This window comes from Petaurus breviceps, unplaced genomic scaffold, assembly GCF_028583685.1.
Source record: "Petaurus breviceps papuanus isolate PSGF00001 unplaced genomic scaffold, PetGlider_PUasm1.0 90692, whole genome shotgun sequence".
Taxonomy (NCBI): Eukaryota; Metazoa; Chordata; class Mammalia; order Diprotodontia; family Petauridae; genus Petaurus; species Petaurus breviceps.
Genome location: NW_027187313.1, coordinates 10,068,019 through 10,201,047, shown reverse-complemented (window position 1 = coordinate 10,201,047; position 133,029 = coordinate 10,068,019). Strand labels below are relative to the sequence as shown.

General features: G+C 38.3%; 3 protein-coding genes across 12 annotated transcripts in view; 2 read left to right on the top strand and 1 right to left on the bottom strand.

Annotated features, from left to right (window-relative positions):
• Positions 1-14,449: 14,449 nt before the first annotated feature.
• On the top strand, positions 14,450-113,642 carry PRRC2C (proline rich coiled-coil 2C). Of its 10 annotated transcripts, none has more exons than XM_069065595.1 (35): positions 14,450-14,769; positions 42,159-42,327; positions 47,627-47,804; positions 48,664-48,758; positions 51,815-51,940; positions 53,984-54,219; positions 58,366-58,448; positions 59,273-59,406; positions 59,493-59,583; positions 60,766-60,904; positions 63,609-63,698; positions 67,945-68,611; positions 70,553-70,722; positions 72,550-72,799; positions 73,777-73,990; positions 74,553-76,814; positions 79,898-80,106; positions 84,510-84,664; positions 85,282-85,648; positions 86,035-86,120; positions 87,661-87,849; positions 88,040-88,291; positions 89,092-89,184; positions 93,047-93,148; positions 97,146-97,347; positions 98,716-98,919; positions 100,000-100,112; positions 100,841-100,977; positions 102,898-103,132; positions 104,615-104,737; positions 106,312-106,530; positions 107,433-107,536; positions 108,699-108,825; positions 109,632-109,868; positions 111,678-113,642. In XM_069065595.1, the coding sequence occupies exons 2-35, from the start codon at positions 42,213-42,215 to the stop codon at positions 111,933-111,935; spliced, it is 8,262 nt and encodes a 2,753-aa protein (XP_068921696.1). In that variant the 5' UTR covers positions 14,450-14,769; positions 42,159-42,212; the 3' UTR covers positions 111,936-113,642. The 10 variants fall into 10 exon arrangements, with proteins under 10 accessions (XP_068921696.1, XP_068921695.1, XP_068921689.1 ...); XM_069065594.1 differs by having other exon boundaries at positions 48,664-48,773; positions 104,615-104,722; XM_069065588.1 differs by having other exon boundaries at positions 48,664-48,773.
• LOC138144235 (small ribosomal subunit protein uS8-like) lies at positions 80,129-84,493 on the top strand. Its single transcript, XM_069065599.1, has one exon. The coding sequence runs from the start codon at positions 82,887-82,889 to the stop codon at positions 83,277-83,279; it is 393 nt and encodes a 130-aa protein (XP_068921700.1). The 5' UTR covers positions 80,129-82,886; the 3' UTR covers positions 83,280-84,493.
• Positions 113,643-129,124: 15,482 nt separating the features above from the next.
• The window catches only part of MYOC (myocilin), a 21,124-nt gene continuing 17,219 nt past the window's right edge, over positions 129,125-133,029 (bottom strand). Inside the window, exon 3 of the mRNA XM_069065437.1 lies at positions 129,125-130,651. Coding sequence (XP_068921538.1) covers positions 129,867-130,651 — 785 coding nt within the window. The 3' untranslated portion in view covers positions 129,125-129,866. The remainder of the gene's footprint in view (positions 130,652-133,029) is intronic.

The following is a 133,029-nucleotide window of genomic DNA, read 5'->3' as shown; positions in this document are numbered from 1 at the left end:
CCAGGAAGTAGCTTTTTTAAGTATGGTCCGTTGGCCTCTACAAGAATATAAAGGGGGTAAGTAAGGAGGACATTTGCCTTATCTTGCTTGGTCCTGGTCCCAATGCCTTACTTCCTGGCCATCTCCAAACCATGCCTTGAACCCTCTGCCCACCTCCCCCTTTCACTTCGAACTCTAGCTGTGATATTTTCTTCTATTATCAAGCAAACTACTTTAGGGCAGGGAATGACTGGTTCACTTGAATTTGTATCTCCACTGCTTAGTATAGCACCTGGCACACAGTTAGCACTTAATAAATGCTTTTTTTCATTCATCCATTCCTCTTCCCTCCCCTGCCCTGCTTTGTCCATGGTATTGTGCAGCACAAACACTTAGACAGATAGACAAACAGGGCAGTAAGGAGCTTTAAGGAGAGAGACCTCTAACAGTAAAGAAGGGTGAGCTGTGGATTCTAGGGAGAATTATCTCTAGCATTTTGGAACTGAACTTCAGAGAGGAACAGATTATGGGAACCTAGCTGAGCAACCTGCAGGGGCGGGCAGCTTTAGTACAATTCTAGAAGAGAAAGGCCTCTGGGGCTTTTAGCATTAGAGGCAAAAATTGATTGACCACACATTTCCTACATGCTGCATAACCTCCACATTACTGGGGCAATGTTTTATAGATACTGCTCTTGCTATTCTATCTTAGTACATGTGATGAGGTATGGCCTCTGGGAGCCCCATCAAGCTCTCCTGGAGTCTTTGAGGTACAGGCTCTGGGAACCTCCCTTGAACTCATGATTAAATCATCCCATTTGATGAGGCATTTGCATGAGGCAATAAGCCTTACATTGTGGCTGAGCCCAAGCCTCTGTTACTAGACTTCCCACACTCAGTTCCTAGACTTCCCAATCAAAGTGTTGATCCACCCTTGAACTGGCCTAGCCCACCACTGTTTGTGATCTCCAGGTGGCCTCCAGCTGAGTCCCACCCTTAATCACCCATTGACCTCATTAACTCCTCCTGAAGACCCTCCCCAAACTCCTCCTCTAGACCACCCCTAGATTCCTCCCACAGCCTTCTGTATGTAAGACCCCATCCTGTCTTCATGTTTGTGAGAGCACCATGACCTCACACAGACTTACTCTGTGTCTAATACAAGCTAACTTTTAATAAACTTCACTTTTCTTTGGCTGAGAGAAGACTTAAGTCAAATTCATTCAGCAGGACCTGGAATGTTGGTATATTGGGGTCTCCAGAGCAGCCCTAACCCTCTTAGTGGGTAACCTCTTCAAATGCATTTGCTTTAATTGTGTCTTCTTGATGCTGTTTGTCATATTTTGATCTTCTCTGTTCTTAATTTTTCACTGAATAAAATGGAGAGCACCTATGCTGGTATTTTGAATCTTGGGAAGTTGCCTTTGCTTGGCATTACATTACAGGGTCACACTAGCTAGTAAGTGTCTGAGGCCAGATTTTAATTCAGGAAGATGAGTCTTCCTGGGGCAGCTAGGTGGTGCAGTGAATAGGGCACCACCCTGGAGTCAGGAGGACCTGAGTTCAAATCAGACCTCAGACACTTAACACTTACTAGCCATGTGACCTTGGGCAAGTCACTTAACGCCAACTGCCCTGCCTTCTCCCCTCCAAAAAAAAGATGAGTCTTCCTGACTTCAGGTCCAGCACTCTATCCAACTGTATCTATTGGCTATCTATTATATGTAAGGTCACTGGTGAGGGTATGGAAGCTATACTTTAAGGAGTACAAACCTATGGACTCACAAGTCTGGAAATACAGCAGCCCTCTAGCAGATTCAATCTGCAAGAATGTGTGACTTAGAGGGTGGAACAGGAGTCAGAGCATGTCTTGACCCCCTGGTAACTTAATTTCTTTGAGTCTTAGTATTCTGATCTATAAAACTGGGAGAGAAATAACCTCTATCTCCCAAGGCTATGGTGAAAATAAAATTAAATAACATGTGAAATGCTTTGTAAACTTCAAAGCATTATGTCAATATCAATTATTATAGTAAGATTAACCTTCTTCCCATTGATAATGCAATGGAACAAACTTCTATGGTATGTCCCAAAGTAGTGCTGCCAGGTAGGAAAAGAAAAGATAGCTGTGCCTATAAAAAGATAGCTGGGTCTCCTCCTTAAATGCAGGTTTTGGAGTTTGTGGCTCCACTTTCTAATCAGAGAAGAGTAGAGGGTAGCAAGAAGCAAGGCTGATTGGATCTTATAAAGTAATGAGATTTTCTCAATGATGAGCTTCCCCAGGGCACAGTAGGGGAGTCAGAGAAATCCCAAAGTAGTTGAGCCAGGTGGCAAATGAAGAGAATAGAATATATTTTGAGAATTTGTTTTTCTGGACTCTCTCTCCCTTCTCTCTCTCTATACATACAGACATATACATATATATTTATATGTATATACAGATGTGTATATATGTATACACATATGGGTTTTTTTTTCAATAGGCAGTGGAAGGGGCAGATTACAAATGCACATGAAACTAATTAATTTTTTAAAAAGGAGTAAAGATTTTTAAAACAAAAGAAACCCCTGTTTCTTTTCAGGACATATAAGGTATAGTTTCTCATAACATATATTTTCTCATAATATATACTTTAAAAAGCTAAATTATAAAACACCTTTGTCAAACTTTCCATTCATAGTAAGAAGTACAGAGAAACTGGTTTTTGACTGAAAATTCTTGCAGTGCTTGATAGTCTTATTATATGGAACTAGTTGTGATGAAGTATAGTTTGACCATATCTGTTATTTTTAATTCTGAACTTGACATATTGAAGGTCACCATAATATGAGGTATAGGGTTGGGGTGCTTGAGACCCCAAAATACCAACACACTGGGTCCTGCAGAATGAATTCAACTCAAGTCTTCTCTCAGCCAAAGAAAAGCAAAGTTTATTAAAAGTTCGCCATATTGGGTAGACTCTTAAGGAGCCTCGGTATCTGTAAGGCTTATATTGGAAAATTCTATGGCGCTCTCACACATGGAGGCAAGATAGGGTCTTATATACATTAAGGTTGTGGGAGGAATCTAGGGGTGGTCTAGAGGAGGAGTTTGGGGAGGGTCTTCAGGAGGAGTCAGATGAGGTCAGACTCCAGTAATGAGTCTGGGGAGGGTCTTCAGGAGGAGTCAAAGAGTGAAGGTGCTAGAGGCTACCTGGAGTACCAGGACAGACAATGGTGGGCTAGGCCAGTTCTAGGGTGTAACAGTTGATTTGGGTATAGATATTTTGATAGGCTCAAGGTTGGGAAGTAGATGGACAATGGAGGGCTAAACTAGTAAGAATAAGAGATGGGGGGCGGGGTGCCTAGTTATATGGCCTCAGGCAAATGCCTCATCAAGTGGGAAGATTCAATCAGAGTTCAAGGGGGTTCCCAGAGCCTGTATCTCATCAATATAGCTGATGGGGTGCTTGGGATCTATATCTGTAACAGCAATTTGTAAAACCAATTGGCAACATCAGTCTGTAACATCAATTTGTAAAACCAGTTTGTACAATACAATACAGTTACAATACAATTGTAACTGCAATTTGTATTGTAAAATTGTAATCGAAATTTGTAAAACCAGTCTGTAAAATCACGTTTCCCTTTCCCAGCCTCAAACTCTGCCCCTTCCCCCTATCCAAACACTGCCTAGGCAACAACTTGTGACTCCTTTGTCCTAGCTTAATCTCCTCATGTCTCCTCCTGTCTGGCCCAAATCTCATCTCCAAGTTAAACTCCTCAAACTTTTATCTATGCACTGAAGTCACAAGTTCCTCTCAGTCAGCCCTAACTTTTATCTATGCACTGAAGTCCCTTACATCCATCCAGACAGCCCTGACAATGGCAGCCCTACCCTTTAAAAGTAAAAGCCTATGCCCCCTTTCACTGGCAGGTCCCTTAAGGATCCTTGCCTGCTGTAAAGCATATAAGAAACTTTTTTCAACTCTGACTCCAAGTAAGGCTGAGCTGAATTCTTTCCAGACTGAATCACAGGTTATAGTCTTAGATAAGATCAGAGTTCCTGCTGAACCTACTGGGAGCCATCCCTCATCATTCTGGCGAGCCAGCCAGGATATTGTCTGTGGTCTCAAGCTTTCCAGGAGTTCCGGAAAGCTCCTTTATCTCCTCCCTCTCGTCCTATACGTCGGGTTCTCCAGCACCTAGGAAGGCTTGATTGGACTGTTTCGGTCTGGGCAGACCGGAATCCGGTCTATTTTTTTAATAGACCCGGGACACATCCCACACGGACGAGGGACACCCTGTCTAGGGACAAGTGTCTACCTATCCTACCTAAGGCTTTTCTTGTGAGATGTCAGTGAAAAACAGGGCTATGGAGACTTTGGTTCAGGGGCAAGAGAAAGGATGGGTCAGTCTCCCTCTATACCCCAAGACTCACCCCTAGGATGTCTTTTGAGCAATTGGAACAAACTCGGTCTTCAAGACCTCAAGAAAAAACTTCTCCTATTCTTCTGTAACACTGTATGGCCCCAATACAATTTGGGGGATCAGGAAAAGTGGCCTGTTGGTGGAACTTTAAGTTATAACACCATACTGCAGCTGGATCTGCTCTGCTGCCAACAAGGGAAGTTCACAGAAGTTCCCTATGTCCAGGCTTTTATGTCTCTCTCTCAGAACACTGATTTAAGGAAACAGTGTAGAGTTCTTCTAGTTAAGTTCACCCCTGCAAAAGGGAATTCACCCAACCTCCTGGATGATCCCTTTCTTTCTGGACCCCCCAGTAGCAGCTCCGAGGGTGGGGGCTTCTCAAGCGGGGCCTCTCCACAGGGTCCTCCTCCTCCGGGTCCCTCTGCATACCAGGAAGCTAGCAGACTTCTAAAGGATATCCCTCCCCCATATCCACCAGATCATCCAGCTCATTGGTCTCCTAACCCTTCGCTGTCAGCTGCACTCCCGGACTCTATTTTCCAGCAGCCCCAGCAGTTTGCCAGATCCGCCTGCTCATTGGTCTCCTAGACCAATGCAAGTGAATTCGGTTCCCCGGAATCCCTTTCTCCCCAGCCCTTCCTTTACTAGGGGTGGAACTCCCTATCTCCCTGCTCCACCCCAGCCCCTGATTCCTCCACTCCCTCTATGCTGGCTCCTCTAAAGGAAGCAGCAAATTCCACCGGAGGGACACTACCCGACCCCCCACTTCCAGTGACCATAGCCCCCTTGAGAGAGGTCGCCAATTCAACCGGAGGAATGATTAGGGTTCATGTCCCCCTCTCGATCTCTTACCTCTCCCAGATCAAGAAGAAACTGGGCCGGTACTCTGAGAAACCCACTAAGTTTATGGAAGGGTTCAGAGACATTTCTCTCCAATTTAATTGTCGTGGGGAGATATTAACATCATTCTCTCCACTGGCTGTACTATTGAGGAGAAAAAGAGAATCTGGGACCTAGCCCAGAAGTTTGGAGATGATATGGCTATCTCCTCACCCAGCAGGTATCCTCCAAGGAGCTACAGCTGTCCTGGTGGCAGATCCTGGGTGGAATTATCAAGTAACTGCAGACAGGGAGAAAAGAGACCATCTGATACTCTGTTTGGTAGAAGGGATGAAAGCAGGATTTTAAAAGGCTGTGAACTATGACCGCCTCAGGGAAATTACCCAGGGTGCTGACCAGAACCCAGCCCTTTTCCTGGGCCGGTGGGTAGAAGCCTTAAAATGCTTTACTAACCTGGATCCCAACTCCCCTGAGGGGACCACCATCCTTGCCATGTATTTTATTAATCAGTCTGCCCCAGATATCAGGCGGAAATTTGGGAAATTGGCTATGGGACCCCAAATACCTCAGAACGAATTGTTAGAGGCAGCTTTTGGAGTCTTTAATAACAGAGACCTAGCACTGGCAGAGGAAAAAGACCGTAGGGCAAAGGCCAGAAACAAAGAACAGGCTCAGCTTTTACGTAGCTGCTGCCCTGACCAGTAAACTTAGCAGCACCCCTGATACTTCGAGTGGTGAGATGGCCTGCTTCAGATGCCACAAGGAAAGTCGTTGGTCTCACGACTGTCCTACTAACACTGCTCCCTGGGGGAGACCTCCAGGACCGTGCCCAATCTGCAAGTGTGAGGGCCATTGGAGAAGGAATTGCCCGAGGAAAGGCCCAGCTGGTGAGTTCTGTGGTTGAGTAGCCTCTTCCCAGTGCCCTGTCATTCTGTCCTCTCCAGGACTGGACTGATGGGCTCCAGGGCTCGGCTTAGCTCCCACATTTTCCATCTCATTGGCCGAGCTCTGGGCTGAAATCGATGTTTCCAATGAGCATATTAACCTGCTGGTGGACACCAGCGCTGCTTTCTCTCTGTTGTTAGAACATTCTGGCCCTACCCGCATTTCTAGCTGTGGGGTGATGGGCATTGAAGGCAAAGTGAGGACTTGTCGGGAGACATCCTCTGCCCTACCAGTATGGGGATTTGTTATTTGAACACTCCTTTCTTATTCTTCCCTCCTGCCCAGCCCCTTTATTGGGGAGGTATCTGATGGTGAAATTGGGTAGCCAGTTTTCCCTAGTCAAGCCTGTTCCATCCCTCGTGGCTGTGCTCACTAACCCCCCCCCCCCCATGTTCCCCCTTAAGTATGGTTGGGGATTGAGCCTGATGTCTGGGACCAGGGAATTCCTGGACATGCTACTCATGCCACCCTGGCTGTTGTCAGGCTGCGGGACCCTAATATATACCCCCACTGGCGCCAATACCCAATTAAACCTGAGGCCCAAGAGGGACTGCTACCACTGATTGACAAATTTCTAAAGTATGGGATTCTTGTTTACTGCCAGTCTCCATGTAACTCCCCAATTCTCACAGTGAGAAAGCCAAATGAGGAGTATGGCATGGTTCAAGATCTCAGGGCAGTTAATGAGGCTGTAATTCCTATTCATCCCATAGTACCTAATCCATATACAATTCTGGCCCAAATCCCAAGGGGTACCCAATGGTTCTCTACTCTAGATCTTAAAGATGCCTTCTTTTGTATACCACTTCATAAGGACTCCCAATTTATTTTTGCATTTGAGTGGACTCTCCCTGGGAAATCAGTTTCGTGCCAGTTAACTTGGACTGTGTTGCCACAAGGATTCCGGGATAGTCCCCATTTATTTGGTCAAGCCTTGGGGAAAGATCTGCGGGACCTGGACTTGCCTAATAGTAGCCTGATGCAATAAGTGGATGATATTCTTATTTGTAGCCCTACCCTGAAGGAATCCCTCAGGGCCACCACAAAGGCTCTTAATTTCTTAGGGGCCTGAGGGTACTGGGTCTCTTTGTCTAAGGCTCAAATAGTTTGCCAAAGTGTTAAATATCTGGGTCATGAATTAACCCCCACCTCTTGCTCCTTAACACCTGAAAGGAAACAGGCCATACTGTCTATTCCTGTCCCAGCCACTAAGAAACAGCTCCATAGAAAAGTCTGGGCATTGGCTGGATTTTGTAGAATTTGGATTCCTAATTTTGGACTAATTGCTACGCCCCTTTATGAAGCTACTCAAGGGCCTGATACCCTTCCCTTAGAATGGGGACCTGATCAGGCCACAGCTTTTAAAACTTTGCAATCTAAACTGACTTCCACCCAGCACTGGCTTTGCCAAATGTGGAAAAGCTCTTTACGTTGTATGTTGATGAGAGGAGGGGTCAGGCTTTGGGGGTTTTAACTCAGTGCCTAGGACCTGATCCCAGGCCCTTTGCATATTTTTCTAAACAACTTGATTCTGTGGCTGCCAGATGGCCCTCATGTCTCCGGGCTGTAGCGGCAATGGCTGTCCTGACTGAGGAAGCCTCTAAACTCATACTTGGTCAGCCCTTAGAAGTTTTAATCCCCCACCGAGTCCAGAGCATCCTAGAAGCCAAAGGTCATCAGTGGCTAGCTAGCGGACAGCTTACTAAATATCAAGCCCTGCTCCTGGACACCCCTGATTTAACTCTCAGAGTGTGCCATACTCTCAACCCGGCAACTCTTCTCCCTGACACGGCCCCTTCAGACAAGACAGCCTTATTTATAATTGTGAGGACTCCCTGGACTCAGTACACTCAAGTCACCAGGATCTTAAAGATGCCCCTCTCCCTAATCCTGATGAAGAATGGTACACAGATGGCTCTAGTTTTGTAGATCAAGGGGAGAGGAGGGCAGGGTATGCAGTGGTCAGTTTAAACTGCTCCATAGAAGCCAAGCCCCTGCCCCCTGGTACCTCTGCCCAGAAGGCAGAACTAATAGCACTCACTAGAGCCTAGAGCTAGGGGAAAATAAAAGGCTAAACATTTTTACTGATTCTAAATATGCTTTTCATGTCTTGCATGCTCATGGGGCAATTTGGAGGGAAAGGGGATATCTGACAGCAAAGAATTCTCCTATTAAACATGCCCAGGAGATTTTAACACTTCTCCAGCCTTTACATAAACCCAGTGAGGTGGCTGTTATTTTCTGCAAGGGCCACCAAAAGGGAGAATCAGATCAGGCTGTGGGGAATCGCCTGGCAGACGCTGCAGCAAAGGAAGTAGTCAGCCAGCTTAGCCCCATTAGTGCTGCAGATCCCTTACTCCTTTAAGCCCTCTTACAGCTCCCAGGAACAGACCCTCGCTAAGGAGAGGGGATATACTCTCTCCATCTCTGGGTGGTTTCAGACCCCCTCAGGCCAGCTTTTTATCCCAGAGGGAAGCCAGTGGAAGTTGCTGTCTGGTTTACATCAGGCTACACATCTGGGGGAAAATGCCCTTCAATCCCTAATAAAGCCCCTTTTTACAGGACGCAAGCTAGCTGAGACAATCTGGCAAGTTTGCTGGGCTTGTTCTACTTGTGCCCAAGTGAATCCTAAAGGAGAAATTAAGCCACCTCCCCTCTTAAAACCTGTTCAGAGGAGGGGTACCTATCCAGGGGAAGACTGGCAAATAGACCTCACCCACATGCCCCCATGCAGGGTTTTTAAACTACTCAGTCTTTGTTGACACTTTTACAAACTGGATTGAAGCTTTTCCTTGTAGAACAGAAAGGGCCCAGGAGGTAGCTAAAATCCTACTAAAGGAGATTATTCCTCAGTTTGGCCTACCCAGCTCCCTACAAAGTGATAATGGTCCTGCCTTTGTTTCCCAAATAACTTAAGCTGTGGCAGACGCATTGCAAATTACTTATCACCTTCACTCTGCCTGGCATCCACAATCCTCTGGGAAAGAGGAGAAAATGAATCACACCCTCAAGCATGTCTTAACCAAATTGTGTATTGAGACTCAGTAGTGACTGGGTGACTAATCTCCCCATAGGCCTACTCAGGGTTTGCATTACACCCCCGGGAAAACCTTTAACTAAGCCCCTTTGAACTCCAGTACAGAAGGCCCTTCCTGACATCTGATATCTTAATAGACCCCCAACAACATTTGGTCACTCAATTTGCCACCCAGCTAGGTGCCCTTAGGAATGCTTTATCAGAATATGCTAACAAGCATCTTCCCCAACCTTCCAGCAACGAAGTGGACTGCCCTACCTCCTTGCAACCTGGGGATTGGGTTTACTTAAAGTCCTGGAAAAATCAAAAGGGAGAGCATTAGAGGCCACTTGGAAGGGACCCTACCGAGTTATTCTTACTACTCCCACCACAGTGAAGCTCAAAGGCCTCCCTAGCTGGACCCATAACGCTAGAATTAAACCACTGTCACCTCTTGCCTCCCCTCCAGGGCCTCCGGAGTACTCCTGTGACCCTATAGACGATCTTAAACTGCTGTTCCGGAGAACCTCTAACACGAAGGTGGATGGAAGGCAGTGAAATCATATGCGTCTTTCTCCTTTTATGTTTTAGCCTCGTTGTAATTACCTTCCATTTCTTCCTGAGCAACTGACCATTTCCTTTGCCCTAGCAATGTTACTTTTAACTTCACTTTCTTCTCCCTGATATCTTGTGTGCCTTTACCCTTAGTAAGTGAGAAGACAACTACTTAATCAAACTGGGAAATTCTGCGGGTAAAGGAGGAGCCCAGGATTGTTGGGTATGTCACCCCCACCCACAGGGCAATCCTCACCTTTGCCCGAAGGCAGTCTTTGCAAGGGCCCCTCTACTAGAGGTGACCTCTTCAAAGGTCTTTGCCTCCCCTCTGATAGTGGCTACCCCTGTATGGGCTAACTTATCCATCTCTGCTCCATGCTTTCCAGCAGGCAACTACTCTCATCTCTGGGAATTTAGCTCTACAGCCACCACACAGGTGAAGACTCCTGTCAGGGAAGGGTTTGTGAAAAGTCTCTGCTGGCCTCCTGAGCTGCTCTGTCTGTGAGGACGGTTATAGTTATGAGTGCCCTCGAAACTTCACCACTGCCAGCTGCACCTCCTGTGAGGAAGGGACATTCCCTACCTGTACCTATGATTGGTTACCACCTACCACCCTCTTGGTGGGCCCTTCTTACCAGGATTTCCCTTCTCATTTGACCCATAATGATACTGCTTCCCCCAGCTATAATATCTTTGTTGACCTTTTGCAGGTGACTCTTCTGCTGGGAACATTGTCGTGCAATCTAACTGGCCCATGGAGCCTCCACGTTCAAGGCCTACTACTAATGGGCCCCATTTGTGCTCCCCAAGGATATTCTTTCTTTGTGGAATGGGTGGGTCAGAGGTTGTGAATTCTGGGGACGAGGTAAAGCACAACGCCACCACCTGGCAGGACCCAAGACCTGCTGTCTTGGCTACTAGGTGTCTGACCCCTTACAAGAGCTATGGGATTTGCTCCCTGGTATTTCTTGCACCCCCTCTGACTATTTATAACATGACGAAGCCCAGCACTTCTCCTTTAAAACGAGTTAAATGGGGGTTTTGGGGACAATGTTCTTTGGTATCTTCAAAAGGGATCAGAATATCTCATGCCTTGGTATGGATATTTACAACATGAACACATTCTCTCAAACCTGACAGTAGCCTTGCATCATTTGGCAACAGAGACTGCAGTTAGCCTTCGGGAAATTCAGCAGTCTCTGGATTCCCTGGCCAATGTGGTCCTGGACAATCGCATAGCCTTAGATTATCTGCTGGCCTCTAGTGGGGGTGTTTGTGCCCTAGCTAATGCATCCTGCTGCATGTATATCAATAATTCTCGACAGGTAGAACTCTGCACCAAAAATATACTGGAAAAGGCCAACTTGATGGAAGAAATTCATGAAGCCCTTAGTGCACCAGGTTCCTCCTCTTCCTCATGGTGGTCCTGGCTTTTCCCTATACTGGTCCCACTCCTAATCATAGTCTTTATACTTCTTTTTGGTCCTTGTCTGCTTAACCTCCTTGCTAAGTTTGTCTCTTCTAGGCTCAGTGCATTCCATTTGCAGATGACTGCACAGGCTGAGTACCAACCATTGCCCAAAGTCGCTACCTATCACCCCTTGGACCTGGTGTCGGCCAAATTCCGGACATTGGCCACGAACCCCACCCCTTGAACAATGATACTCTGAGAGGAAGGGACAGCTCTACACCCCTCCCCAGCGGGAAGCAGCTTGGGAAGCTGAGACCATTGTCCTGTGCTCCCAAATGAATTCGGGTGTCATCTGTTTAAGGGGGGAATGATGGGGTGCTTGGAATCTATATCTGTAACAGCAATTTGTAAAACCAATTGGCAACATCACTCTGTAACATCAATTTGTAAAACCAGTTTGTACAATTGTAACTGCAATTTGTATTGTAAAATTGTAATAGCAATTTGTAAAACCAGTCTATAAAATCCCTTTCCCAGCCTCAAACTCTGCCCCTTCCCCCCTATCCACACTCTGCCTAGGCAACAACTTGTGACTCCTTTGTCCTAGCTTAATCTCCTCATGTCTCCTCCTGTCTGGCACAAATCTCATCTCCAAGTTATACTCTTCAAGCTTTTATCTATGCACTAAAGTCACAAGTTCCTCTCAGTCAGCCCTAACTTTTATCTATGCACTGAAGTCCCTTACATCCATCCAGTCAGCCCTGACAATGGCAGCCTTACCCTTTAAAAGTAAAATCCTGTGCCCCCTTTCACTTGCAGGCCCCCTAAGGATCCTTGCCTGCTGTAAAGTGTATAATAAACTTTTTCAACTCTGACTCCAAGTAAGGCTGAGCTGAATTCTTTCCAGACTGAATCACAGGTTGTAGTCTTAGATAAGATCAGAGTTCCTGCTGAACCTATTGGGAGCCATCCCTCATAATTTCTAGTAAGAGAAACATTTTCACATGCAAGGTAGAAGAGAAAATGGAATCATACATGAAGCTACCATCTATATTATGAATGGTTTACTTTTCCATTTAAGTAGATAAGAAATTCAACATATTTTCAAAGCTATCCTGCTTGTCCATGTTTCCTATTAACATTCTACATACTTTAAAAATGCTTCAATGACCCACTTTTTTTTGCTTGTTAAAAATTGTGGTAGACTATTGATTATTGATATTGAATATGCCCCAGAATGCATTTATCTCCCTGGCAGGTGAGTGCAGTGTTTTATCTTATGTTTTGTCATCGTGTGGATCAGAGTTCTAAAATCTTTCAAAGATTTTTTTTATCTGACGTTATTTCCCTATAAATGTTTTGCTACAAATTGTTCTTGTAGCTGTTCAATTCACTCTGTTGGTTTACAGAGGTCTTCCTAGTTTCCTCAGTAACTGTGCCTTTTTAAAAAATAAAAAATCATCTTTATTCAAATTTCTCTTACTTAGATATTCTAGTGTTATCTCACTCCAAAATCACTGGGATGTACAAGAAAAACATAAGATGATAATAGCCTCTGGAAAGGGAGAAGTGATGGCTAGAAGGTCTCTGACCATTTTGTCTTTGAAAGATGCAATAGACTGGGACAGCTTTAAGGAGGGATCTTAACTCTGTGGCCAGTCCTGTTTTGGTGCCCTTTCTACATGTATGACTCAGTCTCTTAATATATGCCACTAATGACCTCATGGGTCCTCATAAGTAAAGATCCAAGAATCATAGTGGCCGTCAATGCACTTCTCTGGGAGGTGTACATATTAAACTCCAAAACTAACTCTCTTCAATGTAGCTTTTCTAGGCAGTTGGTATAATTTACTTTTGATCTGCAGTTTTCATTTATGATTTCTTGAAATATGGCTCTGAAAAAAACAGGCTTTAAAAAAGCACATTGTGTTTCAAATGTAGCTACTGGAGAGCCTTTAAACCCAAATCACTGTGGCTCTCATTGAATGTCCAATGACAGTTCCCAAAAGAAGGCTCTCTGGTTTTGATGGCTTAGAATGAGAGTAAATTGTTTTCTGCTCAGGCCAGAAACTCTAAGGGTCTTTCCCTCTTAAATTGATAGTTTTGTGATGGTAAATTGGGTCATCTTTTGTCTCAATTCTTATCTAGCTCTTAGTCACTGAATGTTCATTGCCTCAAATTGAGACTTTGGAAAGACCTAATTTAGGAAGGACAAGGTCACCAACTGCTTCTTGGGCCATCCCCAGCCATGTTATAGACCCCATGGTCCTTTCATTAAAGGGATTTGTTGTGGGAAGTTTGGATTCAGTCAAAGGGTCACACTTGAGGACCTAGAGGGCCATATGTGGTCTGAAGGCCAAAGGTTCCCCACTCCTTGCTAGATGATTACTCACAGTGGATGTTATATAGATAATTCCTATTCTAATATATCTTAGATGAGACTCTGAAGTCCTTTCCAGTTCTTATTTTATGGGCTCATTTGAGATAGATTTGTAATACTAGGTTCCCCTGACACCTACCAGGTCTAACTTCTCTGTCCCTAAAATTAGTGTATGTTCAGCAGATGCAAATTAAATGAATTAAAAATGTAACAAAAAACATAAATCAGTGGGCCTTCAAACCTTATAATACATTCTCAAGCCAAATACAAATGATTTTAAAATTATGTGCCATTTAGAATTATCTGTATCTTTGCTCCTCCTAAAAAAGCCTTGTAAAATCACGAATTAATCAAGGCAAAACACTGAAAATGGGGAAATACATCGATATGTGCGGGGCATAGGTCGGCAAGATGCATTTCTAGGGTGCACACCTATGCAAGGACAGTACTCGTGCAAGGTCTGTATACACACAACTGGGACGACTCACACCTCTGATGCCTCAAAGCTGCCAACCTCCTTAAGTCAAGTCACTTTGCGTTTGTTTTAATGTATCCAAAACCACGACGCCCGATGCAAACAAACTCTTCTTTCTGTAACACGACGTCTTGGAATGCACACATGCCTTCTCCACTCTGCCCACACAAGTTCAAGGTGGGACGGAGCCCAGAGACCTTTAGTTTCCGCAGGTTCCCCCCCTCCCCCGCCCAAGCAGAGCGAGCACTCGCGCCAGGACGCCGAGGGGCAGCAGCAGCACGCTGCCAGCCACGGCGCCGGGAAACGCGCGACTGCGCTAGCGGTACATCCCAGGAGGCACCACGGCTCTCTGCTCCCTCTCAACCCGCCGCGTCCCCACGTGACCCGCCCGTTCTTAGGGTCCCGCGGGAGGGAGCCGTGGGACCCAGAAGGAGAGAGACTCGCCTTACGTGCGTCAGCGTGATGACGTAGGACGTCCGGGCTGGCTGTCCGCCATCTTGCCCGTCTCCAGCTCTCTCGCTCTCCTTTACTGGAAGCGGCGGCCGCGCTGGGTCGGTTTGTCTGACGGCGGCCTCTGGTTTCCTGGTTCGGTGGCCCACCCACCTCCTCCCCTTTCCCCTCAACCCTTCCCCAGACCCTTTCCCCTCCCGGACCAGAGCCGGACGGAGACTCCTCTGCGAGCGCGGGCGCCACACTTAGACAAACACACTCGCACACACACGCACACACCCCGCGTTCCCCACCCACCAACACCGGCCGGTAAGGAGCTTGCGCCGCGGCGGGGGCGGCTGGGCCCGAGCGGGCGGGGTAAGGGGCCCTGCAGTACTGGTGGGGGCTGCGCGGAGGGAAAGGGCGGGAGCTCGTCCCCGACTGGGGGGCTCCGGGCACAGAGGGCGGGGGCGGCGGGGGCTCCGTGTCTCCCCCTCGCCCTCCTGACTCCTAGGCCGTGGTCGAGGCCTCCGCCGACCGGCAGAGCGGGAAGCGGGAGCCCCCCCACCCCATGTGGCCTGCAGGGCAAGTGAGGCCGGCCGGGTCTCGGCTGGGCAGGGGCCAGCTGGTCCTCGTGGGTGGGCCGGCGTTTCCTTGGGTGGGGGAGTGTGCGGGAGGGACGGGGTTAAGGACCTGAGCCTTCCAAAAAAAGGATAAAGAGAAGGAAAAGCCCCCGCTCGCGGAGACGGGAGCGATCCTACTTCCGCCGAGGACCTGCAGTCCGGTCGGAGGAGGGCGTTGGTGTCTCTCCTCCCCCTAGGCCTCTGCAGCCCCTCGACCGGGTAGCTGCACCGGGAGGTTCCCCGGGGGCAGGAGAGGAGGGAGCAGCCGCGCATCCTGGGCTTGGGACCCGGGCTGAGCCGGAGCCCCTTTACAAAGGGTTAGCGTGCGGGACTCGATGCCGAGCCGGCAGACAATGGGATGTGTGCCGCGAGGGTCAGCTGGGGTGGGCTTTTGTTTTCCTGAAATCCCGACTTTGCTGATTCCTGTTCCCCCTTGAGCCTTCGACCGGGCCTGGGCTGCTAGCAGGGTCGGCATTCGCGATAGCTGGGCTAGTGCCCAGAGGGAGTAGGAGGAGAGGGGAGGTTTTCTCTTTCTTTGCCTGTGGAAAGATTTTAGGTTTTGTTTGTTTTTAAAGCTTTGACACTTGACGACTTTGTCCAAAAAGAAACGATAGGGTGAGCTCCCCATTCCTGTACAAAAGCGAATTCTATTTTCTAGCCTATGATAATTAAGATGGTGTTTTAGGGGTGTGTTTGACTGCAGTTATCTCTTGGTACTCAGTATGGATCACCGAAAAGAAAGTTTCGAAATCTTGCATAGAAAAATTGAAGAGTTTTTTTGTTTTGTTTCGCTTTTTTTGCTTATACACTTAAATAGTAAGTATTGGCAAATCTCCGGCTAAGGCTTGTTTTGTGTGTGTGATGGCACAAGATTGAGGTTGGTGAGAAACTAAGATTTGATGAACTAATAGGTCCAAAATTTTATGGTTATTGTATAGTTTATAGTAAATATGAACTGTAGCTTAATATTCAGTGAGAAGTTTTATTTAACTTGGCTTTAGAGTTAGGTGTTCTGTGAAGATGGCTTGGAAAAAAAGATTTTAAAATTTTACAAAGATTTTGTTTTTTAGGAGGAAGGCATTAAATATGTGTATTTCCCACTTGATCAATTTCAAAGTGACAATGCTTTTCAAAAACAAATTCCAGATCTGACAACATTCCTTTCAAAGCTTTCTCTCTGAAGCAGTTAACTATTTCTAAATTCCAAGTTTAGTTGTAACTGAAATAAGTTTTTAACAAGCCATTCCAAAATGGTTTCTTCTACTTTATCTTGCCTTAATCCATTCTGTCTGCTTCTTTAACACTTAATAACCTATTCATTTCACAGATCAAACCCCCTCCCTTTGAAGAATCACCTTTTTTTTGCTTTTTTACCATAACAATATCCTATCTTTCAGCTTTTTACCCTCTGTTTGAAAATATTGCCCCTTTATCTCTGAAGTAGCTTTTGTAGTTATATTTAATTAACCCTTTTCCATTCCTCTATCACTAGTTTATAGTTTTTTAGTGTAAAAATTTATTCCTAAAGATTTACTCTCAGAAGTCAGATTATTTCTTAGGAGATTCAGCAGCAATTGAGCATTGACTTGAAAGTGAGTCAATTGGGTAACAGCAAATGATGACTTTAATATATTTGTGGAAAATGGAGTATGTAGCATAGGTGGTAAAGATCAGTGTTCTTTAGTCTTAAAGAATTTTAAAGTCATGGCTAACTGCCTTATGACTAATCTACTTCCAATAAATGGATACTTGTCGCATTATGAAAAGAGTAACATAATGAAAGTTCATCTGAGTGTACATTAACTATGTTACTTAGGAATCTGACACTTAATATGTTGGTTTCTGAGTCATAAAACTTTCCGTTTCTGACTAGGTTATTGGTGCTAACAATTCAGTTAGGTTAGCTTTAGAAAAATATGGAGAGAGATAACTTCTTTATTTACTAGCATAAATAGATATTTTTTACAGAAATGATAAACCCTAATTGATCTTAAGCTACATTACATCTTTTATCTTCTCTTTGATACCCACCATGCAAGATGAGGCCTAAAACTATTGTGGTGACCTCTTAATTGATCTGTACCCCTCAAGTCTCTCTCTTCTCCACTAATTGGTTGAACTATTTACTTATTTATGGATTGTTACCTTCATGTACCTGCTAGTGTGATTCTCCTAAAGCCCAGGTCATTTCCTTTGTCAAGAAACTTCATTGACATCTTTATTATTTCTAAGATCAAATACAAACCTCTAGATTTTGAAGCCTTTCACAACCTGACTCTAAACTATCTTTCCAGCCTTATACATTATTTCCCTTCACTTGCTGACATCCAGCCAAACTGGCCTTTGTGCTGTTCTCACACACCTCCTTCTTGCCTTTTGTACTGGCTTTCCCACTTGTTTGGAATGCCCTGCTTGCTCACCTATTAGTTTCCCTGAAAAACTAAGCTAAAACCCAACCTCATACATGAAATAACTCCTTCCCCAACCACCAAATTCTCTCATTTTGTATATATAATGTATGCAATTGCCCTTCATAGGATATACCCTCATGAGGGCACGGAGTTTTATCTTTCTTTTTTCCTTTTTTTATCTACAGTATCTGGTACATAGGTGTCTAATGGATGCTAATTGGGTAAATGTTATTTTTAAGTTACCTTTTTTATTGTTAGGGACTGTTACCTTCAGTTTACCCTATTAATATATTGTATGTACACAGTTGGTTTGTATGTTGTCTTCTTTAGAATGTGAGCTCCTTGAAAGCAGGAACCTGAGACATTCTTTTCATTTTCAGCCCTTAGCACAATGCCTGACACATAGTAAGTACTTAATAATGCTTATTGACCATTTGTATTCATGTCTTTCCCACACTGTAAAATGTAAGTGGATTTGACCCTGCTTGGATTTTCCATATGCTGGTGGTAAATGATAATGTATTTCAGCAATATAGGGAAGTGGCTTCTATGTGCAGAAGGTGAAATATATCCACCATCTCATACATGCAGGTAATTCCTGATGATTCTTAACTCTGTAAATCTTACATAAATCGTCCTTTTAACAAGCTGAAGGTACTGGTTCTTTTAATGTTTCTTGGGCCTTAGTTTGGTTCTCATTCTTTCTAATTCCTTTTCATACATATTCTTGATGCTTTTTACATCAGTTCCGCTATACAGGTTATCATCTATGGTAAGGCACCATAACCTATTTAAACCCATCTTGAGTCTTTCCGTTGCTCTAAGGATCATTTCCAAATGTCATGTCTTAAGATATTTTATATTTATCTTTGCGTTAAATTTTGTGATTTACTTTGCATTAGATTATGACTTATTAGTTTTCATTTCGTTTCATAAAGTTCTTTGTGTTCACTTGGTACGTGCCAGTGGGTAATGGTGCTGATTGGGAAACTAATTTGGGTTTAAACATCTGGTACAGAGAATTCGAATATTGACAATTTAGTTGCTGCTTGTACAAATTTAGTACATATGTAGCAAAAAAATTTGTTAAGGTGTAAACATCTATCAGAGAGCAATCATATACTATAGGAAGTGGATTTTGAGCCTGGTTTTGAAATACAAATGATGTGAATTGATTTGAGGAAGTAGAAACATTCCAGATGAAGGGAAGGGCATTAAAAAGATCTCTAGAAAATGAACAAAATTTATGTAGCATTTAGCAAATGTATTGGCTTGACTGTAGTTAAAGGGTTTTTTGTAAGGATGTAATCAGAAAATTAGGTTGGTAACATGACTTGAAAGACCTTAAATGCTAGGCAGAGGAATTTGTTCATTTAGCAAATACTTTTAAATGCCTACTTTATAAAAAGTTCTTTGGAGGATGTGAAAGTAAAATGTGACCCCTATTTTCTAAAATGTTGTAATCTAGGTTTGAGAACACTTATTAGTGGCTAACAGCCTGTTTATAGAGAGCGTTGGTGCAAGATTATTCTAACAGTAGGATGAAATGAAAACGAAAGTCTGGTGTAGAGGAAAGAGCTGTGATTTGGGGTCAGAGAATTTAGGTTTGTATCACTTCACTGCTACTTACCTATGGGGCCACAGGCTGGTCACTTAAATCCCTCTAGCCTTAATTTTCTCCCCTGTAAAAGATGTTAGCTTTTAGGTAGAGGAGAAGAACTTAGTCTATAGGAGAGTGTTTGTGATTACAGGAATTCATGAGACAGATTTTTCCCTTATCTGTAACTAGGATTCCTGAAGGTTCACTTGTTTCCTGTTTTGTTTTTGTTTTATTTTTGAGTGAACATGATATGTAAGTTATCAAAAAGCAGTGGGACTATATAGTGCAGGAGTTCTTTCATGGGGTCCATGAAATTTAAAAAAATCTATTTGTGTGTATTTTTATATTTCAGATTGCCAAAGGGTTCCATGGCATCAAAAAAAAAAATCTCTTAATAGAGAGAAGCTTAAGATGGGAGCAAATGCTCAAAATATTGCAGAACTAGATTAGCATAATTGGGTAAAAATGAAACTACTGTATATAGTGTTATGAGGTAAATTTTGTGATTAGTGGAAAACCATCTTATGTTTACTAGTATATGTGAATCACTAGTCAAAAGAATTAGTACAGAAAATGGTATTTACAGATCATTATATGTTTTAATTATAATTTAGATTCTACTTAAGTGAAAGTTTTAGTGTATATGATTTGGACTAGTTAAGTGAGCAATTGCTACTGAAAATCAAGGGGTAAATTTTATAGATCTTTATAATGTGCTTTAATTCTCCAGAGTAGGGATCAGACAGACTTGAGGGATAAGAACACAGAACACATACACACAACCACACACATGGTGTTGGGAAGCGAAGATTTGAGAGATAACTGTCTTTTGAAGGTTGGGGGTGGGGAATGAAATAATTGAGGCAAATATTAATAAAGAATTTTTTAAATGAATAGAAGCTATCCTTGAAACAATATTTTATGTAATGGTAAGATATTGTTGATATTCTATAATTGGAATATTCAAAATCAAAGTCCTCCAAAGAACCAGAAAAAACTTTTATGGGAAGAAAGAATTTCTGTTAACTGTAATTGTAGTGTTCAAAAAAGCTCACTTATTTGGATAATAATTGTCTATGATGTCTAGAATGCCACAAAATTTTGAATTAAGAAAAGACCATCTCTGACAGTTAAAAGTAAAAAGTTTTATTGATAGAATAAATTCTTTGACAGCAGTGTTTCATTTTTACCTTTTATGTCCCCAGCACTTAGCATGTGGTGGGTATACATTAAATACTTCTTTGATTGGTAATGATGAGCAGCTCTGTTAGCAGCATAGTTTCAAAATAGATTGAAAGGTTATACCTGATGATTGGTTAATTTTTAGCCTTTAGAAAGGAACCTCTATAATTCTCAGTTTCTTCTTCAGACGTAGCCACTTGAACTGAAACTTTCTCCCAAGTTACCAGTGATCTCTTAATGGCCAAATTCAGTATCCATATCTCAATCCTCATAGTTTTGACCTTTACAGGATTCAACATTGTTAATGACTTATTGTCCTTTCTTACTACTTTCCCTGGACCTTCTTTCTTCCTTATTGTTCTTTCTTGGTCTCTTTTGCTGGATCATCATATATTCTGTTCTCTGTGGATGTAACCTAAGACTCTGTCCTCTGTCCCTTCATCTCTATTTCAGTGACCTTACCAGCTTTTTTTAGTTCATTTATTATCTCCACGAAGGTAACTCTCAAATCTTTGATATTATATCTATCTTTAAAATGTCTCCTATTTGTCCCTTTCTTTCCTGACACTACCACCACCCTAATACAGGCTCTCATCACCTCATGCTTGGACTATTGCAATAACTTTTAGGTTGATCTCCCTGCTTGAAATCTCAAAATGTTGCAGTCTATCCTCCATTCAGCTGCCAAAGTGATCTCTAAAGTAAAATAAGTTTAACAGTGTAACAACCGACAACACAACGCCCCCTTGCCCTCCCCCACTCAAATTCCAGTGGCTCCCTAATTTCTCTAGGATCAAATATAAAATAGGCTTTTTGGCTTTTAAATCCTTCATAATCTGACCCTACAATCCAGTGATGTTGGCCTTCCTGTTGACCCTTTAAGACACTGCATTTTTCAACTCCTTTATTTTTACCAAGTCTCACATTCCTGCAGTGTTGATTTCCTTCAAGTCTCAGCTAAGTTTTCACTTTAGGCAGGAAGCCTTTACCAGTCCTTCCCCCTGAGATTATTTCCAAATTTCCCTGCATATATCTTTTTTGTACATAGTTGCTTACCTGTCATACTCATTAGAATATGAGTTTCTTGAGGTCAGGGGACAGTAGTTTTTTCCTTTGTATTGCTACCACTTAACCTAAGAGCTTAATAAATAGATATTGGCTTAACTAGTCCTAGTCACTCCTGTTCTTGTATTAGCGGCTGCCTCTTAGACAAATGCCAACTGGCAGACATCTAGTTGTTTTCAGTCTGACTTGCTGTGACCCCATTTGGGGTCTTTTTGGCAAAGATCCTAGAATGGCTTGCCATTTCCTTCTCCAGCTCATTTTACAGATAAGGAAACTGAGGCAAACAAGGACACACAATTAGTAAATTTCTGAAGCTGGATTTGAACTCAGGAAGATAAGTCTTTCTGACACCAGGCCCTGTGCACTATCCCCTGCATCACCTAGCTGCCCTTATTTAGTAGGCATTTCCAAAATAGAACTCATTACCTTTCCCCAAAAGACTTAACCCCTCTTCCTAATTTCCCTCTTTCTGACATGTCTGTCACTATTCTTTCAGTCCTCCAGATTCACAACTAAATCATCCTTGACTCACTCTCTCTTAGCCCACGTTCCAGTTACTAAAATTATACCCGCGCCCCCCCCAAACATAAAATAAATAGCAGACTTTTTAAAGTGCCCGTCATAATGGATTAGTTTCATGTTAGAAAACATGAGATAGCTCACTTTTTTCCCTTTTTGCTTTTTGGAATGGGAAGAGGTAGAGCAATTGGAGTTAAGTACTTACCCAAGGTCACATGGCTAGTAAGTGTTAAGTGTCTGAGGCTGGATTTGAACTCAGGTCCTCCTGACTCCAGGGCCAGGTCTCTATTCACTGCGCCACCTAGCCACCCCCAATAGCTCACTTTTCATGCAGGTTTTTCTCTCCAACAATCCTGTGATTGTAAGTTCAAGTATTCTCATTTTACAGTTGAGGAAACTGAGGCTCATGTATAATAAATGACCCTTTTCTTGCTGAGTAGCAACACAAGGAACTGAGGCAGACAGGTGTTGTAGTTTATGGAGTGCTGGACTTGGAAGTCAGGAAAACCTTGGTTTGAATCAGACTGTATGATGTTATCTAAAAATTTCTTTCACCCAGTTTCTTTGGCTGTAAAATGGGCATGATGAGACCTCTGACCTCAGGATTGTTGTGAGGATAAATTGCAATGTGCTTTTCAAGTTTTATATAAATATTAATATTAACAATAATGATTAGCTGGGGTGCTGAAATTCTAAGTTCACTACACCAAGCTAAGCAGATGTTTGCTCATTGGTGCTACTGTCATTTAGCTGAAGAATTTTAAAGGTATTCTGGTTTTCTTATTTGAATATAGAAAGAATTGTAGAAATTAATATCAGTAAAATGAAAATATCTTCAGTATATTTTAATAGGATATCAATATATTTTAAAAGTCAAAATGGCATGTAACTTGAAATATTTTATAAACTAATAGTTTTGATAAAATACTTAATGACTTTTGGTGAGTAAACATGAATTACAAAAGCTTCAATTTTCAGAAGAGTAATTTTTTTTCTTTTGGGGTTTAATTCTTTTTTTAAAATTTATTTATTTACTTTTACAAGATTCAGTTCCACATTCCTTTGTTTCAAATTTTCTCCCCCTCCCCCACCATGGTGGCATGCAATCTAATATAGGATCTACAAATACCTTCACATTAAACATTATGTTGTAAAGAAGGCTTATAACCAATGAAATGAACAATGGGAAAGAGGAAACAAAACAAAGCAAGAAAAAGAAAGAGCAAATAGTTTGCTTCATTCTGTATTCAGACTCTGTAGTTCTTTCTCTGGATATGGATATCTCTTTCCATCATGAGTCTTTTGGAGTTGTCTTATAACCTTATATTGCTGAGAAGAGCCCACTCTATCAAAGTTAGTCGTCACAAATACATTGTATCTGTAATTGTGTACAAATTTCTCCTGGTTCTGCCAGAAGAGTAATTTTTAGTGCAAAGTAACTTAAAGCTCTTTTGTTTAGGTCTTCCTTCTGTTTCAAGAATTTAATTTGTGTCAGTTTCAGAGAACAGCGTGACTGTTTCTACCTTTATGATTAGTACATTTAAGCAGATTTATTTATTTTACACTTTGTCAAAAGTAAATGACTATACTTGTGCTTTCTAGGTCCAATATTTGTTTTTAGTTTAGGCATTCAACATATGACAACAGCCTTTTTAATTAAAATTAAAGAGTAGCCATTATAGATTATCCTGTCTTTAGAAAGTCTGATGGATTGTAACAGCAACTTCTTCATAGAATTATAGAGTTTTATTGTTATGTTAATGGTATGTTAGAGACCATTTTTAACCCCACTTCTTCTGAAAAGAAAAATCTTCTAGAACACTTCAAAATAGTTAATGATCCAACCTCTTAATGAACAGTGAGCTCTCTACTTTGGGAGGCTGCCCATTTTGTTCTAGTTATATGATTTCCTTAATTGTACTGTAAAATATATCTACGACTTCTTTGTATCTATCTTAATTTTTCCCAGTGTCACTAAGGATGTTAAATTTAATTATTCTGGCACTTACATGACAGTATTTCAAGACAGGTATCATGACCTTCCTAAGGTCTTCAGGCTTAAGATAATCTCCAGGGTTTTGTTTTTTTTTTCAGTCATTTCCATTTTGACATGGTTCCCAATATGTTTATTATCCAGGTTCTTCTTTACCAGGCTTCAAAGGCACTGTTTCTCTCAATTTGTGATATCAAAATGAAATTCCATATGTATTCCTACTAGTAGAGAGTACACATATCCTCCCTTGATGTTATTTTTTTTATTCAATATGTAGCCAGATATTTCTTTTTGCTTATTTTTAGCATCAGCGTTGTACTTTTGGTTTCTCAAACTTATGGTCAACTTAAAACTTTAAAAAAAAATTTCCATTAAACTAAATTGGTTTTAGGCCACAGTTGTATAGATAGGCTTTGTAACCTCATTACCTTGATCCCTGTTAAGCTTTATCTTCGTGGGTTTGACTTGCTGGAGAGTCTTGTTCATCCTTTTTGAATCCTAATTCTGTCATGCAGTGAATTAACTTTCCTCAGTTTTTTGTTATTTGTAGATTTTACGTCTGCCTTTTATGTATTTGTCTGCAGTAGTAATTTGGAAAAAAAAAAAACTGCTATATGGGGTGGGATCAAATATAGAACCCCTGAAGCACTCCAGTGGAGACCTTCCTAGATAGGAATCTTGTATTAGTCAACATTCTGAGTACAGTTGTTCAGTAAGCAAATTTCTAACTGCACTCTCACCCAGTCCACAGTTCTTAGCCTTTTAACTTTATTAATCTTTTACAGTTTAACATAGCTGTTTAAAACAGAAAGCTCATAATTTATGAAGATGGGTAATGAGGTCCTGGAGTATGAGGGGAGACTATCTCAGTTCTTCAGTTTGAGCAGTATTAGCATTTGGGAGTCTGGGTTAAAAAGCTTAACATCAAGGCTTCTATGCTCTCTGGCCCAATTTTCAGGTAGTAAACAATTATCAAGCACCTAGTATGTGCCAAACATTGTGCCTAAGCACTAAGCATACAAATAAAACAATCCCTACTCTCAAGAAATTTAAGTTTCATATGGAGAGACAACTTGTGTGTGTGTGTATATGTATATATAAAAGAACATATAATTTCTATATACTATACAATATAAGTATGTTTAAAATAAACAGTTGTTTAGAAGAGATACTAACAGCTTGGATTAGAAATGGCCTCATGTTGCGGATGTTGGCACGTCAGTTGAATTATAAAAATAAATATACAATTTATATGTGTATGTTTTATATATATAATTAGGGAGGCAAAGTTGGGGGGGGAGTGGGATGCATTTGCATGCATGTGGTGTAACAGACTTGTACAAAAGAGATAAGAGATGAAATATGGTATATAAAGAACAGTATGGAGGTAAGTTAGACTGGAAAGAAGTATTCCTCAAAGGAAAGTAACATGTAAGCCTGGAAAAGTAGGTTGGTACAGATTTTGAAGGGCTTTAAAGGCCAAATGATTTTTTGTATTTGATCCTAGAGGTAATGGGGCATGATTTGGTCAGATCTGTGCTTTAAATGTATCACTATGGTGAGAACATATTAGAAGGGAAGAGACTTAAGGCAGGGAGGCCAGCTGGGCATTTATTGCCAATATTCTAAATATCCCACTTTTTAAGTTCAGGCTTTTCGTGCCTCCACTGATTAGTGATCCTTCTCAGAGACAGATACCTAGATGTTTATCATAAATCTTAAACAAACCTGCAGGCTCATTGCCTGAATCCATTAACAAGCTATGTTTGCTACTTTTTCTGTATTAGTGTGGAGGTTAAATCGATCAGGAAGTGGAAGCCTAACCCTGTTTCCACTGTTGGGTTAGAGGGAGCAGCTTGATTGTTACTGCCTTTCTAACTTATAAGAATTATTCTGTTGTATTATATTCAGATAATATACTAATGCATGAAAAAAAATAAAGCAGTCTTTATAAGATCAGTGTGTATGTTGGGGAGGAGAAGCCAGGAAGCAGTGTTGTCATTTAAGCTTGTGTGTGTGTGTGTGCGTGCACACTTTTAAAAAGACAAGCACTTTTAGAGTTGGAATACAGGGTAGGCCAGGCCAGTAGTAATTATTGTAATCAATAATGTTTATTTTCTCATTGGAAAGAAGTTTAGACATATCTTTGGAGTAATGAATTTCTGTGACCCTCATTGAAGGTCACCTAGTCTTTGCTTTTAACACTCTTAACATGAAGCTTGCCATTTTGAACCAACCATTGTTTATATAGTCACAGTTTCGTATTGTGTGTATAATGGAAATAACACTGCATCAACAGTGACAGAACTGGGATTTTAATCCAAGTTCATTAATATCCATAAGCATTGTTATTTCCACAGTGGTTAACACTATGCCAAGCATATATATAGTAAGTACTTAATACATGTTAGGTGAGGGGAGGGGGCATGGGGGAATGCTTCCCCTTGGCAAGTCAGGTTCAAAAAAGCATGCTTACTGTTGTGCTAGGCACTGTACTTAAAGGCTTAGGATAAAAAGAAAGGCCAAAAAAAAATTTGTCTTCTACCCTCAAGGAGCCCATAATCCAAGGGGGAAGACAGCAAGGAAACAACTATGTACAAATAAAATATATGTAGGACAAATTGGAGGTAATCAAGAGGGAAAGTACTAGAATTAAGGGGGACTTATAAATGCCTTTTTATACAAGTTGAGATTTTTTTTTTTTTTGCCTTTTGGAGGGCAATTGGGGTTAAGTAACTTGCCCAAGGTTACACAGCTAGTGTTTTTGGGGGGGGTGTTAAGTGTCTGTCAGGTCCTCCTGACTCCTGGGCCGGCGCTTTACTCACTGCGCCACCTAGCCGCCCCACAAGTTGAGAATTTAGCTGAGATTTGAAGGCAACCAAGGAAGAAAGGAGGGAAGATAAGAGAGAACATTTAAAGTATAGAGGGGGGAAACAGCCAGAGTCTGGGCATGAGGGGGGGAACAGCATGGAGTCAGGAGATTACAGTGTCTTGTGCAAAGAGTGTCACTGGATTATAGTTTGTGAGGATGAGCAAGGTAGAAGAAGACTGGAAAGATAGACAGGAACCAGGTCACAAAGGACTTTAAAAGCCAAGCAGAGGACATGTAGGAGAATTGTTGCAGTGGTAGACATAGAGATTTTGGAGTGATCTGTTTGGCAATAATTGGTTGAAAGCTAGTGGCTGGGAGAATAGTGTTGCCCTTGACAGATTTAATAAGGAGCTGGGAGAAGGGTTAGGCTAAAAGATAATATGTTGAATTTAAGTTGACTATAAGACATGTGGTTTGAGATGTCCAGTAAGGCATTTGGAGAGATGCAAGACTGAAAGTCTTGAAAGTAGTTAGGGTTGGACAAATTAGAGAATCATTTGCATAGAAATGGGTTCTAAGATTACCAGAGTAGTATAGAGGAAGAAGAGAAGAGAGGTTGGTATGGAGCCTTGACTGACCCTCTGTTTAGGGAGTACAGCCAGGACAAAGACCTAGCAAAGGAAGAGAAACAGGAGATCAGTGCCATGAAAACATAGAGAGTAGAGAATAATCAGGATAAGAGGAGTACTTGATAATCAAAGGCTATAGAAAAATCAAGAGGGACAAAGATTGAAAAAGGGTATTAGATTTGGAGAGAGCCAGTTCAGTTGAGTGGATTGGAGGTCTGACTGCAGAGTTAAGAGGAATGAGATGAAAGGAAGTGGAGGCACTAATTGTCAATCAGGGTCTCAATTTCCTTATTAAAAGAGAGGTAAAAAAGGGTGATTTCTAAGGTTCTTTCCATTTCTAAATCCATGATCTTATGAATCATTCAGAGTTCATGGGGAAGACAAATAACTGTCTTCCTGCATTGCCAAATTGATGAATTTAGCTATAAAAATTTAAGTGTTTAAATAGGACATGACCTCAAAGGCTATCTAATTCAACACACACCTGAGTCATTCCCTGCATATGACCTTTGACAGGTCACTCTGATCTTATCAATTACATGGTTATTGTTGAGAATCAAATGAAAATATATAAAAAGGGGTTTTTTTTTGTACACTGTAAAATTTTGCACAAACTATCCTTTTAGACAGCATTCTTCCAGTCAGTTGCCTAACTCAAGGTCTCACTCTTACATGATACATTCACATACTCCTAAGTGAACATTTTCAAATAATTGATAAAGAAAAAGAAATCCTTTTCTTGTGAGAATAATTGGCACCTAATTACTGACTAATACTCAGCATATGGCCCTCTACATGACTTTTTTTCATCCACTTACTATTTGAACACTTAGAGTTTATGCAACTTTTGGCTCTTTGAAGATGTGTAGTTTTTGTTTTAAAAGTTCTGGATTCACCAGACTCAGTAGTCCTGTTATTTCTATTAACCTCTTTTATTAATGGTTGTTGCAAATGTGGGTACTGAGTAAATGCTTCTTTTTGTATCCTTTTAAACTTTTTTTTTATATTGAGTTTTTCAAAAAGTCATTGTCACCTATACTGCAAAATAGTGTGGTGTGTGTGTGTGTGTGTGTGTATATGTAGTATATATGATATACTACAAAATAGATGCTGTGTGAAAGTTGCAGGGTAGGGACAGATCAAGTTAGGTAGATGAGGCCATCTATATTCACAAAAATAGTGGGAGAAAAAAAGTCTTGTTATTACGTTTATCACAGGTTCAGAATCATGTGAAGTGGCAGTCAAAAGAGCTACTGAACTGTTCATGTATTTCTAGAATTATAGTAACTTAAATATGGGAGGTTATTCTACTGTAGTTATTAGTACCACATTGATAAAATGGAGCTTGGATGCAGATAACTAGTAAGTATGGCAAAACCATAAAATTGGAATAACTAGTGAAAGTGGAGATATTTAACCAGAAGACCAGTGTTGTGTAACTTACAGATTTCAATTAAAAATTTAAGAATATTCTAACAATCAGAACTCCTCAAAATTGGAGTGTCCAGGTTTTCTTGGGGAAGGGTGTTTATTGTTTTTGAGAAATGAATGAACAGATTTATAAATGCATTTATTAAGTGTTTATCTGCCAGGCACTTTGCCTAAGTTCTGGAAATACAAGTATAGAACTGCCAAACCATTCAAATAGTTCCTGGTCTCAAGACTCTTACATTCTAAAAGAGAAATGGTAGCAAGAGAATGCTTTTTTGGTCAGGGTAGTCACAGGGATGTTTTAGCATAGTAGGTGCTTAATAAATCTTTATTGACTAATTGGAGTTACAGGAAACTGTGGCTGGAAGTGTTCAAATGCAAGACAAATAATTATTTGTCCAGAAGTGTTTTAGAAGATTTCCCACTTTGAGTGCTTGTTAGACTAGATAGCTTTTTAGGTTTCTTCCAACTCAGAATTAAATCTATCTGACTTTAACAGTTCTGCCTATCTGTAAAATCACCTGTTTTATCCAGCCCATATCTACATTTTTGTTCCTGAGCATACCTTGTGTCTTACTCAAATTTGTATCCTTTTATTCATTCATTCATTCATTCATTCATCACTTTTTGGAGGGCAGTTGGGGTTAAGTAACTTTAAGTTAAGTAACCAAGGTCAGGCTAGGTTTTTTGTGTGTTTGTGTTAAGTGTTTCCTAACTCAGGTCCTCCTGACTCAAGGGCCGGCGTACTACTCACTGCGCCACCTAGCTGCCCCTAAAGATATGAACAGGCCTTTTTTTTTTTTTTTTTTTTGGAGGGCAATTGGGGTTAAGTAACTTGCCCAAGGTTACATGGCTAGTTATTTTTGTGGTAAGTGTCTGAGGCCAGAACCAAGCTCGGGGCCTCCTGACTCTGAAGCCAGCGCTTTACTCACTGCGCCACCTAGCCTCCCCTGAAATAAGGTTTATTTTAAATAAGCATTTCAGTATTTTTACATTTTGAGTTTGAGAGCAGCAAAGGTTAGTATATTTTGATGTTATTCCCATGAAGCAGTTGTCAATTTTTATGGTATCAAGTTGTGGGGGGAAGTCATTCACTTCAGAAAAACTGAGTTGAAACCGTGGCTCTGCTGCTTATTTACTAACTAGGTGATCTTGGACAAGTCTGTTGACCTCTTTGAAATTCTGTTTCATTTTCTTTTTTTTTTTTTTTTTTTGCTTTTTGGAGCAGGGAAGGCAGGGCAGTTGTGTGACTTGCCCAAGGTTATACAGCTAGTGTCTGAGGTCAGATTTGGACTCAGGTCCTCCTCACTCCAGGGCCGGGGCTCTATTCACTGTGCTATCTAGCCACCTTCAGTTTCTTTTTCTGGATGGGGATTATACTTGAATTCACAGGGTTGATATGGGGATCAAAGGAAAATTCATATAAAGTGCCATGTAAATGTAAGCAGTTGGAATCCTAGATTTAGAACCAGAAGATATCTTGGAGTCTAATAGTTCAGCCTCCCAATTTTGCAGATGAATCTGAGGTCCAAAAGTATTTTTATGATGGGAAAAGGACTCTGGTCATTGGAAAGATGTTTAATGTGTTAATATATGATTTTGGAGGGTAAGAAGTTAGCCATTTAGTTTGTCATATTGGTTCTTAAGAAATCAGGTGGTGGGTAATGCTTTCCTTAGGAATTTTACTAATGAGCTTCATTTATTTCTTTAGAATATCATCTATTTAAAGCTTAAGCCATCTCGTGGAATAAGTGAAATCATTAACAATGGCAGATATGTTCCCCCAGCCATTTGTGATATTAGAATAGCCAAAACAGAATATATAGTAATGTACTCTTAGAACTAATATAGCAATTGTAGTTGCTATTAGTTTAGATGACTTTGTATGCTCTTCATTAGGTTGTCCTTCGTTATTCCACCATTACCTAAAGTATTCCCACATTACAGCGTCTTGTATTCTACAAGAATGTTTTCATGCCTGTTTATCAGAGAATATGATTTAGTAGTAGATAAGGGACTCCCATAAGAATTAGAAAATGTTGGGTTGAAACTGTAAGTCTCCATTTCACACCACTTTGTTTTTCTTTTAAAAGTATCTATTAAATTCTCCATGTTACTTTTACAGCTGTAATCTAAGTTTCTTGTTTGTTGTGCATTTTTTTTAAGTTAGTGGTCCTTTTTTAAAAATAATTATTTCTATTTTGGCAACACCATTGCTAATCCTTCTTCAACTCCCTAAAATCCATACTTTGTAAGTGAGAGGGAGGAAAAAAAGATCATTCCCCCCCCCCACCCCTTTTTTTTCAGCTTTGCCAATCTGATGATGGGTGTGAAGTGATACTTAGTTGTTTTCATTTGCATTTCTCTATTAGTGATATATAGGAGTTTTTTTTTCCCTCATATGGCTATTGACAGCTTGGATTTTTTCCTCAAAAGAATGGATATTGTTCTTATAAATATTCTAGATACCTTAGAAATGAGACCTTTATCAGAAATTTGCAGCAATGATCCCCCCCCCCCCAATTTCTTAGGTCTCTTCTAATTTTCTATTGTGAAAAAAAATGCTTTTAATTTTCATGCAATCAAAATTGTCCACTTTGTGGGCCCTTTTCTTTATTGTTTGGTTATGAACTCTTTCCCTATCCATATGTTTGACAGGAAATTTCTTCCATGTTGCTCTAATTTGCTTATGATGTCATATGTTAAATTTCTGTACTCCTTCAGTTTTTTGTCATGGAGAGTAGTGGAGGAATCAGATCACTGCAGGTTAGCCAGAATTGGTTGACATGTGGAATCTTAAGAGTTGAAGAATTATAGTGTGTTGGCCAGTGAAACATTAAAATGGCATACTGTGCTTAGCCTGAGTATGGTAAATGGAATAGAAGAGATCATTAAAACCATAAATTTCAAAGGAAGGAACCCCAGAGACCATTCTGTCCCACCCCCACACCCCCCCCCAGAATCCCCATTGAAATTGAACCTATCCTCCCTGCTCCTGTGTTAACTTCCAACAAGGGAATTTAATGTATTTTCTTTTGACTGCTTTAATTTTTAGGAAGTTTTTCTTTATATCAAGCCTAAATTTACCTCTTTAAAACTTTGAACCATTGCTTCTAGCTTGACTCCATGGAAGTAAAACTTGGTCTTCCTGAAGTGCAAAGCCAAAGAAAAATGACTTGTATATAGCTTTAGTACCTCCTAATATTCAACACTTAAGTCTGACTCAAACTGGTACTTTGAAAATCATTAGCATTTGAAAGAATTCTTCTGTTCCTCTTCGCCCTTCTCCCCATTTTATCCTAGGACATCTTTTTTATTAGGGTTCAAGGACCATTTTCTGTAATGGAGAATTAAGACGTATTTGGCTCAATATTTTAATAGGCTTAGCAGCAACAATATTTTTTTTCTTTATGATATGCATACAGCAAATGTCACTTAACCAGGGCTTTTGTTACAAAGTCTAGAATCAAGCATCTTGAATTCTCAAATAACTGATTCAATGTTAAGTCCACAGCCCCCTTTCATAATTTTTTGTAATGTGCTAATAAATAAATGTGTGAATAAATAAAGTGCTAAATAAATGTGATTAAATAAACAAATTTTATTTGACATATATGATACATTAATTTTAAGGTGTCCAAGTTGAGAGGTTATGTGCAATTTAACATTTTTTTCTAGGTCAATTGTCATAATTTCCACAGTAACTAACAAACGATGTTGAGTCTATTTCTGTACTAGTTAGTTTTAAGAAAAACATACTTTCAAAACTGAGTCTTTCATGGTTCATCATCCTTAGAGCTTATGATCAGGAATTAAATTCCCAAACTGACCCATGTATAGTCAGATTTATGCTGTTTTTCAGGCCTTTGCTGATTTTAGCTTTTATTTAGTAAACTTGAAATTATCCTTGCTTCTTAAGTGAGCAAAGCATTTAAAGAAGTGAAATGTCATTTCTTGATGAAACAGCCCTAACTGGAAAATTTGATAAAATCAGCTAGATTCATAAAACAGTATTCAGTATTTTCTTTTCCTCAAAGAGGAAAGGAATAGAGACAGAGTAAGGTAGTGGAAAAAGCACTATACTTACAGTGGGCATATCTGAGCTTGAGTCTCTGTCCTCTAGCAGCTTATTAGCCATATGGTCAGCTCTCAGGGGCTCAATTTCTTCATGTATAAAATCCGGATAGTGTTTGTACCAACTACATCATAGAGCGATTGTGAGAGGAACTTATAATTTTCAAAGTGATATGTAAATGACAGCTACTGTAATTATTTCTATTACCTATTTACCTCTTAATCTCCAAGTAAAGTTGCCATAGGAAATATAAAAACCATCAAAAAAAAAAAGAGGAAAGAAATATCATAAATAAACACAGTTTTAAAACTCTATTTGGAATCATTTAACTCCCATTCCTTTCCAGGATTTTTTAAGGGTAAGTAACGTCTAGGCTTGTGATTTTAGCAGTTGTAGGCAACCCCATGAATCATACTAGAATTAAATTCAGAGGGTGTTTGCTAACATTAGCTATTTATTAGCTATTTCCTACTTTTCCAGTTTTCTGCCTTTAGACATTCCTACCTTTTCTTGTCAACTAGTTTCAATTGATCTGTGCCCCTTCCATTCACACTGCTGCATCAATCATCTTCCAGTTCCAACCATTTTTCTTTTTGCTATATTCTCATCAGCACCTAGTTTCATGGAATTCTATTTGCCCTGTTTTGCAGGTTGATATGCTCGAATACAGAAAAGCCTCTATTGTCTCGGTGCCCCAGTTGGGGAGGCTTTTTGCTTCTTGAAAGAAATTCATGTGTTATCAGTGACTTGGGTAGAGAAACTAATTTATGCTATTCCCCATCTAAGGAAACTATATTTCCTAGTTATATCTCTTTTAAGAAATTTAAATTTAACACAAAGACAGTATAAGCTTTTATTGCTTATGGAAACATTTAAATATTTTAGGGGGCCTTGAGGCCCTTGAAAAATGTATGGACTTAAGAATCCATGTTATTTTCTCCAACTCTTTGCTATTCCCAGAAGGAAAGAATTTGTTCTATTTTTGTAGAGTATTAGACAAGAAAAAGATAGATATACTTGTTTGACAGAGGGAGCATGGAATAAAGTTTATTAGATTTGAAGTCAGATTAGCTAGGAATGTGTTTTTTTTTTTCATTTTTCAAATACTTTATTAACTTCTGATTTACATCATTAATTTCTGCCGGATTTTGAGTAACACACTTTCTCCCCATTTTTCCCCCTACTCACCATGCCAAAATAGCAATCCCACAGGATATGCCCTCCTCCAATCTGCTGTCTCCCATATCTTCTCTCATACCCCCTTGGACTTTTCCAGTAGGGCATGGTGGATCTCTGTGCCCCAGTGCCTGTATATCTAATTTCCCAATTACATGTAAATTAATAATAGTGTATATATATATATATATATATATATATATATTTAAACATTTGATTTTAAAACTTTGAATTCCAGATTCATTCCCTTCCTCCCTTGTCAACCACCCTTACTGAGAAGATAAGCAATTCAGTATAGGTTGTACATGTATAGCTAATGCAAAACATTAACATAGTAGATATATTGTAAAAGACTGACTGTATTTCGCTCCCTCCTATCCCACCTCCCACTTGTTCTATTCTCTACTTTGATCCCATCCCTTTTCAAAAGTGAGTGCTTCCAACTTCCCTCCCCCCGCCCCCCCAGCCTGCCCTCCCTTCCATCATCCCCTTCCCCGCTACTCTCCTGTAGGGTGAGATACCCTATTTAGTGTGTATGTCATTCCCTCCCTGAGCCAGATTCAATGAAAATAAGGTTGACCCATTCCCTTTTGCCTTCCTATTCTTCCCCTCCATTGTAACCATTTCCCCCCCCACCTCTTCTGTATGAGATAGTTTATTTACCCCATTATGTCTCTCTCCATCTCCTCTCATTATATTCCTTGTCTCACCTCTTAATTTCCCCTTTAAGTATCATCCCTGCCTATTAAATTAGTCCTGTGCCCTCTATCTGTGTATACCTGTAAACATATATACACACATTCACATATATATTCATATGCCCGTATACCCTCTGATATAGACATATATTTATATTCCCTTCAACTATTTTCATACTGAGAAAAGTTTCATCAGTTACAATTATCATTTTTCCATGTAGGAATGTTAATAGTTCAACTTTGATAAGTGGCTTATTTCTTTTCCCTGTTTACCTTCTCAAGCTTCTCTTGCTTCTTGTATCTAAATGTCAGATTTTTTATTTAATTCTGGCTTTTTCATTAAGAATGCTTGAAAGAAAATAAAAAGAATGCTTGAAAGTCCTCTGTTCTACTGAATGACCGTATTTTTCCCCTGAAACATGATACTTAGTTTTGCTGGGTAGGTAATTCTTGGTTTTAATCCCAGCTCCTCTGTCCTCTGGAATATCATATTCCAGGCCCTTCATTCCCTCAGTGTAGAAGCTGCCAGGTCCTGTGTTATCCTGATTGTGTTTCCACAATATTCAGATTATTTCTTCCTGGCTGCTAGTAATATTCTCTCCTTGATCTGGGAATTCCAGAACTTGGCTATAATATTCCTAGGAGTTTTCTTTTGGGATCTTTTTCAAGAGGTGATCAGTGGATTCTTTCAACCTCTATTTTCTCCTCTGGTTCTAAAACATCAGGGCACTTTTCCTTGAGAATTTCTTGAAGGATGATTTCTAGGTTCTTTTTATATCATGGCTTTCAGGTAGTCCAATAATTTTAAGATTATCTCTCCTGGATCTGTTTTCCAGGTCAGTGGTTTTTCCAGTGAGATATTTCATATTGCCTTCTATTTTTTCATTTGTATGGATCTGTTTCATAGTATCTTGATTTCTCAGAAAATCACTAGCTTCCCTTTGCTCCATTCTAAATCTGAGGGAATGATTCTCCTCATTGAGCTTTTGAGATTCTTTTTCCATCTGGCAAATTCAGCTTTTTAAGGCATTCCTCTCCTCATTGCCTTTTTGAGCCTCTTTTGCCAATTGAATTTGTTTTTTTAAGGTGTGATTTTCCTCAGTCAGGCTGTTGACTCTCATTTCGTAACTTTCTTGCATCATTCTCATTTCTCTTCCCAATTTTCCCTTGACTTCTCTTATCTGCTTCTTAAGGTCCTCTATGGCCTGTAACCAGCTCGTATTTTCCTTTGAAGCTTTTGGTGCAGGAGTTCTGACTTCACTGTCTTCCTCCTATTCCATGCTTTGCTCCTTCTTGTCCCCAAAATAGGAGTCCAATGTTGGATTCTTCTGTTTGCTTTGCTTCCTTTGCCTGGTTATGTCGCCCCTCAGTCACTCCACCTCTGGGCTTTTTGCCCCAGTAGGACTCTGCCACCAGACAGGGGAGGAAAAAAACACTGGGGTTTTCTCATTTGCTGGAGATATTAGTTGGGTGCCCTCTCTGAAGCCTCCATACCCTCTGGCAAGCTGGTCACGCACCCCAGAACTTCCACCTAGACTGTCATCCAGATCCAAGAAGGTTAAAGCAAGAGCAATTATCCCTCAGACTGGTCGCTTTGTCCCCCTACAGTCTGTAGGCCAGGAGCTGAAGCTGCCACATGGGCGTGGCTGGCCACAGCTGCTTCTGGCCCTGGGGGCAAAAGGCAACACACTCCAAACTACTGGTCCCAAATTCCACACTGCACTGACCTCTCACTTTGTCCTTCACATCTATGTGTTGATAAATCTGGAGATGGCCACAGCTGCTGGTCAGACCCACCCTGGGGCTAAAACCTCCAGCTCTGGCAGGCCTGGGCTCAGAGCGCTGTGCTGGTGATTCCTGCTGAGCTGTCCTCAGCGGGAGGTTAGCTTCTCTGTGTCATTTTGTGGGTTCTGCAGCTCCAAAGTTTGTTCACAGTCTCCTTTTACATGGATTGGGGGAGGTGGAAGCCAGAGCCTAGTGGAGGTACTGCTTCTGCTCCGCCATCTTGACTCCCTTGTTTTTGTTTTTTTTAATCCTAGATCTTCCTGTTTGGTACATATGTGACCTTGGTCAAGTTACTTAACCTTTTGGGTCACTTTTCATATAAAATGAGGAAGTTGGATTATCTCTAAGAACTTAGAGACCTAAGGGCAGGCTGCACAATGGATAGAGAGAGCCCCAATCCTAGAGTCAGGGAGGCTCCTCCTCCTGAGTTCAAATCTAGCCTCAGACATTGTCTGTGTGATCTGGGCAAGTCATTTAGCTTTGTTTGCCTCAGTTTCCTTAATCTGTAAAATGAGCTAGAGAAGGAAGTGGCAAACCACTCTAGTATCCTTGCCAAAAAAAAAAAAACCCAGAGTCACAAAGAATTGGCTACTACTGAATAACAAAAAGAGTTTTCCAGCTCAAAATCTATGATCTTTTTTGGTTTTTAATAGTGAGCATTTATATTGTAGTTGTTCCAACTTTCACATATTCCAACTAAATTATGTCTTAGAAGACCCATTTTCAGTCAGCAAAGATTAAACACCTCTAGTGTCTTACATAACAAGGTAGATGAGTTTTTTTGGTTTGTTTTTGTATGCTTATTTTGCAGATAGGAAATTGAACCCCAGAGAAGTTGGTACTTCAGACACATCAGGGACTCTTAAATACTACTTACCACATTTCATATATATTCCAAAGTTACTTAATTCTGCATATGGTAAAGTTTCTTTTCTATTATCATTATCATTGCTCTAATTTTATCTTCATTACCTATCTGGCTGGACTATTCTAATAGCTTTTTAATATTGATCATTTTGCTCTTTCCCCCATTTCTTCATCTAATCCATCTATATCCATAAATACCAGATGTAATCTTGCTCTCGTAGAGCTCCAATCCCTGTGGCAAGCCAGTGCCTGCTATAATTATTTAATGATATATATGTGTGTGTGTGTATATATGCTTACCTCTTTCTTGACATTTGAGACCCTGAATGGGGTTTCACCTTGTCTTTTCTGCTTTCATCTACTATCCTAGTCTTTATCTGAACTAGTGGTTTTCAAATTTTGGCCCCAGAATCCTTTCACTCTTTTTAAAAAATTACTTTTGTTCAATATTTTCCAATTACATGTAAAAAAAATTAACAATTTAAAAAAATTTTGAATTCCAAATTCTCTCCCTTCCCCCCTCCTTGAAAAGGCAGGCATTTTATTTTGATTATACGTGTGAAGTCGTGCCAAACATTTCCATATTAGCCATGTTGCAAAAGATAACACAAACAACATAAAATGACAAAAATGAAGTTGTTTTTTTTTTTAAATGCTTCAATTTGCATTCAGTTCTCTCTGGTGGTAGATATAGCATTTTCCCCTCAGTTTCTAACATTGTTATTTAAAGTTTTGAGTTCCATATTCTATCCCTCCCTTCTCCTCTCCCTCCTTGAAGGTAAGCAGTCAGATATAGGTTATACATGTGCAATTATGTGAAACAGTTCCATATTAGTCATTTTGAACAAGAAAACTTGAATAAAATAAAAATGAAAGAACGTGAAAAATAGTATGCTTCAGTCTGTTTAGTCAATATTATGTCTTTCTCTGGAGGCATAGTATGCTTTGTCATTAGTCCTTTTGAATAATCTTGTATTATATTGCTGTGAATAGATAAATCACAATTCTTCATCAAACATAAAACAATTGCTATTACCATATACACCGTTTTCCTGGTCCTGTTCATATCAATATGCATCAGTTTACATAAGTCAAGATTTTTCTGAAATAATCTTGCTTATCATTTTTTATAGCATAATAACATTCCATTGCAATCCAATACCATAACTTGTTTAGCCATTCCCCAGTTGATGGAAATCCCATTGATTTCTAGTTCTTAGCTGCCATAAAAATAGTTACTGTATTTTTGTACAAATAGATCCTTTCTCTCCTTTTTTTGGATGTCTTTGCGATATAAATATAGCAGTAGTATTGCTGGATCAAAGGGTATATCTAGTTTTATAGCCCTTTTGGGCATAGTAGTAGGTATTATTTTCATTGTGGGTCCTTTGAAATCATCTCAGATCATTGTCTTGAATGGAGTAGCTAATTCTTAAATAGTTGATCATCCTCATGATGTAGCTGTTACTCTGTCCGATTCTGGTTCTGCTCACTTCACTTCTCTTGAGTTCATAAAAGTCTTTCCAGGTTTCTCAGAAGCCATCTTGTTTGTCATTTGCTTGTATTCTTGTCACTATAGTATTCTATCATGACTTGTTCATCCCTTCCCCAGTTGATGGGCATCCCCTAGATTTTGAATTCTTTTCCCATTTCTTTGAGCTCCTTGAGAAACCGACCTAGTAGTGAGTGATGTTGCTGGGCCATAGGGTATGCACATTTTTATAGCCCTTTGGGCATAGTTCCAGATTGTTCTCCAGCATGGTTGGACTGGAAATACCCCCAGAATGTGCAACTCCAAAAGTGCATGTGTCCCAATTTTTCTGCATCCCCTCTAGTATTCATTTTCCTTTTCTGTTATGTTAGCAGAACCCCTCACTCTTAAAATGTATTGAGGACCTCTTCCTCTTTGATAGATTAATGTGGGTTACACCTATCCATATTTACCATATTAGAAATTTAAATGTCTTGTTGTTATCAAAATATCTTTTACTGCGAAGGTCCCCAGAAAAAATCTTACATAGATCCCCAGGATTCCCTGAATTATACTTTGAGAACTACTAGTCTAAGTTAACTGGACTACGTAATATTTCTTCTTCTTTTTTTTTTTTTAAAGCAGTTTGGGTTAAGTAACTTGCCCAAGGTTACACAGCCAGTTTTTTTGTGTGGGTGTTAAGTATCTGAGGCCCTCCAGACTCCTGGGGGCTGGGGGGCTGGCGCTCTCACTGCACCACCTAGCCGCCCCAATATTTCTTCTTTATTCTTTCTTGACTACACATCTTTTTCTCATACTTCCCATTCAGTTCAACAAGCATTGATATTAGATGATTGATATTAGTAATATGTGCCAGGAATATAGTAGGTGCTTAATAAGTGCTTGCTAAAGAGATTCAGAGACAAAAATAAACCAGTCCCTGCTCTCAAGGAGCTAATACTCAGTTGGGAAGAAAGAACATTCACATAGAAAACTAAATACAAAATAATTTCATCTGGAAAAAAGGAAGAGAGAATAGGGAGATAATGGATATCAAATGGAATAGAAAACACATAATTGTCCAACCCTGGGGGGTGGGAGGGTGTTTCCAGTCCAAAAAAAATTTTTTTATAACCTTTCATCGCGCAATTATCACATGGTATAATTCTGTTCGTCAAGCCACTTAAAAAGTAAACAGAGCAGCAGGGTATTCACCAGTGGCATATGGAAATGCATTTATCTCTGTCTCTCTTGAATTCTCAGCAGGGAATTGTCAATATTTAGTTTTAACATATATTCATGAGTGTTCTGTGAATCCTAATCTTGCACCAAAGACAGTTCAGTAATAACTTACTTTTAAGTAATAAGAACACAATGGAGGGTGGAGCCTCACATAATGGTTGCACTCCACTTTTTTGTTTTACAAAATTTTTGACAAATCTGCAACGATTATGTGGTGAAATACAGCAAGAGAATGCATTAATCAGCACCCATTTATTGACTTCTCCAAGGCCCAATGATTTCAGCCTGTGCTAAGGAGGAAAGGAAGTATTCCTTGCCCTTAAGGAATGCATGTTCTATACTTAGAGATATAACATAGAGAAATAAATACAAGATACTTACAAAGTAATTTCTTGGGAGAAGGCACAAGTTAATACTTCAACCAGGTAACTTCTACCTTAGGATTCAAATTTTTTTAATATATTAACTCCCCTAGCGTCATGATCTTTACCATCAAAATCTTGGCTGAGAACACTTTCAGATGACCACTTCATTTAACTTTCTAGACCTCCCGCCCCCCCCTCCCCCAACAGAAAGTAGATGGTGAGGGTTGAGTGTTCCCCTACTCTTTTTTTTTTCTTCAAATAATTTAGCATTTGAATCACTCCTAAGGCTACCCTGCCTTATTCACCTTCTGTAATTCAGAAACTCTTGGACAGCAGTGATTCTTTGTTTCTCTTGTAGGCCCTTAAATGCCCTTTTTTTGATCAGAATTTTCAGTTATCGGAATTATTAGATGCCTAGAAAGAGCAATTCCTTGTTGAATGTCCTATAGCTGTCACCAGCTGTTCACTCAAAGCATAACAAACCTGCCGTAACCTCAGGTCAAGAACAGTCCCTGCCAGATTAATTTCATCTCCCTGCTCCCATGCTTTCCCTCACCTCCCTTACCCTTAAACTAAACTGGTAGCTCAGGGAAATGCTATGAATAACATTCACCTAGGTTTTTTAAAAGTATTGACAATGATATTATTAAGGAGAAGATGAGCTATAGGTTAGACAGGAATACAGTTAGGGAGATTCAGAAGTGACTGAATACCTTTACCCAAAGAGTAGTTATTAACAGTTCCATGTCAGACTGGAAGCATATCTCCAGTATGTTAGGGTTCTGTCCTTGGGTCTTATGCTATTTAACATTATTATCAGTGACCAGTCCATCAGCCACCATTTATTAAGTGCCAAGTTCCAGGCACTGTGGGAGGTGGAGATTTAAGTATAATGATTGCCCTTCCTTCAAGGAGCTTACAACTCTAAAGGGAGAAAAACAAGAGCTTATATTTTCTTAGCCTCTCTAGTGATCTGCAAGGTCTCTTATATAGTATGTTTGATGAATTGAATGGAAAAGTCAGGCCACTTAAAAAACATTTAAATTACTTTATTAACTAATAAATTATTAACCAGTTAAGCTTTTAAGTGTAATTTTTGACTCAGATTTAAACCTGGAACTTCAGAAGTCATCTAGTCCAACTTCCTTTTTTATAGATAGGGAAACTGAGGTCTAGAAGAGTGGTTACTTGTTCAAAGTCCCACAACATCAGCATAATTTGAAATCAAGACCTCTGTCTACTTGCACTGCTTCTATTACAAAATATCCTCATTAGAAATATGAAATTTTTAAAAGTTGATTTCATCTGAGACATCCTATGAAATATAAAATACACCTTTAGATTTTTTTTAGCTCATTTGGTGTTTTGCTTTCTATACAGACTTTATTTTATTTATTAAAAAAAATTTTTTAAAGCATTTGGGGTTAAGTAACTTGCTCAAGGTTATATGGCCACTTATTTTGTGTGGGTGCTACGTATCTGAGGCCAGAACCGATCCTGGGTCTCCTGACTCCAGGGCTGGCGCTCTTACTCACTGTGCCACCTGGTCGCCCCATCTATACAGACTTTAAAGAAAATAGTTTTTTTTCCTGATTCAATTGCTTAGTGTAAGATGTATTCATTAAGGGGTTTTTTTTTTGCTCATATGTAGAATTTGTCATTGACATAAGGGTTATTTTGGCCTCTGATAAAGCCAAGTTATTTACTGTGACTTATAATTTTGTCTTTAAATTTTTCAGCCTAATTTATTTTTTTCCCTTTTTTATATGTTGAAGATTGGTTTTAAGGGGTGAGGCAAGAGGTTCTGGACTCGATGAGTTTCCACCGAAATGTCGGAGAAGTCAGGCCAGAGCACAAAAGCAAAGGATGGGAAAACAAAATATACAACACTCAGTCTATTTAACACTTACAAGGGAAAATCACTAGAAACTCAGAAAACTACAGGTAAGTGAAGTGCCTTCCTTCCATATGTGTGTGTGCATTTTTGTTATAGCTAACTGTATATAGTTATAAACTCTGTTACATGCTCCCTTGTGTACACATGGTTTGCCCAGTGTTTGTTTTAGATTGCTTATACATCAATTGAGGCATTAAAACTCATTTAATGTAAATATCATGATTTATATACAAGATATAAAGTGTGAAAGAAAAGTTCACCTCAGAGGGACCAAGACAGGGAAGTCTTTCTGGAGATGAAGTTTTAAGAAGGGGGTGAGGATATTCTAGGTAGGGGCAAGCCATTGTGAAGGCACTGAGGAATATCTGGAGAAAAATAGAAGGCAGAAGACAGCAAAGATAAGAAGGAACTAGGTTGTGAAGGACCTTAAAAGCCAATATTTTATAATTTATATGTGAAGGTAATGGGAAGTCTGAGTTTATAAGTAGGGACATGACATAGTCAGACTTGTGCTTCAGGAAAATTTTGATTGGCATCAAAATGCAGGATAGCTTTGAGTGGGGAGACACCTGAGAAAGATCAACCAGATTGCTACTGTAATTGTGAACTGATTTTGGCATATCTCAGCTCTCATGGATTCAATTATCATCTATACAAATGAGTCTCAGATGTATTTATACAGTCCTAACCTCTTTCTCCTGACCTTCAGTCTTATATCTCAAATTAGATGTTCCACAAGTATCTTAAACTCGCCATGTCCAAAAATGAATTATGTATTTTCTTCCTCCTCCCCCAACCTTTCCTTCTTCTTTTCTGTTATTGTCAAGAGAACAACCATCTTACAAGTTAACCTGCCATGTAGCCTAGATATCATCCTTCTCACTCACTCAGACTCTATATTCAGTCAGTTGTCAAGTCCTGTTGATTCTACCTTTTCAGTATCTTTCCATATATTTCCACTTTCTTTCCTTTGACCATGCCACCACACTGATATATAGCCCCTTATAATTTTAGACCTGCTCCAAATGTGCAGTATACTAATACCAGTGAACCTCCCAGTTCTGCAGAAAAGAAAGATGGTGGTATCTTCTTGAATCTTCTTTGAAGACATTCTTGTTCTTTGTTATTTTGTAGTATTCACTTTGTTTTTGTGTTTGTTCTTTTTCTTTACATTGTATATCTTATTTCTTGGCTCTTTATTTCACTGTTTGTCAGTTGATACAGATTTTTCCATGGGTCTGACTCGCCATATTTGACCCTACTTTTTTCCTTATTTTTCTTGTTATCCTATATTCTTTGTCTTCAAATGAATTTTGTTGAGTTCTGTAGAGTATTTTTTAATAATTTGATTGGATAGCATAAAAACTATAAATTTTGTATTATTGACATTTTTATTATATTGGCAATGGTCATCTATAAACATTGAATATTCCTCCAGCAAATTATATATGTTGTCCTTTTTTTCTTTAAGGAACACTTTATGGCTGAATCTATGCAGATATTTTGGTAGACCCTTAAATATTTTAGGTATTTTGTAGTATCTTGGAATGGTGTTTCCCTTTCTATTACTGCCTCTTAGATTTTGTTGTTATTATATAGAAATGCTGTTGATTTTGCAGGTTTATTTTGTAGCCTGCAACCATGTTAAAGCTGTTAATCATCTCAGTATCTTTGTTTATTCCATATGATTTTCTAAGCATACCATATCATCAGTAAATAGGGATAGCTTTATCTTCTTTACTTGTCTTTACCGCTTTAAGTTCTTTTTTATCATTTTGTTAGCATTTCCAGAACTGTATCAAATAATAGGGGGGAAAGTGGGCATCCTTCCTTTACTCCTATATTTATTTGGATGTTTATAAACACTATGTTTATATGGTGTGTCCTCATGGCAGGTGATATTTATTACTATTTAGATGAGTGCTATATTTTGGCAAAGAGGAAGAGAGCCAAGAGGAATAGGTTTAACTTAAAGTAGACTAAACTAAAATAACTGAAAAGACAAAGTTCTATCTTTATAAGAAGAGGGGGGAAAACAATTAAGGATGAAAAGCAAGTATTAGAGACAAACGGATCATAACTTTAGATGTGCATGGACTAAACAATCCAATAAAATGAAAAGAGCAACAGTTTATATTGGAAAACAAAACTCCACAGTTTTTTGCTGAAAAGAAACATAACGTGAAAACAGTGATATACAAAGAATAAAAATGAGAGTCTGGGGGGGAAATTACTATTTGTTAAGTGATACCAGAAAAGCAGGCGTTGCAATCATACAACCAGACAAAGCAAAAAGAAAAATTCACAACCTAGGGAAAAATAAAGAAACTACATTATGCTAGAAAGAACTGTGGAAAAGAAACTGATAGCAATATTAAATTTATCTTCTCTGAATGCTTTAATATCTAATTTTTTTTAAACGGCAAAAAATTAACTAAATTCCAATAAGACAGACAGTAATATAATAATAACAGGAGATTTTCATGTCTCTCACTCAGTTTTGAACAAGTCTAACATAAGACGAAAGGGAAAATATAGAATTGAACAAATTACTGGGAAAAGTAGAGCAAAAAGACTTAATGTGTCTTGTCAATGGAACTGCTAAATAACATGGATTTTTCAGCACCATGTGGAACTTTTACAAAACTTGATCACATTTAGACACAGAGACAGCAAGCAAATGTCAAAAGGCACAAATAGTAAACCCATCCTTTATAAATCATAACACAATAAAAATAATGATCAGTGCAGTGAGCACAAAGACACAAATCCAAATAGAGACTTAATGAAATCCCAGATGAGTGATCAGCCATAATTATGTAAAAGCAAACAATGACACAGTATACCAGAACTTTGGGTATGAAACAATGCAGTCTTCAGGAGAAAAATTATATCCCCAGCAACATAGAAAGTAGAAAAGGAGAGGATTAATGAATTGAATATGCATTTTTAAAATTATATGGCCAGCAAGCTAGCACAGAGGATATATTAAAAGAAGAAAAATAGATAAGTCAAAAAGCAAAGGATTGTAGGAATCATAACACCAAAATCTACTTTTTTGAAAAAGATAAAATTGATAAACCTTTTGCCATCCTAATTAAAATGAAGAGAGCGGAAAATTAGCCAAATGGCAAACAAGGTGAAATTACAACCAAACCACAAGAAGTGTAAAGAAAATTTGCCAGAATCTACTGTGTGCAGTTATGTACTACCAAAACTGGGAATAATAGTACTTTGAATAAATACCCAGACTAACAAAAGACCACATCGGTATCTAGAATAATCCAGTCTCAGCAAAAGAAACAACGAACTATAGATATCAAAGAAAATAAAAACCTCTTAATCCTGATGGATTCACAGGAGAATTTTATTAAGCTTTTAAAGAATAATATCAATATTACACAGATTCAAGAATGATTCAACATTAGAAAAGCATTCACTGTAGTCATAACTAAAAAAATATCCACGACCATATCTCAACAAATGTAGACAAATCCTTTGACAAAGTATAGTGCTCATTTATGCTTTAAAAAGACTTTCAACTCTTGACTCCCTTCCATGTACTGTGACACTGGCTGACTTTCATACCTGGAATGTGTTCCTTCTTAGTCTGTCTCTTAGTGTTTCTGATTTCCCTCAAATCTTAGCTAAAATCCTACCTTCTGCAAAACCTTTCCTGATCTCCCTTAATGCTGTTGTCTTCCTTCTAAAATTGTTTCCAGTTTATACTCTGTATCTTGTATATAGTTGTATGCATGTTGTCCAGTTAGACTGTGAACTCCCTGAGCAGGGACTGTTTGGATTCCCAGAGCTTCACATGGTACTTGAACACATAATAAATAGTAGGTGCTTAATAAATATTTCTTGAGTATGCAAGGATAATAGCTGTCTCTGTAGAGAAAACGGGACATGTACAAGAGATGTTATGGAACACTAGGTTTTCACAAAGAGATTTGGTGATCCAGAGAGTAGGGTCCTAGACAGATTCTTGGAGGCCATCAGAGGCCATCCAAGATTAGTGGCCATGACCTAAATGAAAATCCAGCAAAGGAGACTGAGAAAGACTGGTCAGACAGGAGAGGAAACCAGGAAGAGAGTTGTGTCATGAAAACCTAAGGAGAGAATATCAGGAAGAAAGAGTGCTTGACAGGATCAAAGGATGTAAAGAGGTTGAAAAAGATGAGGATTGAGAAAAGGCCATTGGATTTTGGAATGGAATATCATTTGAATGAGATGAGGTTGTAAACCACATTACAGAGTTTAGTAGTGAGTGAGTGGATGGGAAGCGGGGTGGGGGGGGCAGCTATAGTATAGGCAAGCTTCAAGGAGTTTACCCAAGAAAGAGAGAGAGATAGAGGATGGTACATACCGTGTTTCCCCGATAATAAGACACTGTCTTATTAAATTTTTTTTTTTGGACAGAAAAACACCAGAGGGCTTATTTTCAGGGGAGGGCTTATTTTAATGAACATTGACATCAATTTTAATAAACAGGTAAATGTGAACAAAAAAATGTACCTTTATTCAATAAGCAAATCACTGGGGAAGAACAGGATGACGCGCTCACTGCTGCAGCTCTGATTGGATGCGGGGGGGGGGGGACAGTGCATAGAGAGGGTACCGTAATGTAGCATGTAGCGCAGGGGATCACCTTCACTACAGTAGCAATCTCAATAGGGCTTATTTTTGGGGGAGGGCTTATTTTAGAGGAATCTTACACAGTAAGGGGAGGGCTTATTATCGGGGAAACACGCTAGCAGGGGTAGTTATATCATGTGAGGGTTTCTGAAGGATGGGGCATACATTTGTAGGGAATAGAGAAAATATTAGAGATTAGAGAGAGTGAAGGTAATAATGGGGGCTGTTTACTAGAGAAGAAAGGATGGGATGGATTCGGGTACATATAGGAAAGGGATTTGCTTTGGCAAGGAGCCTGTCTGGTGAGAACCACGGCAAAGGAAGGAGGAAGTAGTGGGCAAAGATAAAAATCTGAGTGATGTGCAATAAGGAGGGGATAAAAAGGAGCTCTTGGTTAATGACCTCACTTTTTTCATTGAAGTATAAGGTAAGGGCCTTAGATGACATAGGGTGAGTGGGAGAAGGAGCTGCATTGGGAGGCTCAAGGAAGGAGGAAAAGGTTTGGAATAGCTGGGGCTGGGGGAATTGGATTTGTGGGTTGTGAGGTTTTTGTTTTGTGTCATGATCATCAATGGTTTAAAAACCCAACTTACCCAGCATTATTTGCAAGTACTTTATCCAGATCTTATTTATTCCAATAATATTTGGAGAAAAAACAAAAGAAGGAGTGGAAATGCATAAACTAATCCAATTTTATTGATCTTATAGTTGCTGCCCGTCATGGATTGCAGAGTCTGGGAAAAGTTGCTATTTCTCGGCGTATGCCCCCACCTGCCAACCTTCCCAGTCTCAAGGCAGAGAACAAAGGCAATGATCCTAATGTGAACATTGTGCCTAAAGATGGTACAGGGTGGGCATCTAAACAGGAACAACATGAAGAAGAAAAGTGAGTTTACAATAGTATACTTTTTAGGAAGAAACATGGATTCTTAAAGTTCAGGAACATTTTTTCTGACAATTTTTGCCTATTCCTATCAATTAGCTTTAAAAAGATTTAATATATTTCCTTTTGCACAGAAATATTATTTGTGTATTGAATTATATTGATTGAGTCATTAAGTTAAATAGTGGTAATTTTCTTATGACCTGTGACATTAAATACTTACATTTCCCTGGATTTGCCATTGGAGTAGTGTTTTTTATCAGGCTCTGGCACCTCAGAGTACTATATATTGTAAATTTGACTATTTTCCCAAATACTATCAAAGACTTACTGTTTTATATTCCTTAGTCATATGGACTAATTGTTTTAAAAAATAATTGTGGGTTAGTAATGGTACTTATCTGATAGGACAAGACTTTTTTTCTTGGTCCTTTTTTACATCTTAAATATGCATTATAACCTTTCTTTACTCTTTGATATTAGTTGCACCTAGACATTAACGCTTATGAATGTGTTGTCAACTTGCAGGAAATGATCAAATAGCCTTGTTAACCTCATTTTATGCCCTCTTAAGCTATTTAAACCATGGTTTTCTTTAAAATGATGATCCATAACAAATTATATTTCTCCTTGTGGTTGTTGTGCAAGGTAAAGTATAAGGTAAGGTGTTTAAGGCATTTTCTTTGCTTGATCTGTGATCAGTAACTTTTTGAATTAAGGTGACATTACCACTTGGAATTAGCACCGCATCTGAACATTTCTGGTTAACGTATATGACCTCATACTTGTTCTCGTTGTCTCTGAAATAGGTTTTCTCTCCCCCCTCCCCCCCACACCTGTATTCTTTTTTTTTTTTTTAAAGACCACCAGAAATCCCACCAGCACAGCCAAAATCAGGAGTTACTGCTCCCCCTGAAGTTCCTCCAGTTGCCAAATCATGGGCCAGTAACAAGCAAGGTGGGCAAGGAGATGGTAAGTGGAAACTAGCTGGGAAAATTAGTTGGACTTCATAGTAACAGAACAGCCATACAGGAAATGGGTTTGCTTTACATGATACTTTGAGAATTTTCATAGCATTGTCAGTCCTTGGGAAATAAACAGTTTTATATCTCTTTTGTCAGTTAAGCAGTTGTTAGGTGACTGAGAAGTTACTCATTCCTCCCAGTATAATAATGAAAGTAAATATGTATTTTCAGGCTTGAACTTTTGAAACAGAGTAAGGTTTTTTAAAACAGTAGATCAGACCTTTGAATGATTTATCTTTGTGTCCCATGTTATCTATCTTTCCTTTCTATCCCTTCCCTCACTGTCTCTTACACTTAGGAATAGAACAATAGTCAAATTTCAGTGTTTTCAGATCTGTCACTTGCTTTCCTTGGACAAAAAGAACAGCCTCTGTATGACACCCTGACAATTCTGCTGTTCTTGAGAAAAGATGAGAATGGAGCCACTGGGCTTTGATTTTCTTCTGGAATGTAGCACTCTTTGTAGCAAAACCCCCTGGCATTATGCAGTGTTTGGTTTTGAGAATTAAATGAACATGTCCTTTAGTTATAAGAACCTCAGTATCATCTGGTCAGTTTAGTATTTGTTTTCAGTCATTTACTATCTTCTAGATCACTGTACTATCATTCTTAATCATTGAAAGATTTTCTCTGAAACCCAGATTAGGCATTACTGACTTCATTCATAAAGTAAGATCTAACTTTAATATTCCCATCCCCAAAAGGTGTAGCACTTTTGTAGCTTTACCATAAATATTCCTTTCTCAGAATTAAGGGGAAGGATGCGTCATGATTGGAAATCAGTGAGTTGTGTCTGAATTAAGGATTTTCAAAATATTTGTTTAAATAAGGTATTGCCCATTAAATTTCTGTATAATTAAAGTCCTTGTTATCAAATCATTTATTTCAAATTAGCCATAAAGACTCCAATTCAGAGAGTCTAGTTTTTTTTAGGAAAGGGATTTGACCTGTATAGACAACATAAAGTAGTTTGGACAGTTTATTTACTTCTTTGTATCTGTAATCTCATCCATGTGCATACTTCCTCCAGGCATATGGATCTCAGACTACCCATATCCTTTTCTTTTCCTTTGGGAATCTTGCCTAGAAATTTTCAGGAATAAACAATGTATACTGGCCAACATCTTCTAGTCACCTCTTTTTATATCCTTTTATACAGCTTATCTGCAATTTGTAATAATAGGTAGTATGCTGCAGCCTGTATATGCCAACCATATTTCCATTGTCTTTTCATTGATTTGAATACTGCTGTTCAAAAAATGGGTTTTTGTTTGAGGGAGAAACTTGGGACATTAAAAGTTCCATATAGGTTAGCTTAGTGCCATTTAGTTCTTTCCTCCTATCTTATTCTGAGCACCATCTCATTGACCATCTGCTGTGTCTCTCCAAAATCTGTGTGCTCATGAAGCAGCTGCCTATTCCAACCATGTAGTAGGTGATCTTCCTCCATTTGATTTCTCTTTTGTAGATTGTTACCCTAAATAATTTGTGATGGTCAGGAATGTAATTTAGGAAATTAGGCAGTGTGATAGAAGCCTGGTATATTAAGCAAGTCATTTGTATAGAAGAACTTGGAGGAATTCACCGTGTAGAGACTATCTTTATGGACTTTTACTTTAGACATTGTCCATGATGGTGGGCAAGCATCACTGTCAAGTTTGTTACATTTGTAATAAGTATATTTTTAAAAAGTTATCTCTCTATTCCTGAATCTAATAATGGTTTTTAACATGGAAAGCACCTTATTGGAGAGAACCTTAAATTCTTCACCTTTTTTCTTTCCTCTCTTGATCTTTTATTTTGTAGAGGTGAAATACAGATCGATGGCTTTTGATGTCCTCTGAATGTTCTTTTTTCAATAGAGTTACTCTCTAGGATTTTTTATAACTTATAAGAAGCTTTGCTCCCTTTTTAGATAACTTGACAGTCTATAATATAAACAACCTGTGTGTATACTTAGTGTGTTGTTCTTCCTGTCTTTGTTTTCCTTATTTCTACTTTCTGGTGTAGAGTATAAAGGATCATGATGATTGATCCCCTGTAGTAGCTCTGCTCTTAATGAAGCTTTTCATTTTTCATGCGTTTGCAAGTTTATTTTTAAATACTCTTGGGATGATCTGGTTTAACTGGTCTCACACTAAGCTTTCTGCAAAAATCACTTCTTTTTGCTGTTTTTATAAAGAGATAATGCATATAGTCTTCAATTCTTTCCCATAAGTTTATATTATTATATGATCAGTTTCAGTTTTCTTTTTTTCTTTTATCAGTTTCATTTTTATGGTCTTTGGTGCTTATCAAATCTAGAATAATTCTATTTTCTTGAAGACACTATTTGTGTGTATGTATGTATATCAATCTTAATTGTATTGTCTAAGAATCATTGTTCTTGTTCTTCAATCCCAAACTACAGTTTAACATTTTTTTAACTGTTTTCCTTTATATTCCTAGTGTGCCACAAATACATTTTCTTCCTTCTCCCTCTCTCTCCCCCTCCCCTTCCCCACCTGCCTTTCCAGGGTAGTCAGATTTTTAAAGTATATATTGATTGGATTTAAAAGAGTATATCACATTTTCCATGAATTTTTCTATCTCCATCTTCTGGAAGATGTTGGCACAGTATTGCCATTATCTTCTTCGTGATCTTTTTGCCTTTGTTCACCAAGAACTATCCATTCCCATGAAATTATTTCCATAGAAAGAGGGGGGAAAGTTAGGACTCTTATTCTAATCTAGACATCTTGTACTCTAGAAAAGTAGCTGATACGTCTCTTCTCTTGCTATGTCTTCACAACTGTCCCTTAGTTTTTCAAGGAATTGTAGCTAAATGTAAACTCTTAAAGACTGAGACAGCATTTTCCATCAATACTAAATTTCATCAGAAAGCTAATAGTGATTCATTTAGAAAATGGAAAATAGGAGAGGGTGCTAAACTACAAATTAATGTTTCACGGTTATATATTTATATTTAATATTTTAAAAATTATTTAGGTGTTCAAGTAAACAGTCATTTCCAGCAAGAGTTTCCTAGTCTGCAAGCAGCTGGCGATCAGGAAAAAAAAGAAAAGGATGCAAATGATGATGCCTATGGACCTGGACCCAGCTTACGACCACCAAGTAAGAGAGCATTTTACTTTGGATAAATTAATTTTTAAAATTCTATGCAATTAATATTTTGTACTTAGTTACTTTTGTATTATTATTTAGGCAGTCAAGCAACTTTTATTAATCCCTATCACATGCTCAACACTGGGGTAAAAAGAAAAAAAATCAGTTCTTGCCCTCAAGGAGCTTCCATTCTATCAAGAAAACAACATACACATATAAATATATACAACATAAATATGGTTCATATTATGTGGGAAGAAGCTAGTAGATGGAGGAAAGTCTTTATGTAGAGGTCACATGTGAGCTGAGTTTTGAAGTAAGCTATGCTTTTTTGAGAGTCAGCGGAAGAGGGGGTCTATTCCAAGTATTAGGGGCAGAATAGGTAAAAATGCAGAGGTAGAAGGTATAATATAGTGTGAAGAGCAGGAAGAAGGCATGAATGGAGATTAAAAAAAAAATACTGGGGAGGTAGGTTTGATCAGTTTGTGAAAAGCTTTAACTGCCAAAGTAGAGTTGTATTTGATTGATAGGTAATAGGGAGCCAGTGAAGTTTCTAGAGCTCAGTGACATCAGTCCTTTGCTTGAAGATAATCTCTATTGTGGCTTTGTGGAGGATGGATTACAGTGTGAGGGAGATTTCAGACTAGGAGACTGATGCTTTTGAAATAGTCTAAGGGAAAGAAGATGAAGTAAAATGGTGGCTGTGTTAGTGGAGAGAAGGGGATGGATGCAGATGTTGCAGGGGCATAATTGACAGAAGTGATTGTTGGGATGTGTGAAGCAACAGAAATCGAGTAATCAAAGGCTGATGCAGGTTGCATACCTGATCAAATGTATAAAATGATAAAGGTTTTTTTGGTATTATTATCTTCTTTACTTCTAGTGAGGGCTTTGTTACGTTAGTTTCATATTCTTCCTACCTCACAGAATCTCAGCAGGAAGGGGCCTCAGAGACCATTGACCCTCAAGTGAAGGGAAAGCCCATCCAATTCCCAGTGCATTCCATGCCCCTTCAGGATAGTTGTAATTGCTAGAATGACTTTCTTTAAATCAGTTGAAATTTGTCTCTCTGCAACTTGTTACCCATTTTTCCTCGTTCTTTCCTCTGAATTCAAGTAGAACCAGCCTAATCCCTCTTCCCCATGGGACAACCCTCTCCCCACCCCCACACCACCCCCAAAGTCTTCTTTCCTTCATCCAGTCCTCATGACATGATCTCAAGACTTTTTACCACCCTTGTTGCCTTCCTCTGGATAGCCTTCAGCTTATTACTGACCTTCCTAAACTGTGGTGCCACTCACTGTCTGAGCACAGTACTCTAAAAGTGGTCTGACTGATAGAATGCTGTGGCACATAATCACCCCAACATGTTTGGTGCTCTACCTCTCAGGATGCTTTAGGCTGTCTTAAGCTTTTTTGCCTTCATATCATTGATTCATATTGAACTTGTGGTCCACTAAAAACCCAGATCTTTTTCAGTCTACTGTATAAGAAGAATCATATAAAAAGGATCCTAAATTTAGATGGTGCTTCCCCAAATCTTGTACTTAAGAAGTTGGATGTTTGAAACTGAGTCTAAGATTCTGTATTTATTCCTTTTAAATTTCATCACTTTTTTAGATTAAGTGCAATAATCTAACCTCTCAAAACCCTGTTGGACACTGACTGTAATTTAATGTTAGTTATCCCTCTTATACATGCCTTCTCTGTTGACAAAAATGGTAAAGAATATAGGGCCCATTACAGATCCTTGGGGGCACTGTACTTAACCTCATTTCAAAATTCCTCTTGGATTGTAAATTGTTTTTGGTCTCCTCATTCAGCCACTTCCCAAATAAATTTGATTGTACTACCATATAGGGCACATCTCCTGACCTTTTTCAGGGAACTGCACGATTGATTTGTTAGGCCTTTAAACCTCAGATCAGATTTTTATCATCACCAAAAAATTACAGTTGACTTTGCCTCCTAAGTTGTGTAAAAGCCAATTTTTGCTTTTTTTTATCCATTTCATTCTTAGTGCTTTGCATGTTTAATCCCTCTTCTTACCAGATGTTGCTAGTTGGAGAGAAGGTGGTAAATCTGCTGGCCCATCTTCTCCATCTGATCAAGAAGATAAACTCCCTGGTCAAGATGATGGTGCAAATGGACCAGTAGAGCAAAACGATTCTCATAAAACAACAGAAAAGAGGTTACCTGGTGTTCCGCCTCAGATACCTCAGCCTAAACTGAATGGACAACAGCAGCCTGCTCTTGCCGCTCAGTACAGAGCAATGATGCCCCCTTATGTAAGTACTGTTAAGTGGATGAGGTCTAAAATCTGCATATCAATTCAGCTAAAAAAATTTAGTATCTACTAAGTGTAAGACATTCTATTATGCAATTTAATAATAAATATGGTAATATGAGTTTAAAAAGATATACCTTTAAGTCTTCTTCTTTCCTGGAAGAGGCAAGCTATAACTCTCAAAAATATTTTCATTTTGGTCTTCCATTTATTTTTAATTATGTTTAAGCCCTGAATATCAAGGCCTGTCTTTGAGCTATTTCACTGCTTCTTTATTAGTAACTTATTCCCCTAGGGAATTTAAGTTAAGCAGTAGTCTAAAAAATATGTTTGGAGGTAAAATAGTAAAAAGTGTGTTTTTAAATTTATCAGTAGCTCTTATTATTTGTGGCAACATGCCATGGGGGTTTAAAGTGTTCACCTTGGGAATCAACAAGGCCTGGATTCAGATTCTTCCAAGATACTAGCTTTTTAACCCAAGAGAATTTACTTAACCTCTATGTGCCTTAATTCTTTCACTAAGACTTTACCTACTAAGTCAGAGAACAGTTACAGTTTATGTTAATAAAGAAAATTAAACCACACTGGTAAAATCACTATTTATTTGTGTGTTCATTTTTAGTTACTTTTATTTTCCCTGTCTAGTTTGACCATAGATAAATTGAAATTTAAAAAAAAAAAAACTATTGTATCTAAACTCTTTTGGAGTACCATGTAGTTTAAATATATGCCTCATAAACCTTACATGGTATAACTAGTAGTCTGAGTATTAAATCAATATTAGACATAGGGTATTATCTTTTATTATTCTTTCCAGACCATAGGATCTCTATCATTGTCTCCTGAAAATCCTTGAGTTAATTTGCTAGTCTGTATTTTAATTTTCTCAAGCTGAGTTTGAAAATAAGTCCCCCTTGGTTTTTCTATTTTTTTTAAATTTAATAAACATGAACATTGTACAAAGGGCACCAAGGAAAGTTTCATATGAAAAGAAACTTATGTTACATCCAGTTTGTTTTTTAAAGTATAAATTAAATTTAATATCAAAGTAACAAATTTTCTCTTCTCTGCCCTCTTGAATTTTCATCTCTCTTATATATATATATATATATATATTTTTTTTTTTTTTTTTTTTTTTTTTTTTAAGCAATCGGGGTTAAGTAACTTGCTCAAGGTTACACGGCCAGTTATTTCTGGGTATGGTGCTAAGTATCGGAGCCCGGATTTGATCCCCAGGTCATCCCGACACTGGGGCCGGTGCTCTTACTCGCTGAGCCACTTGGCTACCCCTTGATATATTTTTAAAATAAATTTTTCTTGATATCTTTTGTTTTTAACATTTCCTAGATTTCTCCCTGTATCCCTCCTCCTTCCTATTCTTTTTAGCAGATTTTTTTAAGAGGAAGAAAAAAATCAGCAAAACAGATAAACACGGAAAAATATCTGATGCAGTGTTCCACATGTTGCTCATATATGCTCCTTGGAGAAAAGAAAATTTTTTTAAACATAGAGGAATATTCAGTACTTATGGCTGGATTTTGTCAATATTGTAAAAAATGATACTGTTAGGGTTGCTTATAGATTTATTGCTACACCAAAGGGCTAACAGCTAGACAAAATTGGAAGAAAATTCATTTAGTAATAAAAAAAACTAATGAAGAGAAGTAATGAAAATGGTAGGATTGAAAGGGGAAAAGCACTTCTCTATCCTCTGACTGTTATAAAGCAAGTCATCAAAATCATCTCTTTTTAAAAAAATAGAAAAGTAAATTGCCAGAACAGACTAAACCAGACAAAAAAGAACATAGATAGTGGAACTTAATAACTTAGTGCCTAATGAACCCCCAATTTAAATTGCTGGGAAAACTGGAAAGCAGTTGGCAGAAATTAGGCTTAGACCAGAAGCTTGCAACATGTTCTACAAATAAATATGATGTATGACCTAATAAATATGATATATGGCCTAACCTGAATATTTAATCTCACACCATAAAAAAGTCAGAATAGGAAATTATATAGAAGCAATTACAAAAGATAAAATAATTTTGACTGTGAAATTGAAAAGCTTTGTATTTATTTTTAACTTAGTTGACAGTTTGTTTTTTCTGTTTCTCTGTCATTACCTACCAACTATTCTCTTCACTTAAAATTTTTTGCTAGTAACAAATAAGTAGTCAAGAAAAACTAATTATCCTATATTTGAAAATGTGTATCTCACTCTGCATCTTCTCTTTACCCTTTTACCATGAGACCAGAAGCATTCTTTTATCACTTTTCTGAAGTCATAATTTATCATTACATTGATCAGAGTTCTGAAGTATTTCGAACCTGTTTTCCTTTATATTATTTTGGTTATCACATAACATTGTTTTCTGGTTCTATTCATTTTGCTCTATATCAGTCCATATATAATTCTTCACAGATTTCTTTAAATGTGTGATACTCATCATTTCTTATGGTAATTTATTCAGACATTTCCCAATTATCTTACCTTTCCCCCTGTTTCTCAGGTCTGTTGTTATTGATAGTTATCTCTCATGTTCCTCTAAGTTATCAGTCTTCTGATCCTGTTCTAATATTTGTTGTTTTCTTATTGAATCACTGAGTTCTTTGTGTTCTGTTTTTCAGGGTGTCCACAACTTGGGTAAAGTTTCCATCTCCTGATCTTAAAGTTTTTACTTTTCTTTCCAAGTGCTCTAATTGTATTCCTTACCTCTTTTTTTGGTACTTTAGTTTCATTTCCTTGATCTACTCTTGGATTCCTTTGGCCTAATCTATTCTTTCTGGTGTTCTACTTGTACTTGTTAAAGAATAAGATGTCAGCAGACTTATTAGCCCTATGTTGGATAAAATTCATCCTTTAAATCTTTAACTGAGCCTTACTTAAAATTCTTTGAGTCACCACTTGACCTTGCTTTAAAAGTAATATTCCCCATGGTTCACCCTTGAGGACCCTTTTCCCCACTGAGCATGTCACCATATCCTTCAGACATACATGCCATCTTGCTTTGTACTATCTTTTCTACTAGGCTAATCAGCTTCCAAGTTAAAACTTTTTCTTAACCAGAAAATACAAAACTCAATAGTTAAAGTAAAATCTAATTGAGTTTTTATAAAATAATTCATGTACTAACTTTGTGACTATGTTTCACTTATTATGCTAAAAACAAGATATACAAACTTGAAAATAGCCCTTTCTCTAAAAGAGCTTGCATTCCAACTTATGAAACAGTAAATTTTAGAAGATAATTCGTGTTTTTATAATATATACTTGGATAGATCAGAATCCTGTTTGATCCTTGCACCTTCTCTGCAAAGTAGGTTCTATCCCTATTTGACAGATGAACTTCACTTCAAGTGGCTTAGTTCTAGTCATATAATAAGTCCTTTTGACTTAAATGACATGGACAGGTCATTTAACTTCAGTGACTGAAGTTACAGCTGAATTGTCCATCCTCATTAGTGGTACACATTTCCACATGGGGAATTCCCTGCACCTGATGAAATCACAGCTTTGAGGTGTGAAGGTACGAGTTCTGTGATAGGTAGCTTTAATTCTTTTCAGACTATTGTCTTCCATTATTTGAAGTTAGTTAATATCCCCTGGCGAAATGTCTTTTGTTTCAAAGAGAAGTCTGGGGTTATTAAAAGCACTGTGCCACCCAGCCTGTTCATTCTTCAGTTCTAGTCCCTCTTTACATTACTGTCCATCTGTAGAGCTTGTTCAAGATTGGTATCTTAGTGGGTTCTCCTTCCAGCTGTTAGCATGATCAATATTATAGTTATTTCTAATCCCTTTTCTTGTGTGGATAGTTGGGCCACTGTCTTGAGTGGTCATGAATCTCATTTCTAAAATTGTCTGGTGCTGTGCAATTTGATGCTGTCAGTACAAGAGCAGGTCCCATCAGCAGGCATGGTCTTGGGCAAGTTGTTTGCCTTTTTTCAACATTGGTTTTCCCATCTGTAACATGAAAGGTGTAAAGTCCCTTCCAATAGAATAATGACTCAAAATGAATACAATTTCTTTTAGGTAAGTAGCAGTAATGTTTATTTTAACATTTTGTGCCTATGTACCTTTTTAAGGGATAAAGCAGATTTTTAAGTTTTAATTTAGTTTTTGGGTTAGATATATGGCCTTTTCTTCCAGATGTTTCAGCAGTATCCTAGGATGGCATATCCTCCATTACATGGCCCCATCAGATTCCCACCTTCCTTATCAGAAGCTAACAAGTAAGAATTTTAAGTTATTAAAGTGTATTAGATTGTTTATTCTCTATTCATAATCTCTGATGGTTATGGAATACAGACATTTAATAATGTATAAATCTGATTTTTAAAATATGATAGCTCTTCAAGTCAGAAAAAAGGATGAATTTAAATTTTCCAATGATTTAATGAATTTAAAGTTTTAAGAAAGCATACCACAAAGAGACATTATGCTGTTGACTGTTGATGCAAAAGAAGGAATAAGAAGTAATTTTTGCTTCTTGAAAAAACAGATTATGATCTGTTTCATCCCTTGGTTTTCCTCCTGATTTATTCTTGATATGTCCATTTGGAATTGTGCATCTTATTATATTATGTACTATCATTATTTATAGATGTAAAAAAGGGAAAGAAACTTTTTTTTAAGAGTAAATTTTGTAATTGTTAGGGATTTTTACACTCTTATTTTAAAATATTACAAATTTAAATTTTAGTTTAATTTTCCATGGATGAAGTTTTGGTTCTCTTAAGTATTAAATCCATTCTTTTTCTTTTTTTGCTTTTCTTTTTTGGAGGGCAATTGGGGTTAAGTGAGTTGCCCAAGGTCACACAGCTAGTTTTTATGTTAAGTGTCTGAGGCCAGATTTGAACTTAGGTCCTCCTGACTCCAGGGCCGGTGCTCTACTCATTGGGCCACCTAGCCACCCCTCAATTGTTTATTCTTAAAAGAGCTTGTTTTATTTTGGAAATTGAACCAGAAAATTTCAGTCTTCAATTTTCTGCCAATGTAGTATTTCATTCTATTCTGGAGTGCAGTGTTTTAACTCTTACATTTATTTTTCATCTAGAGGTCTTAGAGGAAGAGGCCCACCCCCTACTTGGGCCCCTGAACCTGAACGTCCCTCTATTCTTAGTGCAACAGAACTCAAGGAGCTTGATAAGTTTGATAACCTAGATGCTGAAGCTGATGAAGGCTGGGCAGGTAAGAATTAAAATTGACTTCTTAAGTTTTACTACCCTCATCTTTAGGAATTACTCTGAATTTCCCTTTATATTTATATTTAATAGGAGCTCAAATGGAAGTAGATTATACAGAACAACTCAATTTTAGTGATGATGATGAACAAGGTGGTAGTCAGAAAGACAGCAAAGATAATGGGTAAGTCATTAAACCATATCTTCCAGTTTTAGGGGGTTACTGTTGGTTACACAGCATTAAACATGTGTACGAAAACTTTCACCACTTTGTTTCATTATTAAAAAATACCAGTATGTTAATAAACATTTGTAAAGCTATACTTTGCACTAGTCATTGTGCAGGATTCTGGAAATGTAACAAAGTGAATGTAAGTCAGTTTGGGTGGTGAAAGTAGTAACAGCTAAGAGTATCAGGAAAGGCCTTGTGTAGGAGGTGTTTGAGTTGAGCTCGAACTCAAACCTCAGCTTCAACTCAAACCTCAGGGATTCTAAGATGGAGAGATAAGGAGGCAAGTGCATTTTGCAGATATGGAGGTAGGAGAGTAATGTGGGCATAAATTGGTGATTAGAAGTTATGGAAGAGTGCATGAAGAGTATAGACTAGACCAGAAAGTTTAGGGTAGGAAAGGTTATTAAACTGGCACTGTGTGAAATACTTAAAATGGCAAGAGTTTTGTATTTGTTCTTAGAAGCAATTACTAGCCAGTGAATTAATAGGAAGTAACATGGTCAGTATGGTGCTTTCGGTCTGCTTTAGGAATATCATCGACTTTTGTATGGAAGATAGAAACGTTACAAACTTGGTTCACTATAAAGCTGTTCGTGTTCTGAACTGAATGAAGTGGGGGCATCTAGGGAAAATATTTTGAGTTCTGTTTTGTATATGTTAAATATTGCACACTTATAGAACATATACATTTGAAGCATCCAGTAGGCAATTGGGACTAGAACTCAGAAGAACCACTAATATAGAGAGAAGAGAAAGGAGCTCAACACTTCAGGGTCTACCTACATTTAGTGAACATTGGCAAGGAGGATGTTAACCTAGCAAAGAAAATTAGGAAGAAATCCAGACAGGTAGTAGTAGAACCTGCTTGTTTCTTTTTCAGAAAACTTAGTATATTTTCTTCTGAAAAAGTTGATCATAGTGCCTTAATGTCAGGATTCCTGTGACTGTCTCAGACATTATCTGCTAATTTTCATCTCCATTTCACTACCTCTCTTGGAAATCTGGAGAAAGAAATGGGAGCATTCCACAAACCACAATTTAGAAACACTGTTAGAGAAAATATAGTGGATAAAATAGATATTGATGATGCATAATATTTTTTTCTCCATTCTTGTTATGCCTTTTGTTCTTCAGTGAAGAAGAAGCACCAAAGACTTCTGAAAGTGCTGAAAACCGAAAAGAAGGTGATGAAGGTTCTAGCAGCAAATCTCAGTTGCATCCACAGTCAGCAGTATCAAAGGGTCCCTTTGGAAAAGGACCTCCTTTTAATCAGGTTTGTTGAACTGAGGTTTATATATAAAATAATTAGCAAGGGTCCTTTGTAAAAGGCACAATTGAAATGGTAAGCGTGGCAGGGGAAGAGGGGTATTACTTAGAATGTCATGCAGCTGAAGACTTTCAAGTATAGTTAACTTATTGAAAATCAGACGTGATCTATTTGTTTTTATAGTCTGTGGGAAGTATATATTAAACATTCTTATTGAATTAAAGAGTTTTAAGAAAGGGAGAAGCTATTTAGGCCAAACTTTATTACTTTTCTAAATCTTTCTTTTAAATGTCTTAGAACCCCAATATCTTGTTGTCTGGTTTCTGCTTAAAGATTTCTAGTGAACAAGTATGACTAGTTGAGTGGTTTTGCTTTTGGATAATTTGAATGTTAGTTTATAGGAATCTGAAATCGTTCCCTGTTAGGTTCATTCATGTATTTTTCTTTCATTCATTGAATTCTTAATGAAGCCATTATGTAGGTTTTGTCTGATTTTTCCAGTGAGAAGGAATCACAGTATGTGATATCTCCAAAGGCAGCCTACTGTATTTTTAGATAATTAAATGGTTAGAGTTTTCTTTGTAGAATGCCAAGATATACTTCACTGAACTTCAAATCTATCATTGATGCTCTGCAGCTGCGGTTGATCAGAGTTGTCTTTGCAGTGTTATTAATATAAAAGTTGTTTTCAGGTTCTGTTCCCTCCATTCTATACCAGCTCATTACAAACCTCTCAGGGTCTTTCTGAAAGTCTCTTGCTGTCTTGGCTCACAGTACTCCAGTTTATACATCACGATTTCTTCATCCACGCTCGGGCAGACAGATACTTCTCTTAGCTCTCACTTCCCTGTGTGACTGAAAGAGCTGCTTTACCTATTTTTCTGCATCTGGGCCTTTTCTTTCTTTGATCTCCACTACTTTTAGTAGTGTTATCGCTCAATCATAACAAGTTTATGCCTTTTGGAGCATATTATACCGTACTTTTAAAATAATATGGTCTAGGATAATCACATTAAATTTTTGGTCGTCATGCAACTTATACTCAGCTTGTAGTCAGAATCTTCAGGTGGTTTTCACAAAAACTTGTCTAGCAGTATTTTCAGCATCTTATTCATGTGATGGTTATATTTTTAACCCAAGCACAAGGCTTTATTCTTCTTAAGTTAAATTTTATTTGTTTTGGCCTATTGTTCAATACTGTTGGTAGTGCTGGAGCTTTGTTGCTGTCTTCAAATCTGATAACTATACTATCTATGTCTTTGTCTAAATTACTGATGAAAATGTGTTAATAATGGAGGACTAAAGACAATTCCCTTCCTCCAGATTAACACTTAACTCATTATTAGGTTTCTAGAAATCACCTAGTTTTAAATGTACCTATCTTAACTATATCACGTTATCATAGAATTCTCTATATCTACTCTAATCCTCTTGCATAATATGAAAGACTTTGTGTCCAAGTATTCATCTACAGAATTTCTTTGATCTAACAGTCTAGCTTCCCTGTAAAAAAGTGAAATGGTAACCTAGCACCTTTTTTTAAATGAAACCATACTGGTTTTTAGTTTCCACAGCTTCTCTGCTAAGTGTTCCCAAACATCTACATTAGTCCCTATAAGCATTTCCCTCTTTTTCTTATAATCTTTTTCTTCAAAATTTTCATTCTTGAAAGTGTCTAATTCCACTTGGATTGACATTCTCCTCAATATGTTAGACTATTGGATCCGAACTCTGTCTCCTGGCCACTTTTTATCCTTTGAAATCTCAGATTAATTTCAGATCGTATGACTTCTGTCATACAATTTTGTCAAACTGTCATTTATCCACTTTTTGAGGTTTTTCACTTATGAAAACTGACCATTTTTGATCATCTTCTATCTTTATTTAGCCATAATCCCAGAGTTGTTCAGTTCAACTTTACTGACCTTCATAATTTTCAGAAATAATGATCTTCAAGTTGAACAGTTCTCAGGTAGTTCTTAATCAGTTATTTATCAGGTCAATACAGAGAAAGAGAGACAGAGCTTCCTTGGCTCCCCTTAGCTGGGAGTCACCAACCATTACTGCTCTTGAGTTTTGTTTTGTTTTTTGATGACTGTCTGTCACCTGCTAAATCTTGGGAATCCCTGTCTCCTTGAATACAGGAAACTGCTTTCTCCAGAATTGATTCAGTACCCCTACTGTTTTAAAAACTTCGTTCTTACTATGTAGCTGTAAATATTCAGTGTGTCCTTTTTTGCTTTATCATAGTCTTAGAACTTCCAGGGCATATTGGCAACAGGGCAGACACCTTTGAATGTTCTTAGGTAATGATCATCATTAATAACTATTGCCTGGCTAGACCAGTTGTGGAATATTTGTGAGATAGCACATGTCAAGTGTTGGGTTTTACTATAGTCTAGTTCCTAGCTGAATATAACTTCCTAAAGTCGCATGATTTCCCTTACATATAGTAAATTTATCATTCTTCTATATAGTCTGATCATGATAAAGATAAGGAAATTTACAAAATAAAATTTTATGACAAGCTCAATTCTTAGATCATATTTGGTGCCATTGTTTAAGAAATGAATAAAATTAACATGACTTTTTTTTTTTTTAAAGATTTGGAATTTTAATTTAGAATACTAAATGTATTTATTTGTCAGGATGACTCATTTTACATTTTTTACACTTACATTTTGTGAATCTTTTCCTCTTTATTAATTAGGAACGGGGAGCTCCCCCATCGCAGTCCTTAGTGCATGAAAAGAACAGTTCTGCCCACTTGCCACTTCAGCCAAAGTCACTTGTTCAGCAGGTATGATGCCACTGGTTACTCGTTAAAATGCTTGAATTTTTGAGTGAAAAGACATGTGCAAATGTTTCTCACTTATGAGGTGTTGAAGTGTGTTTTTCTGCTTCAAGAACCTAATGAAATAATCTGAAAATCCATACTTAAAATTCTTCTTTGAAAAGTCTTGACTTTATTGAGTCATGAAAATTTATTGTAGTGGTCTTTAAGGTTTTTTTTTTAAATATGAATTCAAAATTGTGAGGGTTTGGAGTGTTTGGGATGGGATTTTGTTTTTGTTTGCTCTTAAGGTCTTTCTTTAGGATGAACTTGAGTTTCGGATTTCTCTGTTATCCTTAGGATACTTAAAAATTAATGCAAAATTAGGTTTCATCTTGAGTAAAATTTAGTGGTAGATGAACTTAAACAGACTTGTAAGTGATAGGTATATATTCATGGTTATTGAATTATGAATTATCTTGATATACTCTCTAATTGCACACTTTCTGTTCTTCAGAGATGTTCAGTTACGTAAATCTTACCCTCATCTTATTTGGCTATCTATAAACTACCTCTCTCACTTGATAATCTTTTTCCTAACCTCTGGTCACACATTATGCCACAGCATTAACTACCTATTGGACATTCCTCTGGACCCCTCAAATTTAGCTCTCTTATGAACTTCCTTATTACTATTGAGGGCTATATTGTCGTAGAGTTCACAACTTTGCCATCTTCAATTCCTTACTCTCCCTTATCCCACATATCCTACCAAGTCTTGTTTGTATCTCTACAGGATTCCTTAATTAGACCCCCTTGTCTCCACTCATACAATCTACATTTCAGTCCCTCATAATACTTCCTTGGAAGATTGCAATAGTGTGCCTTCTAATTGATTTTCTTGTCTGGTCTTTGCCCCTTCTGTTCTTTCTCCCATATAGCCACCAAATTGATTCTTCTGAAGTGTGGTCCTGACCATGTCACCCTGTTATTCAATAAACTATAGTTCTTTATTATCTCTAGGACCAAATATAAATTTTTCTATTTGAAATTTAAAGCTTTTTCACCCCCTTGATCCTTCCAAGCTTTTAACCTTCTTACATATTACCTTACCTCCATCTGTGGTCCAACCGTGCTTTGTTACTGAGTTCCTCACATATAATGTTCTTTCCCTTCCTATGTCCATGCCTTTTTACTTCAATACACAGCCTAAGCACCACACTTGGTAAGCAGGCAGCTTTTCTGTATCCCCAAAGCTGCAAGTGCCTCCCCTTGTAAGAAAGACTCTTCCATTTACTCTGTAATTACATTATGTCTTTTCTCCTTCTTTCTAATGTATGCTTCTTGAGGAAAAGGGACTTGTTTGGGGGAAGAAGGGATAAACTTGGCACTTACCATAGTATCTGGCACATAGCACTAATGAATGTTGATTGAGATAGTTAAGCCATTTAATTAACAATTTTTAAACGATTTAATCTGTGCACTACTGAGTTTTGTAAAGAAATAAGTTGTGGGACAGCTAGGTGATGCAGTGAATAGAGCAATGGCCCTGGAGTTTGGAGGACCCGAGTTCAAATCCAGCCTCAGACACTTAACACTTGTGTGACCTTCCTTGGGCAAGTCACTTACCCCACTTGCCCTGCCTTCCCCCCTCCAAAAAGAAAAAGAAAAAAAAGAAATGTTATGCTATAAAAATAGAAACCTTGATTACTCACCTCACAGTTTTTATATTTACACACTTATTAATAATTTTTCTAATTAATTATTTTTTAACATGACCCTGTTTTATTCTTATTTTACATTCAGCCTTTGTTCCATAGGGAAGTAAATATAATTGAGATTCTGTTCAGCCCACAAATTTCATTGTAGGATTGAACTAGAATAACAAATGGCAGCTTTTTGTAAACTGATGATCTGCATTGATCAGAAAAACATGCTATTGGCCGTTATCGGTAAGGTACAAATCAATAAATAAGAGCTTGTAGTTCTTCCAAATGACATTATTGTTTGGTTGTACAGTGAATATTTGGAATAGTATCCACATCTGTATAATTGAATTTAAATACAAAATGAACTCTCATTTAAACTATTTGTGATCTTCGGACTACCATAAGATAATAAAACTTACTGTATTCGCAATATTAAAGTATTTAGACATTATTGGAAAATGGTTTGTAACATTGAATATACACAAACTTGGTTTTGGTGCACATGGAACCTTTATTATGTTGTAACAGGCAAGTCTGTTGCAAAGCCAAACCAAATTTTTTTTTCCATTTCTTTTACTTTTATTTTAGCCCTCCAGATGATATTTGTATTCATGAAAGAATATGAGAGAGTCCTGGCAGAGAGTTTAGCTGGGATTTCCAATTACTTGTATTTTAGACTGCATTATTAAACCTTAGGTTTGCATCACCTTGGAATAATTGGTACCTTTAAAGTTACTGAAAACTTTAAGGTAGCAGAGTAAATACAAAGAATCTTCTAATATCGCAAATCATTGTTAAAAATTAGACCAGAAAATATATATTGAATATCTGCCATAGAAAAGTTTCTTTACTTTTCAAAAACAAATTCAACATACTTATTTCCCTTTACAAGCATTGTTGTATAGTAGAGTATACAAATGGGAGTCAGAATGAGTCCTGGCTCTACAGTTTTGTATTTTTGTGACCACCTCTGGGTTTCTTTTCTTTTTTTTTTTTTTTATATGAATCCTGCTTGTTCAATGAAAAATAATTTTAATTCCTACCCCTGTGTATCTCATATTTTGCTACAAGAATCAAATAATGAAAACACTTTGGTGATGTATACAGAACTTTACATTGTAAGCTAATGTCTGGCTTATCCACTTGGTTTTTTTTGTTTGTTTGTTTGTGTTTTGGAGAGGCAATTGGGGTTAAGTGACTTGCCCAAGGTCAAACGGCTAGTTTTTGTGTTAACGCTTTTGTGTTAAGTGTCTGAGGCCAGATTTGAACTCAGGTCCTCCTGACTTCAGGGCTGGTGCTCTATTCACTGTGCCACCTAGCCACCCCTGATATCCACTTGTTTTTAATAGAACTTTTCATGCATATGTCTTGCTATGCATTAAGTCATAAGTTATCATATAGTTTACATTTCCATCTCTTCTAGAACTTTATATGTAAGGCTTTTTTTTCCTCCCTATATCTTACAAGAAGTTATTTTTTAATATTTCATGCTTTCCTAGAACTTTGAAATGTATTTGCACATCATTAACTTCTTTATCTTTTTAACCCCACCCTTTTAAATCACTGTGACTAACTTTAATTTGGAGGTTGAGTTTTCTCAGGTTTCCACATTAGTGCAAGTACCTTAATTTTTTTCATGTTGTGGACATCATTGACAGTCTGAAGTCTCTACGAACTTCTGCCTCCAAGTAGTATTTTAAAATGCATAAAATACATAGGATTTACAAAGGACATAAATTATATTGAAACATAACTATCAAATTTTTAAAAACCCATTCATAGATTCTGGTTTAAAAACTCTTGCCATAAAGCAATATAGGACACTATTGAAGTCTTTTCTGTGGTGAAACTTTTAAGCTCTTTTTAAAGATAAGCAGGATGGTCATGCTAATGTCTGAGTATAGTTGGTCTAGAAGAAGCAGTATTGATAATCGTATTTATTTCCTGGTACATAGAATCAAGTTATGTTACAAGGTTATATTATAAGGTAACATGGTACAGTGGAATACCAAAGTGTCATTCAGTACATCAACAAGTATTTATTAAGCAAATACATTTTATCAGATACTAGGTTTGGCCTGGGTAGACAGACTCAAAAGTGAAACAATCTCTAACCTTAAGGAGATTACAGTATAGACAAGGGAGGCAACATGTATGTATATAAGGAGATAAAAAAAAGTTTCAACCTTTTCGGAGAGTGGAGACAGAATCAGTAAAGCTTTTATATAGAAGCTAGTGTTTATGCTGACCCTTGAACACTAGGATTCTAAATGACATTGTTAGGATGGAGTGCATTCTAGGCATGGAGAACAGCCATTAGAAAGATACCAGAGACTCAACTTGAAGTGCCAGGTATGAGGGACAGTTATGGATCCAGGATCACAGTATACATGAAGGAGAGTTATTAGTCTGGAAAGATAGGTTAGGGCCAGATTATGAAGGGCAAATATATATGTCAGAGGAGAAGTAATAGGGAGCCATTAGAATGATCTTCTCCCATCAGATCTTGGGTAATTATGCTCCTTTGTGTGTATCATGGTTAATCAGAGCTCTTTATCTTTCAGCATCCACTTCCTGATCGACAGGCAGGACCTGGAAGATCAGGTCCCTTCCCTCCCAAACAAGTTCCTGATGAAGATGAAGCTTGGAAGCAGCGCCGAAGGCAGCCGTCAGAACTTTCTGCTGCAGTAGAACGTGCTCGAAAGAGGCGTGAAGAGGAAGAAAGGAGGATGGAAGAGCAGAGAAAGGCTGCATGTGCAGAAAAGCTGAAACAGTTAAATGAGAAATATGGTATTGTAGAAAAGCAGCCATCTCCTGAAGAAATTAGGGAGCGGGAGCGTGAAAAGGAAAGGGAAAGAGAGAGGGAAAAGGAAAGGGAAAGAGAAAGAATAAGGGAGAGAGAGCGAGAAAGGGAAAAGGAGAGGGAGCGAGAAAGGGAAAAAGAAAGAGAACTGGAGCGCGAACGGGAAAAGGAGAGAGAACTGGAACGAGAACGAGAAAAGGAGAGAGAACTGGAGAGGGAGAGAGAACGGGAAAGAGAGCAAGAAAAAGAACGGGAACTAGAACGGCAACGAGAAGCAGAAAAAGAACTGGAAAAAGAGAGAGAGAGAGAAAAAGAGCGTGAAAAAGAACAGCAGAAGGAAAAAGAGGAAAAATTGGAAAGGGAAGAACCTACATTGCAACCTGTGTTAGACAAACAAGAAAGTGAAACCTGTAATAAAGAAAAAATAGGTTTGTATATTTTTTAGTGTCATATTTTAGTTCTTGAATATCTTAAGTAAAACTTTTACATTATTGTAATATTTTCAATAAGGAAGTACATATTATTTCCTGTGGTTTATTGGTATGAATATATCTTCAGTTCACAAAACAAGTCCTATTCTTGTCACTTAACATTCTTGTGATGACTTCTTTATTTAGAATCCCTCACTAAAAGATTTACCAGCTTAGCATAATCTCCCATGTCTTTTACTCTCCTGATAGAGCCTCTGAAAATCCAGCATCACCTCTTTGCCACAATGAAGCATCAGAACAACACCTCAAGGGGCGGCCAAGTAGCACAGCCAGTAAGAGCACCGGCCCAGTGTTGGGATGACCTGGGGATCGAATCCTGGGCTCCGACACTTAGCACCACACCCAGAAATAACTGGCCGTGTAACCTTGAGCAAGTTACTTAACCCCGATTGCTCATTAAAAAAAAAAAAAACACCTCAATTAGAAAAAAACAGGCAATATTTTTAATATGAATTCTCTGTTATGTGGAGTGATTAAATTCAGTGATCACTTCTTTTATACCAAGACTTCATTACTGCTCTTCTTAGGGTTTTGAAGACTTAGTCATACCAAAACAGAATTAAGTTTTGTTTTTGTTTCTTTTACCAAGATGTGGAGGGTTGAGTTGAGGTGCACTTCTTGTAAATTCTTATTTGATTTTATCTTTCAGACTTTCTCAGAATACTACCACACATCCTTCCCCATCTTAGACAGGAACATTTTTCCCTGCTTCCAATAAGTGTAGCCAGGCATTTTTCTAAAGGAAAAGCTCATTAACAACAGACTATACAGGTTAAGTAGCTTTGTGAAAATGCTGATTTTTATAGTCCCTAGCAGTCAATTTCACTTCTTTTATATTGCCCTCTAGTACTGGGTCACTGGGGAGAGATAGGACAGTGTAATTGTAGTTGTTTTGTATTTCAAATGGGGATTCTGGTTATCTTTTAGATGAAACTACTTAAAGTAATGTCAGGTTTTTGTTTTGTTTTCAATTAAATAGCATTAATACAACAGAGGTAAAGACATGTCCATATTATTACTACTACAAAGCATGATCTTGTAAGCAGTGTTATGTGATAAGTACATGGACTAAGTTGCTGGAAACTTGTGTTACAGTTTTGACTTTGTTAAGGACTTGTTAGGTTGTTCAGTCTCCTTTTACTTTTCTACAAAATGAGAACTTTATAGTGGAATTTGTATTTTCTGACATTTTATAATCATCAGTTTTAAATCCCAACCCTAATACATTCTAATAATATTTTTGTCCTAAATACTGTGAGTATAGCAGAATTTTGTTTTAATTTATGAGTCTGCATTTATTGGTTTGGTTTGATTTGGGGTTTTTTTTAAGCACACCTCAAGATGCATCTTTTTTTTTAATCTAATTACACATCTCAATCTATTATTTATTCTCATTAAATTTGATGATATAGCCGTTCTATTTGCCACCATGATCTTTCACAGTGGCAATTAACCTATTTACAATTTGTATGTATTTATAATTTAAAAATCTAATTATTTTGCCTTTTTAATTTTAAATTTTTTTTTAATTTTATCTTTGCCCCCTACCGCATCCCCCTGGAATTTGTGGGGAATGTAACATTGTGAATAATTTTATAGAATTTCTTGATCATCCACCAGAATCTCAGTGACTTTTCTAGGTCAGCATCCATTAGAACAGAAAATATCTTCTCAGAAGTGTTATAGTTGTCTTCCTTTGCAAAATGTTATTAAGTTGAGGCCATTTTAATTATGTGTACAGTAAAAGACAGATAATATCATATCTATTGCACTTTAAGGTTTGTAAAGTGCTATATATGAAGTCATTTGATCAAGTGTATGGAAAAACTCCACAGAGATGGGTATAAAAATTAATTGTCAATTGTTTTCTTTTGTCAGAGGAACAGCCGGTTTTCACTAGACAAGATAGCAACCGTAGTGAAAAAGAAATCCCACAGGTGGCTCATGAAATAGAACCAGATTCAGGGTCTCAGCCTCGACCTACTGTTTCATCAGGCTATTCCAAACAGTTTCAAAAGTCACTGCCACCACGGTTCCAGAGACAACAGGTAAGAAGAAAAATTATTTTGGGAAATTATAAAGTCATTGGTGGTAGTGGGTTGGGGTACAGAAATTTTAAATGTGTAATTGTGCCCAAATGTCTGATGTTGGGTAGCCTTTTGGAATAAGGGCTAGTCTTGGAGTCAGGAGGATCTGGATTTAAAGGCTTCTTCTGACATGCTTATCTTTGTGACCATGGATACTAGTTATTTAACTTCTTGGTACCACAGGCTGTTTTCTCTATGCACTGCAGATGAGATGCCTATCTCTAGTAGAATGTCTACTCTGGCAGTTTTCTCAGATCAATAAATTTATATCTGTCTCTCCCTACCATATGTCTGTATGTATGAATGCATGTATCGTGTGCCTACATCTACTGTGTACAAATATGTATTTACATGTAAAATTATGTAATGTGCATATATTTATCAATTTTGGGGGAGAGAGATCAAGTAGATTGTACTTGATTTGTACTCAGTTCTGAAAGCTACAGTACCCTCTTAATTGAAGACTTGCATTTTGATAACTAGATAATTTATTCTTTCTAGTCTCCCACCACTCTCCTTTCCTGACCCTTTATATAATTTTATTCCTGATTTAGCACATGCTGTCCCTTTCTTGGCTTCCATTTCTTTTATTATAGCATGTGGTACAATGAATACCTGGTTTTTATTGGTAATGTTTTCAAGTTCCACATGAGAATGCATTGTCATTTTCATATGAAAAGAATTAGATGATGTCTAAGTTTGGTGCAACCTGTGTTCAAAGGCAGTTTGCCTCCGAACATACTGTTGTGTGTCACTGTGGACAAGTGACTTAAAATTCTGAGCCTTAGTTTCCTTTTTAAAATGGTCACAGTATTTGTACTACCTGTTACGTAGGGATGTTGTGACAAAAGAGCTTTTATACACCTCAAAGCAACTTCCTTACTATGTCTTATCCCCCTCCCACCCACCCCATAGCCAAGCTGTTGCCAAAGGCTGTCATTTTCCCCCTTTCAACATCTCTTTAATGCCCCCTTCTCTCATCTGATACTGCCACTACCCCAGTACAGGTTGTCATTTCCTCACACCAAAACTATTAAAAATATCCTGCTGGTGGGTTGCCTTTCACAAGTTTCTCTCCATTTCAATCCATTTTTCATTCAGCCAACAAAGTGATTTTTTCTGAAGCGCTGGTCTGACCATGTTGCTCTGCTCCTAGGTAAATTTCATTGGCTCCAGGGTGATAAAGAAAATTCTGTGGCACCCAAAACCTTTCATAACCTCCCCACAACACACACACTCACACATACACACAGACACTCACACACACATACCTTTCCAGTCTTCTTACTCCTTATATACCTACACTCCATGTGCTCATCAGTCCTTTGACTATACATTCTATCTCCAGTGGTTCTCCATGCCTGGAATGTTCTACCTCCTCATCTGTAATTTTCCCTCTTTTTCTTTAAGTCCCAGCTACATTCTCACCTTTTCCAGGAAGCCTTTCCCAGTCTCTTTTGATTGCAGTACCTTACCTTTGTCTACATAGTTGTTTGCATGTGGTCTCCCCTGTTATATCATGAGCTTGTTGAGAGCAGGGACTTTCCTTGCATTCCTAGCTTTGCGCAGTGCCTGGCACATACTAGACATTTTAAAATAAATATTTATGGAATTATTCAGCTTTAACATTCTGTGAAATGTGTTGTAAAAGGTTAAAAATTGAGTTACTAAGTCTTATATATTTCAGACTAGTTAGCTCTATAATTGAAGTCATAATTTTTTCATTATAAATTTAAATTCTAAAGACTGACTTATTCCCACTCATGTTGGTCTTGCATTGCTTTTCAGGAACAGATGAAACAACAGCAGTGGCAGCAGCAGCAACAACAAGGTGTCCTTCCACAGTCTGCTCCTTCTCAACCTTCCAGTGGTGCTGTCCCTCCTCCTCCACATAGAACTCTTTACCAGCCCATGCAACCTCACCCTCAACATTTAGCTTCCATGGGTTTTGATCCACGCTGGCTTATGGTCCAATCTTATATGGATCCCCGAATGATGTCAGGAAGGCCCACTATGGATATGCCACCTATACATCCTGGTATGTTGAAGTTGTCATTGTTGTAAACTAATGTTTCAGTTCATTTTTCCCAGATCTTTAAGCCCTTCAGGGTCTGCTTTGTTTTCAGTTCCTTAATTGACTCTTGCCAGAGAGTAGCTAAAGAGAGTAGTGTCTTACTTCATTTCAATTTAAATACCAGTTATTAAATGCTATCACAGCCTTACTTTGCGGTTTCTGGGGGGCTAAAGAAGCGGAGCCTAAAAACTGACAGTTGACGCTTTATAGGGCTAGGAATGTTTTACACATCTATATAGACCTTTTCTCATAAAGTCCTGTGAATATGGTGACAGTCAATATGGTAATTTAAATATTATCTACATTTTACAGTGGCAGGGAAATGAGCACTATGTGCCAGGCACCGTGCTATGCACTTTACAGATATTATCTCATTTGATATTCATAATAACCTTGAGAGGTAAGTGCTGATTATCCCCATTTTACAGTTGAGAAAACTGAGGGAGCCAGAGGTTAAGTGACTTGCCCAGGTTTCCACAGCTAGTAAAGGTCTAAGGATGGATTTGAACTCAATGTCTTCATATCTCTAGGCCCAGGGCTCTGTTCACTGCACCATCTATTTCTCTCTGTTCCTGAAGCTATTATCCTATCTCAATGTTTAATCTTGCTTTCCTTTAACCCTTTTCATGAAGCTTTCTCATAATCCAGCACTCTAGTTCTTTTGTTTTTGTTTGTTTCTTATAAGTTACTTGTGGACAGCAAATATGACATATCTTTTGTATTGCTTTTAGCACCTACCACAGTGCTTTGCATATTAAGTAAAAAAATTTCTGTCCTTTTTTTTTCTTTAAAAATATACTCATTTCTTATTAAAAAAATTGACACTCATTCCAAAAATAAAATTACAATATTCTATAGTCTCTGCTTATATACTGTTTACTTGTGTTTATTATTGTTTAGCTTAGTTTTACATTTCATTTGTTTCTGAACTTTTATGATAGGAATGATTCCTCCTAAGCCCCTTATGAGAAGAGACCAAATAGAAGGTTCTGCAACAAGTGCTGAATCATTTGAACATATTGCTCGATCAGCAAGAGACCATGCTGTTTCCCTCACTGAACCTCGTATGATGTGGGGGTCAGACCCCTATCCCCAAGTAGAACCTCAGCAGGCAAGTTCTCCCCCCAAGTTGGCTGAAGAACCCAAGGACCTAAGGTAATCATTGTGTTATGCAGTCATTTCAAGTCAAAGCAAAAAAAAAAGTCTGTTTACTCTATGTATATTTCTGTAGTCTTGAAGTGTTGTACTTCAGATCACACTAAACTTACAATACCTTTTCTATTCTTTGACCTACTTTGATTTTGTTGTCTCTGAAGTGAATTTTGAAATAACACCTGGTTTTTTTCTCATCTTAAATGATTGTCAGGGAGTTGAATGAACTGAAAACTACTGTGTTTCATTTCTATGTCACTTTTTAGATGTGCACTCAAGAAGTGTTCAAATAATTTTCCTCTGGTAGCAAGTAATGATACATCTTTTATATCTTTCTCAATTGGATGTCAAAATTATGAAGAAAAATGCCTGTTTTGGAATTCTTCCATTCAGAATGCTAATTTCTGAAATTTTAAAATAATTTACAACAAGCTGCTTGTAATTTATATTCCTACAACTGGGATTGGGAATCTTGTCTTTTGATAATAAATCATAATTTTTGGTAATTCAGTGGCTATTTTCTAAGGAATACTTTCTTAATAATTTTTATTTATTTTTAACATAGGCCTGAAGCCCCATTGGAACAAGAACTGATGGTTGCTTCCTACCCAGCTGAACACAGTCAATTGGACACCCATCCCAAGGCAGAATTTTTTAGGGATAATGGTGAGGCAGAGGTGCAGAAATTCCCTAACAAGTCTTTGGAAGATACAAGACCTCCTCCCACTGACATAAACAGCCAAGCAACTTGTTTTGGATTAGCTGATAAGAATGTTGTTCCCACCCCTCAGGATGATCAGAGTCTAGTTGGAGAAAGTCAGTCTGTCAGGAAACGCAGTGTGTCCCATGGATCCAGCCATTCTCAAAAACCAGAGGAGCTAAGGAATGAGGCACCTGCAAACATTCCTAAAATAACTAACAGGTGCACTGATACAAAAGAACCCTCAGAACGGCTTGATGATAAGCCAAAAAAGGAAGGTTTTATAAGGCCTTCTGAAGGACCAAAACTTGAAAAGTTGTACAAATCTAAGTCAGAAACACGATGGGGTCCAAGGCCTGGCTCTAGTAGAAGGGATGAAGGTGGTGACAGGCCTATGAGAAGATCAGGACCTATTAAAAAACCAATACTCCGAGATATGAAAGAAGAGCGGGAACAAAGAAAGGAGAAGGAGGGTGAAAAGGTGGAAAAACCACTAGAGAAAGTTATGAAACCTGAGAAGTCTGAAAAGAAGGATCCTCCTCCACCCCCTGCAGCTCAGGTTCAACAACAACCACTTCCACCACCTCCACAACAAGAGCCAGAGAAGCCTCCTGCTGAGACTTCATCTTTGGCTAAAAAGCTGTCCCAAGATACTGTGAAGCCATCAGAAACAGTAGATAATGTTCACATAGAACCTGCCATTAAAACGTCAAATCAGACTGCTCCCCTTCATGTAACCAAGGAAGAAAAACAACCTGAAAGAACTATTAGCAAAGAACAGGGAGTAGAAAGACCACGAATAGATTCAAGGCCAATTAAAAAAGAGCCAACATTACCCCCTCGGACTTACTGGAAGGAGGCTCGAGATAGAGATTGGTTCCCAGATCAAGGCTATAGAGGTCGAGGACGTGGGGAATATTACTCCAGGGGTCGAAGCTACAGAGGTTCTTATGGAGGACGTGGTCGAGGGGGCCGAGGACACAGTAGAGATTATCCTCACTCTTACAGAGAGACAAAGCCAAGAACAGAGCATGTACCCTCTGGATCTCTGAGGCAGAGAGAAGAAAGTGAAACTCGAAGTGAGAGCTCTGATTTTGAAATAGTCCCCAAACGCAGAAGACAGCGGGGTTCAGAAACTGACTCAGATAGCGAAGTTCATGAAAGTGCAAGTGACACTCTTCCCTCAGACAAAGATAGTTTAAGCAAAGGCAAGCATCCAAAAAGGGAGGAACGCCCCGAAAACAAAAAACCTTTGAAGCCTCTGCTTTCTTTCAAACCTGAAAATAATGTTCGAGTAGATAATAGCAGACCACTGGAAAAATTGTATGTAAGGGATGATGAGAATAAGACCAAACCCGGCTTCCTTCCTAAAGGAGAACCTACTAGAAGAGGAAGGGGGGGAATGTTCAGACGTGGTGGAAGGGATCCTGGAGGCCGTCCACCACGTCCTTCCACATTACGAAGGCCAACATATCGTGACAATCAGTGGAATCCAAGGCAAGCTGAAGCCCCCAAACCAGATGATGGAGAACCACCAAGAAGGCATGACCAGTTTATACCTATACCAGCAGATAAAAGACCCCCAAAATTTGAACGGAAATTTGATCCAACCAGAGAGAGACCTCGAAGGCAACGACCAGCACGACCACCAAGGCAAGATAAACCTCCACGATTTAGACGGCTAAAGGAAAGGGAGGCTGCTTCAAAAATCAGCGATGTGGCAGCTACTTCTGTCACAAATAGCACAATTAATAATGTTGTTCAGGAACCAGTTAGTGCTACTGGGGATATTTCTGGGAATAAGACACCAGATTTATCCAATCAGAACTCTTCAGATCAAGCAAATGAAGAATGGGAAACAGCTTCTGAAAGTAGTGATTTCAATGAGAGACGTGAGCGGGATGAAAAGAAAACAGCTGATTTGAGTGCACAAGCAGCTGCAAAAGCAGGGGAGAATGTATTGCCTCCAAAAAGGGAAATAGCAAAAAGAAGCTTTTCCAGTCAGCGACCTGGAATAGATCGCCAGAATAGACGAGGCAACAGTGGTCCACCTAAGTCAGGAAGGAATTTCTCTGGTCCTAGGAATGAAAGAAGAAGTGGTCCTTCATCAAAAAGTGGGAAAAGAGGGTGAGTATGAGAGTATATGAGTGAGAATGAGTTGATTTTCCTTTGGAAGGGTCAGGAGGGAATTGGTGAAGTAATTGTTCATAAATTTATGAATTATTCTTATCACACTTAATTTTAAGTTAGTTGCTTTGGAAGTTGCAAAATAGTGTAAAATGTGATTCCCTACCCTCAAGGGAAGGAGAGAGAGATCAGTTTAATTCATGAAAATGAGTTGTTAATATCTAACTAGTTAATATCTAACTAGTGCTGTAGAAGTTCAGAGGAAAGGGAGATAAGTGAGAACTCAAGTAGTCAAGGAATGGTACATGTAATGATTGCCATTCAATTAACCAACCAGTCTTTGATGATTGTGGATATTATATTCAAGATTTTATGCTAGTAGAGTGGTTTTAAAAAATAAAAGTTCCTGACCTTTATAACTGTGTAATAATAGTCTTTTGCATCGTTAGTGTTATTCCTATTCAAATATTGACCGTGAGAAAATTAATTATAATAAAACTATCAAGAAGAGTGGTTAGCACATAGCTTTAAAATTGCTATACACACACGTTCAACTTTTTTTTTTTTTGAGGGGAAGGGCAGGGCAATTGGGGTTAAGTTAAATTGACTTGCCCAAGGTCACATGGCTAGTAAGTGTTAAGTGTCTGAGGCTGTGGATTTAAACTCAGGTTCTCCTGACTCCAGGGCTGGTGCTCTATTCACTGTACCACATAGCCACCCCAAGTTTAACTCTTCAGTGGTGCTAAATTTTGGATCTTATGTAAGTTAATTAAAAATCTCAGTGGCCTTAGGTGTTTAATCCATCTAGTCATTTTGAACTTCAGAAAAATCTGTGGATTTGGAAATTTTTCTTGGCAGCAGTATATTTAATGACATTAATAAACATTAATATCCGGATCCAGTACAGTTTATTACCATATTTACTTGTCTATAACCTGCTTTGTTTTGTCCAGGCTAATTTTTTGAGACACAAAGCCCCTAGGCTAATTTGAATTGTATTTCTCAGACTTCATTATTTTCATTGTGCTTGATTGAGTATGTGTTATTCAGGACTGTAAATGAGATGATTTAACTTTTATCTATCTTACTGAGCTTTATAAAATTTATTTCAGCACTTTCACATTTCTCTTTCTTAACCTGCAAGCAGATTGCCAAGAGATCTGAGAGTTGAGTTTAAGGAACAAACAGCTCCCAGTTTTTCTGAGTAGAAGGAATACTTTCAGTGTATTACCTCTGCCTCTTACACCCTCTGTTCTGTTCGACCCGCTTATTGTATAAGATTTCATATACCTCCCTATCCATTCTTGATTCTAGAACCAAACATTTCCATGGGCTTGTTCTGACCTTCCTCAGTCTCTTGAAATTTTGCTATTCTTACCTAACAAATCTCCATCTATTTTATCTCTTTGTACTCACCAGTTGCCATGCACTACCAAAATAAATAAATTATACCAAGATGAAGTATATGATAGGTAATAAATAAAAGGTAATGTTAAATATAAGTCAGCACAGCCGGCTTCATTTCTAGGACCCTGTCAGATAGAAATAGACACCTTTCCTTCTTTAAAGGTTGTTTATACACATTAAGCACATGTCCTCACATATCCCTTAAAACATTAAGACATTTCAGATTAAATTATGGCATTTTGAATAACAATAGTTATTGCTATTTTAATAGGAAATCTTTTTTTTTTCTTTAAATGAATGACTTCTAAATGGTTTGCCTTCATAAAATAGTGAATCAGGCATTCCAGGGACAATTTACCTGCCATATTTTCAGAAAGATGTCTTAAGGTTCTTTCCAGGTTAAAGAAATATGGGATATGAGTGGTTGTAGTAATTGATAATTATATACTGCTTTAAAGTTTGTTGAGTACCTTATAATCAAGTTGAGAATAGGCACTTCTAGAGATTGTCCTTTTATTATTTTTTTTTTCTTTTTGGAGGGGGCAGGACAATTGGGGTTAAGTGACTTGCCCAAGGTCACATGGCTAGTAAGTGTTAAGTGTCTGAGGCCAGATTTGAACTCAGGTCCTCCTGACTCCAGGGCCAGTGCTCTGTTCGCTGCGCCACCTAACTGCCCCGAGATTGTCCTTTTAACACAGCCTAGTACACTAGAAAAGTACAGGATTTAAGAGTCAAGAGACCTAGATTCCAATGGGCAGGTCAGTAAATGCTCTGAGGTCTCATCAGTTTCCTTAAATACAAAATTGCAGAGTTCAAATCTATGACCCTATCAAATCCATTTTAATGGAAGAGGAGAATGAGGCATAGAAAGATTAGGATTTAGAATTCATGAGTCCTTCAGTTTTTCTACTACACTATAACTCTCTTGTAGGAGTTTTTTTTAATAAATGCTAATAGTAAGGAATAAGTTAGGGGGCATAACTTTTTGTTTTACATAGAATACCAAAAACAAGGCACTTCCACAGCATTTCTGAGGATTAGCTTGTTTTAGAAGCAGAAATAATATTTATTCAGCTTGGAGGAAAAGCATTTTAAAAGCAGATTTGCCTAAAATAATCATAGTAGCGGTTACCTAAGAAGTAGCTGCATGAATCATAGACTTAAAACTAAAACACATCACCAGGTACCGCCTCTGTCACAGATGAGGAAACTGAAACAGACATTATAGGATTTGAATGCATATCTTTCTGATTTCTCGGCCTAGTATTCTTATCTACTAAGCTATGCCACCTGCCTAGAAAGCTGACCTTGGAATCCAAGTAATGTTTCTGACGCATACTGGCTGTGTGAGTTTGGACAGATCATTTGAACTCTCAATGCTTCTAGGCAGTTTTCTAAGACAGTTGTTGAGAGTTGCAATAGTGGAGGGAATCTCCACTTGGGAGCTCCCTATATCATTCAGATCATAGATCCAGATATTCTTCCATATGTCCAGTTTTGTAATCTAAGGAAATTAAAACTACAGCCTTAGTTAATTACCCTTAATTTTACAAGTGAAGGAACTATGGACATTTAAAAGGTTGTGGATTTTCAGAGTGCTTGTTTGTGATGACTAAAATTGTAACTTAGGTTTTTTGACTCCCAACTAAATTTATATAAACTTTTTTCTTTTGCAGTCCATTTGAAGACCAGTCTATAGGCATGGCTGGCGTTGATCCTGCCAATGGCAGCTCAGTGCATCATCAGGATGGAGGTCCAAATGGCACTGGGCAAAAGAACTCCAAAGATACCAGTGGGAAAAAAAGAGAAGAACCTAAACCAGGTCCAAAGAAACCCAAAGAGAAAGTAGATGCCCTATCCCAGTTTGACCTCAACAACTATGCAAGTATGTCTACAACTTTTTTAAAATTATACTTCCATCGGAAAGAGTAGTAATTTTGCAGTTAGCAATACAATAACAGTAAATCACACTTAGCTCTGATGATACAATATTTTTCATTGCCTTCCACAAGTAGGAGGAAACTTATGGTTACAGGTCAGATAGAAACTTCACTGCTTGACCTCCACATGAATCAAATGATACCTTAATGCCCGCAGAACTTAAATTTTAATTAAAAAATTAATGGAATTTTATTCTAGTATTTTTAAGTTCAGGAAAAGCAGATGAGTAATTATCAAAACTCTGACATAGCTGAAAGTCATTGTACAAATGTACAAGCAGAAAGTCCCCGCTCTCAAGGAGCTTAAATTCTAATAAGGGAAGGTAACCTGGGGGAGGCAGGTAGAGAGCAATAGTAGAAAAAGTCTGGAGTGCAGTGTGGAGAGAAATAAAGAGATGGCTGGTCTGGGCTACCTTCTTAGATTGTGGTTCTTCTGATAAGAGCTGTGCAGTCAGAGTGATAAGAGGCCTCTGGGGACTGAGAGCCCTTTACTTCCCATCTGTGAATTCCATGACTGAAGGGTGCTTCCAAGATGAAGTTTCTGAGGTGTGGTAGAGAAAATCTTGAGTACAGCCTGGAGAGGAATGAAGAATTAATTATTAGGCATTGGGAAACTAAAAGATAAGAAATTAGGATCTGATAAAGGAATTTGGTTGTTGAAATGCAGCACTTAGGGTGTGGATGATAACAAGATCAAGGATGCAGTTATCCCCATATGTGACTGTTGATTTGGAGGGTTCACAAAGCAATAAAGAAATTCAGTGAGTGCTTTATCTTTAACTGAAGAAAAGGTTAGGGGAATTAACCACTTTTGAAGCAAAAAGGTCCATCCTATGAGGGCTCATTCTACTTCTGTAGTTATAGTGGCATTGGGGCAGAAAGAGGTCAAATTAGTTTTAGGCTATGTAAACCTGAATAGACAACAAAGGAAAACAAAACTTTCAAAACTTCTCTCTTCATCATTGGAACCATCACACTTGGTAGAAATGATGCTAAACATCTAGACAGAGCCGCTGAACCTAGGGTAAATGTATCTGGAGCAGGTAAGCATCAAGTGCCAGTAGTTATGAGAATATTGAGAGAGTGGATAAGAACTTTCCACTCAAAGGCAATTGGGAATTTCAATTTCTCTGACTACTTTCCAGGCTCTTTAAGAACTTTCACAATAATCTACACGTACATAATGAACGCATCCTTAGTGGAGATGGGAAAAGGGAAGGGAATCAGGGCATCTTTCATAAAAGTACTTTCTGTAGCAAACCACAATGGACTGGAGGTTGTTGAAAGGTCTTGTACTTGGTGTTTTGTTGTTGTTGTTGTTTTTAAAATACTTCAATCTATAGAGGAAAATAAGTACTAACTATAAGATTCTTATAAGATGGAATAGCTGATAACTTTTGAAACTTATCGTAATTATCAAAACTAGGGTGTGCTTCCTCTCAGTCTGAACCAATTTTAGCTGCTGGTTTTGTGTAGTAGGTAATAATCTCAAAGGAAATTATTGCCCCATAGAGTTAAAATATTAGTTCATTGAAGACTTTGATAAGTTCATTAATGGACTTTCTAAGGGAAATAATGCTTTGGAAACAGCTTTCGTCATTTGTAGTAATATGTCTAGGTTACCACATATTCCTCCTAGACTTTCTTTGGAACCACTCCAAGAAGATTATAAATTATTGAACTAACCTGTTATATTTTCATGCCAAGCGGATTCCATCTTAATTTGATCTAAGTCATTATTTGACTTAACAAGTCTTACTCATATTTTCTTTAAATATTTACAAATATCTTTTTATATCCAATCATTAGTTTTGTTTTGTTTTGTTTTTAAGCAATTGGGGTTAAGTAACTTGCTCAAGGTTACATGGCCAGTTTTTTCTAGGTGTGGTGCTAAGTATCTGAGCCCAGATTCAATCCCCAGGTCATCCTGACACTGGGCCTGTGCTCTTACTCACTGTGCTACCTGGATGCCCCTTCACTCATTAATTTTGAAATTCCCTCCATCTATATAGTTCTGAACTCATTCTTTACTTCACATCCTGTAGACCTCTATGCCTTCTAAAAAACTTATGGGGGCGGGGGGTCCACCCATTGTGCTAGAGACCTTTTTTAAGTTGTAACACCAAGCATTCTTGATCCATTTGGTCTTTTCCTTTGTGAGTGGTCAGATCACAATCCTTTGAATGATTAAAAATCTCTTCCAGAAAACATTTCAGTATTTGATGTCATCTGAAGAACTTTGCTATCCACAGCAAATCCTCTTCAGTTTCATCTCTGAGCTGAAGGCAGGTATCATTGGAGAAGAGACTTATCCCTATTTTCTGTCTCACTCTCAGTGATTTTATGTATGGATGGAAAGAAGAGACCTCCCTTTGATTAACCTTCTGTAAGATAGCATTTTGTTCAGTCAACAGGCATTTGTTAAGCACTTACTATTTACCAGGCACTTTGCTAACCCCAAAAACAAGGAAAAAGAAAGGTGTCTACTGCCCTAGAGGCAGCTTAGTAGATAAGAGTACTAGGCCTAGAGTCAAAAGGATCTAAATTCCAATTCAGTCTGCACACTTAACTGGATCTGTGACACTGGGCAAGTCACTTAACCCCTGTATGCCTCAATTTCCTCTTCTGTAAAATGGAACTGATAATAGCATCTACCTCCCAACATTATTGTGAGGATTAAAAGAGATAATAATTGCTCTTTCCGCCATCTTGCAGCGCTGCCACCATGGTGCGCATGAATGTCCTGGCAGATGCTCTCAAAAGCATCACCAATGCAGAACAGCAAGGAAAACGCCAGGTTCTCATTAGGCCATGCTCTAAAGTAATTGTCCGGTTCTTAACTGTGATGATGAAGCATGGTTACATTGGCGAATTTGAGATCATTGATGATCACAGAGCAGGAAAAATTGTTGTGAATCACACCAGCCAATTAAGCAAGTGTGGTGTAATCAGCCCCAGATTTGATGTTCAATTGAAAGATCTGGAAAAGTGGCAGAATAATCTGCTACCATCCCATCAGTTTGGGTTTATTGTGCTTACAACCTCAGCTGGCATCATGGACCACAAGGAAGCAAGACAAAAACACACAGGAGGAAAAATCCTGGGATTCTTTTTCTAAGGATGTAAAATATACATACAAATAAAATGCTCCAATGGACCAAAAAAAAAAAGAGAGATAATAATTGTTAATGCTTAGCACATTTCCTGGCACACATAGTAGACATTTAATAAATGGTTGTTCCCTCTCTCAAGAGTTTACATTTTATGGCATGTGACTACACAGAAAAGGAAGCTGAAAAACTGGGGACTAGTTAAACAAAAGTACTGGAAGGAGCCTTCCAATCAGAAGGAAAGGCTGGAGAGGGGAAGATACTTTTAATTTGTGATTTTTCAGAAATGGAGTGAGATTCGAGGATGAAGAGGTTTTTAAGGTATGGTATAGAAAACGCATAGTGAAGCACTGTTCTATCAAATTAAGTGCTTTTTCATAACCAACCACCATGTGCAGTAAAATCCTCTACTGTTCTGTTACATCTATCTGGTAGTTGTGAAAGAGTAAAAATGTGTGTGGTCCATTGTTGGGAAAAGTGGCTCATTCCTTACTTTATTAGTACCTCACCACCCTCACATTGTTACTTCTAGCATAACTCCTTCCTATATTTGTTGTTGTTCAGTTGTATTCAACTCTTTATTTGAGTTTTTCTTGGCCTTCTCCAGCTCGTTTTACAGATCAGGAACTGAAGCAGACAAGGTTAAGTGATTTGCCCAGGGTCACAGTGTCTGAGGCTTTTTTATAGACAAGGTATATCTAGCTGATTTGTCCCATCTTTGTTCATTAATGCCATCATGCATTTTAGGATTGTGTTGTTAGGATCTAGGTGTGATAGAATGGGTGTGTCACTGGAGGAGGGAGGAGATTTTTTATTTTTCTTGTGTTTCTTTTCCTTCTGTATTTATCCTTACATGCCCCTGGGATGACTTTGTTTAGATGAATTTATTGCATTTTATGCTTAAGTCTTGATAAGCATTAAAGTGACCCATCAAAAGCAAGTATTTTGGGGGAGAGATTGTCCTTGGTATGAAATTCTCACAAATATATTAAATATTTTAAGGAAATAGTAAACTAAGGAACAGTCTAAAATAGGGGCAGTTTCCTTATTGGATATTCCCAATACTAATAAAATCACAGGTCTTATCCAAAAACTTTAATCTTGTGGCATACTAATTCACAATGGAAATTATGGGGAAGTAGGGAAGTGGGCATCAAAGCAATAGGTCTTTGGTCTTGTTTGAATGAAGAATTCTTAAATACATAAGGTAAATCTAAAGCACCATCTTTAAATTACAGGTGTTGTAATAATTGATGACCATCCTGAAGTGACTGTAGTTGAAGACCCCCAGTCAAATTTAAATGATGATGGTTTCACTGAAGTGGTTTCAAAAAAACAACAAAAACGCTTACAGGATGAAGAACGTAGAAAGAAAGAAGAACAAACTATACAGGTTTGAAACTAAAAATTTGGAATAAAAATTTTATAATTTTACCCAAAGTATCTTATGATTATGTACATAGTGTTTGGTAAAAGATATTGATGCAGAAAATCAAGTTTATTACAATTATACAGTTTCCTCAAGTAGTAAGGCAGATTTGCTATTGTATTTTTAGCTCATAAAATAATCCTATCAGAGATTAAATTGTAAATTAAACCAATAATATGTTGAGTTTCAAGTACTAATAGGATTCATATGGTTCATTTTGGAGTTGGGTTCAGGAAAGAGATGGAGATTACAGAAGTCATCTCTACTAATGGGAGTAACATTTTTATAGTCTAGTAAAAGATGTTTTGTAATAATGAGAACTTAAATAATCAACATACCTGAATTTTTTTAGATAGAAAAGGCCTATTTTTTTCTTTTTATCCCATCTTTTTTTACTTAATCCTAAAATGGAACAATTTTCAGAACATACTGTCTTTATTTGCTGTATTAAATATGTATTTCAGAAGGACTGGAGTGCCTTGTGTCTTGAATGGATAATTTAAATCGTGCTTTGTTGAGTGGTTATATTTTATGAGTTGCTGCCCATAACTACATTATTAAAACTTCAAATTTTTTTAAAGGTGTGGAACAAAAAGTCTTCAAATGAAAAGGGAAGAAATCAGAATTCTAAGCTTCCTCCAAGATTTGCTAAAAAACAGCAACAGGCTACAGTAGGCCAACAACCACAGACTGCAACCCCACCTCCTGTGCAGAGTCTAGCACAGACTCAAGTCCCCGTTCAGGCTCAGCCACCAACAACACAGACTGCTAACCAGTCACCACCATCAGTACAGCCACAAGTCCAAACAACAAATGCAACCAATGGCACTGACTATGGAACAACAGGAAAATCTCTCCAGCATGCACAGCCTCATGGGCCTTTAGGGTCAGAGTTATGGGAGAGCAAAGTAGCCCCTACAGCTGTTCTCAGTGATATTTCTAAGAAATGTAAGTATGACACTGATTCTTAACAGACAGGACTAGAACACTTTCTATACAGCAACATTGATGGTTTTGGTTTTCTTATTGGGAAGGACCTTTTTATTTTTAATCCCTTTTCCAGGGTTTTGATTTTCTTCATCAGCTAAAGGGAAAGGGAAATCAGAAATATTTTTCCCAAACCCCAGAATGTATTAAATTATCATGTGCCAACATCTGTTTTGATATAAGTATAGTTTTATGGACTGGCATGCTTAAAATAATCATCTTTGTCCTGGTATCAAGTTCTCTGTTGCAACATTGTGTAATAGTGAAATGTATAAGTTATTTTAATGAACTGACCTTAAGAAAAATTTGAGAATTAAAATTCACACTTTATGGGTTCTGATTTTCAGTGGGACCCATTAGTCCACCACAGCCACCTTCAGTCAGTGCATGGAATAAGCCTTTAACATCTTTTGGATCAACTACATCACCAGAGGTAAAAATTATTTCAAATAATAAAATGCCATGACATGGTTCAATCCTATGATTTTCTCCAGAGAGCACTAGTTTTATATTTTGCCTCTGTGATTCCTTTTAACATCTTGGATATATACATTTAATATTTATATATCCATATAATGCATTTACTATTCTCTCAGATACATGTATGAAGACTGGTATTGTAGAATCATTGTGACTAACTCATATCCATCGACCAAATTTAATTTGAATTTGGCAGTAGATTAAACATACAAAAGTCTAATGTAGATTTTTTATAAAATTTACACGATAATATAGGGATGGCTTTTCTGTTTATGCATGAGTCTGGTTTATGCATTCATTATGGGATTTCACAGAAACAGGACACATTTGAATTCGTCCTTTCACTTTAGATCACATGTTAATGTTTGCCATAGCAGATACAACAACATATTTTCATTAGGGTCTATACCAATTTTCCCAAATAGGAAATAATTTGTTGAAGTTCTTAATTTAAGTCATTTAAGTTTCTGGTTTCTGAGTCCAGTTTTCTTCCCAACACATGCTGCTATGTAATCAGAATGTGTACTTACAGCCAGAACAGTTGAGCGTGGCTTCTTTAGTGGACAGGAATTGTTCTCTGATATTGATTCTCATTCATACCAGTGTGCTGGGGGGAATCAATTGCTAACCCTTTCCACTTGGACAATTCATAGCCTAGTTCAAGCCTTATCACCTCATCTCCATTTCTTCCCCTGTAGTTATTCTTAGCACATGGGATCAATATTCCTAAAGCATAAGTCTAACCATGTCATTCTACTATGCAAGAAACTTCAGTGGCTTCCCAGTGCCTTTAAAGATAAGCCTCTTTGCTTGGCATTTTGAACCTGACTCCAGACTATTTACACTTCCCCCCCTTACCATCCTTGCCCCAAACACACATACACCACACACAGATTTAGCCTATGTCTGTGCTGTGGCATAGATTATCCCTTGGTATGGAAAATTCTTCCCCTGCTCACTTCCACTGAAATGCCACCTCCTCCAAAAAACTTTCAGGATTCCCCTAGTTGTTAGTGTGCCATCCCTTTCCCACTATATTTGCATGTAAGGCATAGTTTTCCTTTTCTTTTTTTTTTAATTTTATTTTAGACTTAAACACCAGAACAGATATACAGAATAGAGAAAAGAAACAGACATATCATAAACTTAAATATTGGAACGTAAATATGAAATGGGGAGGGAGGGAGCATGCCATGTGCACAGCAGAACATGAGGGGATTCAAAATATATAACAGTAATTTTCAAGAAAGCCTATGTGATAAATACTATATGTTGTGTTGAGTTGTCCATCTTTTCTTTGTAACCTATGTTTATCCAAAACAAATCTCTGTGGGTGTGTGCGTTCCAGTATAAATTCTTTGAGGACGGAACTATCTCACTTTTGTATTATATATTCAAGGCTTGATATATAATTGGTTATTTTTGATTGGCAGCTTTGATAACATATTTCTTTTCTCTTTTTTTGGTAGCTAATTTGTTTGTACCTTTTCCAGGGATCAAAGAATGGTCAAGAAAGTGGTGTTGAAATTGGAATTGAAACCATTCAGTTTGGTGCCCCAGCTTCAAATGGCAATGAAAATGAAGTTGTTCCAGTATTAACCGAAAAGCCCCCTGACAAATTACCTGAACCCAAAGAACAACGACAAAAGCAGCCTCGGGCAGGGCCGATCAAAGCCCAGAAGGTGAAAATGTTAACTCCCAATTCCTATAGTTCATTTTATTGCCAAATTTTGGGGGAAATTACAAAACTAGTCTTTTTGGAGGGGAATGCAGGTGGGCTTTAAATCACATGCTTGTTAGTATGTTCAAAAGAAGCATTTTCCTGAAGGCCCTTAAACAGAATATTTACTTGTCCCAAAATGTTGAATTTAGCTTCCAGATTTGAGTCCAGTAGAGAACAAAGAACACAAACCCGGTCCCATTGGAAAAGAACGTTCTTTAAAAAATAGAAAAGTGAAGGATGTTCAACAAGCAGAACCTGAAGGACAGGAAAAATCCAACCCACCTTCAGTCAGAAACCCTGATGCTGTTACCACAAAGGAAACCAAAACCGTTACAGAAATGAGTTCTGAAATAGGCACAATGATCTCTGTTTCTGCCCCAGAATTTGGTGCTAATACAAAGGTAAGCAAAATTACAGTATTTAGAACTTCAGTCAGCGGATTTACCTGATGGGCATCATAAATACAACTAATTTTGTATTTAATTCATGATTTCCATACAATCAGTTGTTTAACAGATATTTAGCACCTAATGTATGCTAGATACAGCAAAATTTCCTATTGCTATGTGTTCTGCAATCAGAACTCAAACCTAAGCCATTAAGTTATTTACTTTTGCATAAAAATCTGAAAAGAATATTTCTTAATCTGTTATTATTACTAGGAGTACATAATATATAAAGAGAAATGTGGGGCAAAGTGGTAGCATTTGGTCTTAATATGCCTGATTATTTGTAGGTGATTGCTATGAGGACCTACAATTATTCTTTTTGGTCAGCTATACAATTCTGCTCATGAAAGGGCTCATGGTTAACATTGTAATGTTTAATGGATTGTATTAAAATATATATTTATTTCACTGAATTATAAATGTTGTCAGTCCTACTTGACTGTCTCTTAGCATACTGTCAGTTCTTTTCAAAGTTGTCATCCTTTTCAAAATATTAACATTCTGCTTTATCAGTTACCATTATTCTACTATTAGAAGGACCATTTTAGACCTTTTGGATTTCTTGATATATTTGCCTTTGGGTAATTCACATTAAAATATTTTTTAAAGCCTTTCTAATTCTTTTTGCCCTGGTTTTTCCAAAACTAACTTTAGTACTAGAACTAGCATGTGTCTTTTGGAAAAATCATAGTAATATAGTGAGGGGGGGGTGGTTTCAGAATATATTTTTTCTATCACTTATTCCTTCATAGGAGTCCGTAACAGACTACACCACACCTTCTTCTTCTCTGCCTAACACTGTGGCTACTAGCAATACCAAGATGGAAGAGACATTGGTTACTAATGTAAGTAATTCTGTATATGGCAACTTTGGAAACTGTTACATTACACAATTCCCCAATTTTGTTATTTTTACATGTCCTTATAATCACAGTGGACAATAGCTGACACTTTCTCTGGAAAGGGGAAATACTAACTTGTCAAGGATTATAGGTTTTCACAAAAACTTTGCGATAATGTTGCTCTCAAGCTAGTTGTTGAATTACCAGATTAAAAGCAGAATAAGCAGGTTTTTTTTTTCTTGTATTCCTGGTAACAAGTTCATTTTAAAGGTTCTAAGGTACACCTGCCTTAAAAGTTTTATCCCTGTAGTGGATGTTAACATGATCTCCTTTGACAGTCATGAAAAACGATCAGATGAAGTGTTTCTGTCAGATAAGCTGAATGTGAGTTTATGGTACCTTATTTTGATAAGTACTAATTGTTGATCACAGAATTATCTGTCTGATTAAACCTGAAAAAAATTAAACCTCATTTCCAGGTACCATCTATTACTAGAATAACAGAAATCTCATTAATTTAAAATAGTTGGAGGGGAGGGAAGACCTTAATAATTGTACTAAGTTCCCACATTTTATATTCCTGCTGTGAAAGTCAAATGAGGTGGTCAGTTCGCATATGTTATGTTGAATGAATATTTGATGGATTTATAGCATCTGTCAAAGTCCTTGAAAATCTTTAGAGCCTTATATTCGTAAGGAATTATTAGAGGATCTCAGAATTAGAAGGGGCTTCCAGAGCCATCTACTTCAACCTACACCCAAACAGTCCCTCTTTATTATACCTAGCTGTGATCAGTCACCATAAAGTGTCTGCTTAACAACCTTCAGTAATGTGGAAACTCTTACATCCCAACTCATTTCTCGCTTACAGTAGTTCTTGTTAAGAAGTTCAGCTCTCCTGAACCTAAATATGCCTGTTAATTTCCAGCCATTGCTCTAATTTTGTCCTCTGGCTGATAGGTAGTATTCATCTAGCCCTTCATCTTTTTCCAGGTTAAATGAATAATTGTTTCCCTCAGCCAAGTATCATTTTTTTTTTTTCCAAATCTTTAAAACATCTTCATCCCTCCTGTCTTCTTTCTGGTGTCATCTTCTGACATGTCAATTTCCTTGCTTAAAACGTGTCAGCTAAAATGGAATGCAATACTTCAGATGCAGTCTAACTAGAACAGAATTACCTTCCTTGTTCTGGACACACTACTAATTTATTGAGCTTACCGTTCACTTAGATCTCCCAGTTCTTTTCACAAAAGCTATTTTCTATCCATGCCTTCCCCAACCTGCAGCTTGTTTTTCTGCATGCAGATTTTGAACTAAATAATTTATAACAATCAATCTCTGTTAAATTTCATTTTCTTAAATTTAGTTCATCATTCTTGAATTACATTATTACTACTAATAATAGAATACTTAGGAGAATATAATAAAACAGTAAAGAAATTGTCATCAAATAATTCATAATTCTAGCTAGCAATATTAAAATTACATATATAAATTTTTTATCATTTAAGGTAATAATCCATTAGTATTTTAGAATTGAGAGGTACTTTAGAGATCATCTTGTTTAATTTCTTCCTTTTAGAGATGGGGAAACTTAGGTCTGTAGAGGTTTGACTTGCCCAATGTAGACATAAAGAAGGTTGGGTCAAATTATAGAGTGATTTGAATGCCGAGGAATTTGGGTGTCTTGACAATAAATGTAGAGTTGTAAAACTATAGTATTTGGTCTAGAGACAACTTTTTATGATAGTGCTGAGAGCCTTTATTTCACAGCTGACAATCTACTACTCTGACACAGCTTTTCTAATGAAAGTTGTATGAAATGAGTATAAATTTACTCTAGCTGCTGTACAAAGGACTATGCTTGTATGAGTGACTATAATAAATAAAATTACTCATTTTAGTATAAAAATATTTAATGACTCGTAGAAGAACTGTTAAAATTTGGAAATAGGGAAGATTTCTAATCTGGTTTAACTTCATTTGTGCTTTGCTCCAAAACAATAACAGAAGTGACAGTATCAGTGAAAATGAATTTTAGAACTAGAGTGGATCTTTAAGGTCCAGTTTAGTCCTGAATCCTCACCCAAACCTTCCTTCAACTTCTCCCTCCTCTGCCTTAGGGTGACAGATGTGTAGGGATTCTGTTTACTTATCAGTAGGAACACAGACAAGTCAGGGAATGAGGGAGGATGACATTTAAATATTGGTTGGTAGAATTCCTTAGATTCCATTCCTGCTGTCCCTTTGAATCACTACCCACATTGGATGTTAGGCTTTTGAAACTGATTAATGAATAAATTAAATTATTAAGTAGTTTAAATTGGCTTCAAGTATATAAATTAACTTGAACTGAGCCAGCAAAATTGTTTGAATTTTTATGCCTTTTGTATTCAAATATGAAATGTATTTTAAGGTATGATATTTGTATTTTTATGAAGCTTTCTGTTGGACCTTCCTCTTGAAAAATGAGATAAAGTTTGTGAAATTTTGAGAATATGGATAGTAGAACCCCAGGCTCCCTGTTTGAATGATGTCTACATTGCTGCCTATTAGGGATGAAACTCAGAAACTCTGGTTGCTTCTTAAGCTTACATGTTAATATAAGTTCCATGTTCTGTGTGAAAATGGCAAGCTCAGTCTTTTGGGAATATTGTAAATGGTAACCAGGTTGAAATAATATGACAGGCTGTACATTGACTTCAGGGATTTTATTAAGGTCTTTTGACAATTATGGAGTAGTGATGGGATAAGTATTTTTTGTGGGAACTTTTGAGATTTTTAATACATGGGGTTTTTTTTTTAATTGATCTACTTACTAGTCTTACTGCTTTTTGGTTCTGTTTTATTTGTAGTTAGAACAAGTCTTCACAGAATTAAGGATTGTCACATTTGTAAATGTCAGAATTTTAGCACTTGGTTTTGTACTTCTAAACAATCACTAGTGTTTAATCTCAGTTAAAATGAAAGAATACATATGATATTTTGATGAAAGGATTGTTTCATAAAATTATTTCCACATCTTCCTACATGGTCCATACATTAATATTTTGTTCCCTGCGGTTTTGAAATGTGATATCACAACCCTTTCATGAAGCAAATTAGCTATGATTTTTTTATAGCATCTCCATCAACCCAAATTGTCCACCAGAAAACAATACAAAAGAGCTTAGGGGAGGAAAGGGATGACAAAGATGGATACATGTCATTTCCTTATTCCCCCATTGGGTCTCTTTATTTCTCAGTATATAAAGGAAAGATTAAATATCATTTTTCATATCTCTAGACCTTTCTAGTGGGAAATAGAATTAATTTCTGACATTGTGCTCAATTTCCACTACAACAAAACAATAGAAAGGAATGTGGGGCAATCCTGTGAGTTTCTCTTTCACTAAAATTTGTTTCTGTCTTCATAGTAACTTTAGTATATGTTTCCATCTTACTGGAACTGCTTTTTGAAAGTAATTATAAGAAAATTGACTGCAAAGACATAACCAGAATTTAATTTTGCTGCTTCTGATCCATAATATTGGGCATGTTCAACTTACATATAAAAATCCACTGTAGTATTTCAGGTAGCTAGGAGAAGATTTTTGGGGGGAAATCTTTTGTGAATGTCATATGTCTTTGGGTCTTAACTTCACCATTGATTTTCTTATTAAAAGGCAGATAGTACTCAGTCTTCCATAGAGCTATCCAGAGATGTGGGGAATACCTATGGATATATAATGTTACGTAAATCGATCATTTATGGTTGGCCCTAAGAAAAGAACTTAAATCCTTAGTACCACTTGAGCTTTTTTCTTTAATGGGGCTTTTATGGTAGACTTAGTTAGATTGTGATGTATGTTGCCTGCCTTTTCAGGTGCCCCTGCCCAACACCCTTCCCCTCCCTAAGAGGGAGACTTTACAACAGAGCTCCAGCCTAAGTCCAGCTCCTCCCACTACTTTCAGCCTCACCTTTAAGGTATGTACAATGTCCTTCTAAAGGGTCCTTATTTCTTGCATGCAGGGGGAAGGATATTGATGGTGTTTCTCTTGGTGCATATAGAGCCTTTGTGTTTGGTGTCCAAGAATAATAAAGCACAAGAAAGGAAAGAGGAAGAAGATTCAGGCATTGATTATTATAGTTTTCATTACCACTTTCTTAGTATTGCCCATTTGTCCTCGTTTTTGGAGTCAAGCTTTAGAGCTTCAGGACTGAAGGATTGCATTTGTGACATATGTTGCTTGAGATAGGTTCCTTTTTTTTTTTTTAATTCTTAACTTGGATTTGTTAGATATGTGCAACAGAAATGAATAGGGTTCTTTGGTGATTTGTTCAAATGAGCAATTTATAAGAGTGTTCATTACTAGTTGTCTTTCTGTAGTGTTATCATTGGTGTATATTGTGTTAAAAAAAGAAGTTGCTCAGTTACTTGTTTTTTCTTTTAGATAGAATAGTAGTATATAGATTGAGCTTTTACTATTTGGTTCTACTATAATTCTTGGATTAAGAAGATTCAGCCTAGAGAGTGAAATAAATAGTTGTGAAGCCAGTAGATCAGGGATTGGTTTTTTTAGTCTTTGTTTCTTAAAGCATGAGTTTTATGAACTAGGCTAAAAACTTGTGGCATTATAATTTGTTAATGCTTTTAGATGATTAGATTAATGAGAGGACATTAAAAGGAGATTCTTACCTTAGGATCAGCTTACAGAAAAGAAGCAAACAAGGTATGAAACACTGGACTTTTTTCATGTTATATTTTCTTCAGGTTATTTTTTTAATCTTCACAAGAAATTATAGTATTAATAATGCTTCCTAATGTCATTGATGGTTGACAGTGAATCTTTTGCTCTTTATTTTACTTTGAGAAAAGGCCATGGTTAAGAAGTCTGTATGTAGATACAATGTATGTATTGAATAATAGACTGCTTTACTGGAGATAAATGGTACCTATTGATAGGAAAAGACATAGGAATGAGACAATATCACTAAAGCTACATTATAACACAGGAGTCATTAGAACCAAATGGTGTTGGTTATAACATATAGGGTAGCAATGAAACAGACAAACAAGGGAGAATCAGAGGCAGTGGAACTCAATAGCTCAGTATTCAATAAGCTAGAAAACATAAATTACTTAGGAAAGAATTCCCTTTTGACTAAAAATTACTGGGAAAAAGTGAACAATCAGACAGAAATTAGGCTTAGACTAACACCTTACTTTGTATTCCATAATACATTCTAAATGGATGCGTGACCTTGATATTTAAAATCATACCATAAAAAATTAGAAGACAAACCGAGCTCTGGATAGGAAAAATATTCTTATCCAAAAAAGGAATAGATAACTTTGAGTATATAAGATTATAAAGCTTTCTATACAAACAAAATGAATGGACCTAGGATAAAAAGGGAATCAATTAAATGAGAAAAATTTGAATCAGGTTCTCAGAACGAGATTTGTAAGCTATTAACTATATGAAAGAATGCTTCAAATTAACTAAAATAGAAATGTAAATTAAAATCTCAAAATTTTTTTCCTGGCATACAGCAGAATTGGAAAAGATGACAAAAGATTGGGGGTTAGTGCATTGTTGGTAGAATTATGAATCAGTAGCCCAATACTGGAAAGCAATTTGGAATTATGCAAATAAAATGACTAAAATGTTCACACCTTTTGATCCAGAGGTTACACTGCTACTGGATTTTTACAAACCCAGGGTGGTCATTGACAAGAAGAAAGACCAGGGCGGCCAGGTGGCGCAGTGAGTAAGAGCGCTGGCCCCAGAGTCAGGAGACCTGGTGTCGGTTCTGGCCTCAGATACTTCTCACACACACACACACACACACACACACACACACCGTGTAACCTTGAACAAGTTACTTAACCCTAGTTGCTTAAAAAAAAGAAGAAAGTCCAGTCTACAACAAAATTTTTAAAGTTGGTTGCCTTTTGTGTGTGATAGCAAAAAATTGGAAACAATAGAGACCCATCATTTGGAAAATGGCTAAACAAATTGTCTATCTGTGAGTTTTAGGAATATTACTGTCCTCTCAAACACTATATGCGGTGATGACAGCAGTGTAAATGGGAGGAACAGCAGCCACAAAAAAATCAAAAGTGAATGTTGAAAATTACAGACAACAAACAGAACTCCAAAGAAGAGACATGAAAAGATAAACACTCTCTCTCCCTCAGTTTTGTTGATTTCTTTTTATAATATTAGATAATATATTCTCTTCCCTCTCAAACAGTGGGGAGTAATAGAGTGGGGAATTTAGGTGATAGAAAAAACAAAAGATACCCATAAAAATATTTTACAAGAAAATGAACCATCTACGTACATAAATGTGTATCTAAAAGATCTTGGTGAAAAATTTCTAGCAGTCTTCAAGTACTAGTCCGTAGACTTTGTTTCCTTTTTTTTTTTCTGAATACATTAGTAATGATCCTGTAATTACACAAATTAATCCTTAAAACAATTTCTGTTGAGGAATGTGAGACTTTTACATTGCATTTTGTAACCCCATAGATTTTATTTTAACGTTTCAGTCCTGCCTCAGTACTGTTGTTTTAGTATCACAGTATTGTCTCCTTGTAATTCCCATCAACTCTCATTTCTTCTTTCTTCTTCCCTCAGAATATTGATGAACTCCCATAGTAACTAATATATGAAAATGTCTGGCTTCACATTTAGTTTTGCATTTGTTAAACTCATTGTTATCAACTGAATATGTTTTTCAGAAATGACCTTGCTTGTTTACTTTTGCTTTAGTCCACTTCTATTCTAAACTAAGAGGGAATTTAATATTGAAAGAAATAGCAATTGAAATTGAGGGTTATCCTGTAACTTTGGCAGTATCCTTATATTGCTCTGTGTATGGTAATTATTTTGGATCCTTTAATGCCAAGTTTCAGAGTTTCAGTAACTAGTCTGTACATTATTGATAACATCTGGCATAAGGACAGTCCCAAAAGTGGTATGCATCAGATATTTAAATCATACTAAAACAAGTAAAAAGCTAAAAGCCCATTTAGAGCTAATTTCTGAGATGGGGAGAGGAATGGTACTTCTTTTTATTGAAGAAGGATTTTGTATTGATTTCAACATTGCTGATAGATGGATAGCTTTTCTCTACCCCTCTTCTTAATATCTCTATCTAGATAACAAATTTCTGGCAGCTGTGATAGTAGATTATGTCCACTTAGGACTCTAAGTGGTTATAAGACACTGTCCTGCTACCTTATTTGCTCTTTTTAACAACCTTGTGATGTAAGCATGACAAGTATTGTCCCATTTTGTAAATGACTGATTTAGAGGGGCTAAATAGTTTCTCCTCTACCATGTATATTAGTGAACCCAAGCCTTCTCCAAAATTAGTAATTTTTCCACTACATCAAGCTGCCTTGTGAAACATCTTTGTATGAAGTGAGGAAAATATGTGATCTCTCCTAGAACTGTGTCCATTGGGAATTATTCAAATAAATAATTGTGGTGTCATTGGCCTTTTACTAACCCTGTTAGCAAATTAAATGGAATCGTTTTACCTTGAATCTAGAGTCTAATTAATAGTATATATTAGTTCTCCATTTCCTGAGTTTCAGGCCATTAGGAGCTTTAAGTCCAGTTGCTAACCTAGCCACACTAATTAATGACAGTGACACTGGGGCCAGGGAACATCGTGTAGCTTTTATAGGGAGGATGACTTGACAGAGTCCAGTGGAGGGAGTTCTGTTTTTGCCATCTTCCTTTCCCAGGTACTTAAGAACCTGTGATTTCTTTGTAAATAGGTGTCTTACTGCTCTGCAAAACAGTTCAAAAGCTCTTTCTGAAACTTTCAACAGGGTGAGAAATAAGGGAGGGGCATAAGATCTTCCCTGGAAAATGCATTTGCATATGCTGTATACATATTTTCCATTATTTTAATAAATATTTATATTTTAGAATATTAATAAAATCGTCCCTTGTAATTATAGATGGAGTCTGCACGCAAAGCATGGGAAAACTCACCAAATTTGAGAGAAAAAGGGTCACCAGCAACTTCCACAGCAGCTTCAATTGCAAGTGGAGGAAGCAGCAGTGTCAGTGTACCAAGCACTGGTAATTACAACTCCTTCTCAAGTGCATCGATGCCTCCTATTCCTGTTGCGTCCGTCACTCCTACAACATCATTATCAGGTAGAAGATTCTTGATTTTGTTTTCATCTAAATTTTTTCCCACATAATAGGGATGGGGGTTACTTCTGAAAACCTAAAGATAGTTGTTGCATTAACTGGCAGTACACTTGAGATATTTTTTGTCTATTTTATGTGAGTTGCATTGTGTGTATTTGTAGCGCCAGTGCAATATTCACAGTCACCAGCGGTGACTGAATATGTTGGCACAGCTCTGAATTGCAAAATATAACAGACTTTCTGTATAGAAGACAGAAGCAAAACATTTATTCTGACACCAGAAAGCCAAATCCCAACACCAGGAAACTGAATCCATCATAGCAGCAAAGAAGTTAATACCCCATAGCACAGCAGGGATCCACACCATCCTTTAACCTTCCTACAAACTCTCACAAGCCTAGCTCTCTCCTTGGCTTCATCCTCTCTGACCTCCAGCTTCTTCTGGGCCCGGATCCACCCTTCAGTAAACTCCTCCCAACACAGGCTTCATGTGATTGCATTCAGCCTATTAGGGGGCAGGGAAGATCTTCAAATTACCATTACAGTAGTTTAATGAAAATTTTATGAGTTAATATATTCCTGTGGTTAATAATTTTTCTGTCAAGGTCATCTTATCATAGAATACAATAAATGACAGCTCTATAAGACTTGTTTGGTCTCTGTGTCTATTTTAAGTTGGCCTAGGTGACTGACACTGGTAGACAATGTCTGATCCATGCCTTTTAATCATCTAGGATCAGTCAAAATGAGTAGAGTCCCTACATTAAACTTAGAAAAGTATTCTTACTGCATTTTGATGTGTATCCATTTGAAGCGTTGGAGGAGTATTTTGTTAAGTCAGAGGTAAAGGAATCACATATAGCTAATTGCCACCTGGCAAATGACCATTTAAACCATGGGACACATTCCTGTGCTCCCTCCTAGTTATCGAATCTAAAATTAACTAATTTCCTGCCATATATTTCTTTCATGTTTCAACTTGAAGTTTTATGATTCAGTTCATTTTTCAAGGACTTCTTCAGTGATAATGATATTCATGGGCAGTTGTCCCTGCGCCTCTGAAGTGTTTATTTCAGTGACAGGGATGAGACTGGAAGCCCCTTCAGTAGTGGCCACTTCTTGAAGGTTCATCACTGCCCAGATATTCTTTTCTTTGTGTTTTATTGAACCTTCCAAGTTCAGTTAAGAGTGTTGTTCTCCATTTCCTGTTGTTGGTCCATATGAAGGACGATGTGAAAAACCACTTTACCTTGATTTGTTACTGGATGACTTTGTTTTTAATGCTTTCCTCAAGTTTGTGTTTAACTGAGAGTTGTCATTGTAAAATGAATCCTTCATCCTTGTTTTCCCATTTCCCTCTCCCTGCCCTAGGAGCTGGTACATACACTACCTCTTCTTTGAGTACTAAATCTACAACCACCTCAGACCCTCCCAACATCTGCAAAGTGAAGCCTCAACCGCTGCAGACCAGCAGCCTGCCTTCTGCCAGTCATTTCTCTCAGCTGAGCTGCATGCCTTCCCTTATTGCCCAGCAGCAGCAGAGCCCACAAGTCTATGTGTCACAGTCCGCAGCAGGTAATATTTATAGGATTGAATTTAATCAGTAAAAGTGTCTAAGGTATTTATTTTCTTTTGAAAAAAAGGTTTATTCACTAAATGATGCCAGTTTTGTCAAATATCAAATTTTGTTTTAAATAGAGTCATACACGCATGCATGTTTTGTTTTCCCTTTATATTTTGTTTTTGTCAAGATACAAGTTTCTGGCAAATAACTCATGGTGGTGATTGTAATAAGCCATCCACTCATTTAGTTTCAATAAAGCAAGGAATTCAAGACTCTTAACAATAGTACCTAGTTACAGATGAATAACTTTTGGTATTCAAGTTTTATAAGCCACATGGAATATGATCATATGTATCATTTCTTAGTACATGGTTACATCATTTTAGAATAGAGTAGGGTTGAAAATCCAACTCTTGAAAGGCTTTAAAAACATTTTTCCAAAGATCTCTTATTAACCATGTTATCGAGGCTATCATGCTGTCTTATTGTTATAGCTGGAGTGTGTGTGTGTGTGTGTGTGGTGTCTTCAATGCCTGGTACATAGTAGGTATCTGATAAATATTTGTTGATTGATTTCTATCCTAAAAGGAGTAATTGTAGGTTCAGGCAACTTTTTTTTTTTTTTTGAATTTTGCCTTTTGTACTTCGTAATAAAAAATGAATTTGCAAAATTAGTTTTCATTATTTCTTATTTGGAATTAACTTCCAAAAACGTAGTAATTCTGTCTATATTTTTCCATCCCTAGCATCAAAAATAGTATTTTTATATAGCAGTCACTTAATAAATGCTTGATTGTTTAATTGCTTTAAGGACTTGGGGATACCTTTTTTAATATTAAACAGTATGGTACAAGTGAAAATTAGGCTGGGAGTCATGGAAATTGAAATCTAGTAGTCCTGGGTCTGTCGTAGCTTTTGTGACCTTCAGCAAATTTACTTGTCTGTATCTCCAGTTCCCCTCAACGATCAAATGAGAGTTAGAACCAGATAGTTTTTGAGGTCTTTTTTCAGCCCTGGCATTTTATAATTATGAAACTGTGTAGGAAAAAACCTCAAACTAATTATCTTATCCTTTTCCTGGGGACCTGCAGCACAGATTCCAGCTTTTTATATGGACACAAGTCACTTATTCAACACCCAACATGCGAGGTTGGCTCCAGCATCCTTGGCTCAGCAACAAGGATTTCAACCAGGACTTTCTCAGGTAGTTTGGAATACATTTTGAGAGGCATGTACACTTGTTTTATTTTGCCATGTCCTGTACTTGGTAGCTAGCATTTAGATATGTTGTTGTATCTGTTTTTTCTTATTGATTATAGTAGTCTTAGAATAAATATTTTACTTCATTGAATCCACGAACTTACTGATATCAGGACTCAGTATGAATGATCTATCCTCACCTCTTCCTGTGTTTCATACCTGTGTCTTCAAATAAATCTACCATAAACACCCACCCTCCTTTAGGTGTTTTTTAAAAAACATTCTGTGCATACCATTGTAGTCCTTGGGCTGGCTGCCTGTTAGCCCCTCAATGTTGCTGTATTTCTTCAAAATAAAAGTGCATTGAGTCAATTACCAAGTTTTTAGTATGTCTTGCTTGCTCACCTTGAAGGGTTTATGTTCAGAAGAGCAGTTGGTTGAAGTGCAAGTTTTAATTTAATGTTAAAACAGTTTTTTTTAGGATTACATCTGTATTTATAAAATTTTGTTCCATTTTTAAATGGAGATTTATAATCTTTTATAATTTGATAATTGCCAGGCATTTTTTTAATCTATTGCTGATTTGCATTATTTTTTCTTCTTGGTTTTTTAACTAAGCTGATTTTTTATTTCACGAAAGTTTTTGCTTTCCTGTTTCTATAGGTGTGGGGGGGGTGTGCATGTGAGCACACATACACTTGCATACATATAAGTATTTCTGTTTTATTGTAGCCCACTTCAGTTCAACAGATTCCAATTCCTATCTATGCACCTCTGCAAGGACAACATCAAGCCCAGTTGAGTTTGGGGGCAGGGCCTGCTGTTTCACAAGCTCAGGAATTATTCAATTCTCCCCTGCAACCATATAGGTAAATGTTTTAAATGACTTTAAAAATGTTAAACTTAATTCTGCCAACTTCCTATCGGCAACAACTAATACACTTGATTAATTCACATTTCAAGAGTGTTTTCAGGTTTACACAATGTTGTCCTTAAAACAGCCGTGTGAAGTAGGCAGTTAGATGGGGAAGATGAGGCTCATTTCTGCCACAGTAGTGTCAGTGCCGAGATTTGAATCTATGCTTCCTAACTCCCATGGTTGTCATTCTTTCTATTATGTAATGCCCCCTGTTCTTTCAGCTGTTAATCTTTACACTTAATGGACCACAGGCTTTGGTTTTCTAGAAGATTTATGCATATTGGATAATGTAGTGTCCTATGTGGGAATGAAAAAGTTATACCATTATATCAGGTAGATAAAGGTCTCATTTATAATTCCTTTTATCAACTTTTAATCTTTTGGTTAAATATGTACCATTAGTGTTGTCATTACTGATCATAGGTTTAAACTTCTCAGTCTGACATTTCAGGGTCACAGTTTTAGGCAGTGTTCTCCATGTAAATGTACTTCATGACTATATTGATTTGACTAACTTTTTATTAACTTAGTTCAATTCAGCTGTAGTTTAAGCATACCTAGTATACATAAGAAAGGTTCTGTGCTCTGGGGTTGGAAATACAAAGAAAAAAATTACAACAATCCCTGCAGGACATAGTGTCCACTTAGATGAGTAAAATAAGAAATGGGAAGATAAACAATACCTGGGTGTCAAAGGAAGACTAGGAAGGCTTCATGAAGTGGCAGAGTTTCTTCAGTTAAAAGAAAATTAGTGACAGTCCTTTTGTAATCTCACTGGGTCATTACATAAGAAAATATATAAAAATTTGAGATATTAGAAGCAATATTTTTTATTTATTTTAAATTTTTTTTTCTTTTTGGAGGGCAGTTAGGGTTAAGTGACTTGCCCAAGATCACATGGCTAGTTTTTTGTATTAAGTTTCTGAGGTCGGATTTGAACTCAGGTCCTCCTGACTCCAGGGCCAGTGCTCTATTCACTGCACCACCTAGCCACCTCTAGAAGCAATATTAAACCCAGAACAATCATGTCAATTTGCATTTGCCATCTTTGGCTTGAGTGTTATGGTTAAACCCTAAAGTTGTATCATAACTTTTTTTCTTGCCTTTGAAGATCATTGTTGTTCTCAAGATTGTTTGCATTCCATTTTTATCTGGTATTTTTTAAGGCAGTTGATTTTTCTCATTCCTCTATAGGACATTAGTATCTCTACAACCTCTATAATTTTTGTTAAAATAAAAAATGACAGACATTTAAGTTAAAGGAAAAGATGGCTTGTTTTTGGCATGGCTAGGCAGCACAGTGAGTAAAGCTTCGCCCCCAGAATCAGGAGGATCTGAGTTTGGTTCCGGCCTCAGACACTTAACACCCACACCAAAAAACTAGCCATGTAACCTTGGGCAAGTTACTTAACCGCAATTGCCCTCCAAAAGGCCAAAAAAAAAAAAAAGAAAAGAAAAGATTGCTTGTTTTTTTATTTTTGTGGGTTTTTTTTTTCTCCAGTCCACATAGGTTCTATTTGTATATGGGTGGGACTCACTTCAATGTTTCCATTTAATTCCTGTTTTATATTTGGGCAACTAAAACTAATGAAGTATTTTTAATTCTGTGACTATATTGTAGCTAAATTTGTTCTTTCAGTCCAATGTTGTCTTCCTCTTCTTTCTCATAGCTGATCTTAGGAAGTAGATTGACTTTACAGTGTTAAATTTAGATCTTTGTGTTTCGTTTCCTACTTACCTTAGATGAAATGTCTGTTCTCCATTTCCCACTTTTTTTAATCATTGTGACAATCATTTGAGATAGTAACCCATGCAGGTAAAAAGAAGAAACAATACTAATGCAAACATTTTCTCTCCAATACTGTTATAGGTCTCAGCAAGCCTTTATGCAAAGCAGTCTGTCTCAGCCATCACCAGTGGTTCTTTCTGGCACAACCTTACACAATTTTCCAGCAGTACAACACCAAGAACTTGCGAAGGCCCAATCAGGCATTGCTTTTCAACAAACTTCTAATGCTCAACCCATTCCTATATTGTATGAGCATCAGCTAGGCCAAGCATCAGGAATAGGAGGTTCCCAGTTGATTGACACACATCTGCTTCAGGTAAGAGAGTGTGTTCAATATCATCTCTTGAACACTAAAAATCAAGCATTTATTCATCATTCACTGTGTGTCAGACACTGTTCTTTGCACTGGGGGTACAAAGAAAAACATTTCCTTAAGGAGCTCACAGTCTTAATGGGGAAACAAAATGACAACAACAGTATACAAACAAGATATATACCATATGATAATCAATAGAAGATACTAGCCTTAAGGAAGAATTTTGTAGAAGATGGGGATTTTAGCTGGGACTTGGGGGAAAAAAGGGAGGGCAGAGATGAGGAGAAAGAGAATTCCATAGCAAACAACTAAATGAAAATGGGCAGTCTTTTGAGAAGAACATTTAGGAGGCCAATGTTACTGGTGAGTAGAGTGTAAGTGAGGAGAAGGGGAAAAGGAGTAAAAAGACTCAAAAGGGACCAGGTTTCAAAGGACTTTGAAAGCCAGGCTTTTAAATCTTCTGATTTTATATTTAATCTGAGAGGTAATAGGGATCCACTGAAATTGATTGAATAGTTGAGGATGGTAGCATGGTCAGACCCACATTTTTAGAAGATCTGGAATGAGAAGAGACCTAAGGTGATGAGATAAACCAGAAGGCTATTGCAGTAGCCTAGGCATGAGGTGATAGAGGCTTGCACCAGTCTGGTAGCAGCATAAAGAAGAGAGAAGGGAAGGTAGAATCTGCAGGACTTGGTAATAAATTGGATAGGGTGCCGAGAAAGAGTTGTGGAATCAAGGTTGATGCCTACGTTGTGAGGATGGGTGATGCCTTAGTAATAGTGACAAGGCATTGGCAGGACACCCATCATAGTAGATGTTACCTGGATGAAGGTAGAAGAGACTGTAAAGTGGTCATACAGGTAGGAAGAGAGCAAAGAAAGAATTTATCACAAACACCTAAAGGAAAGAATATAAAGGTGAAGAGGATCATCAGTGTCAGAGGCTATGGAGAGGTTAAGAAGAACAAGGATTGAGAAAAGCGGTTAGATTTGGCAATTAAAAGATCGTTGGTAACTTGGAGAAAGCAGTTTTCAGTTGATTGATGAGGTTGGAAACCAGACTGCAGAGAGGTAAGAGGAGAGGAAGTAGGGGTATGAGGTATCAGTTGTAGAAGGCTCTCAAGGAATTCAGGCATGAAGGGGAACAAAGGCATAACTAGTGGGGATGAACAGTTCAAGTGAGAGGGTTTTAGCTTTAAATATGGGGGAGAGATAGACATGTTTGTATGAAGGAGGGAAGCAGCCAGTAACCTGGGAGAGGTTGCAGATAAGTGAAAAGAGCAGGAATGCTGGAGGAGGGGTGGTCTCGGATCACTTGGGCTAGATATCTGGAAGGACAAGGACCTTCATGTGACACAAGGTGAATGTGCTCAGCAATCCTCTCTTTGTGTTGTTGTTTTTTATAAGACAAGGGTTTAAAATCATATTTATATCACCTTTTTACAATTTCCTTCCCTAATTTATTAAACTCTCCTTCCAGGCCAGAGCAAGTCTCACCCAGGCTTCAAATCTTTATTCCGGACAAGTCCAACAGCCTGGTCAGAGCAGTTTCTATAATACTGCTCAGTCACCCAGTGCTCTCCAGCAGGTAAACTATGGCATGGTAAATTTCCTCAATCTTCTTTTTATTTATTTTTTTCTTTTAATTTTATGTGTAAAAATAGGTTTAAAATACTAGACCATGGTATAGTGTGGGTAGAGAGGTTCCCATGGAGCAGGAAGACATGGGCAGGTAGGTCACATCCCCTCTCAGTTTCAGGCAGCTTTCTGCTGCTCTGGTAGAGGAGATGTTGGCCTACAGTAGCAGAGTGAGACTTTTCCTGTGCTGACACAATGATGGCTGTAATCCTTATCAGTCCCTATCCTGACTTATTAAACATAAAAACTGTCATAGGGCCAGGGCAGGGGTGTGGAGCCGAGACAGAAGAGTACTGTGGTGTATGGTAGAACTGTGTCTCATAGGTTTGGTCAAATGTAAAATTAAGTGCATTAGGCAAGTACTTGGTGATTGAAGTGGGAACAGAATGCCCCAAAATCAAACTTATGGAGAGAACAATGGAGGCGTACACCCCAGTGTACAGTTTTTAAAGTGAGCATACTGAAATAAAAATATTTTGTAAAACTCTAATTCTCTGGCATTGCTTATTAAATTAGCTTCCTTTTTAGAAGACAGGGCAGTTAGGTGGTACAGTGGATAGAGCACCAAGCCTGGAGTCAGGAGGTCTCCTCTTTCTGAGTTCAAATCTGAACTCAGGTACTTATTATTAAGTCAGTTTATCCTGCTTGCCTCCATTTCCTCATCTGTAAAATGAGCTGGAGAAGGAAGTGGCAAACCACTCCCAATATCTTTGCCAGGAGAACCCCAAATGGGGTCACAGAGTCAGACACAGCCGAACTGCAACATTTAGGGGATATTGTTCATAAATACTTTTCTTGTCCCTCACATTAAATTCCATTTAGAAACAAAGGATTTTTATCCTCTGAAAATGAAATAGAAGATATGCTTGACAATTCTCATTGTTCTTGATAATGTTTTATTAAGTTCTAATGCTTTTACAAAGTTAAGATGAAATGCCTGTTCAGAAATCCTTGTATTGTAAAGCCAAACATTGCAGCAAAAGGTTGCTGCTCATTTAGATCTTAATATTTTATCATCTTGTTTTGTTCCTGAAAATAATTTCACTTTTTGTATTTGCCTTCACCCTGTGATCATTGTGAATGGCTCAACTCTGTGGCTTTTCCCTTCCTTCACAAATACTTGTGACCTCATTAACTTGCTACTTTACTTTTAGGTTCTTAAGATTTTTCAGTAGAGATGGGGCAAGCGTACAGTTACACAGTTGATCGCATTCATGAAATTTCTTACATTTGAGAAACTTGAAGCACTTTGCAAATACTGCCAGCTGGCTAGCACTTTATTACCAAATATAGCCACTTCATTTAGTTTCAGAAGGGACATGAGGAAATAAAGATCTACATGACCTGTTCATGGTCAACTCAGAAGAAATCTGTATTTCTGAGCCCACCATTTAGTGAAATCTAGTCAGTAGTTATTGTTTGAATAGAAGATAAGTGAATTGAAAAAAAGTTACGTGGGTTAATGGTGTAGGTTGGGAACGATATGAAACGTAAGCACATTGTTGATTTGTCTCTTCTTTTTTCTCTATCCTTCCCCAGGTAACTGTACCTTTGCCAGCTTCACAGCTTTCCTTGCCTAACTTTGGATCTACTGGACAACCGTTAATTGCTTTACCCCAGACATTGCAGCCCCCATTACAGCATACCCCCCCACAGGCTCAGGCCCAAGGCCTGAGTAGACCCACACAAGTAAACCAGCCTTTCAGAGGATTAATTCCTGCAGGAACTCAGCATAGCATGATCGCAGCCACTGGAAAGGTTAGTGAAGAGAATACTTGATACTGTTGCTAGATGCCTGAAAGCTGAATCTATCTAGTTAACTCTAGTTCTACATCTATCTTCTACACAACACACAGTGTAACTTTCTCATTTTGTGGATCTGCCTCTATGCAAGTAATTCTTAATTAGCATTTTTAAAGCTTTTTTGTTTAAAGAAACATAGGACGCCTAGCAACTACTTGTCATGTAAAATTGCTTTTCATATGTCCATTATGCCATCATCTTTCTTCCTCCATTACCAGTTAATCAGGTTTTGATGTTATGATTAAATTTTCTGGGATGAATTCATGAATGAGTAGAGCATTCGATTTGGACAGACTTTGATAGGTACAAATCTGAACTTATAATTCTGTTGTGTGAAGCCACCATAAAGAAGTTTTGTATGTCATCCTTTTGTTACTTTTAGAGGGATTAACCTGTTAGGTAATGATTCAAAGAATTTCACAACTACTCTTTATTTATTTTAAGTTTTTTTTGCTTTTGGGGGTGGTGGTGGAAGGCAGGGCACTTTGGATTAAGTGACTTGCCCAAGGTCACATAGCTAGTGTGTCAAGTGTCTGAGGCTGGATTTGAACTCAGGTCCTTTTGATTTCAGGGCCAGTGCTCTGTTCACTCCGCCACCTAGTCACCCCAATTTTACAACTCTTAAAGGAACCTTTGGCTGTGTGGAAAGAAGGATTTTTTTTTTTTATTCAAGGGGCTGTGTGACCAAATTACTTCACCTCTCAATCAGATCTTGTAAAATGAGGAAATTAGTCTAAGTAGGCTCTAATATCCATTCCAGGCCTCAGTCTCTTTTCTTATAATAGAACTTTGAATAAACATCACATGCAGACCTTGGAATTTGTTAAAATCAGTTTCATTCTTGTCTTGTTATCCAGATGTCAGAAATGGATTTGAAAGCTTTTGGAAGTGGCATTGATGTCAAGCCAGGCACTCCTCCAATTGGTGGTAGAAGCACCACACCAACATCCAGTCCTTTCCGGTAAATATGAAACCTAATCATTCCCTCCACCTCCCTCAGCACTAATTATCATCTAGTATTTTGTATTCATCATTAAGTTGAAATGCAATCTGTTACATTGTATTAAAGATATAAGTGGCTATAGAAAAATTTTAGATATTACAGCTTAATATCTTTAATGCTCTGTTCTACTTGAAAAAGATACTGAAAGTAAAATTTTTCCTGGATTCATTAAATTGACTGATTCAAAAATAAGTTCTTCACTGTATAATTATAAGAACCAGGTTTGACTCTGGAGAAGACTTCAGAAAAATTAGCATTTTCTCCCTTCATTGCAAAGGTTGGTGTTTCTGGATCAAGAGTGTTTCTTATATGTAGACATAGTTGATAAATGGGTTGTTTTTTAAATTGAACTGCTTTTTCTTGTCTCTTTGTTAGAAGGAATTGCTTAATGATTGTGATAGAGAGGGGTATATTTGAAAACAAATGTGATTCTATTATTTTTATGTTGCTTAAGATTAAAGACATAGTGAAAATAAACCTGATAAAAATTTGGCCACAAAATTTTGAACCATTAACTTTTTTTTTCCTTTTTTTGGAGGTGGGGAAGAAGGCAGGGCAATCAAGTGACTTTCACAAAGTCACACAGCTGCTAAATGTTAAGTGTGTGAGGCTGAATTTGAACTCAGGTCCTCCTTATTGTCTTGGGCCATGAAGCAGTTAAATGACTTGCCCATAGGTGTCAGAGCCAAGGACAGTCTTGTCTCTGGCCCCAGAATAGACTGTTCAGTATGCTAAACTGCTAAGCCAGTTCACTTTGATCTTCACACCTCTGGGTTTCAAATACCATCATCCCATCCAATGGCTCCTTGGTAACAAAAATGTGTGCGGAAGTCTGTTACAGTTTTTGCATTAAAAAGTGATCTCATAATGGAACCATAATGTTTGTGGCAACAAGACTGCTCTGGGCATGAGTCTCACCACATCCTGTGTGGTCCTGCATGTGTTGTTGTTTTAACTCTTCTGGTCTTCAGTTTCATCATCTCTAAAATGGGAAAGGTGATACACTGCCAGCCTTACAGGGAAGTTATGAACCCAAAATGTGTTCTATAAATGGGTTATTAATGTTGTAGGGTTATATATGCCTAGAGAAGATGCTAACTACTGGTGACTTCTTCCCAAGGGCCAGTTCCACAAGTCCCAACAGCCAGTCCAGCAAAATGAACAGCATCGTCTACCAGAAGCAGTTCCAGTCCGCAGCTGCAACTGTGAGAATGACGCAACCATTCCCTACGCAGTTTGCACCCCAGGTGGGCAGACATGGACAAGAGTGTTTCCTTCCACATTCTCGGACTTCTTAATCCTACCTTGTGTTAAAATAGTTCCTTCTCTTAACAGTGACGTTTTATGTAAATGCCAGTTTAGATTTTACTGTTGGCAGTTGTCTGTTCCTAAAAAGAAGGGTTAAAAGCAACTGGGAAAGCCAAGTCCTTGAAAATTCCCCACACAGCTCTGACAGTATATTTGCCTGTATGTTGCCTTGGGGAAAAGATGAGTCTAAAAAGAAGGGTCCCAGTGCTAGGGGTTTTCTGAGGTAAATTTACAGGTTTACGCCTGAAGATACTTGAATGTCTTATATATACAGCTTGGTTGTCCTGCAGTATAACTTTCTTGGCAGGACAAAGCAAAGCTAAATTCTTCCCAAGTAGATTTGACTTCTGAGAAAGGATGCATGATCCCTAGAGGTGAAGAGCGCTTCCCCTTGTTTTTATATTGCATTCCATCTAGGTGTATGCTACACGCCTCTCTTTTCTAAAAATGTCCTCATTTATACTAGGATCACTATTTTTTCCCCTCTTCAGAATTTGCAGCTGAGATGATAGAGACAAGTAATATACCATAGTGTGACCTTGGCTCAAGTTTTCTGGGCTAGACTCTTCAGGCATTGACATGTTTCATCTTGGCCCCTGTTAATGAAACCCTACAGCCCACACATTTCCTTTCAGTGGCACAGTGGGCATTAACTAGATTTACCCTGGGATAAGCCAACTTGTGATCTAGTTGGCAATTTTTTTTTTAACAGTTCAATGTGTTATGTTTTGTTTTTTTCACTCAGATCCTCTCTCAGCCTAACCCGGTCCCTCCATTGGTAAGAGCCCCACATACTAACACCTTCCCAGCACCTGTTCAGAGGCCACCAATGGCACTGGCCAGTCACATGCCTCCTCCGATGACCACAGGCCTCATGAGCCACCCTCGTTTGCCACATGTGGCCAGGGGTCCTTGTGGATCACTATCTGGAGTCAGAGGTAATCAGGCCCAGGCTACGTTGAAGGCTGAACAAGATATGAAGGTTAGTACAGTGTTAACAGCTGATAGGGCAAGATTGTGTCTCTTGAACCATGTCTTAAGATGCCTCGGGACCCTTAACACAAATCCAGGCATTTGTTGTCTTAGTGAATTTATCCAGAACTAGCTGCTTCCCCTCCCCCCCTTTTTTTTCCTTCCATTGCAATTGCAATTGGTAACAAACCAGCATTTTTATATCTCTGGCCAACTAAATTGCTAATGAAATAAATTGAGGGAGATCTGAGTTTAGCCTTGAGGCGCAGCTATATCTTTTGAAAGAAGAACAGAAAACTAATCAGAGGTTACTAAAAAAAAAAAATCCCCCTACTCCCCATTGAATTAACGATATTATTGATGTCCTTTCAAAATTCCATTTGGATAAAATATTGTTTCTTATTAACTTTCTCCCCTCCCTTCAGAGGGATACAACTTTTCTGTGTTAAACTGTTCCTATGCGCTCCTATACCTGTTTCCTCTCCATCTCTCTCAACACAAATACATATATACATACATACATGCGTGTGCACACACAAAATGTCTTGTCAAAGGGTCAAGTTACTTTAGGTAAAGAGAGTTTGGAAAGCACTTTGGGATCCTTCCAGATGAAATCCATTGTAAAAAGACAAGATTTCCTAATAGAACAATGCCTAGGAGTCTGTGTGGGGACAATTTAGGGTTGTAACATTATGTTATTGGTATGGTACCTCTGCAGGCAACAGAATCCTATTTTATTATCTCCAATGTCCTTAGACTTGGCTTTAGGGATCTAAGAAATCCTACCATTGCTCTCCCTGGGAGGTCTGGCAAGAAGAGATGTTAACATTTTTTTTTTTTAAGGAAGTAAAATCATCCATTTTGATGTTTTCCTTTGATGACGATATGTTATATTGAGTCTCACTTCCTAGGAATTGTCTTAAATGTTGAGTTCTCTGAGTTTAAGATTTCTGAAAGTTTGTCATCTATTGTATTTCTGAAAAAGTAAATTAAAAGCCCCCTAAAAAGCAAAAACAGTTCTGATTTGAATCACATATCTTTTTTGTAAGGCTAACTTGCTTTTAAAAATAATAATATGAATAAGAATTCCCAAAATTTGAGCATAGACATAAAAAGCCCTTCTTAACATTGTTTTCTGCTGCTAGCTGCTCAATTCACTTTGATTACTTCCCTTTAATGAACATTAGAATAAATGTGCACAATCTCTTTTTGGTAGTATGAGACTTTTGTGCAAATTGCTTTCAGGATGTTGGATGGTAGGTGTTTTTTAACTTATTGTATGGTAGTTTTCATGATATATATATAAAACCAACCTGTATTGGTTTTATGTGGTTCGTTGGTGTAATTTTGGATCAACGTAAGTATGTTCTTTGGGCTACATTGCCAATGAGATTAAATTATCTGTTCTGTCACCCCAGTAATGCAGTAGAAATTATCAGAATCTAGTGGTTAAATATCTATCTCTGAATGCTGTTCCCTTTTATAAGAGTGGTGGGAAAAGGACGGACTCAGTGCCAAGACACTTGATTCTAGGTGTTGTTGGGAAAGCTGCAGTGTCAGTGTTTCCTTGTAGTCTAGTTTACTGATAACTAGACGTTTTGAGTTCTCATATGTGCCTTCAGGTTTTTGGTGCAGTTCTTGTAGGAATAAGAAAATTTCTTTTTTTTTTTTTTTTTTTTTTTTTTAGACATGATCCTACAAGACGGTACTTGACACTGGATGTGGGTGACGGTTGTACTTGGTCTGGTCTTTGTGTGTCTTATTGACAACTTTCACAGTGTTGCTGCCTTTTCAGCCTAGTTGTTTCTCCTCTTTTAAGGCGAAGCAGAGAGCAGAGGTTCTTCAGTCCACGCAGCGGTTCTTCTCCGAACAACAGCAGAGCAAACAGATAGGAGGCAAGGCCCAGAAAGTGGACAGTGATTCAAACAAAACTCCTGAAACTCTGACTGACCCCCCTGGAGTTTGTCAGGACAGAGTAGAGGACAAGCCTCCCCCTACACCCTCCACAGCCTCCAAACCTGTTAGAACCGGACCAATCAAACCCCAGGCGATCAAAACTGAAGAAACCAAATCCTAAAGGCTGTGGTTTATAGTTGGGGGTGGGAAAGGGGGGGCTGGGCGGGGTTCAGGGAGGGTTGGAGAACGAGTTCAGCTAATGCCAGCAAGATTCCATAGCTGGGGGAAGGGAGAGGGTAAAATGGTCACTCTGACATTCTCCTGTCAGGCTCAGGAGGACACACAGGGACATAAGAAGCTATTGACAGTGTTGCACAGACAGCTGCAGTACCAGGGAAAGCTTGGGACTCTGTAGACCAGCAGCTGCTCTGTATAACCCAGCTAGAGGTCGGTCTGCACTGATGGCAATGTATTTTTATAGTCAGGATGGAGATGCCCATGTATGAACAAATAGGCCTATGTACATCTAATGCAGAATCTTCACAGTTACCTGCCACAGCAGAAGCATAAAGACAAGATAGCACAGCAGAGTCAGGATATGACTTGAGCAGCATGTTCCCAGCTCCTGAGCAGAGTTGATCTTACTGCTCCTTTATGTTCCTTGGCTGCCATTTCCGTTTTTATAGGCTCCGTGCGTGAGAGCTGCAGATGCATCGATGGTGCTGGACATAGTAGCCTTATTTTTTATTATGACAGCTTGCTGTTTTGTAACATGGAAGTTGAGTTAAATGAACACAATCAAAGGACAGTAACTGATCTTCTCCCTTCCCTTGACCTGTAAACAGATGGATGAATATTCATGTCAGCATCCTTTAAATTTTTTTTTTCCAGATGGCCAGTGTTTGGCTACTACTTCCGTTTGAAATGATGCTATATTTAAATTGTGGCCTAAAGTGTGAAGTACTACTTGGCATCCTCTTCCTTCCTTGAAAGCATCCGCTCCCTCGACATGGCAGGCTTGTTGCATTAATAAGTCAAACAAGTCCTTCTTGGTTTTCTAAACGGTTTTCAGCTAATATTCATGTAGAGCAACAAGCACTTAGACCTGTGCGGCTAGTTAATGGAAATCCTATCTAAGGAGGTACATTTCTGTATCAGAGCTGTGTCACACTACCCTTCCTGCCCACTCTGTGCTGGGAAAGTAGAATCAAGTCAAATAATGCCTTTTTAATTGTATCCTCTAGTATTATAGCTGTAGGACAGTACTGTATTATACTTCTGTGAATGTAAAATATCCTGTACCTGCTTATGATACGTAGTAGTGACCGTGCTATACCAGAGCTGTTTTTAATGATGTTATTCTAGATAGACTTTTGTTTTTTCCAGATGATGATTGAGAAGCTAATAAAAGGCGCCAGGTACCACATCAGTAACAGAATGCTGTTTTTCTGGGATTTTTAAAAACAAAAAACTTCTTTGTGGGGGGAGGGGGCTGTTTTCAGGGGTTTTTGTTTTGTTTTTGTTTTGGAAACAGTGAGCTGAAAGTCTAATGTGTATAATTTTGTTCAATGACTGCAGAACCTGGAAAGGCTGTTGCTGCTATTGATGCCTAGCAAATTGCTATTGGTTATCTTTTTATATAAATATATATATATATAATTTGAATTTTTGGAAACTTTAGCTGTGATGTCAGCTTTGGAAAAAGTATCCCACTTGTACTGTGTTGAGTTGGCATTGTACAGAAATTAACAGCCATATTGGTCTAGAAACGTTAAACTTAATTTTTTTTTTCCATTTGTACAGGGGTAACACACTGTATTAAATATGTAAGGTCTTATTTACATGGGTTTGATTACAGAAACTAATAAAATATTCTCTAAATAATGTATCCTGTAGCTTTCTAATCCTTTCCTAGAAGGTACAGCAAATGGCATGTCAAATAAGAACAGTGACAACCGAAGATGTCAGCCGGCAGAAGAATAATCAGAAGGGAAAGGCCACCACTCATTGCATCCTACAAAGTCAGCACATTTTCGTGGAGCACCTGCTCTGAGCAAAGCACCATGGCAGGAGTGGGTGGGTGGGGATCCAAACAAATCTTGTACAACAGTAATTGACTTCACAAAACAATCTCAAAAAAAGATTTAGTGGGGCATGTACAGGTAGCCAGATTTGCTCTCCCAGGATTGCCCTAATGTGGTTGCCAGTTGGAATATTGTGGTTGTGTTATAAAAACGTGATAAAGTGATAGGCTCTTGGATTATTATACTGAGGTCCCTGTTCTTAGTGTGATTGTGCTTTATCTAAGTCAATATGTTTGATTCTTCAGTCAAGCAAATTTGGGGAAGAGACACATGGAAAGAAGCCTGAATTCCTTGGATTTTTATAGAGTTTTATACTTTTCAAAGGAACTCACATAAATTCTTTGGATCCTGAATGCTTCTTTGGATACTTATTTTTAACCAAAAGTGGGAGAGGGAGGGGGAAAAAAAACACGAACATAACCTACATACAGGGGTTCCTTCGTTAATTCCTTGATTTGTCTGAGGTCACACCACCAGATGAGGGGGGGAGCCAGGATTTGGTCTCTAGATTAGCCCTCGGGTAATTTGGGGAATAGATTTTAATAGTTGTCAAGATTATCTAAGTACCACCTCTTTTCAGAAGAATTAAAAGGGAATGTCCTTTATTTCAGATATTTCTGAATAAGGTGTACATGTTTTAGCATAAATGAATTCTAAACTGGAATTGGGTGAGGGAAAGAGATCCCTTTCTTTATCTTGGTCCTGGAGAGACAGTGTATTTTATAAACTATTCTGAAATCAGAATAGTGGCTCTACTCATTACCCAGTTGATGACCTTGGGTAAGGTTACAACCTCCCCAGACTCAATCTTTTCATCTGTAAAATTTCTATTTCTAGAAAATGATAGGATTAAAAAATGTGATGAAAATGTTAGGCTAAATTAAGGTCCTTTCAGCTCTAAATCTTATCTGCCTTTCTATCACGTATCCACTAAGTATCCCTGCCTACCCCTGCTCTTAGTTGTGGATTCCTTGTAAAGGAAAAAGGAACAAAATCAAGCATCTCCTCTGCTAGACACTGTTCTCAGTGCTCTACAAATGTGTGATCCTCACAATACCCCCTGTGAGGTGGGTGCTGTTATCCCCATTTTACAGTGGAGGAAAATGAGGCATGTTAAGTGACTTGCCAGCCTCATCCTTTGGGTCTTCCTTATGCCAAGCCCAGCATTGTACCCACTGCATCATTCATCTGCCTCTAACTTCCTTTCTAGGAGCATGGTAATGATTTGCAAGTCAGGACAGAAGGGGGGAAAAGGTATTTAATCCCCTGCCATGGACTTGAACAGTGTTATCTTAGTCATCATGATTCTTCAAAGGAGAACATGCCCCATCAGTTTTAAGAAAGAACCCTTGAGGGAAACCCTACCTACCCTATTGAGTTCTGTTGTCTTTGCTGATATGTATATGTGAACTATTCCATGTAAGACCGGTGTTGGAGCAGATTAAGCTTAATCTTGGTGACTAATTCATGTCTAAATTTATCATGGGCTTGCATGTTTCCCAACTGACCAGCAGAGGTTACTCATGTACCACATCAATTGATAGAATCAAGCAAAACTTAAAGCAAAGTGTTTTGTACTTTCCAAGTACACATTCCATTTTGAGAAGACATCACATAGAGGATAGAAAGCTGGCCTTGCCACTAGCAAGACCTGGGTTCGAATTGTGTTTTGGACATATACTAGCTGTGTGACCATGATCAAGTGACAGTTTTACAGTATCCTGTACCTTATATATAAGTTACAGCTTTAGGTCGGGTGCTTTTATAGGGATTTCCCACATTGTAAATTCATCATAACCATTAAGATCACAGATTTGGACCAAAAAAATAATTCCCTTTTTAGGCCTGTTATATACTTCATTGTCTTACTGAAGTGACCTTGAAGACTGTGCCACCAGAATGGGTTCTGGTAGATCCTAAAGTTCTTTGATGAACATTTGTCAGCCAAGGACCAGCCTAGGTAAGTCAAAGAGGCTTACCACCATGTTCGTGATAGACTGATGTGGCCAAGGCAGCCATCAAAACCCACCTACAAATTATTAGAGGAGTGAAATCAGTGATAGAAGCACCCACGCCATTTAATAAGTACATCCTGTGTCGTAGCCATAAAGTCACCTGGGAGCTAGGAAGCAGGTGCTAGTCCCTATAGTGTGAGTGAGGGGGAAATAACAGTTTTAAGTGACTTGCCATGTTACTCAAAGAAAAAGGACCAGGACTAGAACCAAGACTCAACACCTAGTCCAGCGCCACTGGAGCATCTGCTAACAAACAAACCAAGCGGGTTATGGTGAGCCAAACGAGCTGAAAATGCCTGAACGAGGAATGATTAGCGAGGTGCCTAGCAAGTGCGAGCTTAAATGTTGATTGGTAACTGAGCTAGATTTCCCCCTTCTCCTCCGCAACCCTCACATTGACCCTACCACCTGTCATTTGGGATTTCAAACAGAACTGAAAATTCAGATAAACTGTCTGGAGTTTGCATGTATTCAGACAAAGATCCATTTAGTAAAATAGCACTAATAGGTTATATATCTTTGAAAAGCCCCTCTGTTATTTAACCTGTATCCACGGAATAATTTCTAGTTCTTGGATTTGGACAAGACCTCACAATTTCAGAGCTGGATAACTTAGGACCTCACAATTTCAGAGCTGGATAACTTAGGTAGGCTTTGTGTTTATGGCCTTTTGAGTCATGGGTTTATTTTCCTATACATAGAACTAGTTGCTGCAGTCAGGACAGTAAGAACCAACAGAGTTCCTGCTCTGTAACAGGCACTGTGCTAAAGAGCTGGTGATGCAAAGAAAGGCAAAAACAAAAGAAAAATCAGCCCCTGCTATTTGATAAGGCATTTTGTAGAAGGTAGGAGCTTAACTGTAAGCCAAGAAAGCTGGGAGGCATAGATGAGGGACATTGTTCCAGGCACCCAGTGAAAATCTATAGATTTGAGAGATGGGAGACAGCAAGGAAAACCAGTATTGCTGAATGGGAGATGTGACGAGAGGAAAGTGTTAAGACTAGAAAGAGAGGGAGGGGCTAGGTTACGAAAGAGGCAAAGGATTTCTATTTGATCCTGGAGGTCATGGGGAGCCACTAGAGTTTATTGAAAGGACAGAGTGACACGGTCAGACCTGTGCTTTTGGAGGATAAGTTTGACAACTGAGGATAGGATATGATGTTACAGGGAGACCAATCAGGAGGTTATTGTAGGAGTCCAGGAATGAGGTGATGAGGGTGTGTACCAGACTAGTGTCAGTGAAAGAAGAGAAGACAAATACTAGAGATCCTTTGAAGATGGATGTGCCAGGACTTGGCAACTGATTGAATGATAGGGTGAGAGAATGAAGAGTAGAGAATAACACGTAGGTTCTGAACCTGGATGAATTGAAGGATAGTCGTACCTTAGTAATAAGGAAATGAAGAAGGGAAGGTTTGGGAAAAATTATAACTAGTTCAGTTTTGGATATGTTAAAGATGTATACAGGACACAGTTTGAGATGTATAATGGACAATTGGAGAGAGGTTAGGCTAGTGAATAAGTAGATCTGAGAATCATCAGCATAGAGAAGATAATTGTTGATCATTGAATTGGAGCTGATGAGATCACCAAGCAAAATAGTATAGAAGAGAGCTCAGGATAAAGTCTTGGGGGCAATCTGGATGACTATCCAACAAAAGTTTAGAAGTGGTCAAACAGATAGGGGAAAAACCAGGAGAGAGCAATGTCACAAAAAACTAGAGAGGAGAATATCAAAAAGAAGCGATTGACTGCCAAAGGCTGCCGTGAAGCCACGAAGGATAGGGATTGAGAAAAGCCTGTTAGACTTGGCCATTACGGGATCATTGTTAGCTTTGGAGAGTTGTTTTGGTTGAATGATGAGGTCATAAATCACTGCAAAATGTTAGAGAGGAGAAGGCATCCCTTGTTAGGTGGCCTTTCTTCAAGGAGTTTAGCCACTAGAGGGAGAAGAGATGCAGCTAGCAAGGACTTTTTTTTTTTTTTTTTAAGATGGGGGAAACGGTAATGCTGGTAAGTAGTGAAGAAGCAGCCAGGAAACAGATTGAAATGAAATGAGAGTAGGGATGATGGCAGTCTCCTGGAGAAGACAGGGTGGAATGGGCTCACTTGGGCATGTAAAGGGGTTTGCTTTGACAAGAAGGGCCACCTCTTCAAGTGAAGGAGTAGATAGCAGAAGACAGCTAGGGAATATTGAGATGAAGAGAAGGCAAGATAAGAACTTGACACATGACTTTTTTTTTTTTCAGGAAAAGAGAAGGCAAGGTTCTTAGGAAAGAGGGTAAAGGATAGCATGGCAGTTTGGGGTTTCTTTTGGGGGTGGGGATGGAAAAGATGCTGTCGGGAGTAGGACAGTGAACCATTTAGGGACTTTTAGGATTGTGGTGACCCAGCACACTGACATAGAATAACAGGTAACTTCTTAGGTCGCCTAGTCCATTTTACATTTGAGGAAAATAGGGCTCAATGATCAAGCTAGGCAGAAGGCATACTGAAGATTTAAAAATGCATTTTTAACTATGCTTTGGTCTTATTTCTGCCACCAACTAGTGGTTTGAGCTTGGGCAAATTGCTTCCTCTATGTGGGTTTAATTTTCCTCATCAACCAAATGAGAGAATTGGGCCAGATGACTTCAAAGGCCCCTTTTGGCTCTAAGAGGCTATGATATCTAAAGGTTCAGTTGCTGTTTGCTGAAGTGGTACCACCCTTCAAGAATCCTCTTCCAAGCCCCCTCAACGTTAGGACTTTCCTCCATCATTACCTCCAGCTTTTCTCCTATTAACTTCTTTGCACATAATTGTCTCCATTCAACTGCAAGCTCCTTAAGAACAGGGACTGGTTTTTGCCCTTCTTTATATCCCCAGAGTTTAGCGCAATGGGAATGGGGAATATTGGAGGTGCTGTTAGAAGTTAGGCAGACTGGTGCGTGATGGCGGGAGCTATGAATCAGTACAATCGTTTTGAAAGCAATTTGGAATTAGGTAAATAAAGTAACTAAGATGTCCATACCCTTTGAGCCAGAGATTCCATTATGAGGCTCATATCAAGGGAATCATGGATAACAAGAAAGTCCCCATTTAAACCAAAATACAGAAACCTCCTTTTTTGTGACCAAAAAATGAGGTGGAAACAAAGGAGATGCCCATCAATTGGTAAATGGCTAAATAATGAACCTAATGGAATTTTACTGAACTCTAAAAAATGACAAATGTGGTAGAGAGAACAATGAGGTGACAAAGTGGATAGAGTGCTAGACCTGGAGTTAAGAAGACCTGAGTGCAAATCCAGCCTCAGACCCTTTTCTTAGCTGAATGACCCTGGATACTCTAAGTACCAGGCCTGGGGTCAGGCAAATTCATCTTACTTAGTTCAAATCTGGCTTCAAACTGGTCCTAGCTGTGTGACCCTGGACAAGTCACTTAACCTTGTTTGCCTCAGTTTCCTCATTTGTAAAATGACCTAGAGAAGGAAATGGCAAACCCCTCCAGTATCTCTTCCAAGAAAACCCCAAATGGAGTCATGAAGAATCAGACACAAATGAAAAATGACAAAAAGGCAACAACAAAGTAGGGATAGTAATAGCGCCTACCTCCCCAGGTTGTTGGGATGATCTAGTATTTGTAAAGTGCTTTTTAAACCTTAAAGAGCTCTATAAATGCTAGCATGGGAAGCTCAACAGAAATTGATGCAGTGCAAAGTAAACAGTCAAGCAAATGGTGAGTATAGAATGTTAGTGAGGGGCGGCTAGGTGGCACAGTGAATAGAGCACCAGCCCTGGAGTCAGGAGGACCTGAGTTCAAATCCAGCCTCAGACACTTAACACTAGCCATGTGACCTTCAGCAAGTCACTTCACCCCAATTGCCCTCCCCCCAAAAAGGCAAAAAAAAACTCTTAGTGAAAAGAACCAGCAAAAAAAAAAATCAAAAATTAAGCTTGACAAGTGTGACTCAAAAGCAGATATAAGAGAAGACACCCAACCCTGCCACTTTGCAGAGGTGGGAGGTCCACAAGTGTGCTTCATCACATGCATTTTCAGACTTTTTTTTTGATGTGTTCAATTATGCTGATTTTTTTTCTCATTCCTGTGTGTGTGTGTGTGTGTGTGTGAGAGAGAGAGAGAGAGAGAGAGAGAGAGTGATCTGGGATGGCTCTCTGGGAGGGAAGAGGGGAAGAATACTGGGGGAAATTATATTGATTAAAAAACACAAGACGTCAATAAAATTTTTTTTTAAAAAATAAATGTTTGTTGACTTGAAATTTTTAAAACAGGTAAAATTGAGACTGGGAAGGTAACAAAACTTTTATTAAATGCCTACTCAGTAGCAGGAATTGTGCTAAGCACTCTACAAATATTCCGTCATTTGATCTTTACAGCACAACTGGGAGGTGGGTGCCACTGTTATCCCTATTTTATAGTTGTGGCAATAGAGCAAGAGATTAAGTGGCCTGGCCAGGGTCACACACACAGGTAGTTAAGTGTCTTAGACTGAATTGGCCCTTGGGTCTTCCTGACTCCAGGTCCAGCACTTTATCTAAAGCACCACCTCAAGTCCCCAAGGAAAAGAGAGACAGACAGACACACACACACACACACACACACACAGATTTAGAGCTGAAAGGACCCTTAGAAATTGTGTAGTTCATTCTCCCCATTTTACAGATGAGTAACCTAAGACCCAGAGAGATTAAATGACCAACCCAGAAATACACAGGTAAGATATTTGAAAATAGGTTCTCTGTATCCAAATCCAGAGTGCTTTCCACTGCCTTGGAGAGATCCAAGATTAGAAGGGAGGGCCTGTTTGGAAACTTGTTGGGAAGCCTCTTTCAGGGCAGAAAATAAGGCCTAACTGGAGGTGATCTGTAATAAAGTAAAAGCCAAGCAGCATTGTTTTATCTTGGAAATTACATCAGACCCAGAAACTGTGTTTGTAGATGTGTACATACCTGTCTTTCTCTGTCTCTCTCTCTCTATATATATATATATATAGATATAGATATCTACCTATCAAAATACATATCTCAGTAGATAAATGTGTGAGTGTAGATAGATAATTACATATAAAAACAGACAGATGAATGGATAGATGAATGGATGGATGTGACAGCTGTTGGAGATTAATAGGTAGCTAGATACAGACAGATGTTGGAGATGGATGGATGGATGGATAGATAGGTAGATTGATAGATAGATAGATAGATAGATAGATAGATAGATAGATAGATAGATAGATAGATAGATAGATAGATAGATAGATAGATAGATTTTTATCAGTAGGTTTAATTTTCATCAGTGTAGGGAACTGGAGTTTACAGAAAACAGCTCTTCTACTAAAACAGGTCAGCAGCTGTTCTCTCTCTAACTTACAGTCTTAGTAAGCTGCCTGAGCTACCAAGAGGCTAGGTAACTTCCCCAGGGTCCTAATGCTAGCAGAAAGAGCACTGTAACTGGAATCTGGAGACCAGGGTTCAAGAATCCTTGCTCTGTTTCTTACTTAGCTGTGTGACCTTGGGTGAATCACTCAACCTGAGCTTCATTTTCCATATGTAAAATGTGATAATGATACACATGCCCTTCTATAACTCACAGAGCTGTTTGTGATAATGAAATGAGAAAGGAGGAAGGCCTGCTTAGTGAGTCCAGCTGTAGACACTCACTATCACCTGACCAGTCAAACCTTTCCTTCTTCAGTCTGAAATAAGGGAGGAGAGTTAAAAGTAAGGGGCTTAGGTTGGCTGTGTTTGAGAGAGTTTAAGCAGTCAAGTGTCCAAGTTGGAAGCACTAAGCATTCCTTTGACAAGCAAGAAGATTGAGAACCCTACCAGAAAAAAAAAAAAACAGTTCATTTGGAATCAGAAACTCCAAAGTTATTGCCTGAAGAAGTGTTTGCATCTCTGCCCAATGAAAACTCATCCAGGTGTGTGGCGTAGGTGTGGTGTGGTGTGTGTGTGTGTGTGTGTATGTATGTGTGTGTGTAGGTGTGGTGTGTGTTTAAGTATAAAAGGTGGAGGGACGGTCTAATTTTTTGTCTCCACATCTTAAAAAAAAGCTTTGAATAAACTGAGTAATACCCTGTTGAGAATATAGGTCTGTTCCATAAGAAAGGACAAGGGAATTGTGACTATCTAACTAGAAAAAGGGAAGACCTGGGATGTGACTTTTCAAGGGCATAGGACTAATCTTTTTGCCTGTTTGTTTCAAATGATTGAAGGAAATGCTAGATTTCAGTCAGAGGTCAGTGAAAATAAAGACATAGTTTTCCCACATCCAAGTTTACAAACTTGAAATCATAGGTCCCAGACCGAGAACCTCTGATCTAGTAGGACACTGAGTAGCTTTGCTTGGGGAAACAGGTGTCTAATATAGAAGGGGTTCCCAAGAACCCTTTTATCCTGGGTCTAGATATTCGTCTCTGTGAAGGCCAGGGATTCAGGCCATTTGGTAAACAATGGAGTATTTTGCTGTCAAGATGCATCTTTAGTTTAATAATGGGAGGACATGGGAGGATCCTTTCTGATCTATCATACTAGTGGAGCTGAGATAACAAAGGTAAGGATTGAACTTCCCACCAGAGCTTTGGCTATCTTGATAGAGGAATGAGGACTTAAAAAAAATTCTTTGCTGGTTCTCTATGATCTGAAGTTAGCTAAGTGACTTCCTAATATACAAATGTGACCATATCACTCTCCAGGTCAAACACCTTCAGGGGTTTGCCATTGCCTGTAGACCCCTTGGCCTAGCTTTTAAACTCCTCTACAGTCTAGCTCCATACACCTTTCCAGCCTTCTTTCATTCAATTCCTTTTGTACATTCTGCCATTTCAGTTAAATTGATCCCTGACCTTGTTCTGCCCTTTGCCTCCCTACATTTCCACAGAGAGTGCTTTCTTTCCACATTTCTGATATTGAAATCCTTGTCTTTCTTGAAGGATTGGTTCAGAGGTGCCTCCTCCATGAAGCCTTCCTCGATTTGACTCTCAAACCTCAGCAGCTGAAAGGTAGGCCAGGAATCAGATCTTAGAAAGTTTTAAGTTCTGGTTTGTCTTCATATAGTAAGCAGTAATATCTGCTGCATATAGTAAGCAGTAATATCTGCTCTGATGCACTCTAAGTAGTTGGTGTTTCCTTGGGCACCTGAGATTTTACTCCCCAAAGGAAAAATAGGAAAGAGGCAACTTCAGTTCTTTAATATCATGCTTTATTCCCTGTGAAGTCTGTAGGCCCAACGCCTCTGAGAGTATGCCCAATATAGAGAAGTTGGGAGGACAGTGGGCTACTACTCAGATGCTATCAGAGGTAACAGTGTAGGCTTACTAAGAACCCCAGTAAGCTCCATTCATGCATCAAGATTATTCTCTTTCCTGCCCACTGGATGATGATATTCCTGGAGAGAAGTGTCTGTACTAGTGGAGATTGACTGGTCTCCAGCTGTGTAAGAGAACCCTAATAAATCTCCATTCCATGCTGTGTTTTAGATTCAGCAATGACAATAATTGAAGCACCACAGGAGGTGGAACACCCTCATCCTTCCTTGGCATTCCAAGCAGGAGCTCAGGACATCCCCATGGTCAAAAGCATTACCATCCCTTACAAAGACTTGACCACTGAGGTGTTCAAGCGACGGGTCGCCATGAGTCAGAGGTACTCAAAATCTTTGTTGACTTGCTATGATTGGAAGCTGAGGAAGGGAAATGTGTTCCCCAACATACTTTGCTGGGAACATCTTTCCCATGGAATTCTTTAGGGTAATGTTCTCTCAGAAACATTCTGCTGGTAACACGATGGTCTCAGACACAAGGATTCTTAAATTGGAGTGCATGAACTTAATTTTGTGAATATGTTGATACCTGTCTTTCAGAATAATTTATTTCCTTTAAACATATTTTATGCATTTAAAAACATTATTTTGAGAAGATGCCCATAGACTTAGATTGCCGAAGTCCATGACACAAAAAAATTTAGGAACTCCTGCTCTAGTGGGTCAAGGACATGAAGCATCTGACTATGGAGGAGAGAGAAGAGCCCTTTTCCTTTAGTTTTCTATGGTGCAATTAGAACCTTTAAAAGGAAGAGGCCATTGGGCCCTTAAGGAAATAGGTTACAGCAAAACTGGATTTTGATGGCGATGAGGAAGGAGGGATTAAGAGCATGGTTATGCCATCCCCCAATATGCAGCTTCTCCTTCCTAGAAGAATATTGGGCAGGTCACTGTATGTCTCTCACTTCTCCAGGTCTTGATCAGATGCCCTCAAAAGTCGTTCTTGAGGTTGGATGCTGGGATTGTTGGGGAGGAAGGGACTTGGCGTCCATGCTACCAGCAGACTACTCTATAAATGTTAGAGTGTTTGGTCTGGGTCTGACTCTGCAAACAGGCAAATAAAGACACCTTCTCACCTTCCTGTAGAAGGACTTTCATATTCAAGGTCTTGTTTAATCCTTCTGGCAACCTTTGAGAGATGTGGGGCATGTTTTATTTTGTCAATTATACATTATTTATTTATTATATCTATTTTATGGATGAAGCTAAATCTTAGAGAGAGGAAGGGAGCAAACATTTATTAAACACTGTGCTCTGTGTTAAGTGATGTACAAATATCACCTCAACAACCGGAAAATGAAGCAGACATAGGTTAAGTGCCTTGCCCAGGATCACGTAACTAAAAGTCTGAGGCTGGGAGGGCAAAGTAATTCCCTTCTAGATGGTAAAACCACTCCCAATGGGGGTCAGTGAAGCTTACAAGGAGTCAGACATCAGCTCCATCTAAGGAATTTCTAAGAATTGAAGTTATCTAATAACAAAATGGGTTATGAAATGACCTTAGGGCCTACCTACTCCAACCTGTGCCTGAACAAAGAGTCCCACCTCCGACATGCTCGATCATACATGACTGAAGACCTCTAGGGAGGGCCAAACAGCCCTTTCTTCTTGTGGATAACTCTTAATTGTTAGGAAGTTTTCTTTTAAGCCTAAACCCTACTCTCTGAAACTGCCGCACCTTGCCACACCTAGAGTCAAACTCTAGGATCCACCAGAACAAGTCTGATGCGTCAAACAATTAATAATTTTTCAAATAGTTGAAGAGTGCCGTAATATCCCTCAGTCTATGTTGTTAGGTGGTGAATCCCCTGTTACTAGAAGGGTTCAAGAATTAACTATATCTGTTGGCATCATTTTTAAGGGTACTACTGGACTGAATGGAGGGTTAGACAAGACCCCTTCCAACTCTTAGAGTCACTGCTTTTATGATCTGCCAAGGTCAGGTTTCCATATGTGAAACTGAGAGGCAGAGCAGTATGGTAGAAAGAACAGTGGATTGGGAGACAGTCTCTGGGTTCAACTCATAGAGCTTTTCCTTCCAATGGCAGGATATATCCCTTCCATTCTGGGAGCCCATTCTTTTATTTATAAGATAAGGACGTTGGTCTAGATTACGGGTAGGGAACCTGAGGCATAAAGGCCTCATGTGGCCCTCTAGGTCCTCAACTGTCGCCCTTTGACTGAACCCAACCTTCACAGAACAACTCTTGAGGATCTATGGGACTTACGGGGCCATATGTGGCCTTGAGGCTGCAGGTTCCTTACCCCTCTAAGATCCACATAGGACCAGATTTCACGGACCTAGATAATAATCATTAGATAGCTGTGGAATGTTATTATTTTCTAAGTAAGTTGTAATTGCTGCCTTTTTTACATCATTATACTTATCTCCAATGTCCTTGCTCCTCCCAGAGAGTCACCTCTATAACAAATAGTAATTTTTAGAGACAAAAAAAAAAAAAAAAAGAAAAATTCAGGACAACTGATCAATATGTTGAAAAAAATCTGAAAAACGGGTGCAAGACAACATCTGTGGATCTCCCACAGCCACAAAAGGGTGGGTTGGGGTTGTCCTCTCATATCTCTTCATAGGAATCATGCTTGATCTTTATAATTTTGTTACGTTCAATTTTGATGTGCGTGTGTGCAAGTGCATGCATTCATTCCATTTACAATGTTGTCTTTGCTGCGTATGTTGTTTTCTTGGCTATGCTTACTTCACTCTTCATCAGTTCATGTAGATTTTTCCATGCTTCTCTGAATTCGTCACACATATCATTTCTCACAGCACAGTGCTATTCCATTTCATTCTGGTATCAAAATGTGTTTGGCCATCCCCCGGCTAATGGGCATCTATCTACTTTGTCTCCAATTCTTAGCTACCACAAAAAAAAAATGCTGGTATGAATACTTTGATGTGTATAGGAACAGGATATTATTTTTAACTAGCTAATATTGCTAGTATACCTTCTGACTTTAATCAATCAAAGAAATATTTGCTGAATACTTCGTAGGTCCCTCAAGAAAATTAGTACAATATTCAAAAAGAATAGGGGGTTGAGAATCATGATGCCAGATCTAACTGTCCTTGGCATTACAAGGGGTGTTTAAATAAAGTCTCCTCACTTTAAGGATTCATTTCTGCTTTTCTTTCTAGAATAATGAAGCTAGGATACTCTTCTCCTCCGGGCACAACTTCTATAATCCTTGTCCCTCCACCTCCTCCTCCATCTCCTGCCGAAGGCTATGGAGGCCCTCGCCTGCTTCTGTAAGGCGGATCTGAGACCCCTGATTGAAGTAACACATGCTGAGTTTTGTCTCATGTGTCTCCAAGGGGCTTCCTATACCACCGGAAACGAGCAGCTTCAGAAGCATCCTCTGCTTTGCACCCATTTTTCAATGTGAGTGAGACTTTTGTTCCCTTGACCTCAATTATTATTCCTTAGCTTAGGTGTTTTTAAAAATTCTTTTTAAACCAAAGCTTTGACATGAAGTAGGTGTAGTTTTTGATGTCTTTGATGTTATGCTGTAGAATATTTGTTGTCTTTTGTAATTGGTGAAAGTAATAAAACCCTGAAAGTGTGAGACTTCAGTCACTTCTTTTCACAGAAGTTGAACAAAAAAAACAAAGAGAATGGGACAGAAAAGGTTGGGCAAGGCTGGTGAAAAGCAGGATAAACCTTAGTAGTGTGTAAATATGGTGTGATTAGAACAAATTATGCTATGGTCCCTCCAGCTCCAACCTATCTCTCTTTCTCTTCCTTCCCAATAACTTGTCAACATGTCTGAAATTGCATCATCAAAGATTTATTTCTTTGGGTCCTAATGACTTTTCACTTTTGTGTCTCCAATTAAAATGCAAATACCCCAAGAGACCTTAGGAGGTGACTCAATGGATAGACCACTGGACCTGGAAACAGGGAGCCCTGAGTTCAAATTTAGCCTCAGACACTTATTGTGTCTTATTATAGCCTCAGACACTGGTTGTGACCCAGGGCAAATAATTTAACCTCTACCTTAGTTTCCTCATCTGTAAAATGGGGGTAATAATAGCACCCACTTCCCGGGCTTATTGTGAGGATCAAAATATGTATATGGTCCTTTGCAAATCCCAAAGTGCTAGCTATTATTATATTAAAATTAGATACTATATATTATATTAAAATGATAAGTATGGTTATAGATCCAGAACTGGAAGAACACCGAGAGCTCATTTAGACACACAATGCCCATTTTACATACGAGGAAACTGAGGGTAGAGATATGAAATGGTTTGCCCAAGGTTGTACAAGCCATGGCACAGGTAGGATCCTAATCCAGACTTTCTGACTCTGAGAGGAATTGTGGCACAGTGGCTAGAGGGCTTTCCTTGAAATCAGGAGGACTTGGGTTCAAATCCTGCCTCTGACACATATTAGTTGTGTGACCTTGGTCCTTGTGGGCCCTAGATAGACTTAAAAAACCATTTACTAGCAATGTCTATGTTCTATTGTATTTTTGTTGTTCAATATTTCCCAATTATATTCTAATATCACTGCACTGGGGACTGTGGACTGTGTTTGATACTTCTGATCTAGGCAGCTCTCTAAGACTCCAAGTTGCGGAGAAGGTACCAAACTGCATTTGTAGAGGGAGTTTCTCAGCTGGGAGTTCACCCTACCAGTGAAATCACAGATGCAGCCCCTATCCCCACTCTTATTCTAGCTGCTTCCCTCAGGTCAGCTGATACTTTATTGGGGATTAACTGGGAACAAAATGAGGGTGGAAGGCAGAATCAGGGCAATAGTGGAGGAGAAGGAAGAAGAGGGGGAAGAAGAAGAGGAGGGAGAGAGAGAAACAGAGGAGGAAAAGAGGGAGGGGGAAGGAAAAGGAAGAGAGGGGAGGAGAGAAAGGGAGGAGGGAAAGAAAGGAAAAGGGGGAGAGGAGAGAGATAGGGGGTACTAACAGAGGATGTGAGGTAATGGAGTAAGTCAGAAAGACTGAGCTGAGATCTTGAATCTGCCTTGTATTACCTGAAGAAGAGGGAAGGGAAGGGGCAGCCAGGTGGCTCAGCGAGAAAGAGCATTGGCTCCAGTGTCGGGATGACCTGGATCAAATGCGGGCTCAGATACTCAGCACCACACCCAGAAATAACTGGCCGTGTAACCTTGAGCAAGTTAACCCCGATTGCTTTAAAAAAAAAAAAAGAAGAGGGAAGGGAAACAGGTATTTATTTAAGCACCTACTATGTTCCAGGTGCTATGCTAAGCACTTTTAAAATATTCTCATTCTCTGCAAGGTTGGTGCCATTATTACCCCCATTTTACAACTAAGGAAACTTACATGGACAGAAGTTAAGTGACTTGCCCGGGGTCACCCAGCTAGGAAGTGTCTGATGCCGCATTATTGACCACAGATCTTCATGACTCCAGGGCCATTGCTCTATCCCTTCTACTACATAGCCACCTAAGTGACAGAGTTTTTTAACCTCTCTGTTTCTCAGTGCCCTCATCTGTAAAATGAAGAGGTTGATCCTGACCTCTAAAGTCCCTTCTTGTTCTGGATCCATGATTCTAAGATAATACATCAATGCTCCTGACTCCTTATTTTGCTGGAGGCTGGAGGTGTAAACTACACCAGCTTCTTCTGAGGTGGTTGGGCTTAAATGTCCTTTGGGCCCTTTCAGCTCTATGTCTGCAGTCCTATGGTCCCTTACTTCAAGTCCTGTTCTTCATATTAGTTTTTGAAAGCTAATACCTTTCCCCTGATCTCAAGTGCAAGCATTCTAAGGGGTCTGGAGGAAACAAATAATGTCCTTTATCAGGGTTGGGGAACCTGCAGTCTCAGGGCCACATGTGACCCTCTAGGTCTTTGGATTCAGTCAAAGGGACACACTTGAGGACCAAAGGTTCCCCACCCCTGCCCTTGGTGAACACAAGTATGCACAGTAATATAATCACACCAAATTTAAATGTGAACATTTTGCAATGTTTATTTGAAAAGGCACCAGTAGACACAATCAGAGACAGTAGGAACTAACTGGTGAATACGTTGTCTCTGAATCAAAACCCAGCATAGGCACTAGGATGCTTCTCTTCACTCTGAGTCACTGGCTTCATGTTATATATTGCAGTTCTACAAGCCCCGAGAAATTAAGATAACAGTGGAACATTCCCTCCCTCACACCTCCTGTCCCCAGCAAGTTGGGCAGGTCTTTGGTGATAAATTTATGGGAAAATATGAATGAAAATCGAGCAGGATGAGAAGGTATGGGGGAGTGGTGTAATCCATGCCGATGAACTCACAAAGCCACCACCCAAAGCAGCCCATCTTGGCTAAACAATTGGCTTCTTCCCCAATTACTTTCCTCAGGAAGCCGTCTCAAGGTATGGATCTTCAGCCATTTGGTATTCTTCATAAAGGGGTGGCTAGTTCTGAGCAGAACCTATCTGTATTCAATCAACACTTGTGACTGTACCCAACTTCCCACACTTCCTTCCTTCTCTCCCTCTATTCTCCCTACTCCCCCCCAAAAAATATTATTTCAGAGCCAAGTGTTATTAAAAGGTGAATTCTTCTGAGTTTATGAAAACAGAAAGCACGATAAACCAAGATGAGCAGGGGACAGCTTGCTTTTCCCTCTGCTCCTTCCCTGTCCTTGAGTTCCTAGTTGGTACTAAGGATTATGTCTTCCTTTCATTCCTAGGGTGGCTCTCACATCTGAGACAGCCTTATGTCATATTCCACCATATTGAAGTTATCCCATGAAAAGATCTTCTTTTCAGCAGGATTATAGTCAACCATGCTGCTGTATTTATACCGGTTCTTGAATGGGATGCTCAAGGCCTTGCTGCTCCTGGCATTGGTGTCATAAGCCAGATTAATGGTAGCATCAGCCATCGAGTAGCTGCTGACGGTGTACAGGGTGCCACAGATTATGAATGAGTTGGCCACCGATTGCTTTCGAATGTTGGTCTCCCAAGTTTCCTTGAGTTCTAGTGTGTCTGGATTCATTTTGGAAAGGACAATAGTTCCCTTGGCTTCTTCCGTGCTATAGATGACCCATAGTCCTGTTTCATCCACTGCCAAGTCAATGTCTGTATAGCCACCCCAAGAATAAGGAAACTGTCCGTGATAACCAGCATTGGGAATCTCCTTTTGAGCCTTCACACTTTCAGTCTTCAGGTCATATTTGATTACTGTTCTAGATGTATGTTTCTGATAATAGAGGGCTCCACGGTAAACCACAGCCCCTGTGCTCTCCATTGGGATAGGCAGCACATGAACTTTGGAAGGATAGCCCTGCTTGAACTGGCTGATTTGGTCATATTGAAAGACCTGACGGACATCTGTGCCCACTGTGTCGACTCTCCAGGTGGTCTCCCGAGTATAGGGGAACATAGGCTCGGGGTCTCTCATCCACACACCATACTTGCCTGCAATTGTCTCTGCCTTTCTCAAGGTGACAGGTTCACTTACCCAGACGAGTTCTCCACATCCTGTTGAATAAACAGAAAATAAACCTATTTAGCAAAGACCTTTCAGAATGTAAATGTTGATTGTAAAGATAGGAAATAAGTTACCACCACAGCATGGTTAGTTCAGTTTTCCTGGGTGAGTCCTACCAGTGTTCATCCTAAAAATCAATAGCACTAACCCAAAGAGAACTCCTAAGAGAAAATGGTTGTTGCCAAGACAACCCTTTGAACCAAGGCTTGAAAACAAAACGGAACTGTCCTGTTGGAGCCCTAAACACATCATTACCCCTTGGCCGGTTCTAATAGAAGCGTAGTGTGGGGAAGGGGACAAGCATTTATAAAATACCTACTTTATGCCAGGCACTTCGCTATAGAGCTTTTACAAATATTGGCTCATTTGATCCTAAGGACAGCCTTGTGAGACCTGTGTTATTATTATCCCCATTATTTCAGTTAAGGAAACCAAGGAAGGAGGGGATCACACATCTAGTAAGTGTCTAAGGTCAAATTTGGATTTGGGACTTTCTGACTCCAGGCCCAGTGGTCTCTCTACCAGGCTACGTGGCTGCCAGTGTAGTAGAAAGGAAGCCTGACTTGAACCTGAAGCTGTGGATTCAAACCACCTTCTGGTTGTGTGATCCTTGGCCAAATAATGTTACATCTTGAGTTTTAGTTCCTCCATCCATAAAATGGACAATACTTATCACTATGTCCCTCACAGAGTTGTGAGGAGAGCCTCTCTTAAAGTGGCACAGTTTAGGGATAAGGGAGAGAATCCCCTTCTTTTGTTGCTTTGATAATACGTGATTTTTGTTTATTTCATGAGCCATATTCTCAGACATTTGTCAGGTCTCTAACACAATTGTCAAGGAATGATATGTTTTAGAGCTAGTTACATTTGTGTCTTAGCTGTCCCCAAAGACTAAACTGTAAAGCTCTATAAGGACTGGGTTCGCCTCTTGTCCAAACTTTGCTTCCTCCCCAGTCACTAGAATAGCATTAAGCATACAATAGGAACCTAATAAATGTTTGCTGAACAAATGGGGAAAATACCTTGATAGACATGGAGTGATAGATAAATCATCAGCTAAAGGATACAGACAAAAAATAGATTTAAACAAATCCTAGTCACTGGATTCAACAGGCTTGGGCATCTTTAATTTTATTATTGAAGATGGGGTCTATTTTCTCTAGCTTCTCATATTTCATTATTTCATAATTTGACTATTTCTCAAAACTTTTATCATATGATCATCACTGGGAAGGGAAGCTAGTATGTACCCAGTAGGTGCCAAGCAGTGTGCCAAGCACTGAAAATATCTTTGATATTAATAGTAATAGTCAACATTTCTAAAATTTATGATCTGAGTCTCATAGAATCTGAGTCAGAAGAAAGTTCATAAGTCATGCAATCTGACCTATTCTTGAACAAGAATTCTCTCTATGTCATATATGATAAGTGGTCTTTGCTTAAAGACCCCCAGTGAAGGGAAACCATGTCCCAAGGCAATCATTTCACTTTTGGATTGTTGTAACATACACAAAGTTCATTTTGTAGTTCCTTTTTTTAAACTCAAGTTTCTATTTGTCTCCTTGAAACTAACCTTTGCCCCAAATTCTACCTTTTACAGCCAAGCAAAACAAGTCTGATCCTACTTCCACAGTGATGTTGGCTGTTCAGCCACCAGATGGTCACTATCCTGTCCCTTCTCTGTCTTCTCAAGGCTAAGTTTCCTCAATTAGCTTCAGCTGAGCACAATATTTTGAGGAAAAATTTTTGGAGAAAATATGTTTGTGGAATTTTTTTCATATCGCAATGGAAGAAATCTAGCCAAGGAAGTATTAGAAATAAATTATAAACACCTTGAGATTCACAGCCATGTCTTAATAATCTTTGTGTTCTCCTCATGGGTCGGCATACTACTTTGCACATAATGGATGGATGGATTTAAGTATAATACAAAATTCTGGAAGGCATTATTAAAGATAATCTGTAAGTAGATAGAAAGGGAAATTTTGATAACTAGGCATGCCTTCAAGTAAATTAATTTACTTTTTATGGCCAGGTTACCAGACTAAATTGATGAGGAGGAATGATGTAGATAGAGAATACCTGAATTGCAACAAAGATTTGACAACCTCTCCTATATTGTCCAATTGGAAAAGATGGAGAAGTATGAACAAGAGGATGTTGGATCTTAAACCAGTTACATGACCGGATTTAAGGAATTGTCATTAATAGACAGATGATAACATGGAAGGAGGTCTCCAGGGTAATTTCCTAGGAGTCTGTTATTGGCTCTGAGATGTTCAATGTGTTTATCTGTAACAAAACCAAAAACATAGATGGTGTGCTTATCAAATCTGCAGATGCCACACAGTTGGGAGGGATAGCAGAC

Bases quoted from the DNA above. Each gene is read 5' to 3' on its own strand.
- PRRC2C (XM_069065588.1), top strand. From the start codon at position 42,213: ATGTCGGAGAAGTCAGGCCAGAGCACAAAAGCAAAGGATGGGAAAACA. The intron at 76,815-79,897 runs GTGAGTATGAGA...TTTCTTTTGCAG, and splicing joins TCAAAAAGTGGGAAAAGAGG to TCCATTTGAAGACCAGTCTA. The intron at 100,978-102,897 runs GTAAATGTTTTA...ATACTGTTATAG, and splicing joins TCTCCCCTGCAACCATATAG to GTCTCAGCAAGCCTTTATGC.
- LOC138144235 (XM_069065599.1), top strand. From the start codon at position 82,887: ATGGTGCGCATGAATGTCCTGGCAGATGCTCTCAAAAGCATCACCAAT.